A 140,837-nucleotide genomic window follows, 5' to 3' on the forward strand; every position below is an offset into this window, starting at 1 on the left:
GAGAACACGCATGCACATCCTTGTGCTTCATGGAGGGCACGCATCTAGGGATCGTCCCTCCCCCGAACGTGTGGGAGACCCCACTGGGGCTGCTTGCTGGGGCGTCTCAGCCGTGTCCCAGGGCTTAGAAGGCCAGTCCAGCATCCTGGCTGACCTCTGTCCCTGGCAGGTGGTGATTTTGTGTGTTAGTCGCTTGGTCGTGTCCTACTTGTTGCGACCCCATGGACTGTAGCCCACCAGGCTTCTCTGTCCATGGGATTCTCTAGGCAAGAATACTAGAGTGGGTTGCCATTTCCTCATCTAGGGGATCTTCCCAACCCAGGGGTTGAACCCAGGTCTCCCACATTGTGGGCAGATTCTTTAATGTCTGAACCACCAGAGAAGCCCCCTGCAGCCAGGCCATAAGCCACTCCACACCATAAAAGCCAAAGGGCCCATGTGTAACCTTTATCCGCTTTAAGGCAGTCCTTGATTCTGCTAGGAAGGTGGCTCTGCTGGACAGGAACGCTTTCTGTGCCCACCCTCTCTCTGGCATCCTCACTGACCAACCTTCTCTCCAGACTCAACAGGTGCACATGCGGTCGTTGTTCAGCCGCTAAGTCGTGTCCGGCCCTTTACCACCCGTGGACTGCAGCTCACCAGGCCCCTCTGTCCTTCACTGTCCCCCAGAGTTTGCTCAGGGGAATGCATGTCCATTCCACTCTAAACATACTCACCTGGGGCTCTTAGTTCAGACCAGAGGGAAGGGAGGAATTCACACCCACACTCTCTACATCAGGCTGCAAATCTTTTCCACCAGTTCCCCCAAAACCCAATTTTTTGTTGGGGAACAACAAAACCAGCAAGGTGTCCCATTTCCAAGATGACAATGGGACAACAGGGATAGACGGGAGAGGACAGGGATGTCTATGCCCCCTCCAGAGCCCTCCCAGTCCATGGCCCCTGGGAACGGATCCATTGGTTCATCCCAAGTAGGGCTTCCCAGGTGGCACTAGTGGTAAAGAACCTGCCTACCAATGCAGGAGATGTAAGAGATGTGGGTTCGATCCCTGGATCAGGAAGATCCCCTGGAGAAGGACATGGCAACCCACTCCAGTATTCTTGCCGGGAGAATCCCATGGACAGAGGAGCCTGGCAGGCTACAGTCCATAGGGTCACACAGAGTCAGACACGACTGAAGTGACTTAGCACACACATGCACACACCCCAAGTCAAGTCTGGCTGGCCCATGGGTAGCAGAACATCCAGAGTTCAACTTCCTGCCAAGCCCCATCCCCCATACTGCAGTCATGCAAGCGTGCACACACACACACACACACACAGATGTGCACACAGATACAGTGACAAATGGACTCAGATACACAGAGACACGCCATCAACACCCAGGGACACACACATAGACACATAGTCACACACTGACATGCAAAGACAGACATACACAAACAGAAACACACCCACTCCTCTGCCCAAACTGGGAAGGTGGGGTCAGCCAGATAGGAGAATACTGACTCCCCAGAAACCAAGGGCATATCTAGAATCTTGCTGCACTGAAGGGCCACTAGGCTAGGGGCTCCAGAAGACAGCTCCCCAGCCCTCATTCTCTTAAGAAGCCTCAGAGTATACTCGCTGCAAATTTGGAGGAAAATCCATGACCTTTAATGAGATTTTGAGTTTTTGCCCCAATGAGGGGTGCTGAGCTGGGGGTGATGTGGGAGCTCTCTGGATGCAGCCCGCTAGGAGGTGGGGACAGACACAGCTTACAGGGCAGGGAGGGACTGGGCAACCAGTGGCGGGGAGGCTCCAGGGCCAGCAGCCTCCGGGACAGGCCAAGACAGAGGACCAACAGATAGGAGATCAGGTTGCCACCCAACCCCACCCTGCTGGGCTGAGAGGGCCCCTGAGCCAACTCAGGTGTCTGCCGGGGCCAGGCTGCATTCTGGATCCAGGACTCTGGACTCCCAACCTCAGAAGGAAGGGCGGGGTGGGTGCTGAGGTCCACCCAGATCAGAGGGGCTGCTCATGGCCAAGAAGAGCAGGAAGCGACAACAGAGGGTGGGGGTTGTACAGCCCACTCAAAGTCATTGGCTTTGGAGGGTGATGAGGGGCAATTATTGAGCAGCTGCCTGGCTCCAAACACCTGTTATCATCATTCTGCAGAAAACCCTGCAAGAGACACAATGGCCCCCTTGCTCAGATGAGGAGAGTGAGGATCAGAGAAGTTGAAGAAATTGCTCACAGCCGCCCAGGTGGCAAGTGCCCGAGGCAGCACCTGAACCGAGGTCTGCCAGGCCCTGAAGTCTGTGTTTCCCCCATTCTGCTGACAGGCAGCACCTCGCAGGCCATGAAGGTGCCACATCTTCACCTGTCTTCTCTTCCAAATACTTGGGCCATCTGGGTCAGAGCTTGGGTTCAGCCTCCAGGGTGACAGGAACTCAGGGAATCTTCTCCACAACTCAACCCCAAATTACAAGACATCCCCAGGCACAAAAGAGAGGACATTTGTCAGCTGAAATCCTGTCTACCCTACCCGACTGGCTAAAGTTTGAGTTCCCTCATTCCCTACTGAATAACAAAAAGGATCAGAAGCCATCAACCCAATCTTAATCTCATGTGCCTGAAGCCCCTGGCAATATCCTGCCTGAGTGGTCATCTGAGTGCTTGCATTCCTCCAGTGACAGGGAGCTCACTATCTACAAAGTACCCCCCACCCCCACCCCATTCACTCTTTGGAATCCTGTTAAGACTGAGCTGCTATCTGACTCCCTGGGCCTTCTACTGGGCCTATCCTGCCCTCTGGGTTATCAGTCAGCCCATGAAAAGCTCTTCTGGAATCGGAATACCACGCTCTGCCCCTGCCAGAAGGCATCTGGCCCTTCTCGCTGTTTCCACAGCACAGAATGCTCAGAGGGCTCACTCCTTCCCTTTCTCCGGCTCTTTGCGTACAGGTCATCTTTTCAAGGGGGCCAGTCTCTGACCACACTATTCAAAGTGGCGCCTCTCCCAGACTGCACGCTCACCCCCCTCTTCCTGCTCCACTTCTTGCGTAACACACCATATAATTTTACTTACTGGGTTTTGCTGACTCCCACACTGCTGTATCCCCCGCTGACCCATACTAGATGCTCAATAAATATTTGTCCAATGACAGCACAAGCTAAACCTCAGCAGTCTGTCCCCAGAGGACCTCTGCCACGCCCTCTACTCCCATCCGAGCGGCAGGGCCATGCAGCTGGACAGACTCCCACTCCCAGGTCCCGGCAGGAGAGGCCAGAGCCCCGGGCCTTGCAGAGCCCAGAGCTCCCCAACTGCCTCCCCATCAGCCTGGGCACCGATCCTGTCCATCAATACTGGCCTCCGGCAGCCGCACTTGGATGCCCACCCCAATCGATAACTGGCGGCTGCCATCGATCAGCCCCACGGGGTGGAGCCAGAGGAGATGCAAAGAGAGGGACATCCCGTGTGTGGAGACGCAGCCCCAGAGAGGGAACAGTGGCAGGGACCCCTGGTGACAGCAGACAGGATGGAGAACATAGGAACACAGAGGCAGAGCGGAGGAGGAGAGGAAGCTGGAGACCCCCCCTGAAGACCTAGCTCATGCCACGGGCATCTGCTTCCAAGCCCCAGCACACCCCCAGGAGAAAGCCAGTCTCAGTTCAGGTCAGTCGCTCAGTCGTGTCCAACTCTTTGCGACCCCATGGACTGCAGCAGACCAGGCCTCCCTGTCCATCACCAACTCCTGGAGCTTGCTCAAACTCATGTCCACTGAGTCGGTGATGCCATCCAAACATCTCATCCTCTGTCGTCCCCTTCTCTTCCTGCCTTCAATCTTTCCCAGCATCAGGGTCTTTTCCAATGAGTCAGCTCTTCACATCAGGTGGCCAAAGTATTGGAGTTTCAGCTTCAACATCAGTCCTTCCAATGAATATTCAAAGCCAGTTTGGGCACCATTTCACTTTTCTGATGTGGACCATTTTTAAAATCATTGTTGAATTTGTTACAATATTGCTTCTGTTCTGTGTTGGTTTTTGTGGCCACGAGTCATGTGGATCTTAGCCCCCGTGTCAGGAATCGAACCTGCGCCCCTGCCGTGGACGGCGAGGCCCTAGCCACTGGACCACCAGGGAAGTCCCGCGGGCACCATTTCACAGGGAGAAAACTAAGAGAGGCTCAGAAACTCAGCCCAGGTCCGAGGGCTTTGGATGCCAGAGCAGGGGAAGGATTTAAACCCAAGTCTGGGCATCTCTAGGAGAGAAGCCACCCACTGCAGCCCACCCCCAGACTAACACCCACAACTGAGTGGGGAGCGGGTGGAGGTGCCCCTGCACAGGGGTGCCCCACTGTGAGCTTGTCAGGATAGTCGGGGAGAAGTGGAGTGGGGAGACAGGGCGGGGCGCTGCATGGGCGGAGGGGCTTGGTGTTGGGGATGGGGAGGGTGGCCGCGTGACCCTGCAGCTTGGCCTCCCCGGCGGCAGCCTCCAAGGGGATGCTTGGGCTGCAGGTCCTCTCCTGCCCACCCTGGCTCCCCGCCCTCTCCTCCTCCTTCCTTCCTACATCCTTCTGACTGCCCCACCATGACCTTGGGCAAGTTCTTCAACCCCTCCGTGCCCGTTTGCTATCTATAAAACAAATGTAGTAACGGTGGCTGCCCCAAAAGCATCGAAAGGATCCAAGGAGACGAGGCACATAAAACTGCTAGCACACGGCACGTACATAATAAACATTAGTACTATCACCACCGTCATCATCATTATCATTCCCATCATCAACATCATCGCCCTGCTGCCAGCTTCCGGGTCCCACACCCACCATGGTGAGAGTGGGGGGTGTGTGTGTTGGTCTCAGGGCTCCGATTTAAGCAAGATCCAGCCCCTGGCAGTGCGGGCCCCACGGCTAGTACCCCCATCAAGGGGAGGGGCTTCCATGCCGGGACTGGGTACCGATGGATCTCAGGGAGGCGAAGGGCTGAGGGCTTCTGCAGAGCGTCCCCTCAGCCTTCCATGAGCTCCTTTGTTTCAGAGAATCGAGAGCAGCTGTGGCTGGAGGATTATTTGCATCTTGCCTCTGAAAAGTGGAGGGTCAGGGCCAGCTGGAAACATGCTGAGAGATTTGCTCCCCACAACCCACCCCACCAAAAAGCAGGAGGCAATTAGTCTCCGACCTCAGGACCTATTTGCTTGTTCATTCATGGGTTATAAACTAGCCCCGTCTCCCTGTAAGTGCCTGGCCCTATGTGGGGGGCCTAGGAAGTTATTAATAATTCCTGCTCCAAAGACTCAAGGACGGGGTGGACCTTCCTAGGGGGTGGGGGGTGCTTAGGGTCTGCAGAGGACTCTGGGGGCCGAGAGACTGGGGAAGGGCCTTAAGGGTGCTAGCAAGGAGGCAAGCCCCCCCGCCACCCCGTTACTGCCTCCCTTGTTTGCTGACTTCTCATTTTCTTCTTTCTGAAGCAAACTGTTGAGCCCACTGACATGTTTTTGAGTTGACAGACAAACCATAAAAGGTACCAGTTTCCATAGTCTCTCCGTTCTGACATCCACAAACCTCAGCAAAAAGCAGGGCATCAGAGTGGGGCCAGGAGGCTGAGAGGTGGCAGGAGAAAGCAGAAAGAGTCAAGTTCAACTAGACTGCCTGATTGGGGAAGGGGGGAAAGCGGAGAGGGGCTCGGGCCCAGCCCCTACTCCAACCGAGCCCCTCCTCCCCCGGGGCCACCGCAGCTGGTGAAGAGCGTCCTCAGAAATGGACCATTGTGACTGAGAGGGCAGTAGGGGGGCGAAGGACAGGCATTTCCATAAGAAGCCTTCTTGGAGTGTAGTGGAGAGGAACCTTGTTTAGAAGCAGCCTTCCCAGAGCCCAAGGAATAAATCTCCTGGTCCCAGTTCAGTGACCAGCCCCACTCCCTCTCCCAGTCTGCGGACAGAGCTGGAACAATTCATCGGGGCAAAGCTCATGCCCTCTCCTGCTTCCTTGAAACTGACAGGTCCTTGGGACTCTGGCCTCCACTCCCCGACCCCCCAGCTGGCTAAATCAAGTCCTGGGGTGCAGAGTGATTGTTCTGAGAGCAGTTGTCACTCCCCGTAAAATCACAATGGCCGCCCATTGCGGAGAGCTGACCGATTCAGCGGACGGTGGGCTTCCAGGCTGTGGGCTTCGTGTCCCCATTTTACAGAACGGGATAGATGTCCTGGAGGAAAGCGACTTGCCTTTGGTCATCGAGCTAGGAAGTGGTGGGTCAGGATGAGAACCCAGGACCACGCCGTGTTCACACAGTCATGGAGATCCAAAAGGAAGAAAAAGTGGCTGGGCTGGGTGGGACGCTCTGGGGAGGAGAGGCTGGCTGGGGAGCAAGGGGCAGCTTCAGGTGCTAGACCCCCTGACCAGGCCCCCAGGACCCTGGCGGGGGGGGGGCGGACAGAGACAGCCTCCGGGCCAGTGGCCACCACTCTCCCACATAAAACCCTGTCTGAGCACAGACCTAGCAGCGTGGAGCAGCGAGCTCTGGGCTGGGGAGGAAGCCTTTGGAACTTTCCAGAGCACCTCCCCCAGCAGGATGAGCTGAAGACCACCAGGGAGGTGTTAATGAAACAGAGAAGCTGCGAACAGACCCAGGAGGGATTCCAATCTGACACCTCCACCCCAGCCCCCGCCAGTAATGAGCTGGGACCTGCCCTTCTCCCCAGAGGGGCGTTGGGGGGTGGGGCAGCAGGAGAAGGAGACTCCCCAAACACCCTGGAGCTCAGAGACCTCCTTTCCTATCATCGTCATCACCATTATTGTTACTTCTGCTGCCCTGAAAGTGTTTACATTTATTGAGCACCTAATGTGTCCCTGGAACCGTGCTGAGTCCTTTTTATACATCCCATCATTAATGCCCACAACGACCCCTATGATAGGTACTGTTCCTATCTCCACTTCACAGATGAAGAAACTGAGATTAAATCAGGTTAAGGGATGGGCCTGAGGCTGACCCAGTATTTGGACCCAGGACTGTCTGACTCAGAAGTGTGTGTGTGTGTGTGTGTTAATAATCATTTATTTGGCTGAGTGGGGTCTTAGTTGCTGCCTATGGGATCTCTGCAGGTCTGCGGGCAGCGGACAAGTTCTCTAGTTGTGGCACGTGGGCTCCAGAGCACACAGGCTCAGCAGTCGCGGGCAATGCCTTAGCTGCCCAGCGGCATGTGGTGGCTCAGTGATAAAAGAACCCGCCTGCCAATGCAGGAGACTTGGTTCGACCCCTGGGTTGGAAAGATCCCCTGGAGGAGGAAATGGCAACCCACTCCAGTATTCTTCCCTGGGAAATCCCATGGACAGAGGAGCCTAGCGGGCTACAGTCCATGTGGTTGCACAGAGTCGGACATGACTGAGCGACTTAACAACAAAAACAAAACAAAGTGGGATATTAGTTCCCCGACCAGGGATGGAACCCACGCCCCCTGCATTAGAAAGCAGGTCCTTAACCACTGGACCACCAGGCAAGTCCCCTAGAAGTGTGCTCCTGATGCTTTAGCAACTTTGCCTGTGAGAGGACCCAGGCAGTCCTCAGCAGGGTTGGAAATGCCCCGTCTGGGGAGAGGCCTCAGGGCGCCAGGGACAGGCCCACTCCTCCAGGAAGGGAGGCGTGTGTGCCCCAGGGCCAGCGCTGGGCTGGTGAGTGAAAGCAACACCGCTTGTCCCGGGAGTTCCAGAACTGGGGGGAACGGAGAGCAAGGCCCCAGCCTCACAGCCTCTGGGCTCCCTGCGATCTCACGGGGCCTCTGCTCTACCCAGTGCAGTGAGGACTGGGCCCAGGGCTCTGGAAGGATCTCCAGCTCTGCTCGCTGCCTGGGGCAGGGGATGGAAGAGGGGTTGCGTGGGGAGGCCTGAAGAGGTGGGCTACATGGGGAGGGTGGGGGGTGGTGCTCGGAAGACCCCTGCCTCCTGGCCCCGGAGGGGGGTGCTGAGCGGCTCTGAGAGCAGGGTCCTGTGTTTGTAAACATCATTAATCAGGGATTAGCAGATGGGCATGCTAATTGCACCTGTGGAAGTCAGAGACCTCAAGGTTGATTACAAACTGTGGGGCTCCCTGGCGCCCACCCTCCCTGTAGTAGGGGGGCTCTAGTTGAGGATCCCAGCCTGGGGGAGGGAACTGGCAATTTAGCCTTCTGCAGGAAAAAAAAAAAAAAAAAGATGCCAGCCCTGGAGGGGGCAGGGTGCTCTGGCAACCCCAACCTCCTAGGAATGTCATTTCAGCCCCGCCTCTCCCAGCTCCCTCTGTTCTCCCCAGTAAACCATTGTGTGTTGTGGCTAAAAGGGGTCCTAGAGCCTCTGGGGAAACTGAGGCCAGGGTGGTGGGAGGGCAGGGCCACGTCCTGACCTCTAGGTCGGCCCATGTCGGCTGAGAGAACATCTCGAAGTCTGAGGACACAGGGCCGGGGGCTTTACGGGCACGACCCCCCCACGTGGACACTGTTGCTGTGCCTACTCACAGACGAGGAAAGCCAAGGCTTGGCACGACCACCAAGTGTCAGAGGACACTTGAGGACACGACCACCAAGTGTCAGAGCTGGAACTCACAGCGCACACGGCTTACCAGCCAAGGTCTGGCCTCAGCCACGGCCGCGCTCTCCTCTGGCCGCACCCTGACGCTGCTGGCCTTCCTACCCACGGCCACAGCTGCCCCAGCTCCCGGGGTTTAACCACACCAGCTGAGCTGAGCAGCCTCCATGTACCTGGCACCTGAGGTCACGCGCAGAGAAGCAGGCCTCATCCTTGGCCTCGGGTGCGTTTTCTTCATTTGGAGAGTGTCTGGGTTGCATGACACTACCACGTATCTGTATGTCCTGGGCAGGTAATTACAGCCGCAATTCCCTCTGGTTCAAGTGAACCTGTCTTCCCGAGGACAGCCAGCCTGCTGCCTGGGGGGAAGAAGCAGGAAGGAGCCACCTGGGCCTGGCTGTTTCCCCAGGGGAGTGGCCCTGGGGGTGACCCAGACCCCTGGGACTCAGAAAGCTGACGGACAGCAGGCCCAAGGTTAGAGAGGGGTCCGGACACCACAGAGGGGTCAGTGGGCAGAAGAGGGCTCTGGACCCCAAGAACACCCACCCCTACTTCTAGGCTCCATGCTAGCTTTAGTTCTGGAGAGCACAGCTCAATTCTGTACCCCAGTATGGGGGGGAGCACCAGGACACCTCAGCCTGTTTCCACCAGATCGATTAGTCTGGGATCTCCAGAGAAACAGAACCTCTCTCTCTCTCTATATATATATATATTTGATTTCCCAGGAGTACAGTGGTAAAGAATCTGCCAATGCAGGAGATACAAGATGCAGGTTTGATCTCTGGGTGAGGAAGATCCCTGGAGAAGGAAATGACTACTCACTCCAGTATCCTTGCCTGAAAAATCCCATGGACAGAGGAGCCTGGTGGGCTAGTCCATGAGGTTGCAAAGAGTCAGACATGACCAAGCATGCATGCATGTTCGTGCACACACACACATATATGCATACCCTACACACACACACTATATGTTATAAGGAGTTGGGTCATGTGATTACAGAGGCTGAGAAGCCCCAAGTTCTGCAGGGTAGGGCTGGAAACCCCAGGAGAGCTGATGACGTCGTAACCATCTAAGGGCCAGCAGGCCTGAGACCTAGGAAGAGGCCATGTTTCACTTCCAAAAGGCAGGCAGAATATTCTCACTTGGGGAAGGGTCAGCCTTTCTGTTCTACTGGGGTCCTCAACAGACTGGACAAGGCCCACCACACAGGGGAGTGCCATCTGCTTTACTCAGCCCAGCAATGCTAATCTCACCCAAAAATACCCTCACAGAACCACCCAGGATAATGTCTGACCAAGGATCTGGGCACCCTGTGGCCCACTCGGGTTGACACATTGACCTGAACCCTCACATCCAGGTTTGAATTATGATGTACCAGTCCTGGGCACACAGTCCTGTAGTTTACACAGCACTCTTTAATCTTTACAACTTCCCTGTTGGGGAGAGGGTAGCTGGAGCAGGTGTAGATGGCATTATCCCCATTGTACAGATGAGGAAACCGAGACACCGCCCAGGGAGGAAGCCAGAGTCAGGGCTGGATCCAGCATCTTCTGAAGAACCTTGGGGACAGGTAAAAGCTTGCTTGGCCCAAACTTTCAGATATGCTCTCAAAAGCACGGGTGTGAACGGTATGGAAGCAGTTGGACATATGCCGGAGTTTGACAGCCAGTGATTCTCCAACTGGCAGTATACTGGCCATCAGCTGGACAGTTCTTAAAAAAAAATGCTGGTGTCTGGCTTCTTCCCAAGAGATGCTGACTCAGTGAGCCTGGTACCTCCGCACACCTGGACTATTCAAGTGACCCTCCCATTCCCTGACCCCAGGATGCTAAGGCATAGCCGCAGTCAAAAACCACACGAGGGGAACCACCCTGGTGGGCAGAGGTTAAGACTCAGTGCTTCCACTACAGCGGGCACGGGCTTGATCCCTGGTCGAGGAACTAAGATCTCACTTACCCTGTGGTGCAGCTGGAAAAAAATAAGAAAAACAAACACACTGGCCTCTTCGCCGAGAGCGCAGAGGTGATGCGGGAGGCGGTGTCGTATACCTGAGAGGATGGAGGTCACATCTGTGTGGCAGTCAGGGACAGGGCTCGGGGGAAACCCGTGTGGTGGAGATCTATGGAGTGTATGAAGGAGGGGTTCCTCCTCCTTTTTGAGAGGAAAAGCTCTGACTTTAAAGCCATCTTTGTCCCTTTTATTTCTAATTTACTTTTTAATTGGAGGGATTCCCTGGTAGTTCAGACGACAGTCTGCCTGCAATGCAGAGACCCAGGTTCAATCCCTGGGTTGGGAAAATCCCCTGGAGCAGGAAATGGCAACCCACTCCAGTATCCTTGCCTGGAAAACCCCATGGATGGAAGAGCCTGGCGGGCTGCAGTCCGTGGGGTCCCAGAGTCGGACACGACTGAGCGACTTCACTTTCACTTTTTAACTGGAGGAAAACTGCTTCACAATGTCCTGTTGCTTTCTGCCGTACAACAACCCAAATCAGCTGGAATTATACTACTTAAAAAAAAAAAATTTGGCTGCACCAGGTCTTAGCTTCAGCACATGGGCTCTTTAGGCGTGGCACATGGGATCTAGTTCCATGACTAGGGATCAAACCCAGGCCCTCTGCCTTGGGAGCACAGAGTCTTAAGTACTGGACCGCCAGGGAAGTCCCATCTTTGGCCTTTTTAAAATTGAAGTTCAGTGTCTTTCTAAACTGGCATCACCATTAGAATTCAAGATGAGTCCATCCCACAGAGAACAGGGCAGTACTACTTACTAAGCACCTACAACCTGTAAGGCCCCGAGTTCTTCTCCCCCATCTCCCCTCCCCGCCACCCAGGGAGGCAGGATTACCCCTGCCCATTGACGAGCAGGAGGCTGAGGAACTGGCTGAGGTCACAGCATCAGGACCTGCGCCGCGGGTGGCCATCCCCCAGACCCGCGCTCCCAAGCAGTGCAGCTCAAGGGCTGATTCCATCCCCCTGGGGACGTTTTCAGTTGTCACAACTCAGGGGAGAGAGGGTGCTTACCGTCACCTTGTGGGCAGAGGCCAGAGATGCTGCTCAACACCCTACAATGTACAGGACAGGCCTTCACAAGTTACCCAGCCCAGAACATCAGTAGAAACCTAACGGTTCCTGGCCTGGGCTGCAACTGAGACCCATCTGGGGGAGCTTTAAAAATTCAATGTTCGGAATTTCCCTGGTGCCTCAGCGGTAAAGAATCCACCTGCCAATGCAGGGGACGAGGGTTCGATCCCTGATCCGGGAAGATCCCACATGCCGTGGGGCAACTAAGTCCATTCATTGCAACCACTGAGCCTGTGCTCAGAGCTGGCAGCTGCAGCCACTGAGCCCTTGTACAACTACTGAAGCCCGTGCAGCGCAGCTAGAGTCGCCCCTGCTCTCCACAACTAGAGAGCCCGAGCAGCAAAGATCCAGCACGGCCAAAACAGAAAATAGATAAAGTCCTTTAAAAAAAGTCGGATGTTCATGTCGCACCCTGACCAATTCCATCAGGCTGAGAGGGGTGTCAGCTGTTTTTCAAAGCTTGCCACGTGGTTCCAGTGAGCAGCCAAGACTGCTCTAAGCTACTTATCCTAGTGGCCTCTGCTCCACTCACGGGAGCCTGGGAGAGGAGGACCGAATCTGTCTGGGTTGTACAATAAATGGCAGATCTGCAAGGTCCTCACCACCTCCCAGAATCAAAGGCCAGAACTCTGGTTCGGCAGGTCCTTCCATGGAGGCCGGCTAACTGGTGACTCACCCATGGCGGGTACTGGAGGGCCAGTGAGTTGGCAGGTATTTGCTAATCTTTCCCCTGCCTCTCTGGGGTGAGTCACAGCCAGGAACCGCCCCGGGTGGCTGTGAAAGCTTCCCAAAGAAACTGTGGACCAAAGAGCAAGGCTGCCACCTAGTGGAGGAACCAGAAAGAAGGGGTGCCTGCCGGATATCAAGTGATGTTTTACTGGATCCTCACAACAGCCCTGGGGCAGAGGCGCAGACGGCGGCCACTAGACACAGAAAGATGAAGCCGTGTGCTCACAGGGTTTGAGCCTGGATTTGCACCTATCTGGCTCACAGGAGTGCCCCGGGCTTCCCTCTGCCTTCTCACACCCGTCCAAGAGGAAGAGGACCCTGGATGGGGCTGCCTGATTCCCTTCTGACGTCCAAAACGCCCCCTCACTTCCAGGCGGGACCTGGGAAGAAAGAGACCCTCCGTCCCAGCGCAGCGTAGAAATGAACAGGCTGCCCTCTCCAACCGCAAGTCCAAAAAAAATGGGAAACTGAACTTCCTGTGGTCTCTACCACAAAGCTTCGGGCTCCCGGGGACAGCGGTTTATAAACAGAGGCCTGATGCACACTCATAAGAACACAAGAGATTCCAGCACATTCAAGGGTGTGGGTGCGGAGGCTCCCCAGCAGACACTGTGGACAGTCCCGGTTAGCCCCCGTCTTGTCTCTTCTCTTCTGATCCTGAGGACGGTCCTGGGTGCTGAGCCACACTGGCTGCTTCAGATGCGGCCGAGGGATCTTGGGGGTCTTGGGGAAGTTGCTCTCTCCTCCCTTCCACTGGGAACCCCTTCCTCTGGCTGCAGATGGAGTGAAGAAGGATTCCTGCACAGACAGACAGATGGAAAAGAGGAGGGACCATGGGCCAGGCACTTCCTCACTTCATCCTCAAGAGGCTGTAGGGGACTTCCCTGGTGGTCCAGTGGTTAAGAACCTGCCTGCCAATTCAGGGTACATGGGTTCCATTCCTGGTTCAGGAAGATTCCACATGCTCTGCAGGGCAACGAAGCCCATGCACCACGCACACAAACGAGAAGTCACTGCAATGAGAAGCCTGCAACTAGAGAGTGGCCCCTGCTCACCTTAACTAGAGAAAGCCCTTGGGCAGCAATGATGACCCAGAGCAGTCAAAAGAAATTAATTTTTTAAAAGGTGTAGACATTTTCCTCATTTGGCACATATAAGCAATTCAGACAGAAAAATTGAGAAGGGTATCTAGGGTGAATTGAAGCAGCTGTATGCATGTGATCAGAGGGAGAGAAGGAAGGGGAGAGGAAACTCACCTGCGGCCACGGAGACGTTTAAGGACTCAAGTCCAGGAGGCAGCTGCCGGCCGGGCAGGATGGTGAGGAGAAGCTGGCAGGAGGCCTGCACTTCCCGGGAAAGACCAGAGCCCTCGTTCCCTGCAGAGCAGGGGAGCCGGAGGGTTACAGAGGCCCCAGCTGGGCAGGAAGGCACTCAGGAAGCTTGCATCTCGGCAAAGAGCAGGGACATCTACCTACCCAGCACGAGGAGGGTAGGCCGGTCCCATAAGAACTCCAAGCAGCGAGTGATGGGGATCTTGGAGGACGGGGCGATCTCAGGCCCCGGGCAGCCCACCGTGCCAGCCACGAGCCAGCCCTGCCGGGCTCTGGCCTGAAAGGGGAGGAGAAATCAGTCCTTCAGCGGAGCACTGGCCGGGAGGAGCCCGGCCTTGCCCATCTAGTCATTCCCTCGTTGAGCCGCTGGATTCAGTCAGTAGTTATCAAGCACCTAGAGTGGATAGGCTCTGTGCTCGGCACTGGGGATAAGGCCATGAACCAAACAGGCCCAAACCCCAGCCTCACAGTAGGGTGATCAGGGATGCCTCACTGAAGTGTAGCCTCACTCTGAGAGAGACAAAGCCTTTGAAGGGTTTTGGGCGGAGAAGCTGTGACATGGTCTAACTTACGTCTCTACAGAATCACTCTGTCTATGTTGAGAGCAGAAACAAGCAGACCAGTTAGGTTTCTGCAGTGATACAGGCAGAGATGCTGGTGGCTTGGACCACAGTGGTAACAGTGGAGATGGTCAGAAACGGTCAGAATGTGGAAATAAGGTCAAGGTAAAAATGAAAGGAGGTGCCTTAACAATATCCGTTTATTTTAAATCCTTTTCTAAATCTCTGGGTCAAACCTGAACTACCTGTACCTTTGTCGTCAGCTGCATGTGCAGGACTGGACAATCACATCCTTGTAAGACAGGTGGGATGTGGGAGAGAGAGCAGGAAGAACCGAGGAGGATGCCAAGGCCTAAACAACTGAAGGCAGGAGGAGCTGCCATCAAGTGAGCTGGCTAAATCTGCAAAAGGAACAGGAACATTTGGAAATCTTGTTTGAAATGCCCATTAGACAGAAAAAAGAGCTGTTGAGTAGGCAACTAGATATGTGAATCTGAGGTTCAGGAGCAAAACCCAGAAGGATATATATTTGGGAGGCATTCGAATCTAAAAGGCAATTTAAAACCATCAGATTGCATGTGACAAACAAGAAATGAGTATGTACCGAAAAGGGACCCAAGGACTGAGGGGCCCTGGGGGATGGGCAGGGAAACTGCTAAACACGGGCCAATACTGCCCCCTTGTGTCCAGCAAGGGAAGCACAGCTGAAGACAAATGCTGATGGACCAGGGGTTTTGCTAAGGTCGCGAAGAGCCGACACTGAAGCGACTTAGCAGCAGCCGCAGCAGCCCCTTCCTTCGTAAACATCAAAGTGGGTTTTTTTGGTGGTGGTGACGATGCTGCTGGTGGTAGTGGTTTGGGGGGTTTCTTTTGTTTGTTTCTTCGTGTGTGGGAGGGACCAGGGGGAAGGGATAGACTAGTCCTTGTCCAAAGAGCCTTTCAAACTGCTTCCCTACAGGATGAAGCAGGAACCACTGGTTTCTCAGGAGTGAACATTTACTGAAGACCTACTTACTAGATGGGCTTCCCTGGCAGTTCATATGGTAAAGAACCTACCTGCAATGCAGGAGACCTGGGCTTGATCCCCTGGGTTGAGAAGATCCCCTGGAGAAGGAAATGGCTACCCACTCCATTATTCTTGCCTGAAGAATTCCATGGACAGAGGAGCCTGGCGGGCTACAGTCCATGGGGTCCCAAAGAGTTGGACATACTGAGCAACCAACATTTTACTTACTAGGCAGTGAACTGAAAGTCACTCAGTCATGTCGACTCTGAGACTCCATGGACCTACAGTCCATGGAATTCTCCAGGCCAGAATACTGGAATGGGTAGCCTATCCCTTCTTCAGCGGATCTTCCCGACCCAGGAATCGAATCAAGGTCTCCTGCATTGCAGGCAGATTCTGTACCAACTGAGCTCTCAGGAAGCCCCTAGCCAGTGAAGCACTGAGTAACCTGCATGAGGAGCAACAGGTGTGCCTCTGAAAGGAGTGCAGTGAAAGTCCGTAACATCAGGTTCTGCTCCAGGTATGCTTTTTAAAACTCCAGATCCTTCTCTTCTCAAAGCGATTTACATGGCTGGATGAATCACAGGCTGGAATCAAGATTGCCAGGAGAAATATCATCAACCTCAGATATGCAGATGATACCACTCTAATGGCAGAAACTAAGAGGAACTAAAGAGCTTCTTGAGGAGGGTGAAAGAGTGAAAAGGCTGGCTTAAACTCAACATTCAAAAAAATGAAGATCATGGCATCTGGGCTCATTACATCATGACAAATAAAAGGGGAAAAAGTGGAAACAATGACAGGTTTTATTTTGGAGGCTCCAAAATCACTGCAAATGCTGACTTTAACTATGAAATTAAAAGATGCTTGCTCCTTGGAAGAAAAGCTATGTCCAAACTAGACAGCATATTAAAAAGCAGAGACATCACTTTGCCTACAAAGGTCCATATAGCCAAAGCTACAGTTTTTCCAGTAGTCGTGTATGGATGCGAGAGTTGGACCATAAAGAACGCTGAGCTCCGAAAACTTAATGCCTTCAAATTGTGGGGCTGGAGAAGACTCTTGAGAGTCCCTTGGACTGCAAGGAGATCAAACCAGTCCATCCCAAAGGAAATCAATCCTAAATATTCACTGGAAGGACTAATGCTGAAGCTCCAATGGCCACAATACTTTGGACAGGGAAGCCTGGCGTGCTGCAGTCCGTGAGGTCGCAGAGTGGTCACGACTTAGTGACTAAACAAACAAGGAAGCGATACCAACACGCCCCCCCACCCCCTCCCTCTCCTCCCTCAGCTGCTGGCCGGGAGGCCCTTGGAGACTGAGCTTGGCTCATTTCTTCTCCTTTATTGACACACCCCCGCTTCCCCCTCGCCATTACCTGTAAAAAACCGGCCAGGTCATCAGTGGAGAACACGTCCATCACCTCCATAGCCCCGGCGCTGGCCTTGCTGACTACTGGAGTGAGCGGGCAGCTGCAAGGTTTCCCCATGCCACCATATGAAGCCGGGTAACCTCAGGCCCGGTGCTGTGCCCTCCCCCATACCCCACGGGTTAGGGGGTAAGAATTCTGGCGTCGGGGAGGTCTGGTTGAGGGACCACCCAAGGGTCAAGGTGCTTAGGAACTCGGCTGTGCCTCCAGATGGGGACGCGCGGGGAATAAGGGGCGTCCGTGCCTGTTTCTCCGGCTGGTGATGACCTTATCCACTCCGAGGAAGTGAGCGGAGCGCAGCACGGCCCCAAGGTTCCGGGGATCCTGCAGCCCCTCGAGGACTAGCCACAGCTGCTGGGGGTCGTCTCCTGGTCGGGCCTTCTCGGCCTCGGCCTCGGCCCAGGGCCGGGGCCGCAGGGGGCTCACTTCCATGCAGACGCCCTGGTGAACCTGGTGGCGGCACAGGACGTCCAGCTCCCGCCGCCGGGGCCGCAACACCGGGATGGTCCGCGCCTCGGCCGCGCGCAGCAGCTCAGCCCTCTGCCCCTCCAGCCCGGACCTGCCGGCCTGGATTAGGAGCCGGGCGACGCGGCGGCGGGCGGCCCGCAGCGCCAGGAGGCACGGGGACAGGCCAAACAGGAGCTCCAGGCCCCCGGCCGGCCGCGGCACCGACCCCAGGTCATCCAGGGGCAGGCGGCCGAGCTCCTCCCCGCCTGGCCGCGCCCCGCGCCGCGTCGCTTGGGAGAAAGGACGCGTGAGGAGGTGGCCGCAGCAGCGCCAGGTCGCGGCCCCGGCGGCCGGGGGCAGCGCCATGGTCGATGCCCGGGCTGCGTCCCCAGGGGCACTCACTCCCGCCGGCGCCGTCCCCCACGTGAGCCGCTCCGCTTCCGCGTCCGGACGCCCCGCCCCCGCCCGGGAGCTGCAAGGCGCATGTGCGGCGGCCAGGCCGTCTCTACAGCGCCCCCTTCAGGGCAGACGGAGCGACCACCATCCACCGCCGAGGCGCCGGGGCTAGGGGGTGCTCGCCGCTGAACTGACCCGACTGCGGGCCGGGCGGCGTCGTGCACCCTCCAAGGCCTCGGGAGGCTGGAGGACCTTTCACCCCGGCGCCAGCAAAGGACACTTAAAGGCGATGTGTTGGGTCTCCTCTCCAACCTGGCTGGGCGTGGTGACGCCCTCCGCCACCGGGTGCTGGCAGTATTCCTCCGGAGCTGCTTCTGCATCCAACCTCTCCGCTACACCTCCACTACACTACGTCAGACCTTAGCACCGGTCAGCAGAAACCCCACCGATGACTTCCGATCCCATGGCCCTGATTCTCTGAGTGACAGCTCTGGCCTACTGACAAACCAGCTGATGCCCTTGGCCCCACAGGTTAAGGGCCAGACTCCTTGCTCAGGAATCAGACCCCGCCCCCGACCCCGGGATCCAGGCAGGAGCTACCTTTTCAGCCTCACCGTCAATCCTGCACCAAGTTCTGTGCTATTCCAGCACTGCATGCTCTTCGGGGCCTCTCTGCCTGGCGCGCCCTGCTGTCCTCTTTTTCTGGCCGGAAATTCCTACCCATTTTCCAGACCCAACCCAAAAGGTAATTCACTCCAGGAAGGATGCCCCCAATCCACCCACCTTCCCGCTCTCGGGCAAGAAACTCTGAGACACAATCATTCCTCATCAAAGGAAGGGGGAAGAACTGAAAGACACTTCTGCAGCCAAGATTTTTTAATGCAATTTTTCTTTTTTTAAGGATCACAGTGAAACCCACTTGGGAGGCAGGCCCTGGTATTCTGCTGCCATAGTCAGTGGAGTGAGGACCCCACCAGGGGTGGAGAAGCCGCAGTGGGGCTGGAGAACTGAGCCAGAGCAAAGAAGGGGGGGGGGGTGGGGGTGGGGGAGAGAAGGAAGCCTGGAGCCCTGATCAGCATTCAGATGGAAGGTGAGGGCTTCCCTCCGCCGCCTCATCCTCAAGGGATGGTGGAAGTGGGGGTTCAGGAAGATAAGGGAAAGCCCCACTTTTGGCCACAGTCCCTTCCCCAGGCCAAAGGGAAGAAGGCAAGGGCAGCAGACAAAGGCCAGGGAGCCCAAGAAGGGGACCAAGAAAGAAGGAGCAGGTAAAACAATCAGGGGATACCACCTCCTCTCCCCCGACCCATTCATGGTGGAAACAAGTTGACATATAAAAACCTCAAGTTTTCTAGCCCCTGGTGGGGGTGGGGAAAGGAAGTGGAATCCAGGGGTTCAGAAATCAACACCCCCAGTCCAGGGGCAGTTGCCCAGCTGTGAGGGGGTGCGGGGAGGAGCTCCCCACAGGGCACTAGGTCACTTGCTCCGTGGGCCTCATCTGGATGTCTCCGATCTGCAGAAGGCACAAGGCTTGAGGAAGCAGGCACGCTCTCCCCACCCTCTTAAGGCCTCCCCTCTCCGCCGCTGGGCTGGCTGGGCTCCTCCAGGGGACAGACAGCCAAGGCCAGACTCACCTGGACATGTGGGGGCATGCTGAGGACATAGATGACGGCCTCGGCCACGTCCTCAGGTTTGAGACACTGGGAGCACCGGGGGAAAGGGGTGAGGTGAGGACAGAATGGATCCAAGGTCCTCCCCCTACCAGGGAGGTCCTCCCCCCACCAGGGAGGTCCTCTCCAGCATCCACGTTCCCCCACCCCACCCTCCAGGAGAGGCGACGGGCTGGCTGGAAGGGCGAGGTCTGAAGGCCAGGGCTCCTCTGCCTTCATTTAGGCAGTGGGTGGCTTCACTGGGCCCCACCTTCATGTGTTCATAGGTGGCGGCTGCCTTCTCGGGGTCCTTGTCGTGGAGTTTGAAGGCGAACTGTGTCTCCACCACTCCTGGAGAAATGCACTGTGCCAACAGAGACAGCCTGCTTAGGAGCTGAGCCCCGGCCAGAGGTCGGGCCCGGGGCGGGGGGCTGGGAGGGAAAGGACGGAAGCCACAGGGCCCCAGCCTCACAGGGACAGCCGCCCGAGGTCCAGCGGCCACCTCCGCCCTCCAAAGCTGCCACTGGGGGGTCATCAGAATGATTCCTACCAGCTACAGAGCCGTTACTAAAAGCCAGGTCAGCTTTACAAAGTGGCTTCCCTTAAACCCTCATAACCTGCTAGGGGTTCTCATCTCCATTTTACAGCTGGAAAGACTGAGGCGTGGAGAGGCTGAGCGAGCCACCCAAGCTCGGGCAGCCTTCCCGGGGAGAGCCCCAGTCCTGCTTTCCGGCCATGGCCTCCCACGGTCCCTTGTGCTCCCTCAGCCTCGCCCCTCTGCCCTGGCCCCCTCCTCCTAGGATCAAGTCAGCCCCTCTCCCGCCTCAAAGGCAGAGACACGCGGGGACTGTGCCCAGGACGGACGCCGGGCTCTCAGCGGCACACCGGGCCGCAAGTGTGTGCGGCGGGGAGGGGCCGGGGTCAGGGTGCCCCTCACCGTGGCTCGAATGTGGCTCTGGGCCTCCCGGAGCTCTTGCCTCAGCCCCTCCGTCAGCGCGGTGACGGCGTACTTGGTAGCGCTGTAGAAATGGGTCTCGGCCGGGGGTGGCACCCGGTGGCCACTCATGCTGGGCGGAGGGAGGGAAGGGGAAGGAGAGCGTGACGCCGGGCCCACTGCCCCCGCCGCGCATCCGGCTCATCCACATCAGTGGCTCCTCCGGGCCCCCTCCTCCTCCAAGGCCTCCCTCCATGGACCCCGGGATTCCCTCTTCAGTCCACGCAGGCGGTCAAAGCGCTCTGCCTTTCACCCGTGTGGTTCACTGAGAGGGTCCTCATGAGAGTCTAGGGCACGGAGGCCGTGTCTCCGCGGGCGCCCCCATGACAGACTGTAGACCCTGAGCCACATGGTGAGGTTCCTGCTGCAGCCTGAGGAACGGAGAACCCCAGTCCTGGGAGGGCCCCCAGGCCTCAGCCGCCAAGGGGCCGAGCTACCCCTTCCAGCCAACGAGGGGCTGGCGTTTGCACGTACTCTTCTTCCCCCGCTGGAGGAGGGCATGGCAGCGCACTCCAGTTTTCTTGCTTGGAGAATCCCATGGACAGAGGAGCCTGGCAGGCTATAGTCCATGGGGTCGCGAAGAGTCAGACATGACTGAGCAACTAAACAACCACAATAACATTCTTCCCTGCTGCCCCAGTTGTGCCATCTGGGTGTTAACTGGGGGTGAAATCCCTATTCTACCACCCCGGGGACAATGAGGTCCAAAGAGGTCAAAGGAGCCGCGGCAGGTCACTCCACTGGGAGGGTGGGGGGCGGCCTGAGCCCCAGCCCCCGCCGCCTCACCTGTTGATGTTGATGATGTGTCCGTCATCCACCTTCCGCTCCCTCATGGACTGGAAGGCTTCCCGCGTGCAGATGCTGAGGGCCAGCACGTTCACCTGCGGGCCGGGGTGGGAGACAATGCGCATCTGCATCTCTGGGCCCGTCTGAGCAGGTGATGGAGCCCAGAGCACCCCGGGGTGGGGGGCACCCCAAACAGGGGCTGGGTCCTACCCGAGACCAAGGACAGGACAGGGCCGCGGGCCTCACATGCCCTCCCCGTCCAGCCACCAGCCCCGGCGGACAGCAGAGGCGGCTCCCCTCGCTGGGTGATGCCCTCAAGTTCCTCAAGTGTATTCGGGAACAGACACCACCCCTCCCCAGAACCCACCCAGGACCCAGGAGCGCTCCCTGTCTTGGCTGTCTCCTCTGCCTCAGGGAATTCACCCCCTTTTCTTCCCCAAATGCCCTGCTCTTCTCTGGGACAGTCACTGGCTCTCCTCGCTCCGAAACAGCCTAAAATCCTTCCTTTAAAAATCTCTCTCCTCGGGACCGCACTCAGCCTTTCACCCCGCTGCTCTCTATGCCTTTCCCGTCCCTCCCTCTAGACTAGAGTGGACGAGAGAAGGCTGGCCCTCCGTCCTTCCACGCTGTCCTCCAACCTCCATCCCATTTACAAGACTGGGGGTGCGGTCACGTGTCACTGCGTGGCAAGGGGCCTCCCAAGGGCATGAGGGCTTCCTGCCTTCCGTGGACCCCGCCCACTCCTGCTCCTCCGGCAGAGGTGACCCCTGGACCCCAGCCTGCGGGGAATAGACGCCCGACGGAAGTGTCTCTGCTCTAAAGCGCCCGCCCAGCCCCACCGCTTAGGCTCGCCCAGGAGGACAAGCAGAGATAAAACTTTCAGCGGGCCTTCACTCTCTCCTCTGCGGAAGAGAGGAGACCAGCTGGGAGGTCAGATGTTTCTCTTTATCAGGTGTCAGCGCCAGGCATTGGGACAGAACACTCCTGGAGTGAAGCTGGCCCGGCGTTCACCGCAGGACACAGGCGGTTTCCAGCCCTGCTTTTGGTCCTCTTAACAATGTGGGTTTGTGGGGCAGAGAACTCAGCTTCTGGGGACGGAGGGATGAAGGAGGAGAAACTAGGAGAAACAGATTGCCTTGGGCCAGGGGAGCGAATCTCCTAGATCTGGGGGTCAAAGGTTCCCTCTGTGATCACTGACGTGGTTCTCTTGGGAGATGCCTCATAAGACAATCCTAAGAGAATGACATAATGTTCCAGCTGAAATGGGTCTTAGGGATTTCATATACGTGCCTCGCTTTACAGTCAGCCAAGCTGAGGTCTAGGTTTAGAGACGCCCTGACTGCAGGTGAGGTCCACAACTTGGATCTCCCAGAAGGTTCTCTGAGAGCAAGGGCAGGGCTGCATATCCCTGTTCAATGTTTCAACGTTCATTGCTCATTTCTGGGCCCAAGCACCTGTCAGGTGCTATTGTGAGCACATATGAAAAGCTCTTGGGGGGAGATAGAAACATTCCATTTACACACTGCTTTCCACTTCTCAGAATTAGTTTCACACCCTGAAGGTACTGCCCCATATTACAATCTAGAGGTTGAAAACCCATGCCCTGAAGGCTGTGCTTGGTCTACACGTGGTTTTAAAACATTCTAAAATTAATTTCCAATCTGTATTAGAAGGTTTCATTCATTTAAAAAATATCTATGGAGTGTCTGCAGGCTGAGGCTATGACAGAATAAAATAGACAAAAGTCCTTGCATTCCTGGAGCTGAGGTTTTGGTGAATGGGGTGGGTGGGGGTCTCCTTGGAAATCAATGCCCCCCGCTGCTCTCAGAGAAGTCCCACGATCTGGCCACACCGGCCCGCGCTTGCTCAGAATGCAGGAGGGGCCCCTCCATGGCCAAGTGCTTCCCCACGTGGTAGGAACCCGCCCACTCTTTGGGTTCCTACCTGGCCTCAGGGGACACTGGAATTTGTGATCCCAGACATTGAAGGCCTAGGTGCAGTTCATCCCAATTAACATGTGAGAAGACTGAAGCTCAGAGAGGGTGACACCGGCCTGAAGCCACATGGTTACTGAGGGGCTGAATGAGACATTATCTTCATCATCTCCTGCCTCTGGGGTCCTTTTCTTCCCATAATACCATGTCCCAAGCACAAAACTGACACCTGGGGACATCTGACCGAAGGCAGTTTCCTTTCCTACCAATTTCCCTTCCAACAGAAGGAAACCAGCTTATAAACACTGCCCCCAGGGGCTCAGAGGAAAGAAGAATGGAAAAGATTTGGCCATTCCTCCACTCCCTCTCCCTCTGGGGAGGAGAAGCAGGGGAGACTCAAAGTGCTCCAGGCAGAAACCTGAAGCCTCCTCTCCCTAGAAGTCTATTTTCCTGCTTTCCTCCTGGCCATAGATGTCTGTCTTCCTGCTTTCCTCCTGGCGGCTGTGACCTGCGTCCCCCCCTACAGACCCCCGCCCCCCGCCCTTACGTTGAACATTTCCTTCCAGCCGCTGGTGCTGCCTGAGAGCAGGGTGTCGGGCCGGGCCAGGCCGGCGTTGTTGATGCAGATGTCCACGCCGCTGTGCTGAGAGCGGACCGCCGAGAACATGGAGAGGATGTCCTCCTCATTCGACAGGTCACATCTGTAGGGGATCAAAGTCCCGGGGTAGCCTGCACTCTTACATTCGGCAGCCAGCTCCTATGAAACCCAACAGGGGTCTAACTGGGATGAGCTGCTCACTCCACACACAACCCACCCCGCGCCCTCAGACCCCACCTCCCGCCGCTGTCACTGCTCACAGAGCCCGCGCCTCTGGTGGCCACCTGGGCCCGTCCCCACAGCCTGACCTCTTGGGTCAAAGTCCAGAGGTGAGAGCAGTCCTGAGCGAGGGTGGGGGAGGCTGAGATCATCAGTGGAGGAACCTCCCAAATAAACTCCAGTCTTCTGTTCAAGAAGGGAGAAGTTTCTGGGGCTCTGGGGTGAGGTGGGGGGTCAGAGAAGGGGCCTGGGGATCCCGGGAATGGAGCGATGTCTCTTTTCTGACTCTTTCCCATCAGGAACACACCTCTGCTCACAGCCACACTCCATCCCATGTCTCTTCCACCAGCGCCGAGTCACCAGGACCTCGATTCGCTTCTCTCCCATCACTCTCCCAACCCCTCTCAGGAGGGCTTATATCTAAATGACCGCTGTCCCTCCACAAGCTGCAGCCAGCTGGCTCAGAACCCTCACACAGACTTCTCACTTTTCAGTTGAGCTCAATGGCCGGTTTCCCCTCGCCCTGCCTATAGAAATGGTCAGAAAGTCCCATGGGGCACCACCCTCCACCCCAGTTTCTCTGGAGACTGTGAGCCAAGTCAGGTAGCAGGTGACACTGGGCACCCCCTGGGCACTGCCAGGGCCCTCAAGACACTAAGGATCCCTGAGAGAGGAAGGTCACTGAGAGATGGCTGAGGTGAGCGGCCATTCAGAAGCAGGAAGAAAACCAGCTGTGGTCGCTTTGGAGGCCAGTGACCGGGCACCTGAGCCTCCTCAAGGTGACTATGGACACGTATGGGTGGGCCAGGGGTGCCAGGGCCAGCTTGGTCTCCTGCCCTGGAATGCCGTCCTACACCCAAACCAAGCCAGGAATAAAGGACTCGGTCAGGTGACCTAGGAAATTCTTTTCTGCTTTAACTTTCCATGAGTTTAAGCAGTACAGTCCTCTGGGACTCAGAAGTCTCCCTTCCCCCAATTTCACCTACTCAACGACCCCCTCGGGAAACAGGGCTTCTCATTGTAGGATGTCGGAAATCAAATTTTGTTTGAGTATCAGTGAATGAATCCATCAACCAATCAAGAAAAGCAGATGGCAGGCAAAACAGCCTGGAATTCTTCCCTCTCCTGGCACACAACTTCTCCATTCCTCCTCCAGACTCAAAGCCCTGCAGCAAAGCCACAATGGAGAGACTGATAATACATGTCTCTGTCGCTGTCTTCTCGTTGCCCTACCTGTCCGCATCTAGCCTCAAAAAGGACCTGAAATCCTGTTAGTCCCCTCACAGCTGAGCCATTCCCCCTCATTAAAGGAGTCCTCCTGGGGGGCGAGTGATCAGTCGGGGGCTCTCCTCGGGGTTCAGGGACCCTTTTCTTGGCTGGTTTGCGGTGGGGGTGGGAGTAGGAAGAGAAGGCAAGAGTGGCTTTAGAATCAGAGAATCACGTGGCCTAATCCCTGGTCTGATCCTCTAGGCTCCGGAGTGGAGGCGGGCCCTGAGCACCTCAGAATAGGAGAAAGGGAGGGGCAGTGCGGGCCAAAGGTATAGCCAGGTGACCTTGGAACCATCTAGGAGCCATAAAGCGTACCTTTGGTCGGCAGCAGGGGAGGGGACAGGCCTCCCTCCAGTACACCTTCCTGCTCAGCCCCACCCAAGGCCTCCTCGCCCTCTCCCTGCCCCAGGGACTTTGAGCATGGGTGGAGGTCAAGCTCAGAACCAGCCTAAACCCTGAGGGGGGTCCTGCCCGGGGTAAATCCAAAGTGCTCCTATGATGGAAACTGCTCATCCTTCTTCCCTGCTCCAACACAGCCAACTTCATTTCCTTTTTCTCTGAGCTCTTAGTGCTCACAACCCTTGGGGCTCCCAACCCACATTAAGAGGAAAACCAGGGGGTTCAGTTCCACATTGCTTTGTCCCCCAGAGCGCACAGGTTCAATGCCCTAGTTTACCTGCTCATTCCCACCTGTGACAGTGAAACTGAAAAAAAGGTCTACTTTATATATACATCCCAATTGTCCCTCATGTCCATCGAGGAGGGGTTAACCCTCACCTTCAGGGGAAGGTGGAGCTGAGCCTCTTCAGAAAAGCTCCACTCCCACTCCAACCCCACTCTCAGTCCTGGGTGAAAAATGAGCAGGATCAAGTCCTCTAGCTCCTGCTCGCTTTGACTATGTGGGCTAGGTCTGGGAACCAGAGGAAGCAATCCAGTTGCCAGCTTAGCCACTGAGGCCAGAAAGCTTTCTTCCCTTCTCCCTGGCTTCTCCTTTTCTCAGCCAACCTGAGCAGGCAGGTAGGGAAGCAAGAGAAAAGATGCCAGGGAGTCAGAGAATTGGTATACTAGAGCAGAGGCTGTCAGGAAAAAAGCTCCCTAACGGACAAGACTTTAAAAAAGCAAAGATAGAGTCCTGCCCTGAGGGATCCAAAAGCCTCCTCCACCAACTAGGCGTCCACCTCTCTGGCCCCTGAGCCCGCTGCAAGTGGCCCTGGGGTGGCGGGCAAGAGGGCAGCGTGACACCTTGGCTCCGACCGCTCCCCATCCCCCACCTGGACCCAAGCCCGGCGGAAACGACGCCACCCGGAGCCACTCGCTCCCCAGCAGGGCCTTACCTCGATGTTGCCCACGGTGCGGGCACAACCCACCACCTTCAGACCCTGCTGGACCAGGGCCCGGGCCACGGCCGCGCCGATGCCCCCCGAGGCTCCCGTCACCAGTGCCAGCCGGTCACGCCACCGCTCCATGCCGGCTCTGGCCAGGGTCCCGAGTCGCCCGCCCACCTCGCTCTGGGAGCAGAGCACTTGGATCGCCGAGCTCCGCCCTGGGTCGTAGGGGGCCGGCCGCTCTCTTGTCACCCCCGCGGCGCCCGCCGTCGACCTGCCCGCGTCAGAGGTACGCCAGGACCTGACTCCACTCTGGCCGGCCTCCGCCCCCTGCTCCACCCTCCGCTCCTCGGCGATCGGCCACATCCCGGCTGGAGGACAAGGCGGGTCGGCGGCCCCGCCCCGCCCCTGCCGCGCGGGCACGGCCCCGCCCCATCCGGCCCTCGCCCGGTCCCCGACCCCGCCCCCTCCCCTCCAGCACGACCCCGCCCCTTCCGGCCCTCGCCTGGTCCCCGCCCCGCCCCTTCCGGCCCTCGCCCTGTCCCCGCCCAGAGCAAACCGCTTCTCGCGGAACTGGGCGGAAAGATCCCGGGAGTTGGTAGTTCTGTTTCCTCCTGTGAGCTCTTAGCCTTGGAGAACGAGGCGCGGCGCGGGCTTGCACCAGGCCTGAGGACGCGCGTACTCGCCTCTTGCTCTGTCCGCCTTGCCTATCCTGACCCAAAGGCCAGGAAGAGAAATTACGGGGCACTTAAGGTGACGCTACTGCCTTCCTCAACCAGCCGGTGGCTGATGGGAACGGTTCAGCTCAGAAGGTTGAGCGTCTCAGCGGTCAACGCTGGGTGACCTTGGGACGGGCTTTCAACCCTGCCTGATCGCTTGGCGTTTCTAACCTTGGAGAACTCATGGTTAAAAATGCAAACACTCCCAAGTACACGTGTATTGGGGTGGAGGGGATTGTATCCCTAATGACCTACAATCTACAACTTCGCTAAGCCCCCCTACTCCCACTGGAGCAAATATACCACGGTGTATGCGAAATATTAAAGCAATAGCTAACATTTATTGAGCGCTTACTGTGGCGGGCATAGTAAAATATATTTTAAGCACCTCAAATATATTAATGTGCACAAGAGCCCTATGAGATAGAACCTATTAACACTGTCATTTTATAGGATATACCGAGACAGATGAGGAGCCTGGCTTGGATGGCAAGCAGTACAGTATTAGGCCAGGGTATGTGTTCTGAAACAGCCTTCACTGTGTCCTCCCTTGTCTCTCCTTAGGTTGTTGGTTCTGCTCAAAGTAGCAGTCACTTTGCTGACCACTAAAGATATTCCATCAAAACACTGAATACTGCCTCACTTCTGCATTCTTTATATAGCCAGCCTTTCAAAGAGCAAACATCTCTGCTGGAATCCCACCACTGAACCAATGGAATAAGCCATGAATGTGGCTGGTGTATTCACTCAGCAAGCACTCCCGTGTTTGGCTCCAAGGGCAAAGATTAAAACAAAACCAGCCCTTGCTTAATTTAGGAATCTCAGGAGAAAACTTCGCTGCAACAGGTGGTGGAAAGAGGATTGGGCTCAGAGCCAAGGGCTGTGGGAGAACTCTTAGTCATTTTTTTATGGATTCCAGGATGAAAGCAAACAAGGGTCAGAAAGGAATTACTCATTTTATCTCTGCCCCAGTCCCCGTACAACACTTTGATTTGAAAAGACAACTCAGGGGGTGGCTCAAAAAAATATCAACTACAAAAGTTAAAATCTCACTAAGCTTCTGCTGTTGCCCACTTGAAATCTGATTAGAAATCTGATTAAGTGGTAGAAAATCCACAAGGTTCATTCCACCCCCACTGCAGAGAGGTACTGACCATCCCACCATTTGTCTGCTGCCCACCAAGTATTATCTGCATGTAGACACAAAGCTCTAAGCACATGATTTTACTGAACTATTGACTCAACCATTTAAATGGCAGCCAAATGCTACTCCCAGGGGTATCTCACCTTCAGTACTCACAGACAGCTTGTGAAAACAGTTAAGTGTAAAGCCAGAGTGACTTTATTGTTGGAAACCAGATAAGGAACAGACACACAGACCACAGTGTGGTCAGCTCTCAGTGTAGCCTTCTGCTCCCAGTTCCCTACGCGCTGAGTAACTACTGACCAGGCAACCCCTGGTTGAAATTCTGCCAAGTTTTGCTTTCACTCTTCTAGTTCAATCTGAACCTCTGAATTTAAGGTGCTTTGTTAATGTTATCAGGGAGCATTATAAATAACAGCAGTTAAAAATCTCACAAGGAAATAGGATGCTAGTCAGTATTTAAAGGTATCACAGCAAATTTATTCTTTCAGAACAAAAGACTGGAATCTGCTTTTCTCAGCTGTCAACTCTGACGAAGGGAAGAATTTTTGTCTTCAACAACCTGTATCTCTCTCCTCATTTGCTCTTCATCCTAACATCATCACTGGTCAAGTAACAAGACCACAGGTGGCTAATTAAAATACTGCCACACATTAAGTAGAAACATGTACACCAAATTTTACTATGCGTATTAATAAATATTCTTTATTTTAAATTTTGCACATTGCGCTTTAACATTACATCCAAACATTTCGCAAGTGGATGTCTACTTTGTAAAACCATATATTCAGCTCATTGTCATTTCTGTACAGAAGTATAAGTACAACATTACTTTTTGCCACTAAGTTGCTTTTTAGTAAGTCTCACAGAAAGAGAAACATTTAATGAAAAGAGATGGCTTAAATCATATGGCAGGCCTGCGCAGCCACACAACTAAAGACACAAGCCTGAAGAAAGAACAAACTAATGAGGTTACCTCCACCGTCTCCCAAAACAAGAAAGAATCACATTGATTTAAGATAAAATTTTGCCATAAGTCACTAAAATTAAAGAGTTTTTTTGAAAGAGAAGGCGCAGTAGTCATCTTGAGTGTTTCATTGAAAGACAGAGCTATTTTATTTATTTAATTTGCTCCAGCCGTTGTCAACCAGCCACTACAAATGGGCCTCTTGTGATCATTTAAGCGGCAGTATTTATTAAATTTCTCCTTCAGATGCTGTCGGTATTGTTCTCTATTGCTGTAGAAAGACTGGTTATTAGCCATAAATGACTGTATTTCATCTTGTGAGATAAAGATTTCCTCATCTGAAGTACATTCAGACTCATCCTGCAAATTAAAGCAGTAGTTAAGATTATGACTTAAATGAAGAATGCAAAATGCTATGCTAATAGAAGACAGCTAAAAATTAAAGCAGGCTAGTTTTTAGTTTTAATTCAGTCACATAAAGCCTTTAAATAGAATGTTTACAGGATAAGCAAAATGTCATTCTGTCTTGGAAAGTACTAAGTAAGAATAAAATGCAACTCAACTTGATTTAAAACTCGATCTATAATTTGTCCTAGAAGCCTACAAGCAGACTACTAACATACCTTAGCCTTTTAAAGTGATTAGAGATGGTTATAAATAACTACCGAATTTTAAATAATCTGACTTTTCTCGGCTGGCTCTATGTTGAAACATTTATCTCCACAAGTTAGGTAAAATATAACCTTTAAAAAACTTATGAATGTACAGTATCACCAATAAACTTTACAACCATATAAAAAAGAAAAAAGCTAGTATTCTAAAGGATTTGTTTCCCTTGGAATCCTATAATGACTACAGAAAAGATGCCACCCTTTTCTTTCCTTGCCCCCCCTCCAAGTTCCACACGAACTATGCCCCAGGTTGCTTGGTATAATTCATCTAAAGTATAAAGACTGCAAATCAATTATACAAGATGCCCCAAGTTCAGTTATGCTTTTATCCTACATGACATGAAGGTTACATGAAGGAAGTAACCCAGAAAATGGGCTCTAGTTCAGATTCTATATACTTTCCTGGTCTGGAAGGTTAGCTACCATTAATTACCACTCAGAAAGGCAGCTTGCTTATAATAACCCCCACCAAGCAGTCAGACTCTTGGACTTGATGCTAACTCTCTGTGCCTCTCCCAACTAGTCTCTTCTACCTTTGAGACAAAGGAGGACAGGAAATGTGCTCCAGAACAGTTACATGGTGGAAGAGCAGGAATGCAGTCACCGAAAAATAATGAAATACTGCCCAAAAGCCTCCTCCCATTCCCAATGTTAAACCCTCAAATACTGTCTCCTCCCACATCTACCCCATGAGTAATCAGTTATCCACAAAAAGATATCATGGCTTACTTACAAGGAGTTCAACTAAACTCTTGGCACCTTTTCCAGAATCAGGACCAAACGATGTTTCTGTAGGTTCTGCAAACTGTGGTACATTTTTCCTATGCTCAAACCAAGGCAGTGGCTGCCCACCCTTTTCAGAGCTGCAACAGCTTTCAGGATGTGCATCTTTGGTCTTGTCACGGTGAAACACTGTGTGCACGGTATTTCCTGAGGTCTCTCGATTACCTGGATCTGTGATACAGCTTCCAAGCTTTTGGATCTGAAACCACAGCAAAAGTGTCTCTCAGGTAAAAAGGTATCTCTCAGGTAAGTATCTCTCAGGTAAAAAGGTGATAGTTTAGTTGCCAAGTCGTGTCTGACTCTTTGCGCCCCCATGGACTGTAGCCCGCCAGGCTAGCTCTGTCCGTGGGATTTCCCAGACAAGAATACTGGAGCGGGCTGCCATTTCCTTCTCCAGGGGAATCTTCCTAACGAAGGGATCGAACCCGAGTCTCTTGTTTGGCAGGCAGGTTCTTTACCACTGAGCCTAGGAAGCCCCAAGAGGCAGAGCATAATAGCAATGATTACTGTTTAAAGAAAAATAAATGCCCTGAGAGTATGTTAAGGTTTTACCAGGAACAGCAGCAGCAGCTGGCAGTTACTCGGCACTCACTGCGCAGCAAACACTCTGCTTCCAGGTGGCTCAGTGGTAAAGAATCTGCCAGCCAACACAAGAAACACGGGAGCAAAGGGTTCGATCCTTCCGTGAGGAAGAGCCCCTGGAGTAGAAAATGCCAACCCACTCCAGTACTCTTGCTTGGGAAATTCCATTAACAGAGGAGCCTGGTGGGCTATAGTCCAGAGGGGTCACAAAAAGTCAGACACAACTGAGCACGCACACACAAACACTACGCTAACCCATCAATATAATCTCATTTCATCTTCACAGAATCTGATCTGACAGGGACTATTATCTCCACTTTACAGCAGGGAAAACAGATCAAGCAAACTGCTCAAGATTACAGAGATAACAGATTAAAAACTATTGTGAAAAAGTGAACTGGATTTATGTCTCACACGCACTGTTGGACAAATGACCACACATCAGACAAACATGCCTATAAAAATCACAAGATGAGCAACCAATAGAACTGCATAGGTGTTCATTCTAAAAAAACAAAAAAAAAAGCCTAGTGACTAAGGTGTGTAGTAACTAAGCCACTCCAAGGAAAAGAGCAAAGGTTTAAGTATGACACTTTATGACACTTACATGTTCATCACATTTCAACATCTTGCTTTTCTTTTTCTTCTTTTTATTTTTTCCTTTGGTGGTGTTCTCTTCAGAATTTGCCCAACATTCAACACAACTATCGCCATCATCCTCTTTGTCTTCACAGTGATGAACACAGGAGTCATCACCTGCAGAAATCAGTAATTTCTTATTTATGTGCTTAACTCAGCCATGTAGCAGAAATAATTGGGAAGCTTAATCTGAACCTACCGTGTTCGTCATGATTACAAATGCCTTCAGTGCAGGCAACATCTGAACCCTCCCGAGAGCCTGTTTCACTCCCTTCCATGCTAGATGAATATCCACAATCACTACCATTACAGTGTGGCGATAAGCCTGAGAACAAATCAAGTGAGTTACTATTAACATGCCAATGAATATATTGAGACAAAGGATAACCCAAATGGGGACTACATAAAAATTTCAAAACCGATGGCTTACTGAAAGTAAAAAGTACATTAAACAATGAAAATATGACTGGAGACTTATGGTTTTTTATTTTATTATTGTTTAACAAACCAAACACTGTAAGTGTTTATATGATATTCTTGGGTCTATAAAGCAGTTCCTAACCTCTAGGTTACAGGCTCTCTGAAAGCTCTTATACTTAAAAGAAAGAAAGAATAAACTTAAGAGTTAATATTTTTTAAACTATTTACTTACCTTTCTTTATTTTAGGGGACCCCAAAAGATTGCCACTGCTAGGACAGGTACAGGATGTACTTTCATTGGTAACAATTACTTCTACACAACTATTACCATCTTCAGTGCTGCCACAGGCTTTGCAGCTGTTTTCTATGAAGTCTGTTTCCTTTAGGGATCAATATTAAGAGATAGTAAAAATCTTTACCTCCATAATGGCTATATTTTAATTTCCTCAACATTAACTAATTAGATAACGATAAAAATTAAAGAAAAAAAAACTATTTTCATGAAGATCATTAATTCATTTAAAAACCAGGAATCAACTATAACCAAGTCAAGACCTTAATGGTATCAGGAAAGTCTAGGACAACTGTTCTCAAAAGTGTGGTCTGCTGGCTCCAGGGGCTCCCTAGGTCAAAACCACTTTCATCCTAGCACTAAGATGTGATTTGCCTTTTTCACTGTCTTGACACTTACACTGATGGTATAAAAGCAGTGGTGGGAAAAGCTGCTGGTGCTTTAGCACAAACCAAGACAGAAGCAACCAAAGTGTGTACCAACAGTCTCTGTATTCTTCACTTGTCAAGCATTCTCATCGGAAATAAACAGAGATAAAAGGATATTTCACTTATAAATGTCTTTCATGCAGCACTAAAAATATTCATTTTATTAAATACCAACTCATGAAGTAGAGGTCTCTTTATTAGTCTGTGAGAAATGAGAAGAATGCTTAAAGCATTTTTGATGGATACCAATGTATGACTGTCTCAAGGAGAAGTACTTGTGCAATAGTTTGAGTTGCAAACTCAAACGAGCTAGTTCTAAACTAGCTAGAACACCAACTTCACTTAAAAGAGAGGATAAGAGACAAACTATGGTTATTCAGACTTGAATATTTAAGATATTTTCTCAAAAATAAATGAAATCAGTCCAGCTCTTAAAAGAAAAAAACAGACAGTATTTGTTGTCACTAATAAAATTTAAACTTTCAAACTATAATTAGAACTTTGAAAACTTGTATATACAAGCACAATGAGATTGAAGCTTAAGACCTTTCTAATGGGATGAACAGTGGTTTTAACATGACTGTCTGATACTATGTAATGAAATGTCAATATCTGGGGAGATGTGCATAACTCAGTGAACCATTATGTTTTCAAATGACCAGTGCATAATGTTACAGAATAATGCATGGATAAAATCTATTCAAAGTGCTGATGGATTTTAATTTAAAAGTATGAAAGGTCACTTTAAGGTGTCAGGTTCCACACTATAAAAAATCTTGATGAAATTACCACCTGTCAAGTTACAATGCCAAAGAAGAATACCTACAACTATCTAAAAAAGGTTTATATTAAAATATTCCTCTCCCCTTTTCCTACTATATGAGTGAAGTCAGACTTTATTCATATGCTTTAACCAAGCAACATATGCAAACAGACTGAATGCAGAAGCAGATAATGAGAATCTATCTGATTCCTTTCAAGCCAAATATTAAAGAGATTTGTAAAAATATAAAATAAAGCCACCCTTCTCAAATTTTCCTAGAAAGCAATTCTTTTTCAAAATATGTTATTCATGTTAATATTTAATAGGCTTATTATTTTTAAAAGAATTAACAAATAACTTTAAATTTCTCCACTTTAATTTCTAATACAATAAATGCTGATAAGTATAATTCACATAAACAAAAGCTCACGGGGCACCCTAATTTTTAAGAATGCAAAGAGACCCTGAGACCAAAAGTTGAGAACTGCTCTAGGTCATGCATGGAGATAACTTTTCACATTTGGGCTTTGATCTAACAGAATACTAAGGTCAGGTAGTAAGATACTACTAATTATCAAACATTGCCTTTATAAAATAAATGACATTAAAGAGGTTATTATACAGACTACAGTAAGAAAAAAAGCCAACGTACAAGCCAGAGGAACTCATGTTCTGAGAAAGCACAGTGAAAGTGCTGAAATCTAGAAAAAAAGCCATATATTGTCAAGTCAATATTAAAAAATACTACCTTCTCTTGGCTTACTTCCTTTTCATCTGCTGTTTGTAAGGGAGTAGGGATATCACATACACATTTGTTTTTTCGTCTATTCTTCCGTTTCTGGCGCTTCTTTTCTTGTTTGAGTTCTCTTACTCGTTCCTCTTCTGAAAATTCTTCACAAAGTTGTTCCAATCGACTAATACCCTGTACTTTTTCCACAGTCATCTATTATAAAAACAAAGCTGAGACTGAATATTGGCTCAAACTTCCCTTTACTCTCCAAGGAAATTCTCACTTGTTAATTTTAAATGATATCACACACACAGAAACTGGCATTTCATACTGCAATTTTGTCCAGCAGTCCTCAAAAAGAATTTTAAATTTTAATACCTTAAATGATGACAGTCTTAAAATACCAGGAAATGAATGTACAACTAACTGCTATGGGAAAGGGAGACTTACACATACTCCAGTTTCAATCCAGAAATATTCTAGTTTCAAATTTCAGAATTTTAACAAAGTAAACATTCATCCTATTTCTTCATACAATGAGAACACTATTTAACCTGATTAGTTTCTGAAGACATAAATATACAAAGAGAAAAGGAATGAGAAATCTTTTCGACAAGAACGAACACACATTTCAGACTCCCCAGAACAATGTTTAAAGTCCAAGGATGGACTTTTGAAAAAGTTTATAGACCTCATACCATTCTCAAAAGGGACAGGTGACCAGTTAAACAGTTATGACCATGCCCTAGAATATAACAGAATATTCACTAGCCAAAAATTTATATTCTACAGAGCATAACTGAAAAAAGACATTACTAAATCACAAGCACAAAACCCAATACCAGCATTATGAAGAGCCTTCAGTGTGCTTCTAAAAAGTAGCTTTCATATCATGGCATTCAGACAGCATTTACTTCATACTATTGGAAAGAAGCAGGCAAACTGGGACTCATTAAATGTTTCTAATTTTTATGCTTATTTTTGGGCTGCTTTTACCTTGTCAATAGTTATGTTTCATAGCAGCTTCTCATTAAATAATCATTAATTTCAGTTCTCTACTCTGAAAATGTCTAAAAATCAAGGCTGGCAGTGTGACAGGTTTAAAAAACAAAGAAAAATCCACAAACTTTGACCAGTGGATCACAGTTCTCTAAAGCAAGATGAGAGCAGTGATGAACGTTAAGATTCAGTCCACAGTTCACGACTTCCATGGTGGTCCAGTGGATAAGGATCTGCCTGCTAATGCAGTGGACAAGGGTTTGATCCCTGGTCTGGGAAGATTCCAAACGCGGCGAGGCAGATAAGCCCATGCAGCACAACTACTGAGCCCGCGCTCTAGAGACCCAGGGACCCAACTACTGACCCTGCAGGCTGCAACTCCTGAAGCTCTAGAGACCCAGAGACCCAGCTACTGACCCTGCAGGCTGCAACTCCTGAAGCTCTAGAGACCCAGAGTCCCAACTACTGACCCTGCAGGCTGCAACTCCTGAAGCCCGTGTGCTGGAGCCTGTGCTGTGCGATGAGAAGCCATCACAGTGAGAAAGCCACACACGATCAGCCCCGCTCTCCATAACTGGAGAGAAAAGCCCATGTGTAGCAAGGAGACCCGGTACAATCAACAAAAACGGAATTTTTTTAAAAAAAAGATTCCATCTAATAACTAAGCAGTCCAGACCCTGAAGCAGTCCACTGTTCTTACCTCAAAACTCTTGCGTAAAGCATCAACACCAAGATAGAAAAGCATCTGCCATGTCTGCTCTTCTGCCCGTAGCTTTTGCCAGATTCGATGCAGTCTTTCATAAAGATGAATTCCCAAGCAGGTCAGAACTTCTTCTTGAGCTATATCTATTGTCTTAGCATGCCTTTCTCTTCTCCTATAAAGGAGAATAAATCACACATGTTTCCTGCAACTCTCAAGCTGAAACAGTAAGAGATCGATAACACCTCTCTGCAGGTTCAGGTTTTAAACATAATCTGCATATCTAGTAAACAAACTAATATCAAGACGTTTATACATTCAAACATATATATAAATACACAAGCACACATGTATATTACCAATGCAAAATACACATGCAGGTAGAACTTAGTTCTAATATTGCTAAAGAGAAGGTAATTCAGGAACTGGCCTTAAAGAGATGTTTTTGGGGACACAAAGAGGTCACATATTTAAGTGTCCAGCTCATGGCAGGCATGACAGTTCACCTTACAATGATAACAAACACCTACTTGGTTTTTGTTCTTTTTGATGGGGGACGGAGAAAGACAACGCCAAAGTGATTCAATCCTGGGCAAAAGCCCTCTAGGCTAGTCTTTACTAGAAATGATAACAAACTTCAGTGATAGAAGTGGTGTTTGTATTCTAAATGCCTAGCAAAAAATACGCACTCAAATGACAACTAATACACAAAAGGGAGGGGGGAGTGGGTTTGATGTATTCTGGGAACAATTTTTCCTGACTTTTACAACAAAGCCAGAGATAAAATTTTAGGTTCCTCTGTAATTTAATAATAACATCCACAGTTCATGAATTACATTCAGTAAAGTATTTCTTAAACCCCTGTTGCAAAGATCTCATTTCCTATGCAAAAACCAACATTATAAACAAAATTTAAACATGGAAATGCATGGATGGAGGGGAGGAAAAAAATCTCTGCTAATCATTTTCAAGTGAAAATGATAAGCTATAGTAATGAAAGCCAAAAAAAGCCTTCCTACTTCAAGCAACAACGAGCAGACAGTGGATCAATACTTTCTCCCTTTTTTTACTCAACTAAATGCATATTTTAAAGAAAGCAAAATCTGTACAGGCACACTTTAATTTACACACATATGTACTGAGGCAGAAGGATAAAATGAAGCAAAGCGCTAGATAGCCCATTCTAGCAAATTACATACTCATACCCTCCTGCGAACTCTGGCTCAGCACGACCCAGAAGATGTGCAATGAAGTCCGTCTCACAGCAAACGTGAATGTGTCGCTCATGTGGACAGCACCGCAAGCCTTCATAAAGCGCAGCACAGTAGCCCTTCTCTTTGCTGCAATCAAGCTCACCAATAAGGATATTATAGGCTCGCAGGACTTTATTTTTGCAATCAGTACAAAACCTGTTAAAAAGAAAAATTTCAAAATTAACAACTGGCGGTGTAATTATTTCATGAGGTATTTAATAGTGTACTAGACAATGACACTCCCCTCCTATACAGAGCATTAAAAAAAGCCTCCACACACTGAAGTCATACACATATAAAGTAAATACACATTTAGGGATTACACAGCTATAGCTAGTTCTACACTTGCAAATGATTATTAAACTAGAGAAACACATGGGCCTAAAAGAATGAAGCAGATAAATACCTGTTAGTTCATAAAACACATGCCCAGAAGATATCAGTTACCAAGGACTACATATCTTCGCGAGCTATCTGTGCAGGTCAGACATAAAACAACAGAGGCTACCAACCAATGGCTCTAGGATCCCTCTCCTTTCAGCCTCTGAAAATAGTTGGTATCTTCAACCAGTAAACCTTGATTCAAATGTTTACATTTTAATAAATACATCACTAGCTAAGTATTCTTGGAGCAGGCAATGGCAACCCACTCCAGTACTCTTGCATGGAAAATTCCATGGATGGAGGAGCCTGGCGGGCTGCAGTCCATGAGGTCGCTAAAAGTCGGACACGACTGAGCGACGTCACTTTCACTTTTCACTTTCATGCATTGGAGAAGGAAATGGCAACCCACTCCAGTATTCTTGCCTGGAGAATCCCAGGGACAGGGAAGCCTGGTGGGCTGCCACCTATGGGGTCGCACAGAGTCGGACACGACTGAAGCGACTTAGCAGCAGCAGCTAAGTATTAATATGTAGGGTGGGGAAGGCAAGAAGAATGGGAAAGTGGTACATGTATTTTTAGTTTACTGGTTAACTTCCAAAATGTCAAATTCTTCCCTCCACCAAAAAAAAAAAAAAAGTATGTTTCTCAACACACACATAAATAATATATACAACATATATGTAGAAATGTGGTTTCAACCTAAGTGTACATAATGTGATAAAAGTGCAGAAGAGCATGTGAAGTAGGAGGACGACATTTCCTTCTAGAAACCAAACATCATTCAATCAGAAAAGAAAAAATAGAGTCTGGTCTTTCTATTTTTGAATTCCTAAAATAAGGAAAAATTCGGTCAGGTGAAAAAGCCAGGCTCACAATATTAGTAATTGACTCTCTGAGAAGGTGAGCTGTGATGGAATGAGGAAATTTTGCTTTCTGTGATTTAAACTCATTTATCCAGGTGAGCTTATCTACTCCCAGAGCGATTCCCGTCAACATGTCAACTCCACAGCTCCGCACAAGGAAGGCCAAACCCATGCTGAAAAATGCGGGACAACACCTATGTCCAAAACCAAGGGCAACATGGTTCCCTTCCTATGTTCTCTTCCATAGGTGTTAAGAAATCACCATTCACAGTCACCCAGGATGAAACTTCAGTTAATTCCAACTCCTGCTTTTAGGGGTGGAGCCAATTGGTATCAATTCTTTCTTACACTGAGGAAGGTTACTTCTTCTTGACTCCCTCTGCCCTGTTTTAAATTGCCTAGTCAATCAAAAAAAAAAAAGCTTCCTAATAGGTGTCCCTGCTTCCACTCTTACTAGAGCTAATGAATCTCTCATACCAAAATAAATTTTTAAAACATCTCATTACCTCATGCTCAGCTTAAAAACCTCCCCACCATCTACAAATAAAGTTCAAACTCGTTAAGGCCTCTGGTGCGTCCTTCTCTTATCCAACCTACTATTTCCAGACTTTTCCCCAAGACTCACCTGTCCCTTCATGGTCCCTCTACACTACCCTGCCCCCATACACACACAATATATATGTACAAATGGACTACTTTCGTTTTTCTGTAACTGAAGTATAGCTGATGTACAATGTTGTGTTAGTTTCTGGTGTATACCAGTGATTCAGATACACACACAGACACACACACAGGTTCTTTTCCATAGTCTTTTCCATAACGGTTTGTTACAGAATGCTGAATATAGTTCCTGTGCTATATATACAGTAGGATCTTGTTGTTTATCTATTTTATACACAGCAGTGTGTGTACCTGCTAATCCCAAACTCCTAATTCATCCCTCCCCTATTTCTTCCCCCTCTGGTAACCACAAGTTTGTTTTCTATGTCTGTGAGTCCGTTTCTGTTTTGTAAGTAAGTTGATTTGTATCATATTTTAGATTCCACATGTAAGTGATATCATATGGAATTTGCCTTTGTGATTTACTTCACTTAATATGATAATCTCTGGGGTTTCCCAGGTGGCTCTGTGGTGAAGAATCCACCTGCTAAATGGAGGAGACACAAGATGTGCAGGTTTGATCCCCGGGTCGGGAAGATCCCGTGGAGGAGGAAAATGGTAACCCACTTCGGTATTTTTGCCTAGAAAATTCCACGGACAGAGGAGCCTGGCAGGCTACAGTCCAGGGAGCCACAGAGAGTCAGACACAACTGAGCAACCAAGCACACAGTACGGTCATCTCCAGGCTTCAGGTCCGTCCACGCTGCTGCAAGCGGCATGGTGTCACTCTTCTTCCTGGCTGAGTAGTATTCCACTGTGTACGTGCATGGGCACACACACCATCTTAATCCATTCATCTGTCAACAAACATTTCAGTTGCTTCTATGTACAATGGACTACTTTGTACGCAGCTGAGGCATCCCTACTACAAAGTCTTTTTTTCCTTCTGCCTCCTCCCCACTCTCCCCCACATCCTTCTCCATTTGCCTAAATCATACCCATTCTTAAAAAAGCCTCTTGCAATTCCCATAACTAGAATTCAACCTTCCTGTATTCCTATTATCTCTGACTTACACTTATCATTATAGCATTTACCCTTACAATGTCATGCAATTATTTTGTTATACACATCTTTTTGACCCAATAGCAGATAACTCTGTTTCTTGAAATGAATATTTGTTAAAACAGAAGCTCTAAGCCCACTTTGTAAACAGAAGCAATCATGTTGGCAAGTAAAGTTAAATCACTATTTCACTAATGGTTAAAAAACAGACACAGGAATATACAAAAATTAACTCAAAATGTGTTAAAGACCTAAATATTAAGACCTGAAACTGTAAAACTTTGATAGGAGAGCATGTAACAGTGGACTAGGTGATGACTTCTTGCATATGGAATCAAAAGCACAAGGAACAAAAGAAAAAATAGACAAATAAGACTACATCAAACTTAAGAACTTCTGTGCAGTAAACAATAGAGTGAAGGACAACCTATGGAACAGAGAAAGTATTTACAAACCATACACTGGATACAGGGTTAATGTCCACAATAAAGAACTCTCACAACTCAGTAACAGACAAAAAAAGAATATTATTAAAAAATGGACAAAGGACACGAATAGACACTCAAAGAAGACAGGCTAGTAAGTACATGATAAAATGCTCAACATCACTAATCATCAGGGAAATGCTAATCAAAACCACACAAAATCACCTCAAGCCCACTGTATGACCACTAATAAAAATTAGAAAAGAGAGATTTCCCTGGTGGCTCAGCAGCTAAGACTCTGCACTCCCAATGCAGGGGGGCCCAGGTTCAATCCCTGGTTTGGGAACTAGATTTCACATGCCACAACTAAGAGTTCACAGGCTCCAACTAAAGATCCCTAATGCTGCAAAGAAGACTGAAGATCCAAAAAAAAAAAAAAAGACTGAAGATCCCAAGTGCATCAACTAAGACCTGGCACAACCAAATATATATATATATTTTAAATTAGAAAATAACAAGTGTTGGCAAGGATCTGGAGAAATTGGAACCCTTCCTTGCACTGTTGACAAGATTATAAAGTGGCTGCCAGCATGGCAAATAGTATAGCATTTCCTTAAAAAATTAAGAATAGAATTGTCATATAATCCAGCAATCCCAGTTCTGGGAACGTATACAAAAGAATTAAAAACGGGATCTCAAAGAGTTTTTGACACACACCCATGTTCACTACAGCATTATTCACAAAAGTCAAGACGTAGTAACAACCTAAATGTCCACTGATAGATGGACACAGTGTATACATACAATGGGACATTATTCATCCTTAAAAAGAGATAATTCTGTCGTATGTTAAAACATGGATAAACTTTGCGGACATTATGCTAAGTGAAATAAACTAAACACAAAAGACAAACATGGCATGATTCCACCTCTGTGAGTTATATAAAGTAACTGAACTAAAACAGAAAACAGAACGGTGTCTGGCAGGAGGTGCACGGAGGGGTACATGAGGAGTTTTTATTCAATGAGTGGGTTTAGCTTCAGCTATGAAGATGAAAAAATTCTAGAGATCCGGTGCATAACAGCTAGTAAATAGTTAACAGTACTGTACTATACACTTAAAAACTGTTAAGAGGGTAAACGCACGTTATGTATTTTTTATCACAATTTTTAAAAAGTCTTCCCCTTGGTGGGAGAAATGGTCTTAGATACAGAAATAAAAACACTTCCATATTTTGAGGCTATAAATGGTAAGTCTACATTTTTGAGTAAATAAATGGTTAAATATCATACAGTACCAATAATAAAACTTGAAATATTTTCCCTATATCTTACTGCTTTAAATCCTCAGTTTAATATGTTTGACTGTACATGATCGTTAAGTAGCATAAACATAAGCAAACAGTCATTTAAAATTTTATACGGAAGCTGTAAGAATGAAAGTGACTTTCCCTGCTTTCTAAAGTAACCTTGTACACAAATTTTAAAAAAAGAGTTTCTTAAGACAGAGGTTTCAGAGTTTCTAACACCTAATTTCTAATAATGCACTATTATAATACTTAACTGGCTAAATAGTGTGATAAAATCTTTATTATACACTGCTCAGAAAAATCTATTAAATAAAGTAGATGTGCCAAGAAGGTCCACTATTTAGACCTTTAGAAATCATTTTCAACTGACTGTATCTCAAAAACACAAACTGTACTTAAAACAAGAACTAGGTACACAGGAGTAACAAGGACTTGCAAATCTGGCATACAAATATTCACTGGTGTGCTTACTACGTACCAGATACTGTTCTAAGTAAGTCTTATTATGTATCATCAATCCTAACAAATTTAATCTTATAATAAGTTCTATAGGACTACTACTATTATTTTGTCTTAAAAAAGAAAAACACGGAAGCACAGAAAAGTAACCTGTACAAAGTTATACAGGAGAAGGAAATGGCAACCCACTGTAGTACTCTTGCCTAGAAAATTCCATGGACAGAGGAGCCTGCCAGACTACAGTCCAAGGGGTCGCAAAGAGTCAGACATGACTGATCAACTTCACAAAGTTATAATCAGTAGAACCCAGATTCACTGCCATCTTCCTTAACTGCTTCTAATCGTACTTCTTCCCCCTCATCCTTAATATATTTATAAAACGGACTCCACGTTTCCTATAAAATACTGCCCCCCAAACACAGGAAATATCTACAACGTTAGCTCTAATAACTAGTAATTTATCACCCAAAAAAGCTCTTTTGGATGGACCAATTCATACTGAATATAAGGATCAATTCATATTGAAAAAGAAAGGTATCTATGACGGACCTATACATTTGTATGTTTTACATTTACAAAGTCCCCTTCCCAAACTCCAAATAACTGACATTCTCTATTCTTTTGGGTACAATCAACCAAAAAGACAAAAAACAAGAAAGCTTGTAATTGAAAAAAGAAAAAAACTTAATAAACTTAGTATGCAGATTAAGTCATTAGCTCACTGCCATATGAACACCAACCTTGATAATGCCAATTTTCATAACTTATGTGTTTTCTAGAAGTGTCCCCAAAGTAACTGTGTATATCTGTCCCAAAGTCAAAGAACACATAACCACAAACCCAACATGTGACAAATTTTTATTAAAACAGTACAACTCCCCCCAAGAACACCACCTCTAGATGGCTCCTTTACCAGTGTCCTTTCCTACTGCACTTTCCCTCCCTACAAATTTGCAAATGTTAATGACACTTAGAAAATTATTTGTAAAGTAGTATTCTAAAAAGAAAAATCTGAAGTTACTTTTATTTATTTATTTTCTTTGAAGTTACTTTTATAGTACATGAAGCATATCAATTCTATTTTTAGCTCTTGACAAAGAAAAAATAATTGAAAATATTACTAACTAAAAGCTGCTATTTTAACTTTAATTTTGAAAATAACATCATGAAACACTTCTATCAAAAACAAGGAATATGAGAATTTCCACAGTGATTAAGTACACCTTATTCAATTCACAGTTAGTCTGTGCTCCCTGAAAGGCTGGCCTGGGACCAAGAGGTAAAGCACAAAAAGGCCACCACTGAGCATCACGCCACAAAGGAACTTCCTGCCCTAACACCAAGCTCTGCCTGGGTCAGGTATTAACGGGAAGGCCAGAGTACTCTTACAGGAAGAAGGTGACTGACACCTAAAGCATCTTCCCACTACATCATGATGACCTTTGAACTTACCTGTGTTTTCGCAGATATGTTTCTAGTGTTTCTAAAAGACAACTAGAGTCAATTAAAACTACTTCATCCCTGCATTCTTGGGACATTAGTTCCCATACGTCCATCCAACAACCCCTGCAGAAAGAAACAAATCTTAGTGAGATGGAGGAATACATAACGGAAAAACATTTTAAAAAGCTGAGTAAAGGGTGCTTGATTTTACCTGGCTGTTCCCTGGAAAGGTCCATAATGGAAAATGATCCTACACTTGCTGTCCTTCCTGTGGTCTTCACTACTCCTCTTATCTGTACTTAACTTCTCTGAACTGACACTGCTACTGCTCCCTTCACTGTAGTACAGTACAGTACAAAGCTTAGTGACACTGAGATGATCTGAAGGAATAATCTCTACAGTCTAAATTAAGATCATGAACTCTTTAACACATTAAGATATATTAGTAGGGTAAGTTTGCAAATTTGTATATAATTACGTATTTACTTTAACCGTATTAAAATGTTATTTATACAGGAGCTCATATCTTTACACAAAAACGTGTGCTCAACTATTACGTTTACTTGATAATAATTTAACATTTACATTTATCAAGACAGTAACTGGTTAATATAGTAAGCATTTTATGAGGAAATCTACTTGGAATGTTAAAGTCAAAACAGCTGAAAAAATTATAAAATATTTTCACTTCTATACATGGATCAACCTACCACAAATTGAAAATTCTAACAAGTGTTGATCTACTTAATGTGATTTTATAGCTAGCCCATGGCAACAAAATTCTTATCTACCTTCACATTTACAAGTAGCTGGGAAAGTCACAGATTAATCTAATTATAGTAAATAAAATTTTACATTTTTTAATAAAGATAGCATACTAAGATGAACACTTTACACAGCCTACATTAGTAGTACTACACAAGTAATTTTTAAAAAAACTTACTAAAAACTTCCCAGACTCTCCCTCCCCCACAGGTTTCAATGTGGCGCTGGTCACGCATTTTGCTTTGTTGCAGATGTGCATTCCAAGAGAAATGTGTTTCTATTTTCCATTCAGTGATAGTCTTCTTGACTTTTCATGATTCTGAATAACTGGCTCCTGCCTGTTCTTCTGCAGGTCTCACTAGTCCTAGAAATTCATTACCTGGGATGCTTGAGATGGAAACACTTCTGAATCTTTACTTAACCTACTCTTTATAGCTAAATAGCTATTTCTCAACCCCCTGCCCACCATATAAGGTCAGACATACAATTCAGATCCCTAGTCCCATCTCACAAGGGCTTAAGAAAGGGCAAACAGTCCTTGTTTTTGAAGCAAACACCTCAACTCCTGCTCTGCCTTGCATGTTACATCCTTCTACTCTTATCTTCCAAATTCCCAATTTTCTAATTATGCTTGAGTGATCCACATAACTCTCAAATTCTCAGTATTGATGAAAAGGGCTGGGGAATGACTATTCTACCATCAGAACATGAAAGCATTATTCTAAAATGATTTGAAAATTCTATAACTCAAATCAAAATTTCATCCGTAATCTCTCCAAACCAAATGTCTTTATACCACTTCTTCCTGTCAAGATCAAGCTTTCTTTCGAAAAAGGAAGTCTTTTCACTTCTTTGTTCTACTTCCATACTTTCCACTGACAGCTTAATCCATTAAAACCCTGCAATGCATGCATTTTCCTACACATTCTGATCTGGATTCTGATCCATTCAACCACAGATCTGCTCATCAAGATCACCAAATATCTATATCCAATGTTGCTATATCCAATGGACTCTGAGGTCCCTGAAAACTCAGCAACCTTCAAAACAGCTGTCCAAGTCCCTGCCCCCCAAAACACACTTTTCCCGTGGTCTCCTGCCTCTCCAGCCACCCTCTCAGGTTTCTTTAGACTTACTCTTTCCTACCATTAAACTGAAGTCCTCAGCATCCCTTTCTGTTACCCTACTGTTCCTACAGGTGATCTCATACAGCTGACCTCTGAACAACACGAGGCTGAATTGCGCAGTCAACTTACACATGGATTTTTTTCAATAGTAAATACCACAGCACTACACAGTCTGCAGTTACTGAATATGAGGGCACGAAGGAACCATGTATAATATATGAAGTTGCCAACTAGGAGCTACACTCAAATTTTCCATTGTGTGGAGGGTCTGTGCTCCTAATCCCTGTGCTGTTCAAGAGTCAGCGGTACATCCCTCATCAGCTACAGGCCTACAACCTGGGCCTCGACCTTTCTTTCAGACCACACGTTTACTCCCAGACAGTAACCTGGGTTTGCTTGCATGAATATGAGAATACTCTAAGAAAGACTGAACTGGATTGTTACTATTGGTTAGGCTAAAACCTAGTTAACTGTATTATACCTTCCCCTGAAGAAAATGAAAGGGGGGAACAACAGTGGAAAAATACAAAAAGTCATAGTAGCACAGAATGGCGGTGACCAACGTGGAGGAGGAGCAGTCTTGGCTAAGCAGACTATACTCTCTGACCAGCTATCCACGTGGCATGGGAATAACTGAAACTACCTTAGGAGGTGTTGCTTAAGATCAACTAACTCCACTCACACTGACTACATAATTCGGCAAACAACCTTCCAAAATATTTGGCTTCCTATGTTGGTGGGGCTAGAGCTGAAGTTGGATGTGAAGCCTGCGGAGGTTTGTTTTTTATTTCTAAGCTGAAACAGGCAGACACAGCTATGTGTCAATTTAATCAAAGTAGATAATTGATGAAGCAAAGTCAAGGAGAACAAGAGAGCAGTGGAATCTAGAGCAAAAGTGGAAGGACTGGTCTTTGTAGGAAGGTAGCAATGAGCACAGATGTTTACGATGTGGGGTAGCTTTTTATTTTTTTTTTGGTGGGGTAGCTCTTGCTTTTCAGCTCCTCAGTGACAAACATTCATAATCAAGAAACAGAAGGCAGCCTTTGTATTGTATCATACTACTCTGGTTTTAGTCAACAGGCTATTCGGATAAAGGTTTCATTTAGTCTAATGAAAATCAGACTAAATTCTGCACTCGGAGAGTCAGGAATTCTTTAAAGATACTGGTAAATCAGGTATGTGAAATAATTATCCTTAGGTAACCATCTGAGGTTTACTGCACTTAGAGTTCTCACATTTAGAAATCATATGTGTGATTCTTAAGTAAATCTTGATTCTAACAAATCAATGTAAGAAGACACTTTCAGAGAGAGTTGGTGAAACATGAATATGAACTGGGTATTAGATTATTGTAGTTAAGCTTTTGTTAGGTGTTATAATGGCACTGTCATGAAAGAACATGTCACTGTATTAGAGATGAATGTAGTAGTAAAATAACATGATGTCTGGGACTTGCTTTAAAGTACTTCAGCAAAGGAAAAGGTGAATGAATGAAATAAACGTGGCAAATCCTGGTAACAATGGAGTCTGGGTAACAGGGTCCTTGTATAATTTCTCTACTTTTGTATGTGTTTGACAGTCTTCACGATGGAAGTTTTAAAAAGTTTTTGTTTCTAACTATGGGGGGAAAAAGAGATTATTAACATACCACCACCTCGTCATCCAGATCTTTTTACCAGGGAGGAAAATGTCAACAATACTAACGAGATGTTCAAAAAACTAACTTCTAAAATTAATTCAGTAGCACAGTTTTACATCATCCCATTCTCCCCAAAAGTTACTTCTTAGAAACTCCCTTCAAATTCCATGACTTCTCCTTACCACCCACCCCCAACCCCAAGCAATTTTGAAGGGGAAACTTGACTGAGCTGGAAGAAGGGGGCAGCCTTGGGCACTGTAGCACCTAACCAAGAAGAAAACTGCAAATTAGTTACATAAATTCACATTGCTTTAACTAACTCAAGGGTTTTTTTGTAAATCCTTGATAAATTATTAGGGAGACCTAAAGACAAGAAAAACAAAAAAAATAATTTATACATTATAACTGTTGCATAGGTTAAAAAATGATACCACTACTTTGAAAAAATTAATATTAGCTACATAAATTTACACAAAGATCTCAACCTCCCTTCTCTGAAACATATTTAATACAAGGGAAAAAAATTTTTAGAAGTCAAACTTATACTGAGACCCTATATAAACCCAATGCAAAAAGAACTAGGAGACATATTTATTTTGACCAATTATATGGTGTTCTATTTTACAGTGTAAACAATTAATGAAATAAAACTAGCATTGTTTCTTCTCTTTTTACCAAACAGGACCAACATTTATAATCTTAACACTAACAAAGTATCTTGATAATCAATTCTACTTACCCCAAAGGTTTTGGTTTGTGCGTATCTAAGGAGTGCAACTGACATCTCTTGTTCTTTTTACTTTTTGGAATAGCATCTATCATGTCATTTAGTTTGGACCTAATAAGTAAATAAGTAATAAAAAATAAATAAACCATTAAAGGTCTGATTAACATTTTTTTTCTTTAGAATTTTCAAAATCTTTATGCCCTTTAGTGAGAAGTATATTTAAAGTATTACAGACATATCACTTTGAAAAATTCTCATCAAATGAACTCTAACCCAAGAGTCTATACACTTTTATTCCTACTCCATTCCCAGACTATCAGAATGTTGAAGGAGGCCTGCTCTATTCAACATACTCTTTCCCTTAGTCTGCATCCATCTCATTCATCCCTACATCTGCATTGTATCTGGTGTGCCTGGCACGCCAATATTTTATGACTTATTGCTACCTGACACTCAGTCATACTCCCCTATCCAAACAATAGATATCTAAACCCACACTACCCTTGTGAATTCCCTGGAGGTCCAGTGGTTAGGACTCTGAGCTCTCACTACCAAGAGCCCAGGTTCAATCCCTGTTCAGGGATCTAAAATCCCACAAGCTGTGCAGTATGGCCAAAAAAAAAAAAAAAAGAGGGGGGCGGAGGTTAACTAAAAATAAAATAAACAGGGGATTCCCTGGTGGCTCAATGGTAAAGAATCTGAGTGCCAATGCAGGAGACATGGGTTCAATCCCTGTTCTGCTAAGATCCAACATGCCATGCAGCAACTAAGCCCATGAGCCACAACTATTAAGCTAGTGCTCCAGAGCCCGGGAGCTGCAACTATGAAAGCCCACAAGCCCCAGAGCCCGTGCTCCACAAGAGAAACCACTGCAATGAGAAGCCTGTGCACCACAACTAGAGAACAGCCCCACTTTCTGCAACTAGAGTAAAGCTCGAGTAGTAACGAAGACCCAGCACAGCCAAAATAAAAATAATTGTTAAAAGTCCTAACTCGTTTATCTAGTAAGTTTTAAAAAATAAAATAAACATACATTATCCTTGACAAAGAGCCTTCAACAGAAATTTTATGCAAATATAGAAATATATAATTAATGCTAAACATCCAAACCCTGAATCCAACCAATAAGCAAAGCTTGTCAACTCTTCAATATACCCAGAATTAGATCATTTCTCATCACCTCCACTGTTATGACCCTTGTCCAACTCGCCTCTCTAGCTTAGTCAATTGCAACAGTTGACCTCCCAAACGGTCGCCATGCATTTACCCTTTGCCTTTACATTCTACGTTTCACTTAGCAGCTGATCTTTTCAAGACAAAAATCATGTTGTTCTATCTCTATTCAGAAATCCTTCAAAGCTTCTTTTCTCAGGCAGAATAAAAATCCATAATCTCTACCACCACCATCAGACAGCTTCTCTTTTCCTATTTACACCACTTACCCTTTAGTGAGCACATTTCACCTCATAGGTGGGTGTGTGTGCGTGTGTGTGTGTGTGTGTGTGTGTGTATATGCACATGCTGATGACACATTTATATATATCCCTTGACCAGAACTCTCTGAACTCTACTTGCACTCCCAATTGCTACCTCAAATTAACATGCCCAAAAGTCAGCTCTGCGAAACTGCTCTTCCTAGGACTTCCAAGGTGGTCTAGTGATTAAGAATCTCCCTTTCAGTTCAGGGCACTCAGGTTCCATCCCTGGTTGGGGAACTAAAATCCCACATGCCTCAGGGCAACTTAGCCCAGGCATTGCAACTACTGGATCCAGCCATGTCTCATTATCTCTGTGGCCACTATACTGGTCACCATTCTTTCTTGCATGGATTATTGAACAACCTGTTTCTCTGCCTTCCATTTACTCGTAACACAGAGGTAAAAGGAAGCATAACTCCAAGGTAGACCATGTACGCCTCTGCTCAAAACCTTCCCAAATCTTCCCGTCTCAAGAGTTAAGATAAAAGACCTCAGCATAGCACCACGTAATTAGGCCTCTCAGTGCTCCTCTGACCTCATCTTTTATTACTGTTCCTTTCATTCATCTGCCTCCAGTTACAATGGCTTCCTTGCTGTTCCTCAAACACGCTGGGGAAACTCCAACCTCTGAACCTTTAACCTACTGCCCTTTCTCTGTCTTTACCCAAATATCTACATGGCTCACTCCCTCACTTTATTCTAGCCTATATGCAATGTCATTTTATTAGAGAGGCCTTCCGTGACCACTTTCCACGTGAATTCTACCTACTCATTCTCTATCTCCCTTACTAGTTTGTCTTTGTAACAACATTCTTGACAAAGTATGTATTTGCTTACTGCCTGTCTCTCCCTTAAGAAAACAAACTTTACAGTCAGTCACTGGCACACAGAAGTTACTCGTGTTAAATCTGTACTCAAGCTTTGCCCCAATCAAATTTAGAAATAAGCTACCACTCTCACTGAGTTTAAAAATAAAGCAAACCCATTGTTTCCTAGTTGATTATACTCACCCATGTACGTAAAATAATGTATAAAGCTTCTTTGCATCAGTCATGCAGCTTCGAGTTACAGACAGGACTCCCTTGGGCCCCACCGTCAGGGGCTCAAGGGCAGGATTTCCAGACTCCACCAGCTGGGAAAAGAGGCGTTCCACACTGCGACGACAACCCACACATGGCACAAGCTGAGAAAGTGCACTCAAGACTTCACGTGATGTCACCACCATGGCAATACTTAGATCTTGTTGCTTAAGCATACTATGTCGCTGAGAAAAAAGAGAAAGAAAAATAAAGAAGAGTTCATAAGGAAGACATAACATGACTTTCACTATTCTGATTCCTTATCCTTGTGCAGTAAGTACAACCTGGGCAGGGCCTGCCATCTACCTGCAACTGAGTCAGAAAGGCAAGACGCGCTGGCCTTATCCATGCTGCACTGAGTTTACTCCACAGCCCTCACACTGCCCTCCATGAGCCCAGTTTCAGAATCTCAAGCATAAAAAACTCTGCTTACAGACTCCCCGGTGGTCCAGCAGCTAAGACCCTGAGCTCCCCAGTGCAGGGGCCATGGGTTCACCCCTGAGTTGGGGAACTAAGATCCTGCATGCTGTACAGCACAGCTAAAACAAATGCACGCTGCTTGGGATGCCAGGGCTGTGCAGTAGGTGACCAGCACAGCCAAAGAAACCCTGCACCTGGAAATCTAGTGCTTGTTCCATGTGGGTGTTCAGCGTAGTACTCTCACTTAAAACAAGAAACTTTAAAAGAAAAAAGAATAAAAACAATACAGCTTTACTATGTCTCCTTCTCAAACTTTAACAACACACTATGTTTAGCTGCATGAGTCAAGTTAGGATGGTGATCATGTAGGGCAGCAATCCTCAACCTGGAGGCGTGAGCAGGTGTGTTATGGATCAGTGGGAGAGAACAAGGCCCACCTCATCTATGGAGGAGCCTGCAGTGAGTGAGTAAAATGCTAGTGCATATGAATGTAGGGAAATGGGCAAAAACTCCAGGAAATAACTTCTACTTGGCTGGAGCTATAGTTACACTGCAAGTAATGTAGTATAGTTCACCAATAATCCAGTTTACCAAACATAAATAAATAAATAAATAAAGGTGAGAAAGTTAACTCCCAAGAAGGATATTATCATATTTACCATTAACCTTTAATTAAGTTTTCTCCAAAAGCTGAAACAATTTAGAAATAAAGTAACCATTTATCTTCCTTTATACTGATCATATATAGTATATTTACAAAGTATCACACTGTTTAAAATTTAAATAGGACTGGGAGTTTGGGATTAGTAGCAGCAAACCATTACTTTTTTTTAAGTCTTTACTGAATTTGTTACAATATTGTTTCAGTTGTTTACATTCTGGTTTTTTGGCCATGAGGCATGCCAGATCTCAGCTCCTCATCAGAGACAGATCTCATACCACACCCTCTGCATTAGAAAGTAAAGTCTTAACCACTGGACAACCAGGGAAGTCCTGCAAACTATTACATTTAAAATGCATAAACAACAAGGTACTACTGTACAGTACAGGGAACTATAACCAATCTCCTGGGATAAACCATACAGAAAAAGAATATAAAGAATATATACATGTGTATAACTAGTCACTCTGCTGTAGAGCAAAAATTAGCATGACATTGTGTATCAACTATATTTCCATAAAAAATAAAATAAAATTTAAAAAAGAATTAAATAAAAATCAGAAAATTCACAATACAAAGTTTTTTTTTTAAGAGAACAAAACAATTACAGAAGATAACAAAGTTCTCAATGAAAAGTTGTCTGTCTTATCTTTTAAAAACAGGGAAATTAAATTTAAACTAAATTTAAAATTAAACTAGTGAAACTAAAAAAAAAAATTAAATAAAATTAAACTAGTGAAACTAAAGCCTTACAGACATGTAAAATGGTAACACACCACCACCAAATCTTTCATATCACAGGGATGTACATATAACTGGAGCAGCAGTAAAAGAAAGCAACCTCACTGAATCTTAAGACCTACAGAGCCCTAGGTAAAATAAAATTACTACTTACATCTATGACTCCTTAAAACACACATACATATGTGCATGTGCTCATGCACACACACACCATTTAAAACATTAATTTTGTTTTCATTTATTTTTATTTATTTGGCTGCATAGAATCTTAGTTGTTCCATGTGGGATCTAGTTCCCTGACCAGGGATCAAACCCAGCCCCCCTATATCAGGAGTGCAGAGTCTTAGCCACTGGACCACCAGGGAATTCCCAAAACATTAATTTTAAAAACTTACCTGAATGAACTGCTTCAGTTGTGCACCATTATTTTGATGCCCATCAAGATTTAACACATTGTCAGGAAACTCCATCACCATCTTAATATGTAAAAGAATACAAATCAGTTATTTTACCTTCTTTGAACACATTGATACAGACTATTTTATAATATCCTAGGACAGAAATAGACTCCCCTAAAGCCAGATTTGCTCCCTCCCACCTCCATCAAAAAGTTTAAAAAAAAAAATCCAAATTACAGTTTCTAAAGCCAGAATGGTATAGTCATTAGAAGCAAGGGCACTGAAGTCAGGCAGACCTGAATTCAAATGCACCTCTATTATAATTTACAATTTATGTCATAATTCTGGGCAAGTTACTTAACAAGTCTGATTTTCAGCTTCCTTATTTGTAAAATGAGATTAAGTAGTAACTTTTAATATCTCTTATAGAATGGATTGTGAGGATTAACTTGTATTTAAAAATGTGTGTTGTAGTGGCTAATGAAAGCATTTAGTAAATGAAATAACCTGTTATCTTACATTAAAAATCCTGACATTTTCAGTTATTCCTCACAGCTACAGAATACAGTAAATCTTATTAAGTAAATAACTATATATACATATGACTATATATATAATGACTTCACTTTACAAATACACACACACAGATACATACTCAGAATAATATCCAACACATAGCAAATGTTTGCTCTAATCATGAACAGAAAAAAATACACTGAAATTTTTATTCAGTTCTCAAAATTCATTGACAGAGGATGAGGGATATATAAAGCTTAAGGCTGTTTTGGGATGTCAGACAATGGAAATCAGTAATCACCACGTTTCACTGATCTGTGACACCACTAATTTTAAGAAGCACCTTAGTTGGAGAAGGACCTGGCAACCCACTCCAGTATTCTTGCCTGGAGAATCCCGTGGACCGAGGAACCTGGTAGGCTACAGTCCACGGGGTCGCAAAGAGTCCACGGGGTCGCAAAGAGTCGGACATGACTTAGCGACTTCACTTTCACTTCACTTTCACTTTATGTACCACTAGGTACCACTAGGTTATGTACCACTAGGAAAGAATCACTGTAACTAGAAGATGCCACCAAATGAAAGAAGTATCCCGATTTTAGAGATGTTAAATATGAAAAAAAGTATGCCTTCAAAACAGTGAACTAAAGTAACACATTTATATCTTAACTAAAACATTGTTAAATGTATCAAACATACTGTGCTAGGACAAACTTCTATTTCCAGGTGACAAGGTCCACAAACTCCTACACACTCAAAGAGTGAAATCAAGACAAAGAGACCATTTGAGGCAAAAACAAAAAAACTAAAAAACCCACTCAGCTGAACGTGATCTTAAAAAGACTCCTCCCTTCAGCAACCAGCATCACAAAGACCTGCTTCTTTAACCAAATGACCACTCTTTCCCCTCCACATCAGAAATGAGAACCTAAACACATGCTTATTCTAACAGTAAACAGAGAACTAAACCATTAAGGCAAGTATAAACAACAGACATAAGACCTTTTCCTGATTTGTGAAGAGGGGACTACTGAATATGGGTGTTAGAAGGGCAAGTAGATGCTAAGGATGGATGCAAACACCTATTCAACAATCCAGAGGACTTGAGTTTATTTCACAGAACCAAAAGCTCCATGTACAATATGATTCAAATTTTCATGTGTATATTTTCTTACAGAAAAAGAAAACATATAATATATCAGATGTGGCTATCTCTGGGCAGTGAAAAGATAGATGACTTTCCCAAATGTATTGTAACACACATATACCACTTATTACCAGGGAAAGAGTTGGTGTTCCTTGTTTCCAATTCTATATTCATCAAGTTCAGATATACGCTCATGCTTCCATCTCAGTAGCTTTTACTATGTTGGAAGTTTCTTCTTCCATACATATAGACTGCATGTCCACAGCTCACAGTTTTAGGATCAATTACCCAATTTTTAGGCTACTCAACTTGTCACCAATTTTTGGTGTCTTATCCCCAAAGACTGATGGCAATAATAATAAAGACATTTAACGTAGCTTTATGCATACTGGCCATTGTTCTGAGCACTGCCATATATTAACTTTGCCAATAGTACAAAATAAAATTGGTTACTAGTTTTAATAATCCTGGTATTAGAAATCCTGGCCCATAAAAACTGAAAAAAGAACAGAGCAATTAACTCACTTGTTCTCTGGAATCACCACATGGTTTAAAACACGAATAAACTTAACTCATCAAGTCATAAAAAAAGGTATAGGATAAACCACGTAGCTCACCAGAACACTGCAAGTCACTCCAATCTACCATTTAAACAGCTAATATTTTGATTTACATTTTCACTTGCTTGATACATATACACATCATTTCACCACATATTAATTGCCACCATTAAAAAAAAAAAAAAACTGAGACAATTACCTATACTATTTTAAAATCAAAGTTACTCAATTTACCAAATCAATGTCTCTCCAGTTCATAGGTGAAATCCTAAATTCTGACTCTGTATATTATTTTTATTCTGATCAACTATATTTTATTGTTTTAATAATTAAAGCAGAGGTCTGAGAGCACACCTATATATTAAAATCTACCAGCTGACCTTTAAAATATGTATGTTTATAAAATTTAATAGGGGCTTCCCTGGTGGCCAGACACAACTGAGCGACTTCACTTTCCCTGGTAGCTCAGTGATAAAGAATCCGGCTGCCGATGCAGGAGACACAGGGTTCAATCCCTGATCCAGGAGGATCAAACCTCGGGGCAACAAAGCCCATGCGCCACAACTACTGACCCCATGCTCTAGAGCCTGGGAGCTGCAACTGCTGAAGACCACGCACCCTACAGCGTGCTCCATAAGAAAGAGAAGCCGCCGCAATAAGAAGCTTGCACACTACAACAAAAACTAGTTCCAGCTTGCCACAACTAGAGAAAAGCCCATGCAGCATTGAAGACCCAGCATAGCCATAAATAAATAAATAAAATTTAATGAATAATACCTAATTCTCGAATCCTTTTTAAAAAGTCAATAAAGAACAGGGTTAAAATTTTTGAAACAAAACCCTCATTTCCAACCATTTCATTTTTACCTAACTAGTACAGACAAATGTAAAGATCAAGTATATTACTGTGTCTTTCCTGTGTTTCACTGGCTTGAATAATACTAAATTTTCTCTTGTACATACACAACTGAGCTTCTGAGCATGCATGCACACACTCACACACATATTCAATACCGACCCAATTAGAAACTCCATGCTCACACTAAATAATTATTGTCCTTGCCTTTCCCTTACAACAATGGCTTTTTACTTTGCTGTTTACTGGCCAATCACTATATGCTCTTCACTGATGACACCAAAATAAGAAAAAGGGAAAAAATAAAAAGAGGAAGATCGAGGACAGAGCAACTATTTTCCCTCATTCTGTAAAATCACTTCCCTGACTTATTCTTCAGATTCTAGGTTACCCAAAGGAAGACAGTCACGTAAAGTACTTCAGGTGTGGTTTCACAGAGGAATCATTAGTGTCTGGCTTCATGATGAGGTTGCCTATCCCTAGGCTTGCCAAAAATAGAACAAGTCACTGTCCTGCAATTACTGCTTTATAAAGTTTATTGAATCCATTACCCACTTTCACTCTTAAGTACCTGTCCTGGTTTCTCCTGACCACAAATAATCTGTTCCTAGCGCATTCTCACAAGCTCTAATCCAACAATACTGTATTTATTAAAAATCCCTGTCCCTTTAGTTTTACTTTTTTACTTCTTCATCTTCACAGCCATCTGTAACATCTATCACCTTTGGTAAATTAAAAACTTAATCAAGAATTGAAAGCAGGCGAATTTCCCTGGTGGGCCAATGGTTAAGACTCTGAGCTCCCAATGCAGGGGGCACGGGTTCGATCCCTGGTCAGGAAATTAAGATCCCCCATGGCATGACACACATGGCCTAGCCTAAGATATAAAATAAATAAATAAAGATCTAAGTCTTTTTTCTTTTTTAAGCAAACAATACTAAACTTCTAACTGATGCTAAATACCTAATCCTCAAGAGGACACATTACATTTTTCACCTTTTTAAAGTCTCAAAAACCCTTATCAGAGCTTCTAGTCCGTTTAGATTGGTTTGAATTAGGAGGGTAAACTGTGTTCCACATTGTAGTAACTTGACAGTATGTATCAAGAATTTTATAGAAGATTTTTATCCTTTGATTCAGTAATTTTCCTTCGAAAAGCCAGAAAAAATTGCTAATACAAAATTTTATGCATTATTCATATTCTTATGAATGTTATTCATAGCAAAAACTAGAACCACCTCTATGGCCAACAAAGGAGGAATGATTACATCCCGGAATGTCATACAACAAAGTATTACAAGGCCATTAACACTGCTTAAGAATAACAAGAGAAAATGTTCTCAGTGTTACATTCAGTGAGAAGCAGCAAGATATGAAGTGTTACAGAAAATGATACATCTCAACTCTAAATCTGTATGTTTCTATGATGGGAACTACACGAAATGCTGCTCTGTAATCTCAGCTATCTCTGGGAAGCAGAGTAAAGGATAATTTGGTTTGTTTTGCAACCATTTTTCAAGATTATATTATAAGGAGTATATATTCTGACTATTAATTCCTTCTAAAAATACTTTAAAAACGGTAATCCTTCAAAGAAAGTGTGTTAGCTGCTCAGTCTTGTCCGCAACCCCATGGACTGTAGCCCACCAGGTTCCTCTGTTCATAGAATTATCTAGGCAAGAATACTGGAGTGGGGTGCCATATCCTTCTCCAGGGGATCTTCCCGACCCAGGGATCGAATCTGGGTCTCCTGCATTGCAGGCAGATTCTTAACCATCTGAGCCACTAGGGAAGCCCCAATTCTTCAAAGTGAAGTCGCTCAGTCATGTCCGACTCTTTGCAACCCCATGGACTGTAGCCCACCAGGTTCCTCCGTGCATGGGATTGTCCAGGCAAGAATACTGGAGTGGGTTGCAGTTTCCTTCTCCAGGGGATCTTCCTGACCCAGGGATGAACCCAGGTCTCCCACGTTAAAGGCAGATGCTTTACTGACTGAGCCACCGGGGAATCCCAATTCTTCAAAGATGTCTTTAAAATAAAATCTGTATTCTATCCATCTGCTATTCTATAATTCTAGTAACACCGAAAAGCATTTTGGCTACACACCATACCATTTTCCTAAATATTCCACCGATTTACTTGGGATTTTTCTCAAACACACCTGTATCAGCACTGTACTCAAGTACTCAAACCCACTAAACTGCCATGAGTCTTTCAAATGTGGCTACAACATACCACATAAAAGAGGAGGCTACTTCCTCATCTACAAGCTCGTTAATTTCATTTTACAAATCCAACTTAAAATCACTAGTTTACCTCAGGCTAGAGGTATTCGCTTCTGCAAAGGATAAACATTTGTAACTGACTGTAAACACTGTAACTAGACTTAACACCTAGAAGTTAAGGAGGGTCTAAGACTTGAAATAATCACACAATGTTTCCTCAGTGGGTTACCTATGAACCCTAGGAACAAAGACCAAACCAAATCAGGGATACAATGTCATCAACTACCAATGACCCAGTGCTGAGCATAACCCTCTGCTGCAGCCTTCCTTCCTCCCTCTTCAACAGGTGTTTGCTCTACACTCTTCCTTTAAGTAGTGTCTGGTAGAACGGTTCTGAAAGAAACTTATTTTCCTAAATATGGTGGACTCTTGACAAGATTTTACACAAACCAGCATTCAGTGACCATATGTAAGTTCCATAACAAAGCAATGAATGAAGAGTCCCACTCATTTCCTAGTGAAAAAAAACCTTCCATAGTAAAGAAAAATAAAAAATAAGATGCTACTTAAGATACTTAAATTAAGCAAGCCTAAATTTTATTTGCCTGGGTCACAAGTCCACCATACAATAAAAGCAAAACTCCACTGCCAGGTCAGTCCAATCCCAACTTCCCCAGAGAAGTAAGTGCAATAATAGTGCAGGTTACAGTACAGGTTACATCTTTTTCTAAGGAAAATTTTGGCAATTCATTCAGAAGAGAGTATAGAAACACCCAAAAGTTGCTTATTTTAAAAAACTATTTGATGGATATATCAATGCCACGTCCATATTAAAGGTGACTCTGTGAACAAAAGGAGAGACTCATAAGTGTCTTAAATTTTTGTAAATACTCAAATCTTAGGTTGATTTCCCCTGTTTCGATAGTATACACTCAATAATAACCTTATGTCCAGATTTTTTTTTTAACTTCAAAGGTTATCTAGGACAATAAACACAAAAGGTTGATACCAAACTATATGCTCTAGAAAAGTATCTGTGTTGGAGGGAGAGAGAAGAAAGAAAATTATCAATAAATGAACTCATATTAATTTTCAAATTGAGAAATCCTTCATTTAATTTGATCAGAGTGCTAATTTAAAAAAAAAAAACACTTTTAAAAATACAAGTCCATTATACTTTTAGTGCAAAAATCATGACCAAAGCATACAAGTACACTTTCTAATGAAACACAAAGTCTATGTACCTTATGTGAGCCCAAACATTCTTTTTCCATGGGAAAAAAAAAAAAAATGCACTTAAGTAATTATAGATGCTTTCACTTTAAAAGTTCTAACAAATTAAGTCATTCAATAGCTCTTCTAATGCTTTTTAAAGGTACTGCAGCTCAATCAAATCTTAATTGAGACTGGCAAACAGAAAGGCATAGTGACATCTCTACAATGACTTGCATTTTACACAAAATTTGAAAAAAAGTTCAGTAGGTATTTGCAAAAAAGAAATTCAGGAACAGAACACACCAACCACCTTTGAAAAGGAAAAAAGGCAAGGGCGGTATGATGAAGACACTTAGTTACACCTTATCAAAACGCAAACGTATAATCCAAAGCTTCAGCATCATCAAAACGCACATTTCAAGATTCTCAGAAAAGGTCCATTTCATTTCTTAAGAAATTGTGACAAGCGACTGCACTCATTTCCTGTTCAGATTCAAATTTCTGCCATTTCCTTCTAAAGGAAACACTACAGCAACCCAGGGCAGAGGGTCTGTAATGCTGTACCACCATCAACTCTAAAAAGGAAAACTACTCAGAACTGGGTTTTGACATTCAAGATGAGCCATCAGCCTTTTATAATGCCCTTACACATTCAATATTGTGGCTTCCTTAGGAAAAGCTACCGGTAAATTAAAGAATGATTAATGCCAAGAAAGCCCGTTTTGAAGAGTCATGGCCTAACAATACAATCATTTCCAACAGTTTTAATGGACTAGGCATATTGAGACTGTAGCGAAATCAGATCCTTTTAGTGGGATCTTTCCTGTACAAGAGCATGTCACCCTGCCCTTCGTAATTATGCTTTATGGAGTGAGAGCTGTAGTATTAAGCTAGAAAATAACAGGTAGCAGTGCAGCTGCGACATTTCCAGATAATTAAGCCTCCCCGAGGGTAGGTGGTTTCTGTAAGGGATAGGCCCTGGACGCGAGGTCCTTCAGCCCCTCTCCGAGAAGCGTGCTTCGGGCAAAAGCACCGTCTCCGAAAGGGAAAGGGTGAAGAAGAGAGCGGCAGAGGGGTTCTCAGTGCGGGTGGAGCGCCAGCCTAGGGGCCCGCGGACGTTACCAAACGACCCACTGCAAAGGCGAGTTTGTGGGGCCTGCCGGAGAGAAGGCCTCGCCTAGGAGTTGCAACACACTCTTTTCTCCAGTGCGCAGCGCTCGGCCTGGGGGAGGGGGAGGAGGGGAAACAGCTGCCAGGGGAGCGGCGAGCCCGGCCCGGCCCGGCCCGCTCACCGTGAGGGTGTCGTCTATGTAGAGGGGAATCTGCCTCCTCTCGAAGGGGAACTCCTCCTCCCCGTCCCTGCACACTGCCACCAGTCGCGCCATCGTCCCTGACGCTGCCGTTGCCACCGTCACCACCTCCTCCCAGCTGCTGCTGCTGCTGCTGCTGCTGCTGCCGCCGCTGCCGCCGCCGCTCCTGCCGCTGCCGCTGCCGCCTCCTCCCAGCTCCTGCCTGCAACAGCCAAACCCCGCGAGCGTAAGCACCCGCCGCCGACCAGCACATTCGCCACGGGGAGGAGGCGGGGGGAGAGGGAGAGCAGCAGGAGGGGACGGGAGAGCTGGGCTGCGTTTCCCATCACCCGATTCCACACGCGCTCAGCCAATCAGCGGCGAGCAGCGCGGGGACCCGCCCCCTCGCGCCGTTCTCCCTCCCCCCCCACCCCCCCAGCCCGTCGGCCTCCACTCAGGGTCCAAAGGAGAGGCGGAAGGGACCTGGCGGACCCGGGGCTTCCCCCAGCCCGTCAGCGGAGTCCCGGCTCTAGGACGCCACCCCCAGCTTCCGCTCCTCAGCCCACTGCCCGCCGCCCGGGAGCCCTCAGCCCACCCCCCCACACAGCTGACCCCTTCTCCCCCTTTAAGGGCGCGCCCCGCCCCATCAGTCCCCTGGGCTGCAGTTGCCCAGCGCGACCCCGCCCCTGGGAGGGGTCGACCCCGCCTCAGCTCTGCGGAGTCCGCGGGGGAGGCACAGACCCTCCCCTCCTCACCCTTCTCGGAGGAGGCCTCCCGCTTCTGACCTTCACCGCTTGCGTGGTCGCCTCCCTGACCCCCCACCTCGGCTCCCCGTTACCGGCTGACGAGGCCCGCGTTGGGGCCGGCCTGGGCGGGAGCGCGGCTCAGAATGCCGTTTCCTCTCCAGGCTCAGTCAGCCGCTCGCGCCACGGGGGAGTGGGGGAGGGAGGGCGGGGGGGACGTGGGGGAGGGTGGGGCGGGGCGTGGCCGAGCGAGCCGGGCGGGGCCCCGCCTCCTCTCGCGAGACTCCAGGCGCTCTCCCGGATCGCCCCTTTCGAAACCCTGGCGGAGGGGGCGGGGTGCTACCCCGGCGGTCTCCCGACGCGTGACCTGCGCCCTCCCCGGAGTCTAGCTACTCAAATAAACCCGAAATAGGGCTGTTAGGAGGGGTGAGTAGGCCTCCTCTCTGTCTTCCGCGGTGTGGGGCTCGGGAACCGTTCTCCCGAGGGCCGAGGGGAGAAGGGAGCGGAGCCTAGGGGACTCCGCCGAGGGTCGGGGCCCAGTGAGGACTTGGGTATGGGGGGGGGGGGGGGGCGGAGCTGAGACTTTTCCAAACCAGTGAGAGCAAAAGGTGGGAGTCAGGGGAGGGGAGACTTGCATCTTGGGGCTGAGCGACGGACTAGGCTGGGTTTCCAGGCCCTTGACGCCGCTTTCCCTGACGCCCTGGTTCTTCAGAAGCTACCGGCATCACCGCTTTCCCAGACTCATATTGAGATCCCTCCGAGAGGGGCAGAAAAAACATTAAGTGCTGACAGTTTTTTGTTGTCGTTACACTGTGAAGATAGTGGCTTGTGTACACGTCCTGGGCAGAGAAACTTCTTGGGTCCGGTTAATATTAACCTAGAGACTCAAACAGAACAACAGTTGCCTTGGGCAAAGTGCTGGCGCTGGCCAAAGGCCCTGCCCTCTGACCCTCTTCCGAGAATCAGAGCTGCCGTCAAGACAAATTCATGCACACTCTGCGTGCCGTCGTATACTCGCTTCTTACCTTGAAGGCGTTAGAGTCCTGTTTGTAAAGCCACTATAGTTGTCAAGAAGATTTTTTTGCCTGTGAAAAGTCTTGACGATTTTAAGACTCAATCCATCGGATGCTCTTACAACTAACTAATCCTGGTGATCTGTATTTCCTGGTAGAATAGGCTAGAGCTGTGATACTGACTTTAAAAAGTATTTTGGTCATCACATTAAGTCTTAGAGATTCGCAACAAAAAAACCCATAGTGCATGCAACCCCTTAGCCATGTTGACTTATGACATTGTGTGGTCACTGTTAGGTTAGGTGACATAATAAACTGGAAGAACCATTGTTCAGTCCCAAAGGTGTGATTATCCAGTAAGTATTTATGTCCTTAGCCATGTTGGGAGAGCAGAAGAGTGTGTGGTCTTTAGCTTAAATTAAGTAGGCATATAGGCTTGCATGTAAGTTCTGACAAGTTAGACTACATAGCCAAAATACGGACAGTTTTAGAGAATTTTGTGTTCTCTGTAAAACACCCCTAAGGAAAAAAAAGAATAAGGTGGCTCCTAAAATCTGAAAGTGCTGCTATAAAGACTATCAATTAATGTAAGTAAGTAAGTAAGTAAGTGAAGTCGCTCAGTCGTGTACGACTCTTTGTGACCCCATGGACTGTAGCCCCCAGGCTCCTCGGTCCTTGGGATTTTCCAGGCATGAATACTGGAGTGGGTTGCTATTTCCTTCTCCAATCAATTAATGTACCTATGTTATACCTTTCAAACTTTGTTTGGATGATGGTTGGTAACGGACATTGAAAATACAAGTTCAATGTATAGGTGTTAATTTTAATAACTTTCATTACTGAGTACACCCTGGGTACTAGCAAAGAAAGAGTATTCACCTTGGGGGTTTAAATCTAAGTTTAAAAAAAGGCATTAAAACCCAGATATAAAACTTAAAATGAGGAGACCACAACAGTGTCTTAACATCTGAGATTACTTCCCCTGATTTGGATTTGCCTTCTAGATCCCCTGAGCACACTGTGTAGTATCTTTGGACAATGTTTCACGTACTATTTAATATGGACTTATTATAAGGCTAAAAAGTTAATTTGCTTGATAAATTGCTGTTTCTCAGGGAGGTCCCTGGGTGCTACAAATAAGACAAAATCAACATTTGAGGGGAAAATGCTTAGCAAATTACTTCACTGCAAAGCAACTTTTTAGAATTTTTAACCTTGTATCTTCATTTTAGAGCAGGCATTCATTTTTTTCACTAGTGGTCTGCAGCTATATTTAGCTGAAGCAAATATTATATTTAGTGCTACAGCAAATGTTTCATGAGTAAGGATCTGCCTTCAGAGAGCTTATCTTTGATAAAACGATTGCATTTTTAAAAGAGCCGGTTGTTGCCTTTTTAAATTTCAATACTGGCATTGTGAAGGGCAAAGCTGAAAAATTTTAAAGGCTAAGAAAAAGCAGGCAGTTAACAACAGAAGACCTTTTGCTGGTACCTCATAAGGAACTGGTGGCTCAGAGGGTAAAGCGTCTGCCTACAATGTGGGAGACCTGGGTTCGATCCCTGGGTTTGGAAGATCCCCTGGAGAAGGAAATGGCAACCCACTCCAGTACTCTTGCCTGGAAAATCCCATGGACTGAGAAGCCTGGTAGGCTACAGTCCATGGGGTCGCAAAAAGTCGGACGCGACTGAGCGACTTCACATAATGAACAGTTGGTGTGATGGAGATGTGATATCATATCACATTCTCCATAAAAATACCATTCTTTTTCTTCTTTGGCAGGTCCACGCTGTGTGAGAAGCCAGGGGCAAAACTCAGACATGATGAGATATGACTAGTCTCCAAGCTACCTGGGTTTAAAAGCAATAAAGGATACTGATTTGTTCCTTATATTCCTGTGTTCATAGAGGAATTCCTAGGGAGCAAAGTATGTTCTTATATAATTTACACAACATATTGGACAAGGTGCCCAATAAAAATAAAACATTGTCATCTACTGAACACAAAACAATACATATGTAGTAGACATCCCCAGTTTATAATAGTGTAAAATTAAAGGCATGAGAATGAGTCACTTTCTGAAGGTCACAGATAAGTCCTAGACTAGATTATATTCTCTCTTTTCTTTGCCCCTCCCTTCTCTGTCCTCAGAAATTGATAGTTGAAGATTAAAATACCTACTGTTGTTTTCACTATGATAACCTTATTGTTTTATGTGGTAGTAAAATCAACAGCAAAATCTTATTACTTAATTTACCACAGTTGTCCAGTGAACTGGGTTTTCTTTTTTGTGGCCTAACAGTGGGAAGTTCTATTGTATCTGTCAAAAATAGGGACAGATGTTCCCCACTAAAAGAACATTTTTAAAGGAGAAATAATTTCCACAAGTTAAAACAGAAGCCCCTTGAGGGCAGGGTGTTATTTTTTGTTGTTTCCCCAGCACCTGTATCTAGCACACTGGAACTCAATATTTATTTAATGATTTCTTTCTCTTCTGTAAACTAAAATCAGATTGGTTTATTTTTTATTAATTTTTTATGAATGTAATTTCATTAACTTTCTCTTCCATGACTTTCCTAATTGGAGGTGGAAAAAACATATAGTACATTTTGTTCTTAGTTATGATTCAGTATCTATAATTGGGAGACAGACTTACTGAAAGATATTTAAGACCTGGGACAAGAAGCAGCAGACCAATTAGACACATGGTCATTAAGTCACCAAATACTTTAAGTTACTATTTTAATGAAAACAATACGGTTAGAGCCTCTCAGCCCTCCTAAAATGCTTTGAACAGGTAAATTGTAGGATATTAGTACTGTGACACAGCAGGAAAACCAGTCACCTTTCCTAGTCATGCTTAATTTACATACTATAATCTTCTTGGTTAAATTTCAAGTCTTCCTTATTAATCAGAAATAAAATCTAATCTGACTTTTGTTTTTATAGCAACATAACTACTCAATATGTTGACTTTTTTAGGGGGTAAATTTCTTTCAATAGATTACCTCCAAATATAACTAACTGTAGTTAGCAAGGACAAAATGCTACCTAAGTACTAAATTAGTCCTCATCAACTTAAGAAATTTAAACTCATTAGTACGATGGTCATGTTTGCTGTTGACCCTCTCCCTTACTAGCATCTGACCCTCTGCTCCCTAGACACACAAACACTAACTCTTCATTCCACCCATCGACTCTAGCTCAAAAAAAAAAAATTAACCATCCGTGGGGAAAAGTTTCTTGACTCTACTGTAAAGTCAATTCTTGATTTGACACTTTGGCAACCTATATTTCATGACTTAGCACAGTTTATAACAGTTGTTTAATGTGTTTCCCCCATTAGATTGCAAGATCCAAGGTATCAGAAACCTTTTGCTTATCATCCCTAGCAGCTGCTGCTGCTAAGTTGTTTCAGTTGTGCCTGACTCTGTGCCACCCCACAGACAGCAGCCCACCAGGCTCCCCCGTCCCTGGGATTCTCCAGGCAAGAACACTGGAGTGGGTTGCCATTTCCTTCTCCAATGCAGCAAAGTGAAAAGTGAAGTCGCTCAGTCGAGTCCGACTCTTAGTGACCCCATGGGCTGCAGCCTACCAGGCTCCTCTGTCCAAGGGGTTTTCCAGGCAAGAGTACTGGAGTGGGTTGCCATTGACAGCAGAGAGCAGGCTAAAAAAAATCTCACTGCAAAACTACTGTCTCATAATTATTAAGCTTGTAAATCACAACAAATAATTCAATCTATTTTTTAGGGCATTTGGGACTTGCCTGATGGCTCAGAAAGTAAAGAATCCACCTGTAATGCAGGTGACCAGAGTTCGATCCCCGATTCAGGCAGGTCTCCTCCAGAAGGGAATGGCTACCCACTTCAGTTATTCTTGCCTGGCAAGCTCCTGGGGTCAAAAAGAGTTGGACACCTGAGCAACTAACACATTCTTCTTTGGAGCATTTAGCTGTTTTGTGATCTTTTAAGTATTTGACTTTAAACATTTGCTTTCTTACACCGAGTCTTTTTTAAAGATTAAAATTGAGCAGTACTGCTGACAATTCCACAATTGAGATATTTTAATGTAAATATTATAAAATACACACAATAGAAAATACAGAATGGTAATAGGCGATATAAGACAAAAAGTAAAAGGGGCTTTCCTGGCAGCCCAGTGATTAATAAGACTCCCCACTTCCACTGCAGGGGGACAAAGGTGATCCCTGGTGGAGGAACTAAGATCCTTCATGCTTCTCAACGTCTCCTCCCCCCAAAAAAAGATGTAAAAAATCCTCCTTCCTACCCTCCAATCTTCCAGTGTCACAATTGTAAACACAACCGCTTCTTTAAAATAACTAAAATTTATAAGTATTCTGACAAGTCACAAGGCTTTGCTTCTTCTGACTTGTTTTACGTAGTGTTGACATACATTTAAAATATCAAGCATCACTACTGTTAAAGCAGGAATGAATCTTAATTTTATAATGAAAGTTAACCCTGGATTGACAGAAGCCCATTTTCTTCACATTTTATATTTATTCTTCCTCATTAACATAAAATTGCTCAAAACATATACTACCGCTATTGATCACCAAAATTTTATTGTCTTATCTTGCAAGTGTAGCACATATATAATTAAGCAGTTGGTAAACATGTAGAGATTGAGCAGGCACAAGGCCCATGGGGTACTGCTGTGTAATGTATCAAGGAAAGGTTGACTAGACCAGTTGTTACATTTGACAGCAAGAAAAAAAGTAACTGGTTTCTGTTCATTGCTGTGATTAAACAGAGAGTAGGTTCCTTTCTTTTGGCTTCAGAGACTGTGGATTCCAGATGCTTTTTATTTGCAGTGGGTGACTGGATAAGTTTCCAAGAACATGGTACTGCTGCCTCTTTAATTACAAATTTGGCAAAACTCAAAATTATATCACCCAGTAATAAACTACTAAGAAGGATCAGGCAAGAAGCAACTATCCAAATACAAAAAGCTAAATTGGCCATCCTTCGAGATGCTACTTCTACATTTACCTGAACTATGTAAAGAGAAATGAAGAGGCCAATAGCTGTCAATAGAATACAGTATGCTGCTTTTATCCAGTCTTTGATCTGTGACCTTCTCTTAAGCACATATAACCCTGTTTGAACACCAGCCATGTGTATTGCCACGTACCCCAAGGTAGAGATGATTCCTTCTCGGTTGGCATTTAATAAACCAACCCTTGTGCCACTGCCATCAGTGCCATACAAAATTAAACTTTTCAGGGGGGTAAAATCAAGGGCTAGCTGGTATAATGCAGTAATGCTGATGGCCACAATCCAGGATTTATTTAGGGGAAACATAATCAAAAGCAGTGATGTTATCAGTTTCACAACTATTAAGGTAAAGAAAAAGTTCCAGTGAACACCATACTCAGTTAAATGTTCCTGATAGTCTATGGATTTTATAGCAACTAATCGCCCCATTCCTAGGAAAACTAATGGCCAAACAGAGTACAGTGACTTTGTAAGATAACAAAGTCTGGAGCCTTTTGTATATTTTCTCCTAACCTCTGGAGAAACCATTGCAGACCCAAAAATAAAGCCCCCTACTCCATAATCCATTGCTCCTGTCCCGTAGAGCTCGGTTTTGGCATATCTTCTGGGAAACAGTGGGAAGTCCACAGCCAAAATGGCAACAGCAGTAAAGGCACTGTTAACAACACGGAAACAGGAGATGGCTGGAATGTGTTCTGATTCTAGACTGACTTTCAAGAATTTTTCACAGATTTTGTGGAAAGGCATTCTCACATAGCAAGTTCTTCTGCAGTATATTTCATAGAGCAGTCCTGCCCCAAGGATAATTGCAACAAGATACTGGAGGAGGACAAATGAAGAGAAAATGGTCAAAGTGGTGACCAGGGGAACTATTAGGAAAGCAAAGTCAACCAAGAATCGAGTCCTCGAGTTATGTGAAGAAGAGCAGAAGTGCTGTGAGACAATGATCAGGAGCCCTCTACACAGGATACAGAGTGCAGGCAGGCACAAGCCCTCGGTGATTTCCAGCACGCTTGTTCCATTCTGGTTACTGACAAAAGCTTCCTTCATCTGCTTTTGAGACATTTTTTCTCCTTCCTATGAAAACAAGAGCAAAGGGATGCATATATGAAAAGCAACCTTTCTGTGGGACTGGCGTATAGATGCACCTGACTGGATTTTAGTTAATTCCTGAATTTCAGAGCAGAATCCAGGACTTGAGATTCCCCCTCCAAGGATTGTTGGAAGAAGCCTAATATATGAAGATAAGGATGTCCTACTAACAGAATGAAATTACTGGTTAAAAAGCTTTAGCTGGGACTTCCCTGGTGGTCCAGTGGTTGGGAGTCCACCTTAAGAGTGCAGGGGACATGGGTTCGGTCCCAGGCCCCGTAAGATTCCACATGCCACAGGGCAACTAGCCTGAGCCACAATCACTGAAGCGGGACACGTCCTGGAGCCTGTACAGAACAAAAAGAAGCCACTGCAGTGAGAAGGCTGCGTACCCACAAGTGGAGAGTAGTCCCTACTCTCTGCAAATAGAGATAGCCCTCCCACAGCAAGGAAAACCCAGAATTGCTAAAAAATAAATACAGTACACTGTCATGAAAATACTGTAATGAAAATTAGTTTACACCTAACTAATGACTTCGAGTCCACTATGAGGGGGAAGGAGAAGAGGGACGCGGAAAGAGAAGGTGCTTAAGTACATTTTGGATTTGGGGGTCCCAGTTTCTGTCCCGAGCCTCTCTGAACCTCCTGCCTCCAGCACAAAATGCGAACCCTCTAGGGATCTCCCGAGCTCCCCAGGCTGCTTGCTCCTCACCTCCTTTACAAGGTGTTGGTAGAATGGAACGGACGCTAATCACGGAGGAGTAGGGACCGTAAAGTACACACTAGTGTTAATTGTTTTAACGGCTACAAAACGCCTCTCCACCCCACGTCCACATCTGAAAAGCGGCACACGGGAACCACACATCTGTCAAACAAGAACCATCCCGAGAATGCACGTTTGAGGGATGGCCTGTAGGGACCCAACCACGCCTCCCGAGGAGCAACCGATCCGAACCGGCTGGCCTTTAAAATAGAGCTCTTTTCCTGACAGACACGCGCGCCGGTCCTCATACCTCACGTGCTCCTGGGGTCTCGGCGCCCCGCGGCAAAGAGCCGCGTCAGTGGGCTGGAGCGCCGGGGTCCCCCGCCGCCGCGGGAAGCGCGGAACCCCGCCACTTCCGCCTCGAGAGCGGCGCTTCCGGCCGGGGCGGAGCGGCCCGCGCTCCCAGGCCCCGCCCACTGCGCGGCCCCGCCCCGGAGGGTGCCCGTTTCCCACGCCCCGCCTGTTCCCCGCGCGCCTCCCTCCGGGTCTCCGGCTCGGCCAGCCCAGGTCCTAACAACGTGGCCGCGGCCGCTGACAAGCCGGTCGGTCAGAGGCCCCCGGGCGGAAACGGCGCGTGCCGCACCCCACCACTGGCCATCAGACCCCGCGGCGAGCGTCAGGGCGCCCTGTCTCCCGGCTGGGAGACCCACAGTCCCGCGAGGGCCCCGGGGCCCCTCCGTCCCTCCCCGCTCCCTCGCACCTCACCGCGGGCTCTAAAGTACACCGTCCCGGAGCAAGCCCTCGGCTCCGGAACCCGGCGTCCAGGGCGGGCCACGTGCCCCCGGCTGGCGCGCTCCCCGCCCCCGGGGAGGAGCCGGCCGGCTCCCGGCCCCTCGGCCCGAGGCCGGGCGCCCGCGGCGTTCCCGGCGCCTCCCCGGCCGGCCCCCGCCCCGCGCCCGCCCTCCGCCTTGCAGGCCCTTCCCGCCGCCTCACCCGGCCCGCCCGTCTGTCTTTCCAGTCTGGCCGGCGGGGGCCGCACGCTCGGCGGCTCGGGCCGTGGGACCGGTGAGTGGCACCCCGCAGCCGGGCCGGAAGGAACCGGGGAGGCCAGTGGGCCCCCGCGGCGCTGGAGAAGGGGGCGCCCCTCTTTTCCCCTTTCCAGAGCGCGGGCTTCACTTCTTCGCCCTTTCCCTTTTGACCCTCTCGTATCCCAGGAGGAGGAAGCCCGGCTCTCTTGTCTTTTGCTCCAGGACTAAGACCCTCCGGGGTCACGCCTCACCGTGCCGGCAGGGGGCGGCCCGGGGTGCAGGGAGGCCCCACTCCCGCTGCGCGCCTCTCCCCGCCTGGGGACCTGGGAGGGGGGGCCCCAGGAGGCGTGCAGGCAGCTGCGCCCTTGGCTGGGGGTCACGTCCACCTTCCCGAGAAGGACAGACTGTCCCGGTGCCCAGTGTTTCCGGAGCGGCATCCCAGCCCTGGGCCCCGCGGCAGCTCGCCGGGAGCGGGAGTGCCCGGTTCCCGCCGGGAAGCTGCGGGCGGGGCCGGCCGGCTCCCGGGACCCTTACCCTGCCAGTCTTGTCTGCCCGGAGGCTGGGGGAGGGGGGCGCAGTTGATAATCAGGTTGCCACTTGCCTTGCCCTGCCTAGGGGCTTTCATCTGTTCATTCCTGTCTCCCTCCTGCCCACAGTGGTCACGCCCTTTTCAGAAATTCTCGGCTGGTAATCGCGAAGCCGACACGGAGCAAGAGCTGGGGGAACCTGGAGAAAACCGCTCCATCTGACTTGATTCTGGCAAGAAGTGGGCTCCGTATCATAACCAACATTTGCCAAGCGCTCTCAAAGGTACTATCTCGTTGATCCTTAACTCGACCTTGTGAGGTCTGGATATTAGTAGTCCTTTTTGCAAAGGAAGAAATGGAATAAGGCTTAGAGAGGTCCTGTGAACTGCATTTTTGAGGGGTTGTGGGCTCTGGATTCTAACTACGCAACCTGGTGTATTCCCCTCTGATCCCCTCTCAAGATGAGCTTTCCATTGAGGGAATTTTGTTGGCCTTGAGTCTCTGGAGCCCTCTGCACAGCTGTGCCTGGATGGGGTACAGTCAGTGTCCAGAGTGAATGTGTTCACCACAGTCTTGATGCCCTCTTCTGCCTACATTGTCCTTTTTCCAGTTTTCTTGGACGTCCCCCATTCCTGAATTCTTTCAAAGGCTCAATGTATTCAGAGTCTCAAGAAAGTTTCCTCCAAGGTCAGTGCATTACCAGCACCCCTCATCCTCATCCCTCCTTGCTGGGGAGGTGTGGGGCCTGGGAAATTCTAAAAGTCACTCACAGTTTTTCAGAGATTGGCCCAAACCCAGCCTCACAACATCCTCTTTCTCAGATGGATTCTCCTCCTCTAAAACCTTGGCCTTCTTAAAGCTGACACTGAACTGTTCCACCTGATCAGTGCTCCGAAATGGATCATCCATCCTTCTTACTAACAGTATTTCTCCTCTAAATGAATATTCAGATGTGGACTTTGTAGAGTGCTTTCACCTGATTGACGTTCACAGCTGCTCCCTGCAAAGTAGCTTTTATTATCTCCATTTTTCAGATGAGGAGGGAAGGTGAGGTGGCTGATCGGGTGAAAGACTGAGCTGTGGTTTCCATCCCACACAACCACTTTCCTGGAATATCAAGAATTGACTCCAGCCTCCCTTCCCCACTGAGGACTGGCTGTACTAAGGTGGAATATTTCTGTGTGCCCGAGAGGCTTCTCTGCCTTCCAGTGTCCTCACCCTCCATGGCACACTGACCCAGAAGATTTGCAGCCCCACCCCAAACCCTGTAGTGAAACTGGCCCTGAAGGAGCCCCAGGAGGCTCCGGAGGCTCTTGTAAAAGTTTCCTTCGTTCCCTAATTGGCAGGGGGCAGGACACTCTTCCTCTCTGCCCAGGCTCGCCCTGGGTCTCATTTTGGTTCCTGAAGCTTGGTGGGAGGAGCAGGACTGAATCACCTTACAGAAACCCTCATCACCTGTATGGGCCCGTATCTTCTCTCTTCTACCACAGGCTCTGGGGTGGCTCGTCTCAGAGATTCCTTGAGAGCTGAGCCCTTCGCAGGACCCATGCCCCAGCCTGTGCCCCCATGACCAGGTGGATAGCATTCCTCGTGCCCACGACCCAGAATCCTGGCTGACCACACTGAAGCAGGATGCTCCAGCAGGTAAAGTCCTCACCCTAAGACAACCCAGACCCTCAAGTACCTGAGGCAGCTCCGCCTCTTTCGTTTACCCGAATGATGCTTCCGCTGCCCTGACCTGGAAGGAAGGGACAGACCCCTTTAAAGGCCTTTCTTCTTTTCTGTCTTCAGATAGTCACTTCGGTGCCTTTTGTCTGTTGCTGAGAAGCTCTTCCTGACACCTAATTTGAATCTCTCCTGTTGTGGTTTTTAGCTTTTTTCCCTGGGATGTGTAAGACAAGCTGGATGAGGGAATTCTTGGGGTGTTTTGGTGACCTTACAAGCCTGACCCTGTGAGGGAGTCCTGAGAGATGCTCCTCACAGCCTGAAATTGTAAAGACAAGTTGGAAGCCTGGGGCTTCCAAGAGGAGGTGTTCTTTAAAGCTGAGCCTTAAAGAAGTAAGAGTTGGGACTTCCTTGGCAGTCCAGTGGCTAAGACTCTGCACTCCCATCTCAAAGGGCACTGGTTCAACCCCTGATTGGGGAACTCAGATCCTGCATGCCACATGGCTCAGCCAGAAAAAAGAAAGAGTAGGAATTAGTCAAGTGGAGAAGGAAAGTAAGCAGTCCAGGCAAAGAGGCAGCCGGTGCAGAAATGTGCAAGAAGATGACCTATGTGGAAATAGATAAGAATTCTGATGAATGGATCACAGGGAACATGGGTTGCTAATGGGATGTGAAACCCACCCTTTACGGCGGGCCTCTGCCGCTAAAGGCTCCTATGGCCCCGGACCTGCAGGATTCCAAATCACCCTTCCCTGTGGAGCCCCATGTCCTACCCATATCATCCTTTACTTGCAGTTCTTGGTCCAAAGAGAATGCCAGATACTAGCTGAATTTTTTTATTTACTGAGTGTTGCCACTGGGCCATGGAGAAGGAAATGGCAACCCATTCCAGTATTCTTGCCTGGAGAATCCCACGGACAGAGGAGCCTAGTGGGCTACAGTCCATGGGGTCGCACAGAGTCGGACATGACTGAAGCAACTTAGCAGCAGCTGCAGCAGCCATTGGGCCAATGGATGTTTACGATGATTCCTGGACTAGTGAAGTCCCAGGCGAGTAAGGCAGGATAACTGAATGTGAGGTCAGCCAGCCTCAAAGGAGCCCTGGTAGACTCTACTGCCTGACCTCTTGATCCTTTGGCTCGTGAAACGGGCTTGAAGGCCAGAGAGAAGCAGGCAGAACAGCTACCTGCTCCAGGCTTTTTTTTTTTTTTCTTGCAGAGGGAACTTTTTTATTGTCCATTTTTAACTTCTTTCTCATTTGAAAAACAGTAATGTTTACCAGGGCTTCCCTTGTTGGCTCAGCAGTAAAGAATCCACCCGCAATGCAGGAGATGCCAGTTCGATGCCTGGGTTGGGACGATCCCCTGGAGAAGGAAATGGCACCCCACTCCAGTATTCTTGCCTGGGAAATCCTATGAACAGAGGAGTCTGTCAGGCTGCAGTCTGTGGGGTCACAAAAGAGTCAGACATGACTTAGCAACTAAACAACCACCATGTTTATCATAACTGTACTAGCAGCTGCTCCGTGTTGCTCTCTTGCTGTGTAGTAAGCACTATACTAAGCATTTTACACATATAATTTTGTTTAGTACTTAAGAAGGATACAGTATTACATATCCAATGCCATTATATCCCCATTTTGAAGATAAGGCTCAGAGCAGTTAGGTGACTCATTCAAGGTCACATTCATTGCAATGATGTGGGAAATACAGATAAGCAAAAAGAACATTTTAATTACCCATAATTGTACTGTCTATAGATAACTGACATTTTAAAGAATATCCTAGATTTTTCTCCCTAAAAATTTTTAAAACATTTAAAGATATCATTCTCTTGGTAACCTGCTTTATTCAATTGTAAGGAGGTACTATAATTTAAGCTACTATTTGGACACTTGGGTTTTTTTGTTTGTTTTGCGATTGTAAATGTTTCTATATACCCAGAACATTCTTATGGCCTTTACATAGTATCATGTTCTAGAGAAGAATTACAGGGTAGTTTTAAGGCCCTTGGTATGAAAAGTGAAAGAAGGTGAAGTCACTCAGTTGTGTCCAACTCTTTGCAACCCATGGACTGTAGCCTACCAAGTTCCTCCGTCCATGGGATTTTTCAGGTAAGAATACTGGAGTGGGTTGCCATTTCCTTTTCCAGGAGATCTTCCTGACCCAGAGATTGAACCCAGGTCTCCCGCACTATAGGCAGACGCTTTACCATCTGAGCCACCAGTATATTATTGCCTAATTAGAAGAGCAACTTTTTAACAGAATAATAATAGCAAACTTTTGGTGGCAGAAACCAGATGTTTTTTCTAAATACTTTATGTGCTTGTTAGTATCTATGAGGTCTACCACTACTACCACCATCCCTATTTTACAGATGAGGAACATTGAGGTGCAAAGAGACTAAGAAACTTACATAAGATTCTGTAACTAGGACATGGTGGAATCAGGATTCAAACCCAGGCAATCTAGCTTTCAAGTCCAACTCAGGAACCATGATACTCAGCTGCCTGTCTGGTTGGATCAGATCTGTTCATAAATTATGGCTGGGTGTGAGTGATTTCCTTTTTCCACTAGGGTAGAGGGATTTACATGCACACAGTCACGCTCTGACCTCAGCAGTTAATCCTGAAGATGAGAGTCTGCCTTGTGCATGCATTGTGGTGGGCCTAAGTTCAGAGAGCAGGCAGCGTCTTTGGAAGGAAACTTATCACTGGGTCTCTCAAATGACACTTGCCACTTTTGCTGGAGATTTTTGAACTGTAAGGTTCACTGGTCTCATTAGAAAGCCGCACATAGAAACTTCCATGGTGGTCCAGTGGTTAAGAATCCACCTGCAGGGGACATGGGTTTGATCCCTGGTCCAGGAAGATCCCATATTGCCGCAGGCGACTAAGCTCTTGAGCTGCAGCCATTCAGCTCTTGAGCTGAAGAACGTTTGCCCTAGAGCCCATGCTCGGCAACAAGAGAAGCCCCTGAAAGGAGAAGCCTGCGCACCCCAACTAGAGAGTAGCCCCTGCTCGCCGAAACTAGAGAAAGCCCACGCACAGCAGTGAAGACCCAGCACAGCCAAATAAATAAATAAAAATTTCAAAAAAAGAAACCAACACATGTTATATCACAGACCCCTTCCTTTGAAAGCAGATTTCAGCCAGGTTCCTGCCTGCTCCGCACACCTTCCCTGCAGCTCCCTGGGAGAAGGGAGAAATGGGATCACAGGAGGAAAGTGGGGAGAACTTATATAAAGCGTTGGTATCAGGGATGGGCAAGGGAGAGGCAGAAGTGGCCTCTTCCCCCTGGTGCTTGTTCTTTTTTTTTTTTTCCATTTATTTTTATTAGTTGGAGGCTAATTACTTTACAAATTGAAATGGGTTTTGCCATACATTGACATGAATCAGCCATGGAGTTACATGTATTCTCGATCCTGATCCCCCCTCCCACCTCCCACTCCACCCGATTCCTCTGGGTCTTCCCAGTGCACCAGGCCCGAGCACTTGTCTCATGCATCCAACCTGGGCTGGTGATCTGTTTCACTATAGATAATATACGTGTTTCGATGCTGTTCTTTTGAAACAACCCACCCTCGCCTTCTCCCAGAGTCCAAAAGTCTGTTCTGTACATCTGTGTCTCTTTTTCTGTTTTGCATATAGGGTTATCATTACCATCTTTCTAAATTGTTCTTGACCTCATCTGACTCCTAAGCCAGGCCTGCTCTCAAGTAGACCAGGGCAGCAGGAGCTAATTAATTAGCCAGGCTAAATTCAGTCCCAAGGGGCAGGTGATGAAGGCATGGTACTACCTCACAGCTGATTTTTCACCTCAAGCTGATATCGTCTCTTTCAAAAAAGGCCCAAACCCTGGCTCTTTCCCTTCACAGTACCCCCCACCTCGGGCCTTAGCCCCGCCGGCTCAGTAAGGCCGGGCACTGACTCTTCTGAAAGCTGAAGCACAAGGCAAAGGAGAAGGGATCGCATTTATTGATTTCCTGAGTACATGCTTCCCTGATGGCTCAGCGGGTAAAGAAGGCGCCTGCAGTGCTGGTGACACAGGGAACGAGAGTTCGACCCCTAGGTCGGGAAGATCCCCTGGAGGAGGGCATGGCACCCCACTCCAGTACTCTTGCCTGGAGAACCCCATGGACAGAGGAGCCTGGCGGGCTACAGTCCACGGGGTCACAAAGGGTCGGACACAACTGAAACGACTAACACTTCCACTTTGAGTACATTCTCTGTGCCAGGCACCAAGAACTTTGCTTTTTCCCCCCAATATTCATTTATTTGGCTGCATCAGGTCTTAGTTGCTGCTCTCAGGGTGTCCATTGCGTCGTCAGGTATCTTTCCTTGCGGCCCGGAATCTCTGGTTGTGGCGCACTGCGTCCAGAGCACACAGGCTCAGTAGTTGCGGCACGCAGGCCTAGTTGCTCCGCAGCAATGTGGGATCTTAGTTCCCCGACCAGGACTCGAACTTGCATCCCCAGCGTTGCAAGGCAGATTCTTAACCACGGCTTCACCAGGGAGGTCCCCAACTAAGTGCTTTCCATATCTCTTTCTTGTTTTTCTTCCAAACAACCCTATGAGTTGATTCTATTTTCCTTTGTTGACAAATAAAGAAGCCACTGCTTAACCTCAGAGAGGTCAAGAAGCTTATGTAGCCTCACAGGTCTAGTAAATGGCGGAGGTACAATTTGAACCACCAGACTGTGATCCCAGAGGCCGGTCTTCTGTCTCCTGTACAAGCCCTCCCCCTGACGGAGCTGCCTGAGGTCTGAGTCCTGGTGCTTCTGGTCCTGTTTTTCCCTCCCAGATTAATGGCCACGGTTCAGGCTCTGATGCCCACGGCGGGGAGACCCTCAGGGAAGACCTGCAGGAGTTCCTGGGCGGGGAGGCCCCTCTGCAGCAGCTTGATGACCTCACCAAGGTGAATCCTGTGACGCTGGAGACAGGTATGTGTCCCCCGCCAACCCCACCCCAGAGGGGTGCACCTTCTCCCAGAGGGTATTCAGCTCTGCTGCCTCGGGCCAGACCAGACTATGGACAGCCAGGTGGGCTGCTCCAGCCTGGCGGCTGCCCCCAGGCCCCCAAACACAAGCTTTGCTTCAGATGTGGGGTTCATCTTAATTAGATCTTTCTTGTACCTGCTCATCAGGGAGCAGCTGGGATCTCATGGCTCTTGGCTAATTGCAGAGGGAACTCTGGTAGGTGGGGTGTTGGTCTGTACGTGCAACTCTGTCTCCATCTGAGCCAGGGTTTGCTAACAGCACCCCTGCCTCAGTCCTGAGGTGTCTGCAGGCCCGGTACACGGCCGACACGTTCTACACCAACGCCGGCTGCACCCTGGTGGCGCTGAACCCCTTCAAGCCTGTCCCTCAGCTCTACTCGCCAGAGCTGATGCGAGAGTACCACGCTGCTTCTCAGCCCCAGGTGAGGCCCCCCGCTTCCCAGGGAATCAGGGCTCCCCCTCCTGCCCGAGGGCCCCTGGCAGCTTCCCTGTCCTTATCCGTGTCTTCATCAGCTGTGGTGTCATTCAGAGCCTACTGGGGCCGTGACCTGCCCACCAGAAGCTCACAGAAGTTTGCCAGGAGGTGCAAAATGAGAGACAAAGCACTATTTGCTTATTTTAGAACCTAAATAAGTAGGTTGGAGCCTAAATCAGTATTTACTGATTTTGGAACCTAAAATAGGGACATGGACAGATTTTTTTTTTCTCTTATTTGTGAATTTATTAGTAGGAAAGAATTTCCAAGGGCACATTTGTGTATTTAAAAACCACTTTTGGGAGAAAAGAGTAAAATTACCTGTGGTAAGGATTGCCTTAGAAAATTCAGCACATGTTCATCTCCACCGATTGGGATGAAGGGTAACTTCTTAACACAAGTGGGGATGAAGCTGGTATAGGCAGGGAACAGACCAGTTGATGTTGACGTCTGTACCACAGCTGAGAGAATCCACAGAGCTGCTTCAGCAGGGTGGGAGTGGGGCTGTGAACGGAGCCCGCCGTGGGGATGAAGTTGGGGGAGTTGGGTTTAGGAAGGTGAGACCAGTGGCTGAATAGTTGGAGGCTTTGTAATGGTCCAGGTGAGAAGTGGGTGGGGTGAGGGCCTAGAGAGAGATTGTTGGTTCTGACAGCATCCAGAACGACGCCCTCTCCCTTCAGGAAGCTGTAGGCAAGCGATCATTGCGGGTCAGGCAGAGCCGCACCGGGTCTGCATGGACTAACCCGACTCATCCAGGGTTCGTGTCCAAACGGGAAGCCAGGGAGGTCTGGCCTGAGAGCCCATCTTAGCGACTGCCTCCTCAAAGGCAAAGCCACATGAAGGTCCCCACTGTGTCCTCAATGCCCGGCTTGATGCCCAGCACACTGAGGACAATTAATCCTTGTTGATGGAAAGGAGAACAGTGACATTGGAATCCAAATCACACAGATGCCTTTCTCTCCTCAGTGGCCTTGGGAAGGTTATTTAACCCACATGAACCTCAGATTTCTCATCTATAAAATAGGGTTAGCTCTCCAACTAAGGCACAGACTTCTTAAGCAATAACTGGTAAGAAAGTTCTTGCAAATTGCAATAACATAAAAAAAAAGTAGCAGAATAAAACTACTGACAAGATAAGATGGGAGGATAGACTGGTCAAGGCCAGCACTGCTTCCAAACTGAGAGAAGATGAATGAGTCACGCCTGCAGCTGGGCCTCACGTTGTTACTGCCAGGAAGTTTTTCTAGAGGAAGCCTCTACCGCTGCTGTGGGCAGGCTCCCCATCGGAGCCATCGCTGCATCAACCACTCCCTGTAGACAGGGGTTTGCTCCCGTGACCTTTCACCCATTGATGTTTCAGACACTGAGGCCCCACATCTTCACAGTGGGTGAACAGACCTACAGGAATGTCAGGAGCCTGATCGAGCCAGTCAACCAGTCTATTGTTGTCAGTGGAGAGAGTGGTGCTGGAAAGGTAGGCGGGCCGCTTTCCTATCCTGCCAACTTCGTGACTGGCTGGACGGGCAGAGAGGCTGGGGTGGGGTTCCGGGGAATGTCACTCGTGGAGTCGGCATGCAGTGCTGGGTGGGACCTGGGCAGGAAGTCGGGAGCCAGGGGTTCTAGGCCGGCTCTTGCACCAGCTCTGCCCTGACCCGAGGTGAGAATCTTTTCCCGTCTGCGCCTTCATGTCCTCATCGGAGGACTCTCCCAGCTCTGACAGCCTTTGGAAACAAAAGTCAGCAGTTGAGGGTTCCAGCATAGCGTTGAAGAGCACATCGGAACAGTATTTAGCTCTTGCTAAATACTCAGTTCTTTTTTTTTTTTTTTTTTTGATGCAAAAACAGTGAGGAACTTTATTACAAGCTTGAGCAGGGACTCTCTTCACACAACAGCGAAGGAGCCCCAAGTGAAAGCGGCGAATCTTTTTTATACTGTATAGCAGGGGAAGCGGGAAGGGAAGCTTAAGGGGATTGGTTAATTCTTCAACTAAGGATGTCTTGTTAGCTCCTGATTGGTGGGTTAGAGTAAGGTGGGTGAGGGACTTTCCTGTCCTCCCCTGATGGGCTCGTTGAGTTTCTTTCTCTCCTCGGGAGGGGGTTTTACTCAAAATGGCGGTGCTATCCTAAAATGGAGTCGTGTGGGTTTCACATTTCACATTTCCCCCTCTTCTAGTTCCTATGGAAAGCCCAATCATGGGTCTTCTATAGAGTCAACTATATCATTTGTGGAGACAGTCGAATATTGAGATCTGAGTAACATTAGGTGGGCGGACAGGCAGTGTCTCTTCTCTTCTCGACCTTTCCTGAACTCCTCCGGTTGGTGGTGGCTTATTAGTTCCGTATTCCTTATCAGGATCTCCTGTCATAAAACAACTCATGCAAATGGTTACTATGGTGCCTGGCCAGGGTGGGCGGTTTCAATCAGTGTGCTTCCCCTAACAACTCCCCCCTGAGAGACTTCATACTCAGATGCTCTGGGAATTGGGGCGGAGGTCTCTTCTGTAACTTCCTGCTGTGCCTGGGCGTAGGCCTGCCTAGCAGAGCAGAAGTCTCTCTATACCTGACCTCAGTTGGGGTGTTATCTGAAACCAGCTTTTACTCTTGTAATAACAGCAATTTAGTTTGAAACTGTTGGCGCCTTTCAGAGATAAAATAGACAGGGGCCAAACAGGAGACCTAACAGGATGGTCATCACTGGTCCCCAGAAACAGGAGGCAACATTTGGGGTGAGGGTTTGTGACTTTTTTTTTTTTTTTTTGATTGGCTGGTGGTCAAGCAACAGAGCTGTGCTCCAGGAATCTTGTGTTTAGTCTGAAGTTGCCATCCTCCACCTGGGTGGGGGCTCCAGTTCTGTAGAAGAACTCAAAAGACATTGCTATGCATATTTCTTTGAGTAGGAACCAGGACTGTCTCAAAGCTGTACCACAGTTTGATTGTTTCCCCTCTGTTTCTGTATTCCCTCCCTTCCCTGATTAGCAATTGTTTGAATCCACCCTTTGGAACTCAGGGAAGGTCAAGGAGGCTGAATGAAGCCTATATCCTACAGATAAGAAATGGAGAACACACAGCAGATCTGTACTCCAGAGTCGCCACCTCACAGAGTCCTGCTCAGTTTTAATTTAGGGAACAGGGCAACTATGACTGTGATAACTTCCTGTCAAAATGGGGCATAGGAGAAGAGACACTGAATTGGAAGTATTCTTGAGTTCTAAGTCCTAGATCTGAGCCTTGTATGATTAAAATCTCAATCCCTTGGTCTGCCATTTTGTTGTAACATACCCAATTAGTAGTAGCTGGAGGAGGGATAACTGGAGTTTTAATAGACAAAATAAATCTCTTTCTTTTAGAAGAATAGGCCTGAAACCCAGTCTGGACCTGGCACTTCAGGGAGACTTGTAGCCAGGTGGCCAGTTGCCTAGTTTTATAAAAAGTAAGGTAGGAATGCCATCTGTTTCTTCATGGAATACAGTTCCTTGGATCATTCACCCAGGAAAGAACAGAGGCTCTGGGAATAAGCAGAGTTGCAGGGTATCAGGGTTTCTAACTCACAGTTTCTGATCCTAAAGGATAGATTCCATATGGGCTCAGTACAGGAATTCATTGGTACATTAGTGCATTCTCTCATGGACTTGTTTTGTAAAGAATGTTTGTTTCCTTTATAGAAGCACTATGTACCATAGGCTTTATTGGGTTGTTAGCTACACAAAATATTCTAAGGACCTATTGATAGACTGGGTTGGGAAAGTGTCTCCACCTTGGAGACCTGAGGTTTGAGTCATGGTATGTTCCTTGCTAATTGTATGACTTTTAGAAATATATTTTCTGACTTTTCTTATGTGCAAAATGTGAACAATGCTTTAACCTTCCCAGTATATTGTCAGGATCACGAAAGGAGTTAAGGGCGGGTGGCCAGGGGGACTAAAAAAAAAAAAACAAAAAAAAAGAAAAAAAGAAAAAGTAAGGTAGAAGTTACTAGCTTCCAGCAGACATTGTTTTGAGAATGGTGGCATCTAAGCCTGACACGACTCAGAAAACTCAAGTGTTTAGCAATACAATGTCTGATCTGAAATTACACCCATAGTAACACCTGGTTATTTCTCAGGATGTCTGAACCATAGCCGAGTACTCTATTTTGACTTTTAATTGTAAAATTTTCCTTAATAGCCAAAGCAGATGTCACTATTAATGATGTTAGTGTTTCTCTAGGTATAAGAAGATGCAAGAATTGGGACTCATAAAATCTCCTGAAAAGATCTAACTATCTGAAGGCCTGTTCTGCCAGTTTTTGTCAGAGCACCGAGTGCCTCATTCCTGATTTTCACCCTGAACTCCTTTCAGGGCCGTTGAAAGTCAGCTGTTGCAGTGGTCATGATTTAATATCTGTAGATGTAGATGGCAAGTGTCAATCTTCAGTTGGCAGAGCCCCTTTTTGCTCATAACCTTGACCATGATTTTGAGGGGGGCATTTCATGACCATTTTATCCCACGGTGCTGAGAATGTCCATTCTCAGGTTTGGCAAAGATTTTGTTGACAGGCCACTCAATGTGCTGTTTACTGGACTAGGCCATAAAACAGTATCCAAAATTCTCTGGACCTCCTGTCTTACTAGCCTCTTGGTCCAGGAAAACATTCCCTCTTGTTGCTTTTTCTCGTATCTAGAGTTACACTGTTATCATCATCGATCTCATAGGGAACTATATATTATTCCATCAGAGGCCTCAGTCACACATTTGGCAGTGTAAGAAACAGCAGTTTTGTAAAACAGGTGAAATATAAAGAACATAGCCAGCAGTATTAGTAAAGTCACAAGTAAGACTTAAATTAAGAGCTTCCATTAGATGTAGCCCAGTATATCTCAGGTCGTCTGACTTAGTCTACTCTGTACGAATCTTTATCTTTCAGGGAAATTATACATTGGCACCACCGTCTATAAGGCACATAGCCCAGTTTTCTAGTGTTACTAGACTGATTATCCTTAGTATGATTTAATTGTTTTCAACACAGAGGAGACTTTAAACCTAAATTACCATAGCCTGGTGTTATCTGTATAAATCCATCTCATAATTGTGGGAGATTTCTTTTTCCTTTGCTAAAACTTTTCTTGTTGCTCTGATTGAGCTTGAGGAATAGAAAAAGGCTCAAATTTATGGCCAGAGTCAGAGTAGGCATTATTAATTGGCCCAGTGAGGGGATCCCATCTGGTAGTATCACAGTGACCTGAATATGACTATAATTTTTTTTTCTTAAGTAAATTTCCTCAGGGCCAACCAGTTAGAGTCTTGTAGTAGAGAAATTGACCAAGGTAACCCAGAACTAGATACAGGTAATTGGCCACAAACCCAACAATTGGATTGATTTCTAAAACTAGCATAGGATCAGGCCTATGATAGAAAAGCATTTGATTTATATGCAAAGGTCTAAGAAGTCAAGAAAACATTATAAATGATCATACGAAGCAGATCCAGCATCTTGGGCAAGCTGTCTACCTCTGATGTTGTTGTCTTCTCATCCTGGTGTAGTGTAGTTTTTCCTGTTTGAGCATCATTTTAAGGTGAGATCAGGTCAGCTGTCTTCTCTATAGACCAATCCAGTGTAGGGGCCTTTGCAAGTGGGAATTAATCTAAGAGTTAATTTCCCTTCAGTTTCAATGTGCATGAGCTAGTTAAGAGTACCTGATAAAAAGTCCTTCCATCAAGGTTGGAGACAGTGTCTTAAATTATGTCTTTTTCCAGTCCTGGTTGCAGGTCATGAGGCATCTTCATGATCTTCATCCAAAGATAGATTACTGAGATAAGCTTCAGAAACAAACTTAGGGTGTTCTCTAAGAATTCAATTAAATTTCACATTAATATCACATAACAACAAAGAACTATCCGAGAAATGAGTCTTACTACATGCAAACCTCCATTAACAAACTGGGATTTAACATTTTTTTGAAATATCTTTTTCTCCCTAAAGTTACCCTCATTTTTATCAAATACAACCAAATTAAGGCTAGTTTGTTTGCAAAATAGGTCTGTTCTCACGAATTTTGGTCTGATGATTTATATAACCATAATTGATTATAGACTTTTTATTTTGTTAAAACATTTATAGAATCTCAGACTGAACTTTTAATATAAAACAGGGCTGGGAAACTCACACCAAAGGCTTATCACAGATTTTGCCTAACAAATCTAGGTGAACTCTTCCCTTTTTAAGGTCTCAATAATTCCTTGAGATTTTTGTACCTGTTAGTGAGATAACCTTCCTAGCTCATTTGATAAACTTACTGGAAACCTAAGAGTTTCAAATTTCTGGAGGAGTCAGATAGAAAATATAATTGTTTTGTTTATAACGTGTAATTTTACCAAATTATTTTCATAATTAGTTTGAGAGGAAGGTTTTCCCTACTCCCGGAAAACACAAGATTCAAACCTGTAATTTCTCAGATAGAAACCATAAAAGTTATAAACATATTCGCTGGTTCATTCAGTCCTTTGTTAACTTTTGTGAAGTCATCAGGTTTCTCATTAGAATACCAAGACATATCAAAATGTTAAGAACTCCATATTATTTTTAGGATATCTGTATTAGTAATTTTCCATACATTATAACATGAGCGGATTTATTACTCATTTGATAATCTTTTTCATGTAATTTAACCAACCAAATAAACACAGTTTAATATCTCTATTTGGGATGTCTCAGGGGCCCTCTGAAACACCCCAAAGTTAGCTAGATGTCAAAGGACCTTCAAAAGAATTCGATTTAGGAAGTTTTATCCAAAAGATCAATTAAAAGCATTTAGAACATTTGGTCAGATTTAGTCAATGTTGATGGGTGTATCATTTAGCTTGTTGATATGTCACAATGGGCGCAAATACCAAGGCTCAAGGTCTAGTGAAAGTCAGCTCCGCCATCTTGGACCTAATTGGCTCTAACCAGTTTTCTTATGACCTGTCATTCTTAACAAAATCCATTTATCTAACTAATTGTAATCCAATTTTAGAAAATCCTGATTGTGCATAACTCTTTTTAGTATTTTTTCATATATATATTTTTTTTTTACTGAAAGCACACTTCCTGCTTTCCTTTAGCAACCAAGAGCTAACTTTTTTATTAGCATTTTATAGATTGGTGAGCATAAATACCAGTGATAACTTCTAAAACCCTTGCTTTCTTAAAACATTTTAGGATGGCATCAAACATTATTCATTTATAGTCCCAAATCTCTTTAGTTTTTCTGTAAAAGGAAATCAGTGTTTAGTAGTAAATGTTTCAAAATCTTATTTAATTTGGAAATGACCTATTTATTTAATAGACTTCTAATACTTAGTTTAGCACAACCCTTAAAAATTCAAGTTACGCCAATCTGGGGAGACTATTGTAGACAGATATTCTCAAAGAATAATTATTCTTACTAGAGTTTATATACAAACTCATACCTCATTTACATTTTTTAGGAGTTTTTTTTCACTCGAGGTAATTTCCTTGTTGACAAACTTGTAACAGGTATAATATTTAACTTATATTAAACCTAGATACAATGAAAATATTCTACTTGATGTTAATTACTCTAAGACATGTCTATATTAGATAGGTCAACAAACAAACATTAATATCAGGTATTTAATACTGAATATTTCCCAGTTCATCTGAACCTGGAATTTATTGTTTAATTTAGAATTATTTGATTTGTAAGCACTTACCTTTTTTTAAGCCAATTAAATAGAGCTCATTTACAAATTAACCTAAAAAATATTACCCAGAGACAAAGACATACCAAAACATATTTAGACAGACACAGTGCAAGATCTAGCTTCATTTTCTAAGTTTGGTCATGAATTAGATATTACAGTATAAAATTTAAATAAATAACATTTTTAAAGGCTTTTTTCCTTTTTCTCTCAGTCTCAGGAGTTAGAGATGGTCTAGATAAGTGTTCCTGAGAGCCCTGGTCTCAAGGCACAGGGAAAGAAAATCAAGTTCTAACAAAATGGCGGCAGGTCTAAATGGTGGCCAGACAAAGCAAAATGGCCATCACAAATCACAACACAGAACAGAGTTAAAACACACACATATAAACCTGGCAGTCCTCATCAGACACTCCCTTAAATACAAGAATACAGTCTCTCAGAAAACTTTCTATAGAGACACAAAACTTCAGATGTCTTCAAAGATTTCAAAAGGAGGAAAGGAAGCCAGGTTGAAAGAAGGAGGAGGAGGAGGCGGGAAAGGGAGGCAAAAGGGGTGGCCTTACAGACGTCTCCTGCCACCTGCAGACACCCAGGCGTTACGGGACTTTCCCCTGGGCTTCCAGAAAAGGGAGGACTGGAACTCAGCCCTACCAGAAACCAGACCAGAAAATTCGAGTTCTCTGCCAAGAGGAGGTGATCAGTCTCCAATCCTCAGCTCAAGCTGAGGCCCTTCGACCAGATTCCTGCGTCCAGCACCGGGGGACTAGAAAAACGGGAAGGATAGGAAGGGCTAAGGAGAGGAAAGAGAGAGAATATGGTGGAGGTGTGATAAGGAAATCAAGAAGAGTCGAATCTTCCTGTAAAACAGGGGCAGAGGGGGCAGCCGGAGGCTTTTTCTTTTCTTCAGCAACTAGGATCTCCGTGGCTGCTGCTGCCTGTGGAGGTAAAAAGGGTTGGATCCAAGGGGTTGGGCTGACTATTAAATCTTCCCAAACTAGGATACATGGGACCTGGTCTGGATATCCGCTTCGAGGTCTGAGGATGATTTCTCGGACTCTCTGGACAGTCCTTAAGTCGAAAGTCCCTTCAGGAGGCCAGCCTACATTAAAGCTGGGCCATTCAGCACTGCAAAAGATAACCATCCGAGATTTTTTTTTAATTTCTGCACTCAGATTATGAGCTCGAGCTCTAACTTCTGTGAAATGGTCAGTTATTAAGGTCAGCGGAGAGCATCCATTTTGGGTCTGTCCCATCGTCGGTCAGTCACCAATGAACAAACAAGACGACACACCAGACAAATAACAGCGCGCAATTCCGAGAACAAAAGGTGCAGAGTATATCAGCTGTGTATATATATATATACGGGACTACTGAGTGGGAGCTGGAAGACGTCTCTTCCTGCTCCCTGCTGGAGACCGGATCGGCGCGTCCGCCGAGGTCTAAGTCCAGCTGCAGAGTGGGGCCCCCTACAGATACAGGTGCAGCTGCTGCTACTGCTTGCCGGCCGTTCGTCCTCCGAAGCGCGGGTCCTGGAGGGTCCGGGGGATCCCGGACGAGCCCCCAAAATGCTGTACCCGGATCGTGGAATCCCACCAAACACCACAGGAGCTGCGGATCAATGCAAAAACAGTGAGGAACTTTATTACAAGCTCGAGCAGGGACTCTCTTCACACGACGGCGAAGAAGCCTACTCAGTTCTTTGACTTGTAAAATGGCAAGGCAGGAAGGGTGGGCCCGTAACTCACGGGGCCTTCTGTGCACATGAGGCACTGGCATGCTCGGCTCATGGCAGCACTCCTCCCAAGTCGTGGGGGTTCCAGTAAGGAAGCAGCCCGCCTGCATCTCTGGGTCGCCCTTGACGCAAGGGCGGTGCGTGGGGCTGGCTGCGGGGAAGGACAGTCTCCTGTGTGGTCGTGTGGTCCCCAGGTGGCACAGTCCGTCCAGGTGACACAGAACATCGTGCACGGATGGGTGAGGAGTCGTGCGGCCGTCAGAGGCCTGCTGGCCCGGGCCTCACCCTCTTCTTGTCAAGCCTCACCAGCCACCCCACCCTTCCCTCCACATTACCTTCTCAAGGGATTCTTTGGACCGTAAACCCTTTCCGTCTACAGTCACCCATGAAAGCATTGCCAAGCACTGAGGCAGGTTCTAGGCCCTAGGCTAGCCAGTGAGGAGTGGCAAGGGGAGGAACAGAGAGGAAAAATGCAGCATCTGGTTTTCGGGGCGGGGCGGGGGGTGGGGGCTTCCCTGAAAGCTCAGTTGGTAAAGAGTCCACCTGCAATGCAGGAGACCCCATTTTGATTCCTGGGTCGGGAAGATCCGCTGGAGAAGGGATAGGCTACCCACTCCAGTATTCTTGGGCTTCTCCTGTGGTTCAGCTGGTAAGGAATCTGCCTGCAATGCAGCAGACCTGGGTTCGATCCCTGGGTTGGAAGATCTCCTGGAAAAGAGAAAGGCTACCCACTCCAGTATTCTGGCCTAGAGAATTCCACGGACTGTATAGTCCATGGGGTCACAAGGAGTCAGACACGACTTAGCAACTTTCACAACGCTTGGCCCAGTGGGAAAGACAGACAAGGAAGCAGGTGAAGACTGCATGCTCTAGGGATGAGGCTAGGACTTGAGTGCAGAGGGGATCTTTGAGAGCTGTGCCAAGGCTTCTGGTGGGGTGGTCATGCTCAGCTTCTGGATGAAGCCCATTATCCTCCAGAATTGCTCTGGGGAGCTGAGGCCGGACCTGGCCCTAGACCCATGCAACCAGAGCTCAGAAACCCTTTATTGATTAGCTGCTGTGGTCATGGGCTAGGCCCGGTATCTTTTTAAATTTTTATTTATTTTTAATAACTACCAATATAGTTACAGAGTTCAAAAATCAAGCAATACTATAGGGCTTACAAAGAAAAGTAGCGACCCTGCCTCGTGTCTCTCAACCCTGTTCCCTGTCTCCAGAGGCAGCTGCCTTCCCATCTTAGCAGTTTGTTTGGGTATGGCCATCCATGTTTCTAAACAACGTGCTTATGTAATTAATTACTGATTTTTCCCTTTTGAACCTTCTCTGTTCACTTCCTACTTTGATGACAGTTTAGCCCAGTTACCCTGCCCCCAAATGCATGTGTAATTGTCTTATGATTTCTAAGGAGGTTAACATATATAGTGCTCATTTACAGCTACGTACGTATTGTTCTCAGCCAAGCACTGTAATATACTATGGCTATGTTTCCTGTCTTGTATGATTTTTACTTTCTCTCTACTTAATAACTGTCCCCCATATTTTCAGTTGTATAGTTTCTATATACCTATTCTTTATTATCAAACTTGTCACCAGAACCGGGAAACACCTGTCCAACTGGCAGGTACGTCAGGCGCTTTATCCCCAGCTGATGCCCTCGCTAGGGCTCTCACGCCTCCTACTCCCATCCGGACGGGTGGCTGCCAAGGGCTCCTGGGGAGCCATTCCCCGGGAGCTGTCTGTCTCACTCTGGGAATCCAGACTGCCGTCTGTCCTGTGATAAATCCCCTGCTGTCGGAGCCCAGTGGCTTCCTCTTCTTGCTTTCCTGCCTTGTTCTAGTGGAGCATTTTCTTTAGTAGCTTCTCCACAAAGGTCACATGAAGGGCATATTTTGAGTTGTTGCACATCTGCAAATGTTTATTGAGCCTTAATTTGACATGTTGGCTGGATATTCTGATCTCAAGTTGGAAATCATTTTCTTTCTGAATTTAGAAGTTATTTCTTTATATATTCTTTGAGTGTTGTTAAAAGTCCCAGTCCATAAGTGGCAGTTTGTGTTTTCTTCCCAAAAGTTTTTAGGGTCATCTTTTCTATCCATAGGTGTTGAAATTCACAGTGATGTGTCTTTTCTCACTTGCTCTGCTGGATACTTTGCATAGGTCTTTTTAACCTTGAGACTCATGTCCTTTAGTTTGGGAAAATGCTGTATCTAATAATTTAATAATTTACACCCCTTGTTTTCTCCTTATGGAATTCATATTAGCAGGGAGTTTGATAAATTGTCTAATATCCTATTTTTCTTACATATTCTTCTATCTCTTAATATTTGTCCTGTCTTCTGGGAGATACTCTCTAATTTACCCTTCAGTCTTTTTAATTTTGAATTTTTATTAAGCATTTTAATTCTAAGAGTTCTTTCTTATTCTCTGAGTATTATTTTCCCCCCAGCATCTTGGTCTTATTTCTTCTCTCTTCTTTGAGGATCTTTCATGATTTTTACTTGGCTCCTGCCCTTTTCATTTCTATTTCCTTCTAGTTCCTTTTCCTCTTTTGTTGTGATATTTGCCATTCATGTAAAAGAAGCTTACCAAGGAGTTGATAATCTTTGAATTTCTGTTCATACTTAAGAGTAAAGCCTTAAGCAACTGATTAGAATCTCTTATGTTTGTGGACAGGATTCCATAAACATAAGAGATTATGAAAGAGTTTAGAAAGCTGTCTCACCAGGGGTAGCTTTCTAAACCTGTGGGACCCTGAATGCCCATAACTTTTCTCATGAGCTTGTTAGTATCTCCAGAAAAGATTTCATCCAATCTCTTTCCTGAGAGATGGAAACTACAGTTAAATGGAAATGATAAAAATTAAAAACATGAACAACTCCTTTATGCTTATCAGCAGATTAGACATGCATAAGAATACATCAGTGAACTTGAGAGTGGGTCAATAAAAATCAAAAAACAAAGAGGAAATTGAGAAACAAAGAGAAAATGCGTTCAGGAGCTTTGGTGCAATATCAGATGGTTTACATACTTGTAATTGGTGTCCCAGGTGAAGGGAGAATGTGGGTCAGAAGTATTAGTAATATCCTAAGAAAATTACCAAAAGGGGGCAACCACAGATCCTTGTTCTTAAATGCAATTGAAAGGAGAAATAAAATTAATAGTTTGAGATTTGTACATTCAAGTACACGTGGAATTGATATGGACTCTCTTCTGAACCTACTAGGACTTCCCTAGTAGCTCAGACAGTAAAGCGTCTGCCTACAATGCGAGAGACCCGGGTTCAATCCCTGGGTCGGGAAGATCCCTCTGGAGAAGGAAATGGCACCCCACTCCAGTACTCTTGCCTGGAAAATCCCGTGGACAGAGGAGCATGGTAGGCTACAGTCCATGGGTTTGCAAAGAGTTGGACACGACTGAGCGACATCACTTTCACTTTCTCTTCTGAGCCATAAAACAAATCTCAATTTGAAAAGATTAAAATATAAACTGTGTTCTAAATATCTTTTGTGTCAAAGAAGTAATCACAATGGATGTTAGAAAACACTTTGAACTGAATGAAAAGGAAAGCACAACATATCAAAATCTGTGCTTTAAAAAAGAAGGCAGCGCCTGGAGGGAAATTTGTTGTAGCTTGTGTTAGAGAACATGAGAAGCCTGCGCACCACACCTGGAGGGGAGCCCCACTTGCCACACCTAGAGAAAAGCCCACACAGCCACCAAGATCCAGCACAGCCAAAAATAAATCAATTGTCGCTGTTCAATCGCTAAGTCATGTCCAACTCTCTAACCCCACGGACCGCGACACACCAGGTGTCCCTGTCCTTCGCTATCTTCTGGGGCTTGCTCAAACTCATGTCCATCGAGTCGGTGATGCCATCCAACCATCTCATCCTCTGTCGTCCCCTTCTCCTCCTGTCCTCAATCTTTCCCAGCTTCAGGGTCTTTTCCAGTGAATCTGCTCTTTGCATCAGGTGATCAAAGTATTGGAGCTTCAGCTTCAGCATCGGTCCTTCCAATGAATCTTCAGGGTTGATTTCCTTTAGGATGGACTGGTTTGATCTCCTTGCAGTCAAGGGTCTTCTCCAGCCCCACAATTTGAAAGCATCACTTCTTTGGCTTGATCCAAGACTCACCTCTGTACACGACTACTGGGAAAACCATAGCTTTGACTATATGGACCTTTGTCAGCAAAATGGTGTCCATAGTTCTTAAATAAATAAATATTTTTTTAAAAAACACTAAAGTAGAAACAGAAAAAAATAATAAAGTAAATGAAATCAATGGCTGTTTTTTCTAAAGATCAATAAGATCAATAACCCTCTAGTCAGACTTTTTATTGGCCGTGAGGCCCAGCTTGTAGGGTCTTAGTTCCCCCACCTGAACCCCCTGCAGTGTCAGCATGGAGTCCTAACGACTGGACCGCCAGGGAAGCCCCCCTCTAGCCGGACTTACAGAGAGAAAATGACAAATTACACATGTCAGAAATGAAAGAATAGGCATAACTAAAGATTCCACAGATGAAATTTTTTCATTAACTTTATTTCAGTAAATTCTCCAGTTTAATGAAATGAGAGAGTATTTTGAAATACGCAGACGGCTGCAGCTCACACAAGAAGAAATATATAACCTGAATATCTAAATTTCTGAGACAAATTTAAATCATAGTTAAAAATCTTTCCTCATAGAAAGCCCCAGGCTCAGGCGGCTTCACTTTGTGGATTCTTCCAAGTGTTTAAGACCCTGATGCTGGGGAAGATTGAGGGCAGGAGGAGAAGGGGACAACAGAGGATGAGATGGTTGGATGGCATCACTGACTCAAAGGACATGAGTTTGACCAAAGTCTGGGAGATAGCGAAGGACAGGGAAGCCTGGCGTGCTGCAGTCCCTGGAGTCATGAAGAGTCGGACACAACTCAGCCAACTGAACAACAATTACAACCAAGTATTTCAGAAATTAATGTTACCAGTTCTGTACAGATTCTTCTAGAAAACAGTAGAGAGGGAACACTTCCCACCTCAGAGCGAGACCTAAAAAAATATATATACTAAAAGAGCAACCAAAAAAAAATCCAAAACAAAGCTACAACTAAAAACTTACAGTGAGGTATAGAGCAGGGATCCAGAGTCAGTATACAGAAATTTCTTGTGGTTCTCTGTCCTAGCAGTGAACAAATGGAAATTAAAATGTAAATAGACCTCATCTCAGCTGATTATAAAAACAGTGGGAATTTTATAATTCGATTGCCTGAGTATAAATCAGAGCCCTATCATTTATTGAATATGTCATCTTTGATAAAATTTAGGTTTCTTTGATGCCCGAGATTCATCAGTTTGAAAGCAGGTAGTATATAATTGCACCTGCATCTGTAGGGTTGGTGAACAAATACATGGCTCAGTAGCCTGCTCAGGTCAGTGTAGGTTGTCTTCCTCTGTCCCAGTGCCCGTCATTTCTTTTTTTCATTTTGCAGAGCCAGGTCTCCATTGCAGCTCGCAGGCTTTCTCTAGTTGTGTCATGCGGGCTTCTCTTGTTGCGGAACGCAGGCTCTAGAACACACAGGCTCAGTAGTTGCCACTTACCGGCTTCTCTGTTTGCGGCTCTTGGGCTTAGCTGCCCCACGGCACGTGGGATCTTAGCTCCTCAACCAGGAATCGAACCTGTATCCCCTGCCTTGGAAGGCAGATTCTTAACCGCTGGACCACCGGAGAGGTTCCTCTCCACCGCCCCCCAATCCTTAAATGCATCCTCAGGAGCTAGGAGAGGCAGAAGTAAGTGTCCCCATCACACAGGTGAGGGACACAGTTGAATTCCGCTTTCAACCCTTTGATCAGCAACATGGATGGCGGACAAGAGGGCAGTCATGGGCCCCTGTCCCCGGCAGGCTCACATGTGGACGGGAATATGGGCACAGTTCCCACAGGGCTGTTTCTGCCGCAGACATGGACATCCCGCTGCCTGATGAAGTTCTACGCCGTTGTGGCTGCCTCACCCACGTCCTGGGAAAGCCACAAGGTTGCCGAGAGGATCGAACAGCGCATCTTGAACTCCAACCCCATCATGGAAGCTTTTGGTAAGCCCAGTGTCCTCCGCACAGCACCTCCGCCCTGTCTCCTGTGGAATTTACCACCTTCTGGGCAGGGGAGCCGTGCCTTGAGACCCTCTCTTTGCGGGATGGAGAATGACTTATCGTTCACCGCCTTGGATCCCCAACCACGCCTCCCAGCTACCCTTAGCCTCCTTCCAGCAGTGGTAGCATCACTCTGTCGTCCTCTCCGTCTCACCCAGGCAGATGGAGCAGAGGTGCGGGAGAGGCTCACCCAGCCCATGTCCCATCCTTCTGAACAGCTTCCTGATGGTTCAGAGAAGGGGACATGTCTCGGGATGCACAGCAATCAGTGTCTGCGTTGGCACTCTAGATGTTGTGCCTTACTGTCCGCCTCAATAGTAGCCACTTGTTTTTTTTGAGGGGGGTGGTGGGGCATACTGGGTCTTTGCTGCTGTAGGTGGGCCTCCTCTCATCGCGGCACGTGCAGGCTACTCTCCAGCTGCAATGCACAGGCTTCTCATTGCAGTGACTTCTCTTCTTGAGGAGCACAGGCTCTAGGCGAGCAGGCTTCGGTAGTTGTGGCACATGGGCTTAGCCGCCCCGAGACACATGGAATCTTCCCGGACCAGGGATCAAAAACCTGTGTCTTAACCACTGGACCACCAGGGAAGTCCTGACATCTTGTTTTTGATCCTTTCCCTTCAAACAAAAGTCCCTGACTGCTTAGATTGGCTCTTCCCCCTTTGCCAGGAAGCTGTAACACGACTGAATCACACTTGCTCACAGCCCAAGTGCCCAGTCCCTAGCCCTGTCACCTGTGACCCGGAAACCAGTAGAGGGGCGTGTAGGTGACTTGAGGATAGCGACATGGCCCCTGTAGGCCTGTGGGGACTCTGTGGGGCCTCTGTGAACAGAAGCTGTGGTCCGCAGGGAACGCGTGCACATTGAGGAACAACAACAGCAGCCGCTTCGGGAAGTTCATCCAGCTCCAGCTGAACGGGTAATCTCTGCGGCCGCCCTGGCTGCTGGGGGGCCGGGGGGTGGGGGGCCAGTGCCCAGCCTGGGCCACCGCCGCGGGCAGAAGCCAGCTGCTCCTGGCACATTCGTATGTGGGATGAGTGAACCTGCGTGTACACTTTGAACCTGGGGAACTCTAGCTGCTCCAGCCCGAGGGACTCAGGGACAGCATTCCTGTCCTGACACGTGTGTTCTGGCATCTCCCCTTCGCAGAGACTTCTAGTTAAACCTGTCACCTCTCAGCTGCATCTCTGAGCCTGAGGCTGGGGCTTCTGTTCCCGCCTTGGGCTGGGGCAAAATGAGGCACCAAGGCCTGGGCCCTGTCCCTGAGCTGGTTGGAGGGGACTGTCCCGGCCCTTCCCCTTCCCGCCCCCAGGACCTGCTGAGTGGTCCTCCCGAGTCCTCATGACCCCCATTGCTTAAGTGGAAAAGCCGGGGTGAGGCTGCAGCCTGGCACACCATAAGTACCCAATAAATGGCTCTGGCATGAACAGGCCACTAACGGGCTCCAACCTGCTTGTGCCCAGGGCCCAGCAGATGACGGGAGCTGCAGTTCAGACCTACCTCCTGGAGAAAACTCGAGTGGCCTGCCAGGCCCCCAGCGAGAGGAACTTCCACATCTTCTACCAGGTCGGTCCCAGGCGGGGCCCACAGCTGCCCAGGTGCAGGGCAGAGAAGGGTCTGTGCCCTCTAAACCTACCCGCCCCCCCACCCCCCCTTGCTTCCTGCCTCCTCTTCGCCCGGCTTTCAGCGCTGCTGCCCCACTTACTCCCACAAACCTCACGTCACACTGACGCCTCACCCTGGCCCTCGGCTCCCGGGGCAGCCTCGGCCTGGCAGAGGGCCCTTGAGGCTGGGCCTGTCTCCACACGGGAAATGCTCACCTTCAAACGGAGGGCTGTCCTGGAACGACAGCTGCCTCCACCAACCGAACAAGGCCTTCCCTAAACCGTGCCCCCTCCATCAGACCGGGGATCCCCTGAGGCGTGGACAGTGTCTCCCTGCTCTCAGATCGGGCCCGGGGGCTCCCCAGGCGGGGTTAGGCTTTCCTCCCCACACCACAGGCCCACTCGGTGAGTGGGGTTTTTTTGCACCGAGTGAAGACGCCCAGAGCTGCTTGCCGCTGCTTTTGCGCCCCCGCCAGCCCATGGCTCCCCGCAGGGGCCTCTCGGTCTTGTGGTGTGGCTGCCGCTCCTCTCTGCCTGCCCAAGCCCATGCAGGCCTGGGCGTCCCAGGACCCCCGGCTCAGCCGCCCGCCCCCACTCCCACAGATCTACAAAGGAGCCCGCGCCGAGGAGAGGGTCCAGTGGCGCCTCCCCGAGGGAGCCGCCTTCTCCTGGCTGCCCCACCCAGAGAGGACCTTGGAAGGTAGGGGGAGCCTTGCCCAGCGCCCTGGGCCGGCCCAGCAGCACCCACGCATCCCCCCACGACCCGTCGCCCACACTGACCTCGGGTCCTGATGTGGGGCTGTGACTCGGATTCCTTTTCAGAAGATTGTTTCGAGGTGACCAGGGAGGCCATGCTTCATTTGGGCATTGATGCCCCCACCCAGAACAACATCTTTCAGGTCAGAGGAAAAGCCACACCACTCACGTGTGGCAGCGGTGATGGGCAGCCCCCTTCGTAGGGCCCTTCTCTCAACTCGCGAGTCTCTTGCCCTGAGGATCTAGAACTCTAGGCCCCGACGGCACGATGGCCAAGGAGGCGACCACCTCTCTGCGCAGTGGAGCCTGGAGACAGGGTGTCAGGTTGGACGGGGGCAGAGCAGAGTGCTGCAGAAGAGACCAGCACAGTGATCCCGGAGGTCAGAGGGACAGTGCCTGGTTCAGGTGTTGCTCTGTTAAATCAGAGCAGAGAAAACAATGCTGCTACATGCTTATCCAGCATGTTAAAACTTTTAAATCGTCACTCTTAGCTCACTTGTTTTTTTCAGCAGTTCCATGGGTATGGAGATTATTCCCATTCCATGGTTGAGACCTGCCCAAAGCCAGACAGCACTCAGTGGTACAAATAGTTTGTTGGAGAAGTGCTGGTTCCAACTTCCCACCTCCTTCTCCTTCCTCCTGGGACTCAGTGCTGGGCCAGGCGAGCCGGGCCCAGTCACCCCCACTGGCAGCCTCCGTCTGCAGGTGGTGACCCCCCTGCAGAGCAGTGGGGTGAAGTGTGGCCTCCTTCTCCATGTGGGGGCTGCTGAGGCAAGGGAGAGGAATCACAGCCAGTACAGGCAGCTTGGCCAGAGGGATAGCACGGGGGTCAAGCCCAGGACAAGAGGACCACCCTAGGAGTATGGCCAGGAGCGTGAGCTTGAGGGCAGCGTGAGCCCCGGCCTGTCCACAATGCCCATTAACATGGCAGTCTCCTCCTGCGGTGCTTGTGGCCTGGAAGCCGGTAGCATGTGGAGCCACCCTTTCTGGGACCAGACTGGGATCGGGGGAGAGGCCCCGCTCTACCGGTGCCCGGTCCAAAGGTTTCCAAATTGCTGGACCTGGCGGTCCTCTTCCTTCAGCCCCCGGGGGCTCCCCCGAGTGGACCACTGAGTGCAAAGGCAAGGGAGCACCCACCGTACAGAGACCAAGATCACAGCTCCTTCCCTGGCTGGGCTGGGCTTCGGAGCCCAGCAGTGTTGGGAAAGGGGCGAAGGGCTCCAGAGCCAAGCCCCTAGCAACCACACAGAAGTGGTCCGGGCCACAGGGAACAGCGGGAGGCAGAGGGACAGACGGGGTGACCTGGTGCTCCCACTGGCTACCCCGAGAGGGATTGGAAGCCAGACTGCCTGGATTCTCATGCTGGCTTCCTTCTTTACCAAGTGCAGGCTTTAACCTCTCCTCGTCTCGTGTCTGTCATGGGCATCACCATAGCACGTGCCTCACTGGTTATACGAGACGATCCCTATCACCTGTGTAGAGTCCTGCCTGGCCGGGAGTAAGTGGGCAGTAAATGAGAGCTGTTGTTACTCTGCTATCGTGATTCTGTTCAGCAGGAGAGAGCCCGCCCCTTCCTGGGCTGGGCTCCAGCCCTTGAAAAGGTACTCACCAGGTGTCCTCTCCTGCCCCCTCAGGCCCTGGCTGGACTGCTGCACCTCGGCAACACCCGGTTTGCTGACTCGGGGAACGAAGCCCAGCCCTGCCCACTGGTGAACGATGCTCAGTGTGAGGGTGAGGACGGGGGACCTTGGTCACACCGCCCAGGAGTGAGGCAGGCCCCACCCGGAGGAGGGCCAGTGTGGTGGGATCAGGTGCAAGGAGGCCAGAAGGTGCAGTTTGGGATCTGTGCCCCTGAAGCCGTCAGCTGTAGGGCCCTGCCCTGGAGAGGTTCCTCCTCACCCCATCTCTGCTATGGCAGACAGCTTCCTCTGCATCTTACACAAAACGAGAGCTGGGGCGGGTGGGGGTGGGTGGGTTATGCAGTGCTTTATCCCACTCCTGGCCGTGTGGACTGGGACACAGCAGTTCTGGCCTCAAGTCCTGCCCCTGCCCCTGCTGAGTCTCTTCCCCCCGTTCCTGAGTTTGCTCTGCCCCACTGAGGGGGTCACGGCCCCACCATGCTGACTTCAGGGGGCCTTGTGCAGAGGGCTGTTTGGACGAAGGGTGTCTGTGCCTCCCAGGCTCTGTCAGGACGTCGGCCTTGCTGCTGGGGCTCCCGGAAGATCATCTGCTAGAGACACTGCGGATTCGAACCATCCGGGCGGGCAGGGACCAGCAGGTGTTCCGGAAGCCCTGCTCCCAGGCGGAGTGCGACACCCGCAGAGACTGTCTGGCCAAACTGGTTTATGCACGGTGAGTGCTCTGGGCCCTGCCCTCCTCCCAGATGCCCCCAGTCTGGAGTTGGACCAGACGGTGAGCGCTGCCAGGGGGAAGCAGACGGGTTCCCTGCCCCGTTCCCCAGCCCCGGGGGGACAGCAGGGAGTGGCTCCTGGGCTTCCCCAAGCAAAGCCCTTGGCTGGATTCTGGAGGGCTCTGCGTGGGGAAGTGGCCACAGCCTGGCCTAGATCCAGCATGTGGTTCAGAGACAGGAGCCTGCCTCACTTTGGCGGTGGGCAGGAAAGGCCCGCCTGGCTGTCCGCTGGCAGGGCCGGCCCAGGGGTGAAGTGAGGCCTCCCAGGTCCAGGCGAAGACCTGTGGGTGCATGGGCTCCTGGGTCCCTGCCCTGGTCCTCTCTGTGGTCACCTGGGGATTCGATAGCTGCTAGTAGAGCCGGGAGTTTAGCCCACGGCCTTGAGCAACCCTGCAGGGAGTGGAGCCCAGAACCCGGAAGGCGGCGGCCTTGGCCTTTCCCTGTTGTATCTGTGGGCATCTCCACCCTCCAGCCGTGCGCTTGGGGGCATTTCTCACCCTGGGCTCTCAGGCCCTTCAGGATGCCCCTGAGGGCAGGATTCTCGGAAATTATGGGATGGACTGTGTGTGTGTGTGTGTGTGTGTGTGTGTGTGTAACTTGGGTAACTGGAAGGAGGGTCCTGTTGCTTTCATGAGCTTCTCAAGAGCTAAGAGCCTGACCAGCACCGCTGAGGGAGTCAGAACCTCTGAGGGAAAGTGGCCCAGGGCCCCTGGGCCCAGACTGAACTCCGTTTAGCAAGGGACTCCGTTCTCACTCCCTTGAAGCAAATTTCAGGTCAGAATTTCAGGACAAAGATTTTTAAAGGTTTTGTGTCAGATCACTGCAAAATGGGTAGATAAAGTGGTCACAGACACAGTGAACCTCTAACCATGGATCATTTTACACACAGCAAACAGGTCCTTGTATCACTAGGTCTCTTGTTTTTACTACCTCACATGGATATTTGAAGCCCTTATTGCAAAAAAATAGAAACCGTTTAAAAGTTTGCAGAGCAATTACTTAAATCGTAAGGAAGAAAACCCTTGTATCATGTCGTATGTGTCACCACATTGTACGGCAACCATTCCATCATCTCAGGGGTGATGGTTGCAGAGCGCAGGGTGTCACTGTCTAGCTGGGGTGACGGGGTGCCCTCACACAGGACAGAGTAGGGGGATGTCCTGGGGCCTTGAGCTCTGGCCTCCACTGGCTGAGGTTTGCAGGGGAGTCCAGTGAACTCTCCTTTATAATCCCACTCAGGCCTGACCCGCCACCCCTTGTCAAGATGGCAGCTGGGTGTCAGGCCAGTGACTGAGGCTCACCCACACCCTGTCTAGCCCCAGCGTTCCACAGCAGACCTCAGCGATGTAGTCACTTCCAGATCACGGCATTAAAGCAAGTCACACAAATTTATTGGTTTCTTGGTACATAGATAAGATGTATTTATACTACATGGTAGTCTATTAAGTGTGCAGTAGCTTTATGTCTAAAAGAGCAATGTATAATAATTTTAAAATAGCACTGTTGGAAAAGTGGCACAATCGGCTTGTTCGATGTCGGGTTGGCACAGTTTCAGTCTGTAAAACAGGCAGTAAAGAGAAGCTTACTGTGATGTGCCTGCAACTGGTCCCCTGCTCACTCTTGGCAGTGGAGAAGCCAGGCCTTCGTGTCGGCACACACGTGACCCCAGCCTGCAGGTGTAGTGGGCTGGGACAGGATGGGCGTGAAACCAGCGGAGCAGGTTTAGCCCTTGACCTTTCAGGCTCAGAGGATAGGCCCTCCATCCAAGGGGTGTACCCAGGCTGGAAGGGCAGTTCTGCCACCGTTCCAGCTCAGCCGGACCCCTCTCACCCGAGCCCACTCCCCCCCGCACACACCAACAGGCTGTTTGACTGGCTGGTCTCGGTGATCAACAGCAGCATCTGTGCCACCCCCGACTCCTGGACCACTTTCATAGGTAGGTCGGGGGGCCTCCAGGCAGCTCTTGCACCCATCCCCTCCCACTCCACCAGTGTGGGGTGAGGTCCCTCTCTCTGGTGCCCGTATCTGGCTGTCCCTAGCTCTCCAGGCAGGCTCAGCTGGTGCCCAGGCCACGAGGGCCCCTTCAGCCCCTGGAGACCCAGCTCCTGTCTCAGGAGAGTAGAACGGACTCGAAGGGCCTGTGGGGGGCGGGGCGGGATTTGAGAACGTCTTTGGAACCTGGGTGGGACAGTCAGGTAGGGGAGGAAGCAAAGCTCAGAGGCATCGGTGACGTCTGCTCACAGAACGGCGAGCACCCACTGAGCGGCCGAGGCCCAGGCCATCCAGACTAGGTGGGACCCGGGGTCCCTGGGGCCTGGTTCCCTCACCTCCTTTGGCCTCTTCCTGCTGAGTTCTGAGGGGCAGGAGGTGGCGAGGGGAACCCCTCCCTTGGGGGGTGGGGTAGAGTGCCCACTCGGCTTCATCCTCAGGCTGCCGAGGGTGAAGCTTCCCCCCAGGCCCCTGTAACCCCACAGTAACCCCCAACGGGTCCCCTGCCCTGGCTCCCCAGGCCTGCTGGACGTGTACGGGTTTGAGTCGTTCCCCAACAACAGCCTGGAGCAGCTCTGCATCAATTACGCCAACGAGAAGCTGCAGCAGCACTTCGTGGCTCACTACCTCCGGGCCCAGCAGGTGCGCGGTGGGGCGGCCGGTGTCCTCACCCCCTCCCCAGCCCCAGCCCCAGCCCCGTCTCACTACCTCAGGGCCCAGCGGGTGCGCGGTGGGGCGGCCCGCGTCCTCACCCTCTCCCTGGCCCCAGCCCTATCCCGGGTGTGGCTGGGCGCCTCAGGTCCCTCGGGCAACGTGCTGCCAAGGCCAGCAGAGGGTGCCCCACCATCCTCCAGCTCAGACCATGACTGCCCTCTGCCCCCAGGAGGAGTACGCAGTGGAGGGCCTGGCGTGGTCGTTTGTCAGCTACCAGGACAACCAGCCCTGCTTGGACCTCATCGAGGGGAGCCCCGTCAGCATCTGCTCCCTCTTAAACGAGGTGGGGGGGTCACTGGCGAGCCCAGCCCCTCGGGCGGGGCCCGGGGCTTTTCCCGGGACCTCGAGGCCCACCCTGTGCCTCTTTCTCTGTGTCTGCTTAGTGGGTTCGCCTGCCCGCTGAGCCCTCCTTCGCAGGGTCTCCGTGGTGCTCCCATGGGTGGGTTCCCGCGCCCCTCAGCCTCGCGGCTGACGGCCCGCCCCACGCAGGAGTGCCGCCTTAACCGGCCAAGCAGCGCCGCCCAGCTCCAGACGCGCATCGAGAGCGCCCTGACCGGCCGCCCCCGCCTGGGCCGCGACAGGCTGAGCCCGGAGCCCAGCTTCATTGTGCTGCATTATGCAGGGCCTGTGCGGTACCGCACCGCGGGCCTGGTGGAGAAGAACAAGGTGAGGGGCGGGCGGTGGCCAGTGTCACCGGTGAATCCAGACGCGGAGGCGTCGCCGCACGTGTGCGGAAGCATCTGCTGTGCTCCCTGCCCGCCTGCACATCCTCTCGGGGTCCAGGGTCACCTCTCAGACCCACCTTTATGAGGTCTCTGCTACTCCGGCACAACCTGCCCGTAAACAACCCTCCTCACACCGCGTCTCCGGGCCTCTAGGCTCAGACGTGGGCCGGCCCTCCTCCTGGGGCACCATGGAGCAGGGCCGGCAGCTCTCCCCATCGCCCCGCCATCACCCGCCGCCTTGTCCTTTCCCATAGGACCCCGTCCCCCCGGAACTGACCAGGCTCCTGCAGCAGTCCCAGGACCCCCTGCTCAAGGTGCTGTTTCCTGCTGACCCTGAAGAGAAGTCCCAGGAAGAGCCCTCCGGCCAGAACCGGGCCCCCGTGTTGACCGTGGTGTCCAAGTTCAAGGTGGGTCGGGCGGCGTTGACACCACGTGCTTGCTCATGAGTGTCCAGCATTTACCGAGCACCTCCTGGGATCGGGCTGAGCTTCTGGAGCACGGAGGCGGCCAGTAGCCGTGGTCCCCATCTGTGGGAGACCGGAACCTGACAGATGGACTGGGGGTCCGTAGGCATGACAGGAAGCCTCCGCCGGTGGGCGGCAGTGTGCCCTCTCGCCCACCGCGGATAGAGTGATCACAGAAGCGCAGTGGCTGCTGAACCTCCGTGGGAGCTCGCTGCTTCCGGGCAGGCCCTGTCCTCGGCGGAGCAGGCTTGTCCCCTCCTCGGCGCCGTGTGCGTCTCAGCCCCGCGTCTCCTGCTCCCTGCCTCATCCCACCCTGCTGCCCCTCCTAGCTTACGCCTTGTCCTGCTTCCCACCACGGCCTTCTCATCACCTCCGGGGGAGGCCACCAGGGCAGCCTGGGTCAGGGAAACACCTCTCCGTCCAGCCTCAGACACGCCGCTGAGGGCCCGCCCTGCGTCTGCAAGGCCCTGCTCTGTGCGATGACGGTGGACAGCTGTGCCGTAGCCCCAGCACACAGGACGGGCTTAGTCATGACAGGAGTCGCCTGAATGAAAGGCAGGGTTTCTGAGACGGTTCTCTTCTGGGAAGATTGCCCTGGTTGGTGTGGGGGAAGCCTGAGATCAAATGCAGGCAGACAGACCAGGTAGAGGGTCACAGGTCAAGGAGGTTCCCTGGGGGCATGCTCTGGGTATACCCAGTGAGGGCCACCTGGAGTCACCCCAGGGCGTGTGAGGGTCCTGGTCTCGGGGTGCCCAGCCGATGCCCCCCTGCAGCCTGAGCCGCAGTCTCCCCTCTGCAGGCCTCCCTGGAGCAGCTCCTGCAGGTCCTACACGGCACCACACCCCACTACATTCGCTGCATCAAGCCCAACAGCCAGGCCCAGGCGCAGATATTCCACCGAGAGGAGGTAACACACTGGGCTGGCACTGCATCGCGGAGGGTCCCATTGTGCCAGGATGCTGGAGGGGTGAGAGATGGGACATCTGCTCCAAACGGAGTGGCGTGAGGAAGGGCTTCTCTCCCCTGCTCTGGCAGGACAGTCGTGTACGGTTGTGTGGTCTGTGCACTGCACAGTGGTCCAGCCACAGGAGGCCAGTAGGGGCTACAGGGCATCTTGCTCTCTGCTCACCAAGCCACATGCCCTAACAAGGACAGGCAGCCCAGAGGAATGGGTGTCTTTCATGATTAGCTGAGAGTCTGCATCACCTTACAGACCAGGCACAGGGCTGGTTCTGATGAGGGTGTCGTTCCTAAAATCTGCTCAGAAGCACTCTGTGGCCAGCAGCTGGCCTTTGCCCTATGGAGGGACGTGGGTGAGGTGTGAGAGCTGGACTGTGCTGGAGTGGGTCCTACAGTCACATGGTTGATGTGGCCTTAGAGTCCATGGCCAGGATCACTGCTTTATGGTAAAGACGTGGGGTGGGTCCTGGGAGCGTCTTCACAGTATAGCTTCCCCCGCCTCTCAGCTGTGACGCACTGTGTTGTCTGCAAAATATAAATTAAATAAAAACTAGGAACTGGATTGGGCTGCGTTGTGAGGCACAGTTGGAAGTGGTGAGACGGCCAGCACCGGCCTCGGCTGTACCAGAATCCAGGCTTCACATAAGGGATCTGGGGCCACCGGGACCCCTTCTAGCAGGGATAGCCTCTCCAGGTCCCTCGATTGCTCGCTGCCCTGAAGAGTGTCCGCCCTCAGGGAAGCCCGCAGGTCCCTGCCAGCGGGGCCACTGAGGGCGTGGCGTCTGGGGCCTGTGGTCCCTGCGGCCCACGCCTCTCCCCTCCCCGCAGGTCCTGAGCCAGCTGGAGGCCTGTGGCCTCGTGGAGACCATCCACATCAGTGCCGCCGGCTTCCCCATCCGGTGAGTGGGTCTGTCGGTCTGTCGGTCTGTCGGTCGCGGGGGCGGGGCCAGAGCCGGAGTGGCCCTGGGCCGCGCGTCAGCGGGACCCACAGAAGTCGGCCTGGAGCTCGAGGGCTGTGCTCACTTGCTGTGCCCTGTTTTGTGGAGGCTCCGGGTCTGCCCTAGAGTCAGGAGAGAAGGGAGGACGTGAGTGGGAGGCCGTTACAGATCCTCCAGGCGCGAGGATGGCCTGGTGAAAGACAGAAGGGGATAAAAATGGACCATGGCGTGGCTGTGGGAATGGGACGCGGGCTGATGGACGGTGGGTCACTGGGGAGGGGAGCGGCCGGCTTCCAGCCACAGAAGCACCTTCCAGCTTCCGTCTGAGGCAAATGGGTGAATCGGGACAGTTCCCAACACAGGGTGACCTGGGGGGGCGCCCGGGGGTGGGGAGTCAGGTTTGAAACGTTGGGGCATGTGAGGAGCTATTCTCGGTGACTTCTAACACCACGAGCAAGAAAGAGACCCCGGGGGAGGCGGGAAGTGTGAGGCCACTCCCTGAGGGATGAGAAGCCAGCAGCAGCCTGGAGGGAGTGGGGATGAGCGAGGAAGCCGGGCTGCGGGTGTCCTGGAGGCTGAGAGCAAGTGAGCTCAGTGAAGGCCTTGCCTAGAAAAGCAAGGCTCCGTCTGGGAAAGATCAAGCCTGGCTTCCCGCCGAGGGAGCCCAGTGACCTCATCCACTCAGCGGGCAGTCAGGGCAGCGTCTCACAGGTGGTTGAGCAGCGTAAACAGTGATGCCGACTCACCGCTGGCCACTCTATTTCTCCTTCCACCTGCCTCGGCTTCAGGGTCTCTCACCGGAACTTCCTGGAGCGGTACAAGTTACTGAGAAGGCTCCGTCCAGCCACAACCCCCGGCCCCCATGGCCCGTGTCTAGATGGAGGGCACTCAGGTGAGGGCACCCACTGGCCAGTCATCTGTTCACCCAGTTCCCTGAGCACCTACTTGGACCATCTCAGGGCAAGGGCCTGGGGCTTCAGAGATGAGTAACGACAGTCCTGCCCTCATGGGGCTCTTGGTCCAGTGGAAGAAAGAGACTAAAAGAAGGCAGTTAAGCAGTGAGGAAAGTGGCGAGGCAGAAACAGGATGCTTTGGGTGGTCTACGAGGTATGAACCAGGAAGGCTTCCTGGAGGAGGTGGCATCTCAGGTGAGGTAGGACTAGCCAGGTGAAGGCACTCCATGGACAGGAGACAGCACCATGTGTGTGAGGAGCTCTGGGCGGTTGAAGGTTGCTGGCTCCTGGGGATAGAGGACAGTGGGAGGCGAGGCTGGGGGCAGGCAGTCCCAGTCCCAGAAGCCGGACATTCTCCAGATAGATGGGAGGCACTTCCAGGAAGGGAGGGGGTGATACCAGCCTGGGGCTTTCCAGAGGTCACTGCCGGTGGGACCCTGGGTGGCCAGAGGGGAGAGAGGCTGTAGATGTGGGCACAGTTGGGAAATGTTGGAAAGAAATTGGTCAGACTTGGCGAGCATTGGATTCGATGTAGGGAGGAAAGGATTAGCCAGGCCCAGCCAGCGGGGAAGAGAGGTCGGAAAAGGGCTTTCTTTCTGGGGCAGCTGCCAGGCCAGGCCCGGCCGGGAGGATGTCGAGAGAGGCCTGCTCTACGGGGGGGTGTCTGTCGCACATGGCATCACTGAGACAGTGAGAGCCGGTGTGAAGACCCTGGGCAAAGGCCAAGGATGGGGCGAGTCCCCCCAGTACACGCACTCCCACAGCCCACCCCCAGGGCCCTGCACCCGCAGGCACAGTTTTGCTTCGCATCTCCCATCTCTCGGGCAGTTTTCCCACTCTCCTTTCATCCTTTCTCCCCACCTCTCCCCGCTTCTCCCTGCGGTGCTCTCCTGTTCTGTCTCTTGCCCAAAGCCCCCCGAGCCCCTGGTCGACTTTGCTGCTGTTTCTCATCTGCGGCGTCTCCTCTGGCCACCGCTGTCTCCAGAGAGGCCCTGGGCAGCTAAAGGTGGTCAGAGCCCTCAGGTAAACCCTCTGTCTGCAGGAGCTGCCCTGCCAGGTGTGGGGGGCAGGCAGGGCCCCCGCTGGGGTCTGGGGTCTGTTCTCCACTTTCCATCCATGGCGGGAGGGCTCAGGGGTAGAGGGGGAGGCCGGGCTGCCCTGTGCGGCCCTCAGCATGTTTGGGGCCTTGGAAACAGGCTGGTAAAGCAGCAAGGGTGTCTAGGTGCCAAGTGCCCCCTGCCCTAGGGGACCTCCGGGGTGGGGGCTGCCAGCCAGTGCAGGGCACAGCCTCCAGGGGGACCCCGAGATCCCTCGGGACAGCCTGGGGGACGATGAGAAGAGGCCCACTCCAGCCTCCTCCCCAAAAGGAAGGAAGGGATGTTGAGACACTTGTGCAGCGGGAAGGAAGCCTGTGGCACGTCGGGGACACTGAGGGGATGGTGATGCGCTGACGGGCCCTGTCTCCATCTCAGAGTGGCCTCCATGCGCTGAGCCGGCCATGCTGCAGGGCCTCCTCCAGGACATCCTCCACGCGCTGCCAGCCCCGCTGCACTGCGGCAGGACCAAGGTGTTCATGACTGACTCCACGGTAAGTGGGGCCGGGGTGAGGAGCTGGTGGCCACGGGCCCGGGTGGAGGACGGGGAGCACGGGAGGCCGAGGACCTCAGCGGACACCCTTCCCCCAGCTGGAGCTCCTGGAGCGCAGGCGTGCCCAGGTGCTGGAGCAGTGTGCCCGCCACATCCAGCGTGGCTGGAGGAGACACCGGTGCCGCACGCAGGCCAGGCAGAGGCGGGCGGCTGTGCTCATCCAGGCAGGTAGGAGCGGGGCCCGGGGCACACGGCCCTCAGTCACGGCCAGCAGGTGGGCCTGGGGGCGGCTGTCTCTGCACCTGCACACAATCCCACGGGACACCTGTGTCCCTTGAGACGTTGCTTCTAGAGCCCCCACAGACCAAAGCGGACTGTGTCCCAGCCTCTAGATGTTAACTGCATGTCCCCCATGGTATGCTGGGCCTCGAATTCCCTGTCCAGCTCACCCAGAGCACCCCCAGTTCAGTGCAGACCACGTCCCACCCAAAGTAAGGGTGCTCTATAGGTGGCAGAGGCTCAGAAGTTGCCTTAATTCCCACCCACCCCAATCCTAGCTAGCTATATTTGTATTTTTCCCCTTGATGACAACTCTCATCATCACCTGGGTTCCTGGGCTTATTGAGCTTAAGAAGGTAAAAACCAATAAGATCTGATCAAACAAGGAAGCAATGTATGAACCACGACACAGCCTCACTTTGAAAAGCAAAAATACTAGAAACCCAATATCTGACAGACGGTGGAGTCATGGCTACGTTATGGACCCATCCTTGTGATCCACCTAAGAAGTGTTTTTTTGAAGAATATTTTTAGTTTCATGGAAACCCCACTTCCAATATGATGCTTAAACCTGGATGATGAGCCACACAGCAAGGTGATGCCACCTTCCTAAGGTGTGTTTGGGCCTGAAAAATATTAAGGATACTGCAAAACTATCTGGGTTGATGAGATAACTGGTGACTTTCAAATGACTTTACCAAATAGCCCTTTTTCTGAATGACTGTACCAAAAAATCAGAAAATGTGTATTTCAAAAGGAGAAAATTAAAAATTCCCCATGATCAGTCTCACATCCAGTAGCTATGACCTTCACCAGCTGTGGGTGTGTGGTGGTGTCCTTCATGGGTTCATACAGCGAGCGAGCAAATTCAAACAAGGGCTTCCAAAAAGAGGTCGTTTTAAAAGATGCAGATAGTTCAGACCCCTCGTGTTCCCTGGGCGTTGCCCAAGGTGGGAGGTGGCAGCTTCCCCTTGGCTGTAGGCACCTGCCTCCAGGTCTGAGCGCTGTTTTTCAGAGCCAGGTCCACATCACGCTCACTCAGCCTCTGACCTCCCGCGGCTGCCGCCGTTCATTCCCGTGTTTACAGCAGCTCTGGCGTTGACGTGGCCTGGTTAACCAAGAGCTCTAACCAGCATGTCACTCTTGTTTCCTGTTTCTGGACAAAACCCTCAGCCGTCCGTTCCTGGCTGACTCGGAAGCACGTCCAGCGGCTGCATGCGGCTGCCACAGTCATCAAGCGTGCGTGGCGGGAGTGGAGGGTGAGTGCTGAGCCGGAGGTCAGAGCGGGCCGGGCGCTGGCCCTTCTCGCGGGGCAGGCGGCCTCACGAGTGATGTGGGCCCCGCACCAGCCACACAGCAGGACGGCTGTGACACAGAGGGGCCCGAGCCACCCCGGGGACACACTAGGACTCATAGAGCCTTACGCTTTAAAAGCACCAATTTTACAGTGTATCAATTAGATCTCAATAAGGAGGGTATTTTTTTTTTTGAGGTTAATTTGTGCTTTTATTTGCCAGTATAATTAACCACAATGGTCTGCAGGCTTCTTTGATCTAAAAAAAAATACATTTTATTTCACAATCCAACAAACACACACATATATAATATGTATACATACATAAAAGTGAAACAAGTTTTGCCGAAAATGTCTACCCTGAGTGTTAAATTTTTTTTTTTGGAGATCTTTTTCTTTTTTAAAGCAGTTTTAGGTTTACAATAAAACTTGACAGGAACGTACAGAAATTCCTCATATTCTCCCTCCCCTCACATGAACAGCCATTATCAACAGAACAGTACCTCTTTCTTTCTTTCTTTTTAGACCAAGGATGACTGCATTGACACATAATCAAAACATCCCCAGTTGACCTTAGGGTTCACTTTAATGAGCAGAGCAGTGTTGCATATTCTATGGGTTTGGACAAAAGTATGACCACATATATCCATCACTGTAATGTCACTCAGAGCACTTTCACTGCTCATGAAAACTTCTGTGCTCTGTACATTCCTCTCTGCAAACTCCTGACAACCACTCATCTTTTTACTGTCTCCAGAGTTTTGCCTTTTGCAGAATCGCATACAGTTGGAATCTCTCTTTCTCCCTGAAATGAAAGGTTCAGAGCGTTTATGAGACCACCCCTGGCCCACCCAGGCATGGACCGGACAGGCTCCGGGGGCAAGCTCCCCCAGCACGTGCTGCGGCCCTCCTTCCAGCACTGGCCCCGCCAGCAGCCACATGGAGGTGCAGGGGACACGAGCCGGGTTTCTGCTCACAGGAAGGCCACACGTTTGTGCCCCGCGTCACACTGAACCCAGGTTCCTGTCGGGTGTGTTATAAACAGCCATTTCTTCAGGCCCCCTGCTCTGAGCACACCCCAAAGGCTGTTATTTTTTAACAGTATGTGCAGCCTCAGCACAGTCGCCCTGGGTACAGGCTTGTGCCGCATCCAGCCAGGCGCCCTTCAGCTCACCTTGTTCAGGGCGAATCACTGAAGAGACTTTCGGGTTCTGTTTTCCATTAAGAGAAAGCTATGATGTGGTGTTCTTTTTTAAGATCAGAATGGCCTTCCTTGCTTCTGAAGAACTGGATGGTGTGGAAGAAAAACACTCATCTCAAACTTCCTGCTCCCCAAGCTCCAGCCCACTGCCCCCGGCTCAGACCAGGCTCCAGGGCGCAATAACCCGGCTCTGGCCCCTGGGACTGGCCCTGGCCAATGCGGCGGTGGGCATGCATGGCTTTCAGAGGAAGCTGGTGGTCTTCGCCTGCCTCCAGCTCCCCGTGGGCAGCCCCAGGAGCTGCGCTGTCCAGACGGCCCAAGAACAAGCCGGAGTCCTGTCCATCCGAGCACTGCCTCAGGTGGGCCATGCGATGGGGGCGGCATCCTGACCGCCCCACTGCGGGGTGGGGGGCAGAGCCCAGGGGTCACAGCAGGAGCAGGACTGTGGCTGAGATGAAGGCCTCCGAACCCCTGCGCATCCCAGCTGGCGGCAGTCAGGTCGTTCCCATCATTACAATTAGGGTTTTCCAAAGCCCTTTCACTTTTAAAAAGCTGCCTCTAAGTGTTCTAGCATCTCTTCTGAGTCATCTTTAATTTAGTCCTACTTCCAAAAAAATTGGTCATGGTAACAGCAGCTTTTTCCCCTCCAATGGCGCTGGATTTAGCACCACGCTTCCCCTACTTGGGCTTCCCTGGCAGCTCTGACGGTAAAGAATCCCCTGCAATACAGGAAACCCCGGCTCATTCCCTGGGTTGGGATCCCCTGGAGGAGGAAGTGGCACCCCACTCCACTATTCTTGCCTAGAAAATCCCAGGGACAGAGGAGCCTGGCAGGCTACAGTCCATGGGGTGGCAAAGAGCTGGACACGACTGGGCGAGACTAACACACACTCTCCCCTCGCTTGTATTCTTTGGTTTATCCTATTCCTGACAAGCACGTGAGTCAGTGGTCCAAGATTTTATATCGTGGGCAGCCGCCAGGGAAAGAGGCAGCGAGCACAGACAAGGGCCTGCCTTTTACAAGGATTAAGTGACACAAGGCATAAGGAAAGAAACACTGCATTTCCTACCAGAGGAATTCCTATAGGACATAATCTGGATAAAATCACCATGACAACACACAGGCCCGCCAGAGTGTAAACAGAAGTGCAGCTCTTTGATCTTCCAGCTTTAAGCAGTCCTAAGACTGAGACAGGTGATATTCTTAGCAGGGGAGAGCTCCCTCCTAGCATTTCCTCATCTATCTCACGCTGAGTGGATGTGACACTTTGTCTTTAATACTGTTTTGGGCTTTGCTACCGTTTTAAAATAAGGGGAAAAGCACACTAAGTCAGTCCTGCCTCTGCTGTGACTCCCTCGGGTCCTCGGGTGTCCCCACCTCCCTGCACTCCCAGCCTCGCTCGAGAGGTCCCTTCAACCTCCCGGGAGCTGGGGCTGAGCCGCGTCTCTCTCCCCAGGGCTCGATCAGGTTTCACTGCAGAAAGTCTCCGCTGCGTTATGCTGACACCTGCCCTGGACCCTCGCCCGACAGCGTTACTGGCTTCAATCAGATCCTGCTGGAAAGACACAGGCTGGGCCACGTGTGACCTCTTCTGCCCTCTCAGCCTCACCCGGCCGGGCCACCCCCTATGCCTGTTTCCACAAGGCCTTTTCCTGCCAGCGGCCTCGCCAGGGACATGTAATCAACACCCGGCTGCCAGATGACTCCCAGAGACCCCGAGCGCACTCGGGGAGCTGTGGCTCCAGCCTGCAGGTGGGCCAGCGGCTGCACCAGTGGCCTGGGGCGGCAGTGTACGCACCCCCTGACCCTGACGGGTGTCAGGGTTGGCAGCAACCAAACCAGGATTAGGAAACGTCAGGGCCGTCACCACCTTCACACAGCCAACTCAGCAGTGCTGGCCATCACTACAGCGGGCACCCCACCCTTCCAACCCCACAGGCAAAGTCAGCTTGAAATCAGCTCTAAAATTGCAGCTGGGGGAATCTCTGCCTTGAGTTCCTTTAAAAGGAACAACACCTTACTATTTAAATATTTGATTATAATTTAATTTCAAGCAACTAGATTATAAATCAAGAATGATCAATGCAATATACCGAAGAACCACCACACTGTAATTTTATTTAGAGACACTGAGCAAGTTTTCACTCAAATGGGTGTGGAAACTCAGTAAATATTTATGTCTTTAACTGTATCAAAAATAAAACACTTAAAAACCACCATTTGAACGTCGAGTTTTCTGTCCATACGGGTCTGCCACCGTGAGTACCTCCACCTGCCTGCACCCCAGCCCACAGTGCTGGAGGGGGCTGGGGGGCCCTCCTGAGTCCTGGCCGCGCCGCCCACATGTGATGGCCTCCCGGGAGGAACAGGCAGCACGGTCATCCACCTTAAGGATCCTCGTTCTGAGACGGCTCCACGATCCTCAAGCAGCAGTCAGCGAACTCCACAAACAAGGGCTCCTGCATGCAGGCTCGCATAAGCTTGGCCTTGTCATCTGCCCGATCGAGCTCGACCATCAGCTGTCTGAGGTGCGGGTTGAGCAGTAAGCTCCTCAGCGCTGCAGACTCCCCTTAAAATGAACAGTGAGGAGAGCCAAGCTGAGCTCTAGGGGATGCAGGCAGAGACAGCTGAAAGCCAAAGGTTCCAAACCTAATAAACAGCAAGCATGCTGCACCCCCTCACCCAGCATTTCACATGAGGTGAGGCTTCCCAGGTGCCGACAGTGGTAAAGAATCCACCGGCCGACACAGGAGACATGAGATGTGGGTTCAGTCCCTGGGTCAGGAAGGTCGCCTGGAGAAGGGAATGGCAACCCACTCCAGTATTCTTGCCTGGAAAAGTCCACGGACAGAGGAACTTGGTGGGCTACAGTTCAGGGGGTCGCAAAGAATCAGATATGACTGAGCACACATGTTCAAATAAGGTGAGGTCAGCATATCAGATGGTTTCCACGTTAAATGCTGTCAGGACCTTATTCTTTTTTACCTCTGTAAACATCTTAATGCCATTCACCTAAGCAAAAGTTATTTTACCTGCACAGACTTAGCTAAAAAATTGTCTTACTTGCAGACTTACCTAAGTTCTTTAAATTCTGCAAAGACACTCTGTCCTCTTCCTCGTCACTATTGAGAAAATCAGCCACAGAGTCGTCGTCATCATCTAAGGAACATAACACAGCCACCTGATTATGACCAGAAAGGAAAGCTGGGTGCCAGAGTTTAACAACTCCAGTAAATAAAAAATGTGTGTGCACACACACAAGAATAGAGATAATGCAAGTGGGCACAGACAAAACCACCTCCTCTCAGGAATTTGTGACTATACCAACACTTATTTTAGGAAAGTGAAGACCTGGTGACTTTAACAAATGCATCCTAGTGTTCACACACTTAAACTATGTTTGGGATTAGGGCCTTATTTTCCAATTCTTCCTACCCCACCTCTGCTCACTATGGCTCCAGCCCTGTCTGTAAAAACCCACGGACAGGACTCCCCTGTGCTTTCGGCATGGGCGGAAACTTCTGAACCCAATAAGGAAGTTTCTCAAAGGGCAGAAGTGGGCCATCCCCTCGCTCTGACTGCTCAATACCTTTTCGGTGGCACCGGGAGGGGCTATCTTCAGAGTCCAGCATGATACAAGGTGCGCAGGAGGAGTTAAAGAAAGGGTACGTGGGGCTTGCCTGGTGGCCCAGTGGTTAAGAATCTGCCTTGCAATGCAAGGAACACAGGTTCAATCCCTGGGCCGGGAAGATCCCGTACGCTGCGCCACAACTACAGAGCCTGCGCTCTGGAGCCCAAGAGCCGTAACCACTGAAGCCTGATCACCCAACAGCCTGTGCTCCACGAGCGAGGCCACCGCTCTCTGCAACTAGAGAAAGCCTGCACACAGCAACCAAGACTCAATACCGGAAAAAATATAGTTTTATTTTTAAAAAAAGAAAACGCTAGATGAATGGGGAGGACGGCAGCACACTCGCGCTGCAAGCTCTGAGGGCCGCCAGGAGTAGCAGCAAGGTCAAAGGCAGCACGCCATGCAGGTCCAGGTCAGGTGAATCCCCGCCAGGCCCAGGGAGGGAGACCCGAAGCCGTGACTGGAGGCGGCTCCTGCCAGCAGGGTCCACCGCTCACCCCAAACCACAGCTGTGGCCTTTCCCCCTGCTCCCCGTCCTTCTCCTGAATCTTCAGGCGACCCCACATCACCACCCGTGCCGACCTGTGCTCCTGGCCCCGGTGCACAGGGCTGAGGAAGCTGCTGCTCCTGATGAACCTGACGCCTGGCCCCAGCCCATGAGTCCCGTCTCCTCTTTCCACATATCCTATTTGAAACCCTTTACTCGGTTTGTGTGTTTGCAGTCAACCAACCCACCTTCATTTTCCACAGGCTTTTTAGTTTTTGCAGTAAGAGCTGATCTTATTTTTTTCTCGACAGGACCAGTTGCAGGCTTGCACTGCTCTGAAAAGACACGAAACTCAGGTGTACATCACCTCCGTGTGAGTGACAAGGCTGCACCACTCCCCCAAGCCAGCATCCAGCATCCAGCATCCACGGGGAAGCCTATGTAGGGGGTAAGGGCCTGGGTGGGGGATGAAGGAGAGGAAGTGAGAGATTCCGTCAAGGGGCCTGCCTCACGCTCCCCTGGGGCCTGTCTCCATCCTCCCTGTCCTGCCTAATCCCACAGAGACTTCACCATGACTCAGTAACACACTGACTTCAGTTAGCCGCAAACTGTGTTCTCAGCAGTTTCAGATACCGAATGTGCAGGTACCACGTGCCACTGGGAGTCCGCACATGAAACTCACCAGGCCCACCTGGGAGGGGTTCCGCCTCACACAGGACAGAGAGATGGACGAGATAAGGAGAGTCTGATCCAAGTCACCCAAGAGGGAGGGGAGACGAGACGGGGAGGTGCTGCCAGCTGGAAAGAGCATTCCGGGCAGAAGGAAAGGCCCGTGGCTGCAGCCGACCCTTGAGTGAGCAGCGTCAGGTGCAAGGAGGTGGTGATGAGCAACTGGCAGCTGATGGGCAAAGCAGGCCTGGCAGGACGATGGGGCACAAGAGGAGGAAGCCGCCTCCAAGACGCAAGTCTGTCTCATACCATACCACCTTTATGTGGACTCTAAAATGACACAAATGAACCTACCTATGAAACAGCAACACACTCCTGGACATAGAGAACAGACCGGTAGTTGCCGAGGGGGAGGGGGCTGGGGGAAGGATTAAGCGGGAGGTTTGGGTTAGCAGATGCAAACTATCAGAGGGAGAATGGATGAACAAGAAGGTCCTACTAAATAGCACAGGGAACTAGAGTCAGTATCCTATGATAAACCACAAGAGAAAAGAACATAAAGAAAAAAGAGTGCTATGTATGTGCATGACTGAGTCACTCTGCCGTACAGAGATTAATAACACTGTAAATCAACTATACTTCAATTAAAAAAGACCACCAGACATTATGCGCCATCTATAGTTGTGCCTAAGACCACCTGTAGTTTTGCCAGAGACTGACCCTGAGCTCTGATCCAGTGTCTAATCTGTCAGTTTTTAAGAAATAGAGGACTGGAGTATGCCTAACTGCAGCATGAGTTTGCAATCAGCAAAACCCAGACCGTGGGGAATTCTACAAGTCAAATGGCTTGAATTCTTCCACAGAGAAATTGTTTAAAAAAAAAAAAAAAGATAATAACAAAGGATGGAGGAGCAATTTACAAATTAAAAGAGACTTAAAAAAATATCACATTTTGGGGGAATTCCCTGGCAGTCCAGTGGTTGGGACTCGGTGCTTTTGGTTAGGTTAGGTTAGGTTAGGTTAGGTTCAATCCCTGGTCAGGGAATTAAGAAGCCAAGGAAACAATACTCTTTCAGGATACATACTTGCATAATAAAACTGGAAAAGCAAAGACGTGATTGCTATAAAGGTCAATAGAGGGGTCATTTATAGGAAGTGAGAGCAGTGGGTCAGGGCAGGGCATGTGGAGGAGTTTCTGGAGTGAATGGCAAAGTTCTATTTTCTTTTTAAAAAACTTTTTTATCTTTGGATGTGCTGGGTCTTTCTTGCTCCAAGGGCTTATCTCTCCTTGCACCAAGTGGGGGCTACTCTCCTGCTGCAAAGCACAGGCTCTAGGGCACACAGGCTTCAGTGGGCTCAGTTGCCCCGAGGTATATGGAAACTTCAGAGACCAGGGGTGGCACACACTGCCCCTGCACTGATAGGCATTTTTTTTTATATTTTTAAAAATATATACATTATTTATTTTTATTTTATTTTGGTTGCACTTGGTCTTTATTGCTACACACGGACTTTCTCTAGTTGCAACAGGCAGGGGCTACTCTTTCAATGCACGGGCTTCTCATTGCAGTGGCTTCTCTTGTTGCAGAGCAGAGCTTCCACAATGTGGGCTCAGGAGTTGTCGTGCATGGGCTTAGAAGCTCCAAGGGGTAGAACCTGTGTCCCCTGCATTCACTGGCAGCTTCTTATCCACGGAACCACCAGGAAGTCCAAGTTTTACTTTCTTGACCCGGGTGGTGTTCGCCTTATAATAATTCAGTAAGCCAAAAAAAAAAAAAAAGAATCTACAAATAATAAATGCTGCAGAGTATATGGAAAAAAGGAAACCCTCCTACACAGTTGGTGGGAATGTAAATTGGTGTAGCCACTATGGAAAACAGTATGAAGAGTCTCCAAAAAACTAAAAATAGTTACCATAGCCCTCAATCCCATTCCTGGGCATATATCCAGAAAACCTCGAATTTGAAAAGATACATGCACCCCAATGTTCATAGCAGCACTATTTATAATAGTCAAGACATGGAAGCAACCTAAATGTGCATCAACAGAGAAATGAGTAAGGAAGATGTGGTGTATACATACATGGCAGAATACTACTCAGCCATAAAGATGAAATGTCGTCATTGCAGCAACATACATGGACCTAGAGATTATGATACCTAGTGAAGTTAAGTCAGAGAAAGACAAATCATCATGATATCACTTATACATAGAATCTTAAAAAATGATACAAATGAATTTATTTACAAAACAGAAACAGACTTCAGACACAGAAAACAAATTTCCAAAGGTCCAAAGGAGAAGGGGTGAGGAGGGATAAATTAGGAATATGGGATTAACAGAAACACACTACTATGTATAAAATAGATAAACAACATGGGCCTAAGGTATATTATTGTTTCATTTAGTTGCTAAGTGGTAGCTGACTCTTGCGACCCCATGGACTGTAGCCCGCCAGGCTTCTCTGTCCATGGGATGTCCCAGGCAAGAATACTGGAGTGGGTTGCCATTTCCTTCTCCAGCAGATCTTCCCAACTCAGGGAATTAACCCATGTCTCCTGCATTGGCAGGCAGATTCTTTACCACTGAACCACCAAGGAAAGTATATCATAGGGAACTATATTCATTACCTTGTAATAACTTATAATAAAAAAAAAAAAACAAAAAAGGATACAGATCACTGAATCACTTTGCTGTATACCTGAAACACTGTAAATCAACTATACTTCAATTAAAAAAATTTTTTTAAATAAGAACAAAGCAAGCAGGGTTTCCCTGTGGTCCAGTGGTTAAGAATCCGCCTTCTAACGCAGGGGACACCAGTTCAATCCCTGGTCTGAGAAGATGCCACATGCCATAGGGCAATGAAGCCTGTGGGCCGCAATTACTGAGCCCATGTACCCTAGAGCGGGTGCCCCGCCAATAAGAGAAGCCACTGCGATGCTAAGCCCAAGCACTGCAACTAAAGAGCAAACACCGTCACAGCAACTAGAGAAAGCCCCTTAGCAGCAAACAAGAACCAACGCAGCATTCCCCTCGCCCCCCGCCAAAAAACATACTAACATAGAGGCTGGAGTTTTCAACACAGGAGTGAACTGCTCAAATCTGTGTATCAGAAAAATTACCCAGATTGCCCTAGGGGGTCTCGGAGGGGCCTCACAGGGCTGCAGGACCAGAGAAGCATTCCAGACACAGCTCCCAAACTATTCCAGAAAGCAGTTCTACTTCTTTCCTATTTTGAGCGGAAAGGGTTTTGTTTTTTTTTTTGAAAGTGCTCCGGAGACATTAGGGTTAAAAAAAAAAAAAGCTGGAGCGGGACGGTGGTGCTGTAAAATCAGAGCCTGGAGGGGCTAAAACTAGAGGCAAACCACCAATGAAGAACTTTAACAGAAAAGTCACTGAGAGAGGGGGGGCTAGGGGAAGGGCCCCTGAAGACTGAGAAGAGGCGCCGGAGAGAGAAAAACTTAAAATGTAGACTTGACAACAGTGAGCCAGGGACGTTGCTCCTTACCGTTAACTGGTGTCCCTCCCCGTTTCTATCAAGACATCACTTAAAATTAAGAAAGAAAACGTCGTTAACCTCAACCAGAGCAGCTTCTGCCAAACGACGCGGAGCTGAACACTACGAGGAAGGCACAGCTAGGGGAGGCTTTGGGGGCAAAAGCCAAAGACTTTAAAAAAAAAAACAAAAACAGATGGGACGCAGAAGGGAAAGTGGGGCAGAGGAAAGGTTTTTGATTGTCCATCAAGTGGAGGCGCACTCGTAGGAAGAGGTATCCGCCTGCCCACGGTGGGTGGGAGGCGGTCCCCAGGGTCGGGCGTTGCAAGGCTGATGACAGGGTGATAGCCGGGCCCGGGGCCCACGTCCCCGAGGCCGCAGCGGGAGAGGGCGCTGCGGCCCACGAAGAAGGGGGCCTTACCTTTGTGCTTCCGGAAGCAGGGCAAGGAACAGCTGCAAAAACAAAGGCACAAAAAAAAAAAAAAAAAAACAATAAACTTTCAAAGAGAAAAAAAAAAAAACAAAGGCACAGGCCGCGTCAGCTCCGAACGCGGAGCGGACGCTCCCGCCGCCCCGCGCCCGTCCCCTGCCCCGCGACCCCCGGCACTCACTAGGGCACGCGGCAGGCGGGGCAGCGGTATTTGGGCTTCTCCAAACAGACAACGCAGACGGCAGTACCGCAGCTGAGCGACGCCATGGTCTCTCCCGGGACGCGTTCCCCCGCCAGCCCCGGGCCCCCTCGCCCCACGTGCACGCCCTTTCTTCCGTTTCCTCAACCAGGACCAATCAGCGTGCAGCACTTACTGGCCGACAAAAGCAATCGATTAATCCCGCTCCTCGTTCCAGGCCTGAGAAGTAGAAAGTCGATGCACTCGATACGCATCCAGAGCCCATTGTCAGGGGTACTCCCTGTTTAGGGCTTCCCTTGAGGCTCAGTTGGTAAACAATCCGCCCGTAATGCGGGAGACCTGGGTTCGATCCCTGGGTTGGGAAGCTCCCCTGGAGAAGGGAACGGCTACCCACTCCAATATTCTGGCCTGGAGAATTTCATGGACTGTATATAGTCCATCGGATCGCAAAGAGTGGGACACAACTGAGTGGCTTTCACTCCCTGATTAGGTCACGTCTTGGAAGAACTTGTTATATAGCCCTGTGCCTGTCCCTACGCCGCTACGTGACTTTCAGCAAGTCATTGTCACTCTCCAGCCCTGTTGCTCTGCATGTACCTAAAAAGAATAGGTGGGACTAAATGCCCTTTATCTCCTACCTTGGACTTTCTCAGTATTGCATGGGTATTGGGTTCTCCCCACACATCTCATTTGGGCTTCCCTGGTGGCTCAGCTGGAAAAGAATCCGCCTGCAATGCGGGAGACCTGGGTTCCATCCCTGGGTTGGGAAGATCCCCTGGAGAAGGGAAAGGGTACCCACCCCAGTATTCTGGCCTGGAGAATCCCCATGGACAGAGGAGCCTGGCGGGCCACAGTCCATGGCATGGTAGAGTCAGGCGCGACTGAGCAACTAAGCACAGCAAATGAGAATTCCACACTCTGGCCAAACCAGACTCAGCTAGACCATGTGACACACATGTGCCCTTCCCGACCATTTTTCTCACAGGAAAGGAAGACAAGCCTTGGCCACTGACAAATGTTTATTGAGCTCTATGAGCCCTGTGCTTCCCAGATGCTGGGCTGGGAACACCCAGGGATTAGCAGGCATTGTCTCTGGGAGCTTAAGGCTTAGAGTGAAGGCAGGAGGGAGAATCCCTGGGTGGGACTGATTGGCCAGGGAACAGATAAGTGACCTCTGGCCCAAAGGTGCAGATCCTGGTCCAGAAAAGGGCTTGAATGCCACCTTGGGCTTTAGGAATAGACAAAGTCACATTTTATTGGGAGCCTTGCTCCTCTTCAAAGCCCTGAGCACTGTCCAGCTTTACCAGGCTTCCCACTCCACACGTGCAGTGCTGTCTTGGGGTCATAAGTCACCCTCACCGCCTAATCCTAACCCTAACCCCTTTGCATTGATCCATCAGCCCTCAGGATCTCCTTACTACAAGGGCCCCACTCCACTGTCACAGTCTGTAGGGATGAATCTGCTACATCCCCAAGCAGCCATTCAAGTCTCAGCTCAGACCCCTCACTGTCTGTGTGACTTGGAGAGACTGGCTACCCTATCTGAGCTCCCTCGTCTGTTAGAGTAGATGTTCCTACTTTCCCGAGCTATTGCAAGGCAGAGAGGTGACTGTAAAAAGATTTGTGATCTGAAGTGCTACAAAGGGTTATTTATGTGATTTCTAGAGTCTATAACTCTTTTGGAGCTCTGGTCCCAACCCCATAAGCCCAGGTTCCAGGCTCTGAGTCCCTGGAGGCTGAGGTCTTGGAGCTCAGGCCTCTCTAAAAGGGTTCCACTGCCAGCCTCAGTGAGCCGCACTGGGGTTGGGCTGGAATGACTAGCCGTCACTCCTTCGGCTTTGCCAGGCTGTCGAGGCTGCTGTCCAGTCCTTGGTGCTGAAGTGGCATTGCCCCTCTGGTTGCCTACCTGCCCCAGCATGCAGCTGCCCCCGCTTCCAGCCTCCTAACAGAACTCACACCAAAATCCAATGTTTTCCCACTGATCCAATACTCTGACGCATTCCTTGTATCCCTCAACAGTTGTGACCGCTGCTGGTTTGAATCGAAGTCTCCCAGAAAGTCCGCGCTTAACAGGGAAGGACAGAGGTCAGTGACTTGAATCCCCTGCTCTCTGGCATCAGTACTAATTCCCCTGCTATGGACATCACCATCGCCCACCCAGACTTTTCCTGTGAGCTGTGTTTGGAGGCTGAGGCCATGGAGAGTTTCCACAATTTTCAGGGGCTCAACCTGAGCCCATCCACACCCACACCCACACCATGCTGACTCCCCTACCTTCCGGTTCAGAGATGGTGACTCCAGCAAAAAGAAACTTCCTGGAATTCCTCTCATGCACGTTGCATTCAGTAGAAATACCTCTTCTACTCTGGGTGACCCCTATCTTCCATGGACCCCTCACACTCCAATATCCAGGAAAGGAGGTGTCTCAACTGTAATGGTGGGGAGGTTGGGGAACATCCAGAAGCAGCGACAGAAGCCTGGTACAGCTCCTCTGGGCAGTGGCTAGTTCAGAGCAGAAAGACAGGTATGACTCTGGGCCCAACAAATAGACGCCCACAGATTTGCCCTGGCTCTCCATGGTTCCCCCATCACGCCCTCCTAGCAGCTAAAGCTGTCTCACGTCTCCTCAGCGTCAGCTTGAGGAGCAGAGCAGAACCTGGAGAGAGGAGAGGTAATAATCAAGGCAGAATGGTTTCCAGAGCCCCGCTGCCTGGCAGGCGCTGTCCAGCACATTCCAGGCAGGTCCAGCCCGACGCCGACGCCGACGACTGGAGACGGCGTCTTCAACGTGGAGGCCCAGGTCCGGCACCGAGCACCGCCAGAGGGCACCCCAGATCGAGATTGGTCCTGGCGCGGCCAGCGCCAGAGCAGGTCTGCAGCGCCTCTGACACCCGACGTTGCACCTTGCGTGGGAGGCAACACGTACCACGCAGGGAAAAGCAAACCCAGGCCTGGCCTGCGCAAGAAAGAGGGTCAAGAGTGCCGAGTTGAAGCCGACGACTGGATGGGCAGCAGTGACTCTTCCATGAAAGCAAGGCCCACGCCAGGCCAGCCGAGAGCTCCAAATGTGCCTGGCTGTCCAGGGAGAGTTCCCGAGGTTGCCCCCCGACCCGCGCCTCTTGGCAACCCCTGGGGCAGAGATCCAGCTGGAAGCTGGCCACCCCATGTTAGCTTGATGAAAGCTTAATAGTACTTCTGGAACTTTCAGATTACTAACTAGGGCGCACCCAGTGCCCTGCGTCTTTCCTGATGCCATGATAGGGTGGGCATATAGGCTGCATGATGGCCGTATCCGAGGCCAGAGGTTGATAAAACTGGGCTCCCTGTGGAGCTGTGCTAAATCCCAGCTTCTTTCTGCAGTCCTAATACCTCTAACCCTCCACCCTCTTGGTTGCACCAAGAGAAGTGTCTACGGTGGTGTGTTTAGGGAACCTATACCAGCTGGTTTCATCTCCTACCCTTCCACTTACTCTCTGGTATCTGAGAGAGTGCTTCAGAAGTTAAAAGGGGTGAGGTTGTTGGTATGAATCAAATAAAGACAGCCTGAGGTTCTGGTGGAGTGGCTTCCAAGTCATCTGATTTCAACTCTCTGCATGTTATTTTATCTTGCAATGGCATTGATTCCCCAGCTCAAGACAATGACAGTCTGACCTTCCATTAGACTTCAAGGAGAACTTCCAAACAACAAAAGACATAAGGGCTTCCCTCCTGGGCCAGTTGTCAACAATCTGCCTTGTGATGCAGGGACGTGGCTTTCGATCCCTGGTCAGGGAACTAAGATCCCACGTGCTGTGAATCAATTAAGCTCCTGCACTGCAACTAGAGAGTCTGTGTGCTGCAACCAACAAGACTGTGTTATGAACTATGACCCGACACAGTCAAAAATATAATTTTTAAATTTTTTTTAAAAGAGAGAGAGAGAAAAAAAAAAGAGAGAGAGAAAAAAAAAAAAGAGAGAGAGAATAATTGCATTATCTCAGCAGAACTGGTAGAAGAGCACAGACCTTCAAGGTCACTACCACCCAAACCCCACACTTTCATTTTCTCACACCTTCTTCCACTTGCAAGTCAACATACATACATCTCTCACCATACATTCCCTAGAACAGAGATCAAAGGAATCAAATAAAAATAAAAGCTCTGAGACTCCTTCATCAGCAGATCTGCACAGGAAAGTCATTCAGGCGATAGGAAAATTATATCAGATGCAAATTAAAATCACAATATAATACCATAAACGTACCAGAGTAACTAAAATTACAAAGATTGGCAATACCAAGTGTTGGCAAGGAGTCTGCTATGAATTGGACATTTGCACCCCCTCAAAATTCATTTGCTGAAATCCCAGCCCCCAATGTGATAGTATTAAGAGGTGGGTGGGGCCTTTGATAGGTGATAAGCTCATGAGGATGGAGCACTGGTGAATGGTGTTAGTGCCCTTATGAATGACACCCCAGAGGGTTCTCCTGCCCTCTCTGTGAATAACAGTCTGTGAAGCAGGCACCGAGTCTGGTGGCACCTTGATGTTGGACTTCCCAGCCTCCAGAATTGTGAGGATAAAAGGCTGATGGGACTTCCTTGGTGGGTGAGTTCAATGCCCGATCAGAGAACTAAGAGCCCACGTGCTGTGGGCCAGCTGAGCCCAGCACTACAAGGAAGAGCCCGAGCACAGTGATGAAAAACCCCACGTGCCTCATGCGTACGTGCTGCAACTAAGACCCAACGCAAATAAACATCTTCCTAGACATTTGCTGTTCAAGCCACCCATTTTATAGTATTTTTATTATAGCAGCCCAAATGGTTTAAGACAGAAATTGGTACCAGGAACCTAAAAATGTGAAAACAGCTTTGGAACCTGGTAATGGTAGAGACCGGAAGAGTTTTGAGATGCAGCCTTGAAAAAGCCTACACTGCCATGCAGGGACCTTCAAAGGCAATTTGAGTGTGGCCTCAGAAGAGGAGGAGAGCTGCAGAGAAAGCCTCAATCTTCTTGCTCTTGTTCAGTCGCTCAGTCATGTCCGACTCTCTGTGACCCCATGGGCTGCAGCATGGCAGGCTTCCCTGTCCTTCACTATGTCCTGGAGTTTGCTCAAACTTATGTCCATTGAATCGGTGATGTCATCCAACCATCTCATCCTCAGTCATCCTCTTCTCCTCATACCCTCAATCTTTCCCAGCATCAGGGTCTCTTCCAATGAGTCGGTTCTTCACATCAATCTTCTTGGAGAACAGCTAAGTCATGGTGAATTGAATGTTGGTAGAAATGTGTGTTGTAAAGGCCATTCTGCTGAGGTCTCAGGAGGAAATAAACAACACTGGAAATTGGGGGAAAGTTGATCCTTAGTGAAAAAGTGGCAAAGAACTTGGGTGAATTGTGTTCCTGTTCCCGAGTTCTGTGGAAGGTGGATCTTGCAAGTGATGCCACTGGATGTTTAGCTAGGAGATTTCTAAGCAAAGCATTGAAGGCATGGCTTGGATCCTCCTGACTATATTCTGTAATATGTAAGAAGAGAGAAATGACTTATAGGTGGAATTGCTAAGCAAGAAAGAGCAGAGCTTAAAGATTCTCAGCCTATGCATTTTGCAAAAAAGGAGAACACTAGCTGTGTAGCCAAGCAGCCATGTGATCAGGAGAATGTTATGGATCTCAGGAGAAATCAAGCCTTCTTCCAGACAGCCTGTGGAAAACAAACATGGGCTGGTTGACTTAAACTGCAGTGAGCAGCCAGCCTTACTATAGAGGTTTGGATACATTAGACTCCTTCATAAAGATTAAGTCCTAAAGGCAGCACAATCCACAGCTTGGAGAACTCCTCCATACACTTTCTAACAAGCAGGAGGAGCTAGGACTGGGGGCCCAAGAGCCCCACTTCCCTCTCAGGCTCCGTTCAGGACACTCACCCAGGGAACCGGGAGGAGACAGGGAGTCCGATTTACCTGCGCCTTTTGAAATTCTTTCTTTCTGTCCCTGTCTCTCCTTACCTCTCTCTTTCTTTTTCCTGTTTCTTCTTGGTGTCTCTTTAGTTTCAAGCCCCCAGCTGAGTTTGTCCGTAACCTCTCATGGCTCCAGCAGGCGTCAGAGCAGCACCACCCGTGGTCCCAGCCCCACACTTCCCTCTGCCCCCGACCCCGTGCCCTGCGAGAGCTGCACCTGAGCCCGCGACTGTCCTCACGCCTCTGCTTCCCCGGTGACTCTGACATCACCCACTTAGACCCTGGTGTCACAGCACCCTAGGGCAGCAGCTGTTTTATCAGGGTGAGAGGTGTGAACTGCTGTTCTAGTTAGAGAATGTTCTGGAAGAGAGGTTTCACTTTGACACCCTTGGAACTTAGAGGCCATCCCAAGAGCAAGAGACTAGAGTCCCTTGTGGAGCCCTAATGACCAAGGTCATACATGTGGAGCCCTGTACCAAGATCACAGGACAAAAATCTCTGAAACAGACCAAGCCCCATAGCAACTGTTGCCATGAGCCTCGTGATCTAAACAGGCTGGTTCCCTGATCCCATACTAGGTAAAACACCCACCCTAGTACTCACCCTCTAGTGTCCTAACCACTCACCTAATACCACCCTTCCGGTAGGAATTTTCTTTGTCTTGAGGCTATAAAAATTGGCTGTGCTGTGCTTAATCACTCAGTTGTGTCCGACTCTTTGAGACCCCATGGACTACAGCCCACCAGGCTCCTCTGTCCATGGGGATTCTCTAGGGAAGAATACTGGAGTGAGTTGCCATGCCCTCCAACAGGGGATCTTCCCAACCCAGAAACCGAAACCAGGTTTCCCAAATTGCAGGCAGACTCTTTACCAGCTGAGCCACCAGGGAAACCCAAAACTGGCTACTTGCCCACAAAATGGGTTGGCTCTCCTGTGAGCCACCCCCAGGTTCTAAGTGTCTTTAATAGACTGCTAGCTGCAACTGCTGAAGTGCTCCACAATAAGACAAGTCACTGCAATGAGAAGACTGCACGGCAACCAGAAAAAGCCAGCACACAGCAAGAAGACCTACTGCAGCCAAATAATAATTAAAAAATAAAAAAAAGACCCTGCTTGCTTAGTAGCTCAGTAGTGTCCAACCCTTTGTGACCCTTTGGACTATAGCCTGTCAGGCTCCTCTGTCCATGGGATCTTTCAGGCAAGAATACTGGAGAGGGATGCCATTTCCTCCTCCAAGGCATCTTCCCAACCCAGGGACAGAATCTGCTTCGCTTCTGTCTCCTGCAGGTGAATTCTTTACCTGATGAGCCATTGGGGAAGGCCCCCCTGCTCCCTAAAAAAGAACCTGTGCAGACAAATAAAAACAACAACAAACACCTGGAGACAGCCGATATCTGCACTTCTTCTTCCCAATTAGATCCAAACAGCGCTGGTTCTCCTGGCAGCTGGCAAGTGACCACTCTCTCAGCCACATTCTCTGCTTATGGGGACTGGAGGGGACAGCTGGAGGCTGAGAACCAGTCCCCCTGCCTCAAGGCCTCAGCAAAGCCCAGGACAGTGTCCAAAAACAAATGCAAGGCTCCCAGGACCCTGAGAGCTTGTCCACGTATGTGTGGCCGTGACAAAGGTGGGCGTCCATGAGTACATAGCAGGAGGCTAAGTTCCAAGCTGCTGTTCCCTGGTTTTTCCCCACAGGTTATTACAGTTGGAATGATGTTTCCATGATGCTTCAGGTCCTGCCCAGCACTGCCCCTCCCCTGCCCTGCTGTGTGGCTTGGGACGGTTCGCAGCCCCTCTCTGGGCCAGTAGCCCGACTGTACAGTGTACGGTAGGTAGGACTGGGCAGGTATAGCAATAAGTGTTGGTGTGTGTGCAGAGCCAGTTTTCCCAACCATGTCACTTGCATAACAAGTCCTGGCACTGGGGTCAGGCAGATCTGTACCAGTGGCTGAGAACCAGTCCCCCTGCTTCACGGCCACAGCAAACCCCAGGAGAGTATCCAAAAACAAATACAAGGCTCCCAGGACCCTGCGAGCTTGTCCAGAGTTTGGCTGGGTCAGGTAACAAAAGCTCCAGGCTCTGTTTTCCAGCCCAGGCCATCCTCCCTGAAGAAAGAAGGGTGAGGCTGGTCCCCTGACAAATAATTATGGAACTGCTTCTACTATGTGCCCAGAGGGGCCAGTGGGGTCATGGGGAGAAGCCTTTACTGGGTACAGGGGTGGGGTGGGGAGGCAGAGAGAGGCGCAAACCAGTGACCTGCCCCGTGACCTCTGCTCCCAGGGTGCATAGTCCAGGATGAGGGGGTCCCAGCTGGGGAGACCTAGCCCAGGAAGCTCTGGGTCCAGGAGCCTTCGGACATGGACTGGTCAGAAATTAGTCCCCATAGAGGAGTTGTGATCAGCCGAGAGCGGCCAGGCTCAGGACTTAATCATGCCTTAACCCTGCATCTCATCTCAGCCTCAGAGGGGATCCCAGCCTCCTCAGGTTTCCTGTGCCAAGTGCACTCGCCCTTACAGAGCCTTAGTTTGCCACCCTCTTTGCCTTCCCTTCTTTGGTCAAATCGCTGGCCCCCACTAGGGCCAGGATGACTTATTCCCCCCCTTCCCCCGCTCAGAGCCTGCCCGGAAACCCAGCCCTTTCCCCTGGGTGAGTTCTGGTTAAGAGATGACACTTGTTCCCGTTGGGCCCCGCCCCACTGCTCCGAAGGCGCTGTCCAGCCCACGGTGCTGAAGCGTCCTGGGCCCCACCAACATAGAACAGACAGCAGCCCCGCCTGCAGCCGTTCCCGGCCCGGCAGGCTCCGGCCTCGTTCACACTGGCCTAATAATCCGCAAGGATCCTAGTCTGCCTAGCGTGTTTAAACTGGGGTTGCCACAGAGGCCCGAGCTCCCTGAGAAGGCCCAGGGAGAGCCTATGTTTGCCTGGGGGATCAGACGACTCCAGAGTGGACCGTAGTCAATTTTTGCACTCCATCCTGAAACCAGAAGGACTGGGCATCTTCATGGACCCTTTTTGACTTGTCCTATGAGTTTTGGGGAGACTGGGCCCAGAGGAGGGTCCATTCACTTTGCAGGAACTCAATTCTTCCCACTTGCATCCAAACCCAGCAAGCCCTGCTACCTGAGGCGGGTGGGGTGAGACAGACATACACATTCCCTGCAGTAAAGATGTCTCTCCCTCCACTCCAAATGACCTTGACTTCTGTGGGTGTTCACAGCCCTCCCCCCAACTCAATGTCCAGACAGGTAGGTGAAATCAGGTGTCCCCAGTGAAGAGCTCTTCAACCTGGAGTCCTGAATCTTGTCCTTGAAAGAGTAAATGACTCAGTTGGTCAATGACTTGAGTGTAACTGTGATGGCCGTGATACTGGGCAGCATGAAGAAGCTGGCTATAGGGCAGAAATTAGTCCAGAACAGAGGGCTGGTCAGATGCTGAAGGAGCACCCCCTGGTGCCTAGGACTAAGCCCACATTGGACCTACTGTGCTCTGGCTCACCCCATGACCCTACAGGGTCATGAAAGCAGCCCAGAACACAGTCCTACCTTCTAAGCATCAGCCAAGCCTCTGTTCAGGCTGAGAGAAAGAAGTAGAAGTCTAAACAAGAGAGTTTTGAGAGGGTGCTCCAAAGGAGCTGAATGTGGCCAGCATTCACTTGGAAGAAGTAAATATCAAGTTCTGGTCTCCTCAGATTCGTGTAAGGACCCAAGTCCAGTGCCCACAACTGCTAGGCAACTCCAGTTTAAGGCTCTCCAGGGCGTATAGTACATTCTGGCTGGATGTGGCTTGAAGAGCCTGGGGGACAATGCATGATGGCAGGGCTGAGTTCACACCAAGAGGAACTGCAGGCAGCAGCCTCAAGACTGTTGAATCATCTCAGAATGAGGATTTTTTAAGTTGGCTATTGTGCTGCATGGTGAATCAAGTTGCTTGACCCCTCCTTATTCACCCTGGATGAGTGCCTGAAGATGGTTGTATGGGATAGGAGGGGACAGTCACACACAGATTGAGAAGGTCTACCCCACCCCCCAACACATGGGCCCCCCACTGTAGGCCCCGTGTGCTGTGCTAAGTCACTTCAGGTGTGTCTGACTCTTGGTGACCCCACGGACTGTAGCCCGCCAGGCTCCTCTGTCCATGCAATTCTCCAGGCAAGAATGCTGGAGTGGGTTGCCATGCCTTCCTCCAGGGGATCTTCCCAACCCAGGGATTGAATCTGTAGTCTCTGATGTCTCATGCATTGGCAGGAGGATTCTTTACCACTAGTGCCACAAGGGTAGCCCCTCTGGCAATGAATTAATCACTAATGTTGTCCAGGGCATCACAGTGACCCCAAGAAGCAGACAAAGTGAATATATTAGTAACCCATTAGTTAGATAAGAAAACAGGGGCAGAGAAGGTATGGTGCAGTCACCAAAACCCCAGAGAAAGTCCAGCTTTTTTTTTGGGTGGGCACAGTTTGTGGGATCTTAGTTTCCCAATCAGAGATTGAACCTGGAGCCACAGCAGTAAAAGTGCCGAGTTCTAATAACCCCTGGACCACCAGAGAATTCCCCCAACTTTCTGCTATTCAGCTTATCATAACCTTCCTGTCCCCAGATCTCCACTTCATCCATCAAGGTGCTGATGCTAGTGGAGGTCCCCTCCATCAAAGCCAAACAGCTCTGGTTACCATGGTAACAAATAACCACTCCAGGCTCTCAACAATGTAATCCTAGGAGGACACACGGAAGGCTCCTGTGGCCCGAGGGTCAACATGTCACTCCTTGGGTGAACATGCCTACAGCCACAGCAAGGATGTGAACACCATCCAATAAGAATAGGGGCTGCTGGGCAGACCCTGGGGAGGGTAGGGGGCCTGGAGGGAGTTTGACACCTCCTGCATGTGCTGGGCCCTCAGGCCGTGAGCCAGAAGTGCTGTCTAAGCTGCTCATTGCAGTAGTTGAGTCACAGCTATGCCAGGCTCTTGGGGAAGAATGTGAGTCCACATATATCCAGCAGGCCTGGCAGAATGAGGGAAAGTGAGGGGCTACTGCAGGGACTTCCCTAAAGTCCAGCGTGGTAGGGATCCTGCCAAACTGAATGATTAGGCATCCAAGTGAACTAGAATTCCACAACCTGAATTACCCAGGGGAAGGTTGGGAACATCAAACTGGGCAGTGCACAAAGCAATAATAACTCCCCTACACATCTCCAGGGGTCCCCATCCCCTCTTCTGCCCCCATCCCCAATTCTGTATCCCCTCATCCCGCCAAAACAGACAGAATTGGAGGCTAAGGTTGAGAAAAATTTCCCCGAAAGGAGAGTTACAGAATAGATTTTTAAAAACAGCTAAGAAACGTAGATGGTTAAACTTCATATTAGTAGGAGTTCTAGAAAGAGAAAATGGTAGGCCTATTTTGTTTTTTTAACCCCCATAATGGATGAGCATGAGTTGGCAGGTTGAAGGGACTCGTACCGTATCATACACAATGGATGAAAAATACTACACAAGGCCCGGCACGGACAATGGCCTCCCCAGTGCCTGAGTGGTAAAGAATCCACCTGCCAATGCAGGAGACATGGGTTCGGCCCAGGTCGGGAAGATCCCCTGGAGGAGGAAATGGCAACCCACTCCAGTATTCTGGGCAATCTCATGGACAGAGGAGCCTGGCAGGCTACAGTTCATGGGTTCACAAAAGAGTCACACACACGACTAAGCCACTGAACACAGTAACACATAGATAAAGAAGTCCTAAAACTTTCTGCAAAAAAGTAATCAGACACTAGGGACTATGAATTGTTATAGCACATGAGAAGAATATTCCAAACTTTGGAGGGAAAATTATCTCCAACTTAGGAACTATCTCATTCAAATATCAACCAAATGTGAGGGTAGAAAGAAAATATCATTAGATGTTGAAGGTCTCAAAAACTTACCTTCCATGTGCCTCTACCAGGAAACTGCCAGAGAACATGCTCCACAAAAAAACACAAAGGCGTGAACTAAGGGAATTTCCTGGTGGTCCAGTGGTTAAGACACCTACTTGCAATGCAGAGGATGCAGGGTTCAATTCCTAGTTAGGGACTAAGATTCCATATGTTACAGGGCAATTAAGCCCACACACCACAACTACTGACCCTGCAAGCTCTAGACTCCATACTCCTCAAAAAGAGAAGCTCCCATTCGGCCCGGTGAAGACCCAGAGGAGCTTAAAAAAAAAAAAAACTAAGAATGAGGAAGCTGTGGGATCTGGAAAAAGGACCTGTTATAGGAGGGGGCCTGGGGACCCCCAGATGAAGGGATAGAGATGCTGTCAGGTGAGCTATATGGCAGCAGTACCAGGCAGGTCCCAATCCAGACAGGAGCAGGAGGTCTAGGAGCCTCCAGGATTCTGCAGGGTAAGGAGGCTGGAGGCACGTATGAGCCCATCAGCATGATCAACGGGTGTTTGCTGGCTCCCAAGGTCAAACTGGGACTTAACTAATAATAGGCATACAGAAACAGAATAGAGAGCCCAGAAACAGGCCTACACTATATGGTTAACTGATTTTTTTTTTTTTGCCCACATTGCAGGACTTACAGCATCTTAGTTCCCCGACCAGGGATAAAACTCTTGTTCACTGCAGTGGAAGCATGGAGTCTTAACCATTGGACCACCAGGGAATTCCCAGTCAACTGATTTTTGACAAATGCACCAAAGCAATTCAATGGCAGGAGTGGGGGGCAGGCAGGGGGTGGGTGAGGAAACAATCTTTGCCATATGCACCCTCCCCCCAAAAAATTCAACTACAATCCTACACTACATAGAAAAGTTAACTCAAAATGGATCATGGACCTAAACATATGGAGTAACATTCTAGAAGAAAACATAGGAGTGATAAAGCATTTGGGGAAAGAGTTCTGAAATATGGCATAAAATGCATAAACTACAAAAGAAACTAAGCAAGTGAAAAATAGGTCAACTATTAACTACAGGAAAAACAAAATATTTTACAAAATAGGAAATGCAATTCTATTGCATAACAAGGTTCTGTTGTGAACAGTATTTGCATGTTCATAATAATGAAGGAATGAAAAAAAATTAATGAAAGGATGGGACTTCCCTGGTGGTTCAGTGGTTAAGACTCCAGGCTCCCAAATGCAGCAGGTCTGGGTTTAATCCCTGGTCAGAGAACTAGATCCCATATGCTACAACTAAGACTCAGAGCAGCCAAATAAGTAAGTATTTAATAAAAATAATGAAAGTAGTTCCCTGGCAGTCCAGGGGTTAGGACTTGGCAGTCTCTGTGTTTCTGTGTTGGGACCCAGGTTCAATCCCTGGTCAGGGAATGAAGATCCAGAAGGCAAGCAATGTGGCAAATATATATATATATATATATATATATATATACAGAATACAATCCCCTGTGCTACACAGTAGGACCTTGTTGTTTATCTATTTTATATATAGTAGTGCATATACATTAATCCCTTTGGAATTGGAATGAAAACTGACCTTTTCCAATCCTGTGGCCACTGCTGAGTTTTCCAAATTTGCTGACTTATTGAGTGCAACACTTTCACAGCATCATCTTTAAGGATTTGAAATAGCTCAACTGGAATTCCATCACCTCCACTAGCTTTGTTCATAGTGATGCTTTCTAAGGTCCACTTGACTTCACACTCCAGGATGTCTTGCTCTAGGTGAGTGATCACACCATCCTGATTATCTGGGTCATGAAGATCTTTTTTGTATGGTTCTTCTGTGTATTCTTGCCACCTCTTAATATCTTCTGCTTCTGTTAGGTCCATACCATTTCTGTCCTTTATCGAACCCATCTTTGCATGAAATGTTCCCTTGGTATCTCTAATTTTCTTGAAGAGATCTCAGGTCTTTCCCATTCTGTTGTTTTCCTCTATTTCTTTGCATTGATCACTGAGGAAGGCTTTCTTATCTCTCCTTGCTATTCTTTGGAACTCTGCATTCAAATGGGAATATCTTTCCTTTTCTCCTTTGCTTTTTGCTTCTCTTCTTTTCACAGCTATTTGTAAGGCCTCCTCAGACACCCATTTTGCTTTTTTGCATTTCTTTTCCATGGGGATGGCCTTAATCCCTGTCTCCTGTACAATGTCACGAACCTCTGTCCATAGTTCATCAGGCACTCTACCTATCAGATCTAGTCCCTTAAATCTATTTCTCACTTTCACTGTAAAATCATAAGGGATTTGATTTAGGTAATACTTGAATGGTCTAGTGATTTTCCCTACTTTCTTCAATTTAAGTCTGAATTTGGCAATAAGGAGTTCATGATCTGAGCCACAGTCAGCTCCCGGTCTTGTTTTTGCTGACTGTATAGAGCTTCTTCATCTTTGGCTGCAAAGAATATAATCAATCTGATTTAGTGTTGATCATCTGGTGATGTCCATGTGTAGAGTCTTCTCTTGTGTTGTTGGAAGAGGGTGTTTGCTATGACCAGTGCATTCTCTTGGCAAAACTCTATTAGCCTTTGCCCTGCTCCATTCTGTACTCCAAGGCCAAATTTGCCTGTTACTCCAGGTGTTTCTTGACTTCCTACTTTTGCATTCCAGTCCCATATAATGAAAAGGACATCCTTTTTGGGTGTTAGTTCTAAAAGGTCTTGTAGGTCTTCATAGAACCATTCAACTTCAGCTTCTTCAGCATTATTGGTTGGGGTATAGGCTTGGATTACTGTGATATTGAATGGTTTGCCTTGGAAATGAACAGAGACCATTCTGTCGTTTTTGAGATTGCATCCAAGTACTGCATTTCAGACTCTTTTGTTGACCATGATGGCTACTCCATTTCTTCTAAGGGATTCTTGCCCACAGTAGTAGATATAATGGTCATCTGGGTTAAATTCACCCATACCAGTCCATTTTAGCTCGCTGATTCCTAGAATGTCTACATTCACTCTTGCCATCTCCTGTTTGACCACTTCCAATTTGCCTTGATTCATGGACCTAACATTCCAGGTTCCTATGCAATATTGCTCTTTACAACATCAGACCTTGCTTCTATCACCAGTCACATCCACAGCTGGGTGTTGTTTTTGCTTTAGCTCCATCCCTTCATTCTTTCTAGTTATTTCTCCACTGATCTCCAGTAGCATATTGGGCACCTACCGACCTGGGGAGTTCCTCTTTCAGTGTCCTATCATTTTGCCTTTTCATACTGTTCATGGGGTTCTTGAGGCAAGAATACTGAAGTGGTTTGCCATTCCCTTCTCCAGTGGACCACACCTTGTCAGACCTCTCCACCATGACCCGACCGTCTCGGGTGGCCCCACACGGCATGGCTTAGTTTCATTGAGTTAGACAGGACTGTGGTCTTGTGATGAGATTGGCTAGTTTTCTGTGATCATGGTTTCAGTGTGTCTGCCCTCTGATGCCCTCTCACAACACCTACCCTCTTACTTGGGTTTCTCTTACCTTGGAAGTGGGGTATCTCTTCACAGCTGCTCCAGCAAAGTGCAGCCGCTGCTCCTTACCTTGGACGAGGGGTATCTCCTCAGGCCGCCCCTCCTGACCTTGAACGTGGAGTAGCTCCTCTCGGGCCTCCTGCACCCGCGCAGCCACCTCTCCTTAAACGGGGTGGGTGGGGGAGTGGTTGCTCTTCTCTGCTGCCGCCCCTGACCTCAGGCGTGGGGTAGCTCCTCTTGGCCGCTGACCCTAACCTCAAAATTCTCCAAGCCAGGCTTCAGCAATACATTAACTGTGAACTTCCAGATGTTCAAGCTGGTTTTAGAAAAGGCAGAGGAGTCAGAGATCAAATTGTCAACATCCGCTGGATCATCAAAAAAGCAAGAGAGTTCCAGAAACACATCTATTTTTGCTTTATTGACTATGCCAAAGCCTTTGACTGTGTGGATCACAATAAACTGTGGAAAATTCTGAAAGAGATGGTAATACCAGACCACCTGACCTGCCTCTTGAGAAACCTGTATGCAGGTCAGGAAGCAACAGTTAACACTGGACATGGAACAACAGACTGGTTCCAAATAGGAAAAGGAGTACGTCAAGGCTATATATTGTCACCTTGCTTATTTAACTTGTATGCAGAGTACATCATGAGAAACGCTGGGCTGGAGGAAGCACAAGCTGGAATCAAGATTGCTGGGAGAAATATCAATAACCTCAGATATGCAGATGACACCACCCTTATGGCAGAAAGTGAAGAGGAACTAAAAAGCCTCTTGATGAAAGTGAAAGAGGAGCGTGAAAAAGTTGGCTTAAAGCTCAACATTCAGAAAACTAAGATCATGGCATCTGGTCCCATCACTTCATGGGAAATAGATGGGGAGACAGTGGAAACAGTGGCAGACTTTATTTTGGGGGGCTCCAAAATCACTGCAGATGGTGATTGCAGCCATGAAATTAAAAGATGCTTACTCCTTGGAAGGAAAGTTATGACCAACCTAGACAGCATATTAAAAAGCAGAGACATTACTTTGCCAACAAAGGTCCATCTAGTCAAAGCTATGGTTTTTCCAGTGGTCATGTATGGATGTGAGAGTTGGACTGTGAAGAAAGCTGAGTGCCGAAAAATTGATGCTTTTGAACTGTGGTGTTGGAGAAGACTCTTGAGAGTCCCTTGGACTGCAAGGAGATCCAACCAATCCATCCTAAAGGAGATCAGTCCTGGGTGTTCATTGGAAGGACTGATGCTGAAGCTGAAACTCCAGTACTTTGGCCACCTCATGCGAAGAGTTGACTCATTGGAAAAGCCCCTGATGCTGGGAGGGATTGGGGGCAGGAGGAGAAGGGGACGACAGAGGATGAGATGGCTGGATGGCATCACCAACTCGATAGATATGAGTTTGAGTAATCTCCGGGAGTTGGTGATGGACAGGGAGGCCTGGCGTGCTGTGATTCATGGGGTTGCAACAAGTCGGACATGACTGAGTGAATAAACTGAACTGATATATTAATCCCAAGTTCCTAATTTATCCTTTCCCAACCCTAGATAATGTAAGATTTAAATTCAGTTCTGCCAGGACCCATACTGGACATGGTGAAGAAATACAGGGAACGAGGCCTTGCACTCCTGGTCCTGACAGATCAGGGAAAGGCCAACAGATTCTCTGAAACAGGGAATCCCAGCCTCTACCTGACCTGTCCTCTGTATCCTTTGATGGATACCAGGAAGGGTGTACGGGGACTCCAGATACACCTCAATGTCTGTTGAAATTAATCGCAACACAAAATAAGTCTTAGTAGCCTGAACTCCCAACCTGGATCTCTGCAATGGAGAGCAGGCAGAGACAGGAAAAGTCCCCTTACTGCCAGGCCTGAAAAAGCTTCAGCCCCTCAGTCTCACCCTCCAAGTCCTCCCGGAGTTATGGAGCGAGTCCTGGGGGAGGAACCAGCAGGGAGGGGGCTGGAAGTAATCACTGGAGTATTGGGCGGGGGGCACTCCTTGGCAGAGACAGTGGGGCAAACTTCTGCCTCTAAATATTCTGAATTAGCAACAAACATAATAAGTACAAAACATCCCTGTATCACAGATGACGCATATTCTCCTCTGGCTTGGTGTCCCCAGTTCCCAGATCCCAGGCACGAGAGCCCAGGCTCACATCAGCAGGAGGGTGGGACCAGAGTTTCTGTGGACCTTCCAAGTGTTTACTCGCATTCCTGTGGGTCCCCGAGGGCCCAGCTGAGGTTCCCAGTGTCTGCTGAGGAAGAGAAAAACCAGCCTTTGACAACCAGAATGGATCTGATGTTCACAGACCTCAAACACTCAGAGCCAGATCTCTGGCTGGACATCTCACTCCTTCTGTTGGACATAAACAATCATAGAATACCATCCTCACACACAGTTACTCTGAGAACATGATAAAATGAAACACAATAAAGCCACTTCATAATTTTGTCCAAGAACTGATCAAAATAAGGTCACCGTGCTGTTGTTTGGTTGCTCAGTTTGTGTCAGACTCTTTGCAACCCCATGAACTGTAGCACGCCAAACTTCCCTGTCCTTCGCCATCTCCCAGAGCTTGCTCAAACTCACGTCCACTGAGTCGATGATGCCATCTAACCATCTCATCCTCTGTTGTCCCCTTCTCCTCCTGCCCCCAATCTTTCCCAGCATCAAGGTCTTTTCCAATGAGTCACTGTGTTGTCACCCATAAAATATTACTCTAAACATACTCCTCTTATGGCTAAAATTAGTGACTGCTATATTTTTAGAAATTGTATTGAGATATAATTCACATACAATTCATCCATTTAAAGTGTTGTTTGACATGAGACAGATCTGAATCAGAACACTGGATCGGCCACTGCTAACTAAGTGGCTTCAGGCAAGGCCCTGAACCTCTCTGAGCCTTGCATTCCTCATGGATAAAATGGGGTGATACCACCCACACTGAAGGGCTGTAAGAGTTAAAAAGTGACACTGGGAATACTAGGCCAATGCAGTGACACTGAACCAGTCCGTAAAGGATTCCAGCTGTTTGCAGTCCGGTGCTGAGAAATGTCAAAACAGAGTTTTGCTTCCAAGTTTCTATTAAGAGGGCTGGAAAATCTAGAGTTACGTGGAAAAAAAAAATTTTTTTTTAAATTCATTGGAATATAGAAAATTTTTGTCTAAGGTCAAAGGAATAAAGGAGACTCTTTTCTTCCAGGGTCCCTGTTCCCTGAGCTCCTTGCCCCTGCCCCAGTGCAGACCAGGCTCCTGGGGGCAAATATCTGCCTCTGGCCTCTAGGGCTGGCCCTGGCCATAATTACATGAATATGAGAGGCCTTCAGAGGTGCTTCTGGCCTCAGTGATCACCCTGTCCAAAGGGTAGGACACATGGACTGGGGGTAGGATGAATGGACTGGGGTCACATTCATCAGAGCACTGCCTCAGGGAACATGTGTGTGATTGTGGCTCCACCTTAAAGGCAGGCAGCAAAGCCCATGAACCTGCAGGGAAAGCTGGGACAATGGCCAGTCTCTAACCCTGATGGGCCTGCCCTTCTGGGCTGTAGACTTGGATTATTTGTATCAATACAGCTAGGAATTTTCCAGAGCCCCCTTACTTTTTTTTTTTTTCCACACCATGCTGCTTGCAGGATCTCAGTTCCCCCACCAGGGATGGAACCCTCCTACTGTGGAGGCTGGGGTCCTAATCACGGGACTGCTAGGGAAGTCCCCCTCCCACCCCACCCTTTTCTTCTTTAAACCTGCTAGCTAAGTGTTCTGGCATCTCCTCTGAGTTTTTAATTAATTTCCCTTTCAGAGAATTGAGTTGTTTGTTGCCAGTTTGTTCTCTCAGATGGCATGGTATTTATTAACTTTTTCTATTGTTGTGATTTTTCTTGTTGTTATTTCAAATCTTACTCAAATCTGTCCCCCTTTCAGCTGAGGAAATGGTGATCAGGTGACCAACGGTCGCCAATGTTCCAAGGTCACCGTTTTGTGTACTATGAGCAAAACAAAGAAAGAGCAGGAATATGCCGGAGATCAGGGGTATGGAGATGTGTTCAGGAACCTAGACCCCCAACCTTACTTTCAGCACGGGAGGGCCGGTGGAAAATGATTTCTTTTGAAAACCACTGCTTCAAAATCGACACTGAAGGTGCAGTTATAAGTGAGTTCTAACGACGGTACCAACAGCGCCCGAGAGCCTCGGAAGGGCCTCTGAGTGAGGCAAGGAGGCGCCAGACTGAGGACGATACAAAAGGCGGGCTTGGCGAGGTTTCGACCTCATAGCGGCGAGAAGCGAGGGAAGCCCCAGGCCCTGCCCAGCCTGCCGCTCTCGCCGAGCTCCTGAAGACTGGCCGGAGTATCTGGCCTCCGAGTTCCCAGCGCGCCAGACGGCGCCGGGTCTGCGCCGGGAAGAGCAGGCGCCGCGCCAAGCCCCGGCCACTGCCCCGCCTCCGCATCGCTCGTTCCAAGCCAGAGCCAATCAACGCTCAGCGACGCCGGCGGGGAGACCAATTGCTTGGTCTCGCTTTTCACTCCTGACGAGAAGTAGCGCGTCGCGCACTCCATCCGAGGTAGTTCCGAGACGCAGGCAGAAACTTGGCTAAACTGGAGGCCCTCGCTGGCTGGTTGCCTCATGGGTGTTTGGGAGGTCGAGGTTCCTTTACGTGGAAGGAAATTGTTCTCGAACAGGTCAGTTCCGAGAACACTATCCTAGCCCGCTCCTTACCTCGTCGTGTGGCTTCGGGGCAGATGTCTCTTCTCTCTGGATCTTATAAAACGAATGAGTGGGACAAACAACGGACTTTACAGTCGCTCCTTTATCCCGGCCCAGCAAGCCCAGGATCAGCGCCAGTGCGGCTGATATCAGTGGTCTCACCCTGGCCAGGGCCATCTGAGGCTTTTCCAGCAGTAACACACATTACAGCCAGGTTTTCCCTAGTTCAGTTTTCTGGGGATGGAAAGCGATTTTCCCAATCTGGTCACGTCTTTTTTAAAAAAAAAAAAAACTTTGACATTGGCCCTCTGCTACTTTGCTAGGTGGCCTGGGACAAATCACAGCCCATGTCTGGGCCTGTAGTCCTGTCAAAGAAATTCAGAACACCTGAGACCATAAGGTTCCCCCTACCATGGCATTTTCATAACACTGCCAATACATCCTACAACTCGATGGACCCAAATTGGGGCTGGCAGTCGGATCAGGGAGCAGTCATTTCACTGAGACTCTCCGTGGGTAATCCTGAGCCACTGGCCCTTAGGAGCCCACCATTCCTCAATCCATGCTACCCACGCTGAGTAAAACAAGACAAAGCTTGATTGACAGATACTTGTGGCGCTCCTACTGTATTCTGCTGTGTAGTGCTGCTATGGGAGAAGCCAACCTAATTCCTGAGTCAGGGAAGCTCAGGGCCTTGTTGGGAGAGATTGACAAGGGTAGATAGGAGAGTTCTGCAGAGTGACATTGGGTACAAAAGCAGGGATGGAGGTGTTGGAGCGAGGACATTTCAGGCCAAAGGAGATGTTCAAGCCTGACTGGGTAGAGTTTTCCTGGTGGGTGGAATCAGAAATTCCAGGAGGTTGAAATAGCGAGGAGGTGGAACCCTGGGACTGTCTGTGGAATGGATGTGACCAGGGGCCAGTTAGACAGTGGAGTGTAACAGGGGCCTTAAATGCAAGTTCAGGAGATGGGGCGTTGTGTCTAGATGAAGTCACATTTAGTGGGAACCCTGGGTTTCATCCTGGCACTGGTATGGGGAATAGGAACTTGTTAGGATTCCCGAGTCACCAGCGCTGGCCCTCCCAGAGCCACAAGTGGCTGCCCATCGCAAGCGCCTCCTTCTCTGCATTAGCCCGGTAAGTCCCGGGGCTTCTCTTTGACTGGCACAGACTGGCCCCAGAGGCGCTGGTGACCCTTCCGCTGCAGGGAGGCCCTGGCCCGAGGTGTGTAATCTGAGCCCTACAAAGGGCCAATTACTCGGGTCCTCCAAGTCCATAACTTCCCTCGCATTGACCAGGTCACAGCTCTGCCTCCCTCCCCTAGAATAGCCCTTCCACACCTTAATTTCCCTTCAAAAGGTGCCCTTATCTTTCCTTTGAATCTTGGGCAGAAAGTGGAGGCTGCATACCTGGGCCTGCGAGTGTCTGAGGTTCTGTTGTAAAGAGCACCAGAGTCAGCGTCTACACTGGAATTCCAGGCGAACTGGAAGGAGCTCCAGGGGAGTGACTAGGATCTCCGTCGTAGGCTCAACGGTTCTGGAACACCAACTTTCCCAGGCTAGGTCGGCTCAGGCTCCCTCCCGCCTCCTTCCCTCTCATCCTGTACCTCAAACTGGGGCCCTATCCTCTGAACACTGCTCCAAGCCCCACAAAGCCTCTGGGACTTGAGATCAGGATCTAGGAGCTCCGCCCAGCCCAGAATGCATCTCCGTCTGGCCTCCACTCATTGCCTAAGAGAGCACAGACACTAATCACCACTTCCTCCAGACAGGCCATGAATTTTCTGTACCTATCGGAGTGTAACCTCGGGCTTATTGATTATTGGCTAATTGTTTAACTGTCTGAGCACATGGCACATGAATGATGGGGTTATTGAGATTGTATTTACCCTCCCTTTGTTTATTTAAGTCTCAAGGAATTTGGGGTGGTGGGTTCAGACACGTACACATGGGGTATAAAAGATTTTCACAAATGCTGGTCGGGGTCCTTGGCTAAGAGGAGATTCTGCCTTGGGCCCGCGGGTGTAATAAACTGCACTCCACTATCTGCATTGTCCTTCTGAGTGAGTTTGTTTCCCGGAACACATGGCTACAACAGGTCTACTGGATTTAGGCCTGTAGCTCTGGGGTGCTGTCCATCCCATGGTGCTGAAACTTCCCCCTCCGCCCCGCCCACCCCGACTTCTGCGCCCTGGGAGAAACCGCGTCCCACCTCAGGGGGTCGCCCAAGCTCCAAGGCGTGTTCACATTGGTCCAATAACCCTCATGGGTCATCAACTTGCCTCAACAGTTCAGACCATCATTGGTTTAAACTGGAGGCATGTAGGAGCTCTGAGGTTGCCTGAGGAGGCTCGGAGAAGGGCCAGACCCAGGGACCATGGGAGTGGTGGGCAAAACTCCAACCTCATGCTCTGTCCTAGTGTTAGTAGGAACTCACACATTGTGAACATAGC

At 48.7% G+C, this 140,837-nt stretch overlaps 6 protein-coding genes and 1 pseudogene across 17 annotated transcripts; 1 reads left to right on the forward strand and 6 right to left on the reverse strand.

Moving 5' to 3' along the window:
- Positions 1 to 11,983: 11,983 nt before the first annotated feature.
- MRM1 (mitochondrial rRNA methyltransferase 1) lies at positions 11,984 to 17,584 on the reverse strand. Its single transcript, XM_043482034.1, has 5 exons — positions 16,915 to 17,584; positions 16,620 to 16,713; positions 13,820 to 13,952; positions 13,601 to 13,720; positions 11,984 to 13,142 (listed from the first exon to the last, which is right to left on the reverse strand). Exons 1-5 carry the CDS (start codon positions 17,481 to 17,483, stop codon positions 12,970 to 12,972), a joined length of 1,089 nt encoding a protein of 362 aa, XP_043337969.1. The 5' UTR covers positions 17,484 to 17,584; the 3' UTR covers positions 11,984 to 12,969.
- A 790-nt stretch (positions 17,585 to 18,374) lies between these two features.
- DHRS11 (dehydrogenase/reductase 11) lies at positions 18,375 to 26,704 on the reverse strand. Its single transcript, XM_043482047.1, has 7 exons — positions 26,294 to 26,704; positions 23,421 to 23,630; positions 20,940 to 21,034; positions 20,097 to 20,226; positions 19,431 to 19,523; positions 19,145 to 19,210; positions 18,375 to 19,023 (listed from the first exon to the last, which is right to left on the reverse strand). The coding sequence occupies exons 1-7, from the start codon at positions 26,648 to 26,650 to the stop codon at positions 18,982 to 18,984; spliced, it is 993 nt and encodes a 330-aa protein (XP_043337982.1). The 5' UTR covers positions 26,651 to 26,704; the 3' UTR covers positions 18,375 to 18,981.
- A 2,120-nt stretch (positions 26,705 to 28,824) lies between these two features.
- GGNBP2 (gametogenetin binding protein 2) lies at positions 28,825 to 61,704 on the reverse strand. 6 transcript variants are annotated; one of them, XM_043481906.1, is made up of 15 exons: positions 61,520 to 61,696; positions 60,768 to 60,987; positions 52,954 to 53,034; positions 50,668 to 50,921; positions 48,192 to 48,290; positions 44,133 to 44,258; positions 43,931 to 44,044; positions 37,327 to 37,530; positions 36,122 to 36,296; positions 34,441 to 34,635; positions 32,442 to 32,589; positions 31,989 to 32,114; positions 31,758 to 31,906; positions 30,519 to 30,767; positions 28,825 to 29,474 (listed from the first exon to the last, which is right to left on the reverse strand). In XM_043481906.1, exons 2-15 carry the CDS (start codon positions 60,858 to 60,860, stop codon positions 29,271 to 29,273), a joined length of 2,217 nt encoding a protein of 738 aa, XP_043337841.1. In that variant the 5' UTR covers positions 60,861 to 60,987; positions 61,520 to 61,696; the 3' UTR covers positions 28,825 to 29,270. The 6 variants fall into 6 exon arrangements, with proteins under 6 accessions (XP_043337841.1, XP_043337848.1, XP_043337832.1 ...); XM_043481913.1 differs by having other exon boundaries at positions 34,456 to 34,635; positions 37,321 to 37,530; XM_043481897.1 differs by having other exon boundaries at positions 37,321 to 37,530.
- A 96-nt stretch (positions 61,705 to 61,800) lies between these two features.
- Positions 61,801 to 111,649, forward strand: MYO19 (myosin XIX). Of its 7 annotated transcripts, XM_043481857.1 has the most exons (28): positions 70,270 to 70,395; positions 71,015 to 71,168; positions 71,347 to 71,572; positions 71,920 to 72,051; positions 72,376 to 72,529; positions 77,353 to 77,491; positions 77,821 to 77,969; positions 79,383 to 79,496; positions 93,368 to 93,500; positions 94,407 to 94,476; positions 95,021 to 95,123; positions 95,765 to 95,861; positions 95,984 to 96,060; positions 97,552 to 97,648; positions 98,098 to 98,269; positions 100,190 to 100,263; positions 100,837 to 100,958; positions 101,200 to 101,313; positions 101,520 to 101,696; positions 102,010 to 102,162; positions 103,019 to 103,126; positions 104,008 to 104,078; positions 104,906 to 105,009; positions 106,543 to 106,658; positions 106,756 to 106,885; positions 108,110 to 108,195; positions 109,488 to 109,790; positions 110,889 to 111,649. In XM_043481857.1, exons 5-28 carry the CDS (start codon positions 72,518 to 72,520, stop codon positions 111,015 to 111,017), a joined length of 2,850 nt encoding a protein of 949 aa, XP_043337792.1. In that variant the 5' UTR covers positions 70,270 to 70,395; positions 71,015 to 71,168; positions 71,347 to 71,572; positions 71,920 to 72,051; positions 72,376 to 72,517; the 3' UTR covers positions 111,018 to 111,649. The 7 variants fall into 7 exon arrangements, 6 of the variants coding, with proteins under 6 accessions (XP_043337784.1, XP_043337810.1, XP_043337792.1 ...); XM_043481849.1 differs by lacking the exons at positions 70,270 to 70,395; positions 71,347 to 71,572; positions 71,920 to 72,051 and adding an exon at positions 61,801 to 61,933; XM_043481844.1 differs by lacking the exons at positions 71,347 to 71,572; positions 71,920 to 72,051.
- Positions 66,557 to 70,164, reverse strand: PIGW (phosphatidylinositol glycan anchor biosynthesis class W). Its single transcript, XM_043481979.1, is given in 3 exon segments — positions 66,557 to 67,211; positions 67,214 to 68,612; positions 70,091 to 70,164. Coding segments are annotated over 2 exon segments (1,509 nt in total). The 5' UTR covers positions 68,601 to 68,612; positions 70,091 to 70,164; the 3' UTR covers positions 66,557 to 67,089.
- LOC122425707 lies at positions 109,187 to 109,310 on the reverse strand (annotated as a pseudogene).
- On the reverse strand, positions 111,523 to 118,489 carry ZNHIT3 (zinc finger HIT-type containing 3). The gene is made up of 5 exons (XM_043482143.1): positions 118,330 to 118,489; positions 118,140 to 118,171; positions 113,799 to 113,885; positions 112,508 to 112,591; positions 111,523 to 112,001 (listed from the first exon to the last, which is right to left on the reverse strand). Exons 1-5 carry the CDS (start codon positions 118,413 to 118,415, stop codon positions 111,820 to 111,822), a joined length of 471 nt encoding a protein of 156 aa, XP_043338078.1. The 5' UTR covers positions 118,416 to 118,489; the 3' UTR covers positions 111,523 to 111,819.
- Positions 118,490 to 140,837: the final 22,348 nt, after the last annotated feature.

Source organism: Cervus canadensis, chromosome 1 (genome assembly GCF_019320065.1).
Source record: "Cervus canadensis isolate Bull #8, Minnesota chromosome 1, ASM1932006v1, whole genome shotgun sequence".
In the NCBI taxonomy this organism is placed as follows: domain Eukaryota; kingdom Metazoa; phylum Chordata; class Mammalia; order Artiodactyla; family Cervidae; genus Cervus; species Cervus canadensis.

Bases quoted from the DNA above. Each gene is read 5' to 3' on its own strand.
- GGNBP2 (XM_043481897.1), bottom strand. From the start codon at position 60,860: ATGGCGCGACTGGTGGCAGTGTGCAGGGACGGGGAGGAGGAGTTCCCC. The intron at 48,291-50,667 runs GTGAGTATAATC...TTTACTTATTAG, and splicing joins ACATTATTTTACGTACATGG to GTCCAAACTAAATGACATGA. The intron at 32,590-34,440 runs GTAGTATTTTTT...TGATCCCTAAAG, and splicing joins AGGAAGTAAGCCAAGAGAAG to GAAACAGACTTCATAGAAAA.
- DHRS11 (XM_043482047.1), bottom strand. From the start codon at position 26,650: ATGTGGCCGATCGCCGAGGAGCGGAGGGTGGAGCAGGGGGCGGAGGCC. The intron at 23,631-26,293 runs GTAAGGCCCTGC...TGGGTTTCATAG, and splicing joins GCACCGTGGGCAACATCGAG to GAGCTGGCTGCCGAATGTAA. The intron at 19,024-19,144 runs GTGAGTCTGGCC...TGCCTTCTGCAG, and splicing joins GCATGCCCCCACATGTCCAG to ATCGGAGACATCCAGATGAG.
- MRM1 (XM_043482034.1), bottom strand. From the start codon at position 17,483: ATGGCGCTGCCCCCGGCCGCCGGGGCCGCGACCTGGCGCTGCTGCGGC. The intron at 16,714-16,914 runs GCACGGACGCCC...GAAACCTTGCAG, and splicing joins ATCACCAGCCGGAGAAACAG to CTGCCCGCTCACTCCAGTAG. The intron at 13,953-16,619 runs GTAATGGCGAGG...CTCCCCTTTCAG, and splicing joins ACCTGGCCGGTTTTTTACAG to GCCAGAGCCCGGCAGGGCTG.
- ZNHIT3 (XM_043482143.1), bottom strand. From the start codon at position 118,415: ATGGCGTCGCTCAGCTGCGGTACTGCCGTCTGCGTTGTCTGTTTGGAG. The intron at 112,592-113,798 runs GTGGGTTGGTTG...TATGTTCCTTAG, and splicing joins AAAGCCTGTGGAAAATGAAG to ATGATGACGACGACTCTGTG. The intron at 112,002-112,507 runs GTAAGTCTGCAA...GTTCATTTTAAG, and splicing joins GCAGAATTTAAAGAACTTAG to GGGAGTCTGCAGCGCTGAGG.
- MYO19 (XM_043481849.1), top strand. The intron at 100,959-101,199 runs GTGCGCGGTGGG...CTCTGCCCCCAG, and splicing joins ACTACCTCCGGGCCCAGCAG to GAGGAGTACGCAGTGGAGGG. The intron at 101,314-101,519 runs GTGGGGGGGTCA...CGCCCCACGCAG, and splicing joins TCTGCTCCCTCTTAAACGAG to GAGTGCCGCCTTAACCGGCC.